Source organism: Muntiacus reevesi, chromosome 17 (assembly GCF_963930625.1).
Source record: "Muntiacus reevesi chromosome 17, mMunRee1.1, whole genome shotgun sequence".
Taxonomy (NCBI): Eukaryota; Metazoa; Chordata; class Mammalia; order Artiodactyla; family Cervidae; genus Muntiacus; species Muntiacus reevesi.
Window position 1 is genome coordinate 20,569,388 of NC_089265.1, and position 144,179 is coordinate 20,713,566.

The 144,179-nt window shown below is 39.3% G+C and overlaps 2 protein-coding genes, 2 long non-coding RNA genes and 2 other non-coding genes across 17 annotated transcripts; 4 read left to right on the plus strand and 2 right to left on the minus strand.

The window, feature by feature from the left end:
* Nucleotides 1-1,902: 1,902 nt before the first annotated feature.
* LOC136148671 (uncharacterized) lies at nt 1,903-74,305 on the minus strand. Of its 10 annotated transcripts, none has more exons than XR_010659547.1 (9): nt 74,004-74,305; nt 72,560-72,655; nt 39,232-39,347; nt 35,008-35,064; nt 18,870-18,984; nt 17,613-17,724; nt 11,030-11,087; nt 3,816-3,958; nt 1,903-3,623 (listed from the first exon to the last, which is right to left on the minus strand). It is a non-coding gene; the product is annotated as an uncharacterized lncRNA (long non-coding RNA). The 10 variants fall into 10 exon arrangements; XR_010659539.1 differs by adding an exon at nt 32,427-32,560 and having other exon boundaries at nt 3,816-11,087; XR_010659540.1 differs by adding an exon at nt 32,427-32,560 and having other exon boundaries at nt 3,816-11,087; nt 34,968-35,064.
* Nucleotides 8,746-8,817, plus strand: TRNAW-CCA (transfer RNA tryptophan (anticodon CCA)). Its single transcript has one exon. It is a non-coding gene; the product is annotated as a tRNA-Trp (tRNA).
* Nucleotides 59,777-64,884, plus strand: CDKN2B (cyclin dependent kinase inhibitor 2B). Its single transcript, XM_065908352.1, has 2 exons — nt 59,777-60,321; nt 62,704-64,884. Exons 1-2 carry the CDS (start codon nt 60,187-60,189, stop codon nt 62,962-62,964), a joined length of 396 nt encoding a protein of 131 aa, XP_065764424.1. The 5' UTR covers nt 59,777-60,186; the 3' UTR covers nt 62,965-64,884.
* A 438-nt stretch (nt 74,306-74,743) lies between the features above and the next one.
* Nucleotides 74,744-99,897, plus strand: LOC136148669 (cyclin-dependent kinase inhibitor 2A-like). 3 transcript variants are annotated; one of them, XM_065908350.1, is made up of 3 exons: nt 74,744-74,876; nt 96,646-96,952; nt 99,560-99,894. In XM_065908350.1, exons 2-3 carry the CDS (start codon nt 96,649-96,651, stop codon nt 99,583-99,585), a joined length of 330 nt encoding a protein of 109 aa, XP_065764422.1. In that variant the 5' UTR covers nt 74,744-74,876; nt 96,646-96,648; the 3' UTR covers nt 99,586-99,894. The 3 variants fall into 3 exon arrangements, with proteins under 3 accessions (XP_065764422.1, XP_065764423.1, XP_065764421.1); XM_065908351.1 differs by having other exon boundaries at nt 74,840-74,972; nt 99,560-99,895; XM_065908349.1 differs by lacking the exon at nt 74,744-74,876 and adding an exon at nt 93,096-93,232 and having other exon boundaries at nt 99,560-99,897.
* Nucleotides 99,898-106,337: 6,440 nt separating this feature from the next.
* Nucleotides 106,338-124,477, plus strand: LOC136148453 (uncharacterized). Its single transcript, XR_010659499.1, has 3 exons — nt 106,338-106,433; nt 111,457-111,684; nt 121,663-124,477. It is a non-coding gene; the product is annotated as an uncharacterized lncRNA (long non-coding RNA).
* TRNAC-ACA (transfer RNA cysteine (anticodon ACA)) lies at nt 111,924-111,996 on the minus strand. Its single transcript has one exon. It is a non-coding gene; the product is annotated as a tRNA-Cys (tRNA).
* Nucleotides 124,478-144,179: the final 19,702 nt, after the last annotated feature.

Below are 144,179 nucleotides of genomic sequence, written 5' to 3' on the forward strand. Positions count from 1 at the left end.
TCACTGGCATTTGCTCTGATTCCTGGTTCTGTGAGATCCTACTAAAGCCTTACTTAGAATATCAGAATGTAGGAACTGTCTGGAGGATCTAAGTACCTCTCTGTACCCTCCAAAGGAAGGAATCTGTTACATTTCCACTGCCATGGCCTTGATGTGGCTAGTGCTTCATGGTGTGCCCCACACTGCAGCTCCTCCTAATTGTAGTTTCCTCCGTGTAGTTTATTGTCAAATGTCATTTTGCCTTTTAATACACTCTTCCCTCTTTCTGGGATGCCCTTTTTCCTTATCTGTCTGCAAAATGCTTACTCACTGAACAAAACATCGTTTTTCCTCTGAAATCTTCCCTGATTACAATACTCCCCTCGAGTGAAATTGATCACTCAGTTGTACTTAGGCCTTCCTACCTATCTAGACTGGAATATATACCATATTGTATAGTATTCATTTATGTCTTCTGTAAGGGGGCTTCCTTGGTGGCTCAGTGGTAAAGAATCCACCTGTGAATGCAGGAGACATGGATTTGATCCCTGGGTCAGGAAGATTCCTTGCAGAAGGAAATGGCACCCACTCCACTATTCTTGCCTGGGAAGTCCCATGGACAGAGGAGCCTGGCAGTCTACAGTTCATGGGGTCACAAAAGAATCAGACACAACTGAACAACAAACTCTTCAAGGAGTATTTCCACTGCCGTTTGGAGATGAGGAAGCATGCCTTATTTATCTTTATGTACTCAGGGCCAAATATAGTTCCCAAAACATAACAATCATTCAATAAATTGTGATGAATCAATCAAATCTTGTTCCTTTGAACTAGAACATTACTGACTCTCATTCTGTCACCTACAATACAATTTAAAATAATGCATCTCCTTCCCACACACACTCCAATCCAACTCTCTATCAATAACAAATGATTTTACAGTCTTATATGTTCATAAAGCAGAGTTAATCCTGCTTTCTGATCATTTTTAGGACAAATGTTTATTTGGTTTTCACACAATGAATGAGATTCCATCACTAAATCTGAAGCATCTGGGCACTAGAAAATATGCTCCCTAATACCCATACAGTTATATAATGTATCTCAGTGTTGCATTCATTGTCCTAGGGGTTCTTAGATGCATATACCGAAGGATACTTTTTAAATTATTTTATTTATTTACTAGTTTTTTTACTGTGCTGGGTCTTTGTTGTTGTGCAGGCTTTCTCTAGTTGCAGTGAGTGGGGGCTACTCTTGTTGCAGTGGGCTGGCATCTCATTGCAGTGGCGTCTTTTGTTGCAGAGCAAGGGCCCTAGAGTGCACAGGTTTAGTTGCTCTGCAGCATGTGGAATCTTCCTGGACCAGGGATCAAACCCATGTCCCCTGCATTGGCAGGCAGATTCTCAACCACTGGACCACGAAGGAAGTCCTGGAGAATACTTTTAATGAAGTTTGTTGAGTGTGCAATTTGTGTTTCCTATCAATATTCCTCAGCTGTTGTGTTTAATTTGAGAAAAAGTGTCGCTGTTTTGGGAATCTGTTAACTGATAATATTCCTGCTCATCCTCCATAGCCAGAGGTTATTATGCCAGAGGACTCTAGAGTGCAAAAGCTTGCTGTAGGGAGCTGCAGGACAGGGGTCTGGGTGCAGGCTGGTCACTCTATGTGCCACAACTATATTCCACTTCATTATTTTTATACAGGGACAATTGAATTTTTTAAAACCTGGGGAAGGAAAGGTAATGTTCAAAGAGGAAGGGAAGCCATTCCTCTTGTCTTCAGTTACAGGAACCATGACATCTACAGGTACTAGCAAGGGAGACCAAGGCCTGGGTCCCTGGCATAATTTGCACGACTCACTGTAGCCTAGGAAAAGCTCTGCTTTTGGCACTATTGGCTTGGCACTATTGCCTTTTGGCACTATTGGCTTGGGTGTGGCTATTCCTTCTTAGACCTCAATTATTAGGCTGACCATCAGTTTACTGCCAGCTTTGGAATTTAAGGAACTTAGCGGGAAATATTATCTAAGCTCGATGAGGTTTCATTTACTTAACTTACTGACCATGACTTGGAAAAACAAGCAAACAAACAAGTCCAGAAAGCATGTATGTTTACCAGAAGAGTTCACACAGTATTGCCATATGATGTTATTGTCATTGCAAATCCACTTAGAGACCACCCACTACATCACTGAAAAAGAGTTACACCCTCACATGCGCCTGCTGTAGAAAGTCCACTTCTCGGGTTTCTTGAATGATTCATGCTCTCTCTCAAATCCAGGCTTGGGATAGACTGTCCTGTCTGCCTGGAATACACTTCTCTCACTGACATTCTGGTCCCCCAGTTTCATCTAGTCAATCTTGTTTTCCTTCAACTCACAAGTTCTCCAGGAATACTTCTCAAGATCTCTTGGACTCGATCATAGCTCCTCACGTCTAGAACTTTCCTTCCCTAGAGTTCAGTGCTGCCTCCTTTGGTTGAGGCATGTAAAGTCCTCAATGGCCAGGATCCCTTCGGTCATGTTCACAGATGGGAACAAGAAAATGGGAGTGTGGAGTAGTCTTATCAGATTTGGGGAAAATGAAGAAAAAGTTCTTTTTATGTTTATACAAATGCAAAAGGGGGAATATCTGGGAAAGGAAGAGAAAGTAAAAACCAAACTAACATTCCACTATATAGTAATTCCCTCTTATGTACCAGGCACTAGATTATGATGTGCATGGGGGCTACAAAGTCCAATAAGTCATGGTTCCTGCTCAATGAATTATAGTTGTCTTGTTTGAGTCAAAATACAAGAGGTTGATGAACCAAAAGAAAATTTGTTGGATTCCTGAAATAAGAAGAAAATGAGAGAAAGAAGAATTGGGAGGTGGGGGGAAAGTAGGCTTTGAACATTTTCAAATTTCATTGATTCCTTTTACCTTCTTCACCTGGAACCCAGCAAATACTCTGAATTCAGACTTGTGTTTTGTAACTGAATATGGAAATGCTAAAGTCTGTTTTTTACGCTTTATAAAGATATTTGAAGGTTCTTTGCTTTGTATGCTACAGATTATTTCAAAAAACAGCTCAATCAACAAACATTATAGAACCATTGCTATGGGGCTAGCACTGCTTCCTGCTGTGGGCTTTATGCTTTGAAAGAGATGTCTTATCCTTCCTTCATATCTCAGCTCTCCACATCCTTCCAAGATGCATAGCTGTTTACATTTGTGCATTTATCCTTTTCATTTTCCCTTTAAATCAGCTCTCTGTAATTGCAGTAACACATTTTAGTGCTGTGTTAGGTGAGAAAGCTAAGATAGTTGTCTGTATGACTCAACCAAGCTCATGTTCTCCCAAGTTTCTTTTATTTGAAATTCCATCCTTATTCTGACCACACTGCCTTGGCAGCACCACTAAGTACAAAAGATGACAGTGATTAAGTCCCATCTCCTAAACAGAAGATACAGTACAGATTTTCTTCTTACAGTTAAAAAAAAAAATAATGCTAGTCTCCATCTGAATGTTAGAGCCCATAAAATTATGCAAAGAATGTTCACATATTAAATTTCCACAGACTTATAAAAAAGGAAGACGATCAAAAATGTGTTTATCCTTGGCAATTGAGGTTTTCTTCCAGAAGATGGCTCTGCAGAGGGCAACTGTAAATTAAAAAAAAGAAAGAAAGAAAATCATCTCTTCCCTATGCATTGATGGGTATACCCCATGGAGCCTGGAGTGATATGATAAAAAAAATAATAATAAATAAGAATGCTGCAGGAAACCTGGGTTTGATCCCTGGTTTGGGAAAATCCCCTGGAGAAGGGAATGACTACCCACTGTAGTATTCTTACCTGGAGGATTCCATGGACAGAGAAGACTGGCAGACCACAATCCGTGGGGTCGCAAAGAGTTGGACACAACTGAAAGATAACACTCACTCATCAGAGAAAGAAGACAGTGGGATTTATCAGCCTTCCAGGGAAGCATTTAAAGCCTAAAGAAATATCAGTGACAGTTCAGAGAACTTCTGCATACAGGATGTAATCCTAAGGCAGTTTCTACATAAGTCAATAAAATGGCCCTTTTGCCCAGTATAAAGGGATGGAGTACAAACAGATGCTGAAGAAAAAAGTATCTTCTCCTTCTATTCAATTCTCTGGAATGTTGTAAACTGAGTAAAGGAAACAGATAGCTTAGTTTTTTCTCCCAAGACTGACTCACAGTTTACTAAAAATAATTTGCATGCCTCTTGATAGTTGACCAAGTGTGTGATACTGCACTGAACAAAAAAGTGATGATAGAACAAAGCTAATGAATTACTTGGGAATTAACACCTCCCTGCCTAAAAAAAATAAAGCCTATGCAATCACAAGAGCTTATTTCCCCTTCCAAGAAAATTTAACATCTAAAAAGTCAAGTACAGTCTCAGTTAAATTTCAAAGGGAGATAGGGGGTTTAATAAAGGAAGGACTTTTTCTTGGCTAGGATCATACCTGCCTCTCTCAAGAAAGTCTGGAAGACATTGAACATTGTAAAACTGCAGTTCTCAGAATCTAGTACCACTTTCCTGTGGATGCCTTTCTATCAAATCATCAAGGGGTATCTGGAAAACTAAATGAGGTTGGCATCCCTTGCTTAGGGTGTGTCAGTCAGCTCTGTTCTACAAATGAACCTGGAGCTGTAGGCACCCTTAAGACTGGAGCGAAGAACTTGGTGGGTGGCCTAAAAGAGAGTCTGGGCTTTGTAATAAAAAGCCACAGAGATGGCACTTCTGGCCATGAGAAGCTGCTGAGGAAGATACTCAAAGGTCCAGGGAAAGATGCCAGTCCACATCAAGACTACATAAACACTACAGAGAATCAGCCCAGGTGCCAGGCTAACACTGTAAATAAAGTATCTTGGCTTTGTCCTTATTAGAGGGAAGTCCTTATTAGCTTAAGGAATATGTTACAGTTACATGGAAAAGCATAGAGAGAAATACATCAAAGGTGTGGGGAACACTAAAACTCAGCAAACTTACTGTGATTATAGTTGTTAAAGTGCTTTCCCACAAATGATTGTGTTGAATCTTCACAACTCCAGGGATACAGGTTTATTGTGAGGCTGGAAATGAGATGTTAAATGACAAGTACCCTGCAAGTGGCCACTTGGTGCATCTTGAGACCACCCCAGGGGAAAGAGGCTGGATCCTCCATCCTGTACACAGGAGGGGTCCATGTTCAGATACGTGATTACCCCAGTCCCCACACAGTGAGTTCACCCACACACGACTGGGTCAGACCCCACCTCAGACCCCAAGACATCTTTGTTATGACTAATTCTGTCTTTGGAATGTCTGTGGTCAATTAATTCCAATTAAGGCTTCCATCCCTATAATCCTCATATGCCAAAAGGAAGTCAGTTTCCATCCCCTGTTCTTAACCCCTTCATGCTCTGTACCTCTTCTCCCTGGCTTCTCTCCTCAAACCACTAAACCCTCTGGAATCCTCATCCTTTACGTAAAAGAAAAAGAACCAATAAACGCAACATCTCCCCACATTAAGCTGTACATTTCACCTACCATAGAACTAAGAATAGGGGTTACAATTTATTAACCCATTAGTGCCACTTTAGAACCACCACAGCTCCATCCTGGTATCTGACATCTGACAATACCACTATGTACACTTACATGTTTCTATCATCTACTGACCTCCTGGTCACATGCTTTAAAACAGAACACTCCTCCCCTCAAACCCAACATCTGCCATTGTTCCAGAAAACGTCAGTGTCTTTGGGAGCAATCCACCTAGTACCTTCAATCTGCTGTTCCTTGGCCTCAAATACATAATAACAATTCTCACCTCCACTCCAATTAGACTTCCCCACACTGCCAGCATACACCCTGAGACTTGTCTTCAACCAGAATGGTTCCATACCATTAACTACAACCACTGTAATTCTCTAACCCAGCCATCTTTCCCCAAAAGCTCTCAGGACCCTCACTTGAACATATCTGCTCTTCAAATTCATTGAGTCCTCCGGCTCCCGGGTCTTCATTTCCTCAGAGTCCATGAGCATTCCCCTAAAAGGACTCTAAGTAGTGGCTATCTGAACTACTCATCACCAGCACCTTCAGATAGATGTCTCTTCCTATACTGCATTTACCTGGCAAATTCCCAAGACAGGATCAATGACATCTTGGTACCTAGAAGGTTGAACACTCCTAAGTAAAATGTTAAGCCATTCAGATTATTGTCATAACAAACATATGGTCTCTGATCTTAAAACTTTCATACATCTCAATCTTTTCACTTGATTAACATTCCTCCCTACTCTCCTATACATCTCTATTGAGACTGTAATCTTTTTCTTCACCACCCCCCCAAAAAAAGATGTACAGAGACAGATGAGGAAAAGGAGGGGATATGGTGACATAAAAGCTAACTTTTGAGGGAAGAATCCTCTACTCTATTTATTTATTTCTTAAATAAAGAAATTCTTAGGGCTCACCCTGAGCTCTCTTCTCTACTCATTTTGAGAAGTATCTGTCATCTACTTCTACAGTTTCAATTATCTTCTTTATGCAAAGGACTTTGAAACCTCTATTATCAGTCCAGGTCACACACCTGTGTGTCATTAAAGCTTAAACTCAACATTTCAATTTATATATCTAGAAAATATCTCAAATCCTTATGTCGAAATTGATCTCTGTCACACACACACACACACACACACACACACACACAAATTGCTTCTCTTATCTCCTCCTCAATAAAATGCATCACCACCTATTTGTCAAGATAGAAACCTGGTAGACATCCTTGCCTCTTCCCTCTGCCTCACCCAAATCATCAATAACTGCTACTAATATTATCTCCTGGCTTTTTCTCAAATTCAGCCACTTTTCCCTGTTCAAATAATGAATAACAGCCCTGTTCAAACAAGGAAACTAAAGCTGAGAGAAGACATTGTACAATGCCACACAACCAGTAAGTGACCAAGACTACTCATCTGCCTCCAAAGCCCATGTTTGAAATTGGAGAAGAATTTTGCAAGGGGCTCTCAGAGCCAAAGAAGCACAAATTAGATTATTCCAACTGCAGAATGGCCCAAAACCAAGGGAAAAAAAGGTACTGGGGGTAACCAGTCTTCCAAGGAAGCATTTAAAGCCTCAAACAAAATCAATCAATCAAAGAACTTCTGTGTGCAGGGGTTTCTCCTGAGGCAGTTTCTACATGAAGATCAAATATGGCCCTTATGCCCAGAATGAAGACATAGGGGGTACAAACAGATGCTGGATAGATGGAGAATATATCATAAAATGTGGCCATTAATATGCATATGTCATGAGTGAGTGAGTACTCTTTAAGGCGCTGAGATTTTGTGGTTGTTACCATAGCATAACCTGATTTATCCTGAGTCAATCTCGTTTTGTTTTCATTCAGGCTTATGTGGTACTCTCACTGTCAAGTACAGAAAGAAATAAAGATTGAAATGGCTGCAAGGAATGTTCTTCCTCTGAAAAACTTTTCTAATAATTCATTTCATCCTCTCATTAGGTTCATGTTTCTCCCTGGTTTCTCTCTTCACAGTTTTGATGTCAGTGAAGTTGTCCATTAGAGAGACTGAGAAGAGATGAATGTTAGAGGAAAAAAATAAATGAATGGCAATTTTTCAGCATCCACAAAGTGAAATTACCTTGGAAATTATGTAAAAATAGACCATGAGGCCTATGGAAAAGTGATGTAAAAAGGTCTATTTTATTATATTATATGATCTTTCTAGAGCTAATCTTTATATCTTATGGAGTGTGGCAGACAAAATATTCTTTACACAAGAAGATTCAGTGGTTCAGAATTTTAAATTATTTTTGGTTAAAAACATGGGCTTTGAAAAGAAAAAAACAACATGGGCTTTGGAGTCTGGCAGAAATAAGTCTGTATCCAGTTTCTCTGCCACTTTCCAGCTGTGTAACCTTGGGCAGGTCTAAGATGAGGACAGTAATAGTATCCATCCCAGTGTCACTGTGAGGACTAAACCATCAATGAATCTACAGTGCTTTCTGCAATGCCCACAGGTCTTAATAGGTGCTAATCATTAATAGCATTTGTAATACTATTGTTGTCATCATTATTGTTATTTTACTATGAAACAAATAAAAAAAAAAGGACATATAGTTCTGTATCTAATCCACAGCAGCTAGGTCCGAAGGGCAAGAAAATGTGAAGGCCCTTAAAGAAGTTGGGAAAAATAAATTCCAGTGCCTGTGCAAACTTAAGAACACATGGGTCTTCTGGGTAATTTAGGAGCTAATTTCTAGAAAGGAATTAAGAGACAATCTCTATAAAAGTAATATTTTAATTTAATGCTTATTTTTATCAAGATAATTCATGTATATTTAGAGGCAAATCTTACTAACATAAAACATGACAAAAAACAATAGTCACTTGTTTGGTGTGGGGTAGAAGTGGACTCAAAATACTTGTTAGTATATGGTGAGAGTGAGATAAAAGACTGTCTCTAGAATAAGTCTTCATTTGGGGGGTGGGGAGGAGCTAAGCAACTAGGTGGATGGCAGGCCCATTAACTAAGATGGGGAAGACTAGTAGACAAGCAGGATTTCCACAGAGGGGGCAGGCAAAGAACCAAGAGACCTGATATTTAGCCTCAAAAGTGAAGATGCCGAATAGACAATTTGATATACAGCCTAGAGGTCAGGGCATGGATCATGGGGAAAGTTAACGAATTGCAGGTTACTGGCATGTAGATGTTAATACTTAAATGATAGCAAGCTGGGCTTCCCTGATGGCTCAGAGGTTAAAGCATCTGCCTCCAATGCAGGAGACCCAGGTTCGATCCCTGGGCTGGGAAGATCCCCTTCTCCCACCTGGAGAAGGGAATGAATACCCACTTCCTTATTCTTGCCTAGAGAATTCCATGGACAAAGGAGCCTGGCTGGCTACAGTTCATGGGGTTGCAAAGAATCAGACATGACTGAGGGACTAACACTTTCAGTATTACTGACCTAGGCAAAGAAAGCTAAAAATAACTAATGCTGAAACCTTTCAACATGTAGAGCTCAGGCTAAGGAAGGACAGCCAGGAAGGTGACTGAGAAGCAATGGCTGGTAAGATTGTCAAAGAGTCAGGGGGCACTGTGATTCTGGAGCAAACAATGGTTCAAGGAGGAGGGCTTAAAATACCCGATCAAAAAATGGATCAAAGAACTAAACAGACATCTCTCCAAAGAAGACATACAGATGGCTAACAAACACATGAAAAGATGTTCAACATCACTCATTATCAGAGAACTGCAAATCAAAACCACAATGAAGTATCATCTCATGCTGGTCAGAATGGCTGCTATCCAAAAGTCTACAAGCAATAAATGCTGGAGAGGGTGTGGAGAAAAGGGAACCCTCTTACACTGTTGGTGGGAATGCAAACTAGTACAGCCACTATGGAGAACAGTGTGGAGACTTTAAAACACAGCAATCCCACTGCTGGGCATACACACCAAGGAAACCAGAAGTGAAAGAGACATGTGTACCCCAATGTTCATCACAGCACTGTTTACAACAGCTAGGACATGGAAGCAACCTAGACATCCATTGGCAGATGAATGGATAAGAAAGTTGTGGTTCATATACACAATGGAATATTACTCAGCTATTAAAAAGAATACATTTGAGTCAGTTCTAATGAGGTGGATAAAACTGGAGCCGATTATACAGAGTGAAGTAAATCAGAAAGAAAAACACCAATACAGCATATTAATGCATATATATGGAATTTAGAAATATGGTAATGATGACCCTATATGCGAGACAGCAAAAGAGACACAGATGTGAAGAACAGATTTTTAGACTCTGTGGGAGAAGGCAAGGGTGGGATGATTTGAGAGAATAGCACTGAAACATGTATATTACCATATGTGAAACAGATGACCAGTCTAAGTTCAATGCGTCAAACAGGGCACTCAAAGTTGGTGCATTAGGACAACCCAAAGGGATGGGATGGGGAGGGAGGTTGGAGGGAAGTTTGGGATGGAGGAGACACAGGTACACCTGTGGCTGATTCATGTCAATGTATGGCAAAAACCACCACAATATTGTAAAGTAATTAGCCTACAGTTAAAATAGATAAATTAATTTTTTTTTTAAAAAAGGAGGTGTGCATGGACAGCTGTGTGCACGCAGCTCAGAAATCACACTATAACCCCAGTCACCCCTTATTTCCCTGTTTCTGCCCTTAATGGACCACTGTGCTTTTTCTATTATTATTCTCTTACATTAGAATGGCTCCTAACCTGCCAAAATCCTATCTGTCTTTTGTGACCCAGCAAGAATGCCATCACCTTGGTAATGCATTTCCTATCTCCACTATTAAAAAGTGCTCTCTTGCTCCACAATATTCCATAGCCTGTTGTATACTATAATTTATTCTGCTTTGTGCTATATGTATAGGTGTTCTCTTTTTATCCTTCTTGTCTTCCAATTAGACTGCAGTCCCCCAACCCCTATTATTTCAGCAGACTGCTGTGCATCTGCTAGGTACTCAATAAAGATTTTCACTGAGTCAAATCCAGAAATACAGAACTCAAGCCTGAAAAAGTATCTCCAAAGGACAATCTGCTTTAACACTGTAGAGTTGTTTGCCAGCATATGTATCTTCTGCACCTAACCCAGAAATTATTTATACATTTCCCTGACCCTCTATAGAAGAATAGTGGGAAGAGTCATTTCCAAAAAATAAACTTTTTAAATGACATCTTAAAAAAAAAAAAGTGTAGTGTAGGCAAAGTTCCTGTCACACGCATATCTCCTGTCACATAGCACCTCTTGGCTGCATATCTCCTGAGCTAATGGCTATTTTAGAAACTATTTAGAGTAAGCTTCCCTCCAGATCTCAGGTATGAAAATGACAAGTTGCAAAAGTCTCGTGAATGAAAAAAAAAAAAAACTGTGATCCCTGAACTTCACACTAAAGAGCTAAAAAGATTGTTCTAATCCAAGTGTTGGGTTAGCAGGCAGCCATTCTTTAATCTTCTTGCTTCAAACAACATCATGTGCTTGTCCTCTTACTCTAAGAAAGAGGAGTGTGGTAGAAAAAGGGCATCTGGAAGGTAGTTCTGGCTAAGAGCTGGAGGAAGAGGAGAGAGAAAAACAGGTTATCCATGGTAAACACGGTCACAGTCAAAACTTGATATACCAAACAGAATTTCTACAGCCTTAACAAGGGAGAATCATTTGCCAAGCTGCCATGTGCAACCTGCTATAAAAATAACTGGGACTCAATGGCAAAAATGTTAATTTTTATGATTTCCTTTATCATCTCTTCTGTTTTGTACCATGTTGCAAAACAGCTGTCTCTTAAAACTAATCACTCTTTTGTGGCCAATGGTGATTTACAAATTAGACCCTCAGACCTCTCCTAAAAAATTTAGGCCTTTACAGATATTCAAAGATACTCAAATAGCCTGGTGATTAAGAGTACACATTCTTTTTAGTTGCATATGCCAGATCTACCACATATTGGTGATCATCCAAACTGGTTTTTTTTTTTGCTAATATTCCTACTTCCTGTACCTTCAAACCCACATATTCAGAGGGAGAAAACTTTTTGGGGGGGAGTACAAGGTGATGATTTGCAGACACTCAGCATTAGACTACATAAGAGTAAATAATCAACCTAGGGACTACTCCGGTGGTCCAGTGATTAAGAATCCATCTTCCAATGCAGGGGATGCTGGTTTCATCCTTGGTCAGAGAACCATGATCCCACATGCCACCAGGCAGTTAAGCCTGCATATCACAGCTAGAGAGCTGGCACCACAACTAAGACCCAATGCAGCCAAATATATAAGTTGATGTTTAAAAAGAGTATGAGAATAATCAACCTAGCTGCCCTTTGCTGCAACACTAAATGGTCCAGTAACCTCCTTTTCTTAATGGTGGCACCAGTTCAACCACACTCTGGAAGGTATTGGTTTCCTAAAGTACAACGTGGAACCATCAGAATAAAAGAACAGCGTGAGGAAAAGTGACTGTGGGGACTTTGTGGTCTCTAGATTCAGTTGCTGATACAAGAACCTGGGAGGGGGAACCCCCAAAAGATTAGTCACTTCATTTTGTGTTGCAGAGCTCAATGCAGGTTAACAAAGCATTTGCCAACAAAGGAGATGGGAGAATGGCAGTATTCACTTGCTCTGGTCTGAATAAACAAATGTGGAATTTGTGGGCTGACTAATGTCCTGGGATAAACCAGGCAGTCAGCCAAATCGTAGGAGTTTTGAAGCAAAGACAGCAAAGACAGCAAACCCACACTTTTCTTCTTCGTGGAAAGTGCTCCATGGGAGTATTAATGTCCCCAAGGGCAGCCTGGGTCTTCAGCTTGCCTTAATAATTCACTAGTATTCATCCACAGGGAATTCTCAATGCTTCCGAAATTGAAAACCTAGATCAAGTGATAGAAGCAGAATCCCTCCTCGGAAAGTGTCAAATATTCCATTTAGCTCCTTTTAGAAATGTGTTATCACAGTGCCTTTTTAAATACATTAGTCTGAAAATATATAATTAGGCTACTAAAATATGACTCTGGTTCTTTCTCTTCATTCATTCATTTTATTCACTGAGTGCCTTCATTCATTCACTGTATACTCCCAGCATACAGAAACAATTTAAGTTTCTATAGATGAAACAGTCTCTGAGTCAGACCCAGTCCAGTTCTTAGGGAGTCCTTGGGAAGTCTTTGACAATTTCCAGGGCACTGGAAGAGTATTACATTCTTATAATTTTACTTTTATTTAGCAGAAAGTATTAAAATTTGTCATTTTTTAGTGAGAGAAGTAATAAGCTCTTAAATTAAGGTCACAGCATAAGTTTGTGGGGACGTCAGAGAAAAAGAGTAAGGGGTTTCCCTCTATTTGCCCACCAGGGTCCTTCACCATGTATGAGGACCAGATTTTATTAGCAATGACAGCTACTGAAATATCAAGGACTAAGTTTCACAGGTTCCTAACTAACTCAAGAAAAACTTCCCAGCAGCAGCTCATGCAATCTCCTTTAAACCTATAAGGCTGGTTTATCTACCCAGATCAGACCATACATGGTATATGCAGGGTGAAAGCAAAATCGTTGGAATGATTCAATGTGAATATAACATTCACTAGAGGGAGGATGTTCACTGTGGTAAGTGATACAAAGGGAGTGTTTTAAGAGTCTCCAAAATACCTCCAACCTTCCTTGTGATGTGGGGTCTTCTTAAGTAGTATTTACCCACATTGGGGCCTTCCTATTTCCCACATGAATGTGTAATCTCCATGACTTATTATTAATCCTCCAGAGTCCCAGGAGGAGCCTGCCTGCCAAACTGCAAATTTATATAGATAACTCCTTTTAAGAGCCATTATATGTAACTGCCTTAAGAAGGAAATTCAGGTAGATTAGCAGAGATTCAAGCCAGCTCATTCACAAAAAAAAAAGCTGTCAAGGAGTAGGGTTTATGAAGTCATAGAATCAATACCAAGTTTAACATGTCTTGGTTTATTTCATGAACATAACTCTTTAGGGGAAAATGTATTACAAAGTCAAAGGGTGAACGGGAGCATAACTTCTGCTTAATTACTATGAAGAGGGGAAAGAAAGTGGAAAGAGAAAGCTATAGAAAAATTTGGGAAAAGAGCTATTTCAGGTATAAACAACAAGGAAGGAAAACCTGAGCCTGGGATTGGATGATAAGCAGATGGCAGAAGCCACCACAGAAACTGTTTGACCAGCAGCTCAGGCCTTGCCTTGAAGGAACAAGATGAAGTACACAGCCCACAAACCAGAGGAAGCCTGCACAGGAAGCAGAGAGGAAGATAGAGGCTTATGGACTTGGGGACAGGATGAAGCCAGTCCATGTGAGGTTCATGAAAACCAAGTAGGCAATACAAGCAGCAAAGTGTTTCCTCGTGTCATTCACTCAGGACCACAACCCGATTTCAAAACACCATGGGACCACAGATGGGAAAACTGGGTAAAATGGGGCCATTTAAAAAAATTTCTCTCTCTGCTGTTTGCTTGTCAGACGACCAGAACCCCTTTGACAGCCCCATATGTAAAACACACTTCTCTGGTTGCTCAGACGGTAAAGGGTCCACCAGCAATGTGAGAGAGCTAGGTTAGATCCCAGGGTTGGGAAGATCCCCTGGAGGAGGAAATGGCGACCCACTCCAGTACTCTTGCCTGGAGAATTCCGTGGACAGAGGAGCCTGGCAGGCTGCAGTCCACAGGGTTGCAAACAGTCAGACACGACTGAATGACTAACTCACTTTTTCACTTGTGTAAAGCACACACTGGATCCCACTGTGGTGAGCGATTTGATGGACAGTGTCATATTCCCCAGCGAAATTAGACAAGCAGTTGGACTTGACAAGTAGCATAAAATAACATAAAGAGCTTCCCTAGACCGTGCCAAAGGCCTGAGGTGGTTATTAGAAAATGGTAACTGCCTCTGATTGTCTGCCTACCGTCTCATCACCAGGAAACGGCTACGGCAGAACCCAGCCAAAGCAATCACAGCTCCCTTAGGAAGCATTCACCATTCACCGCTAGCTCTTGCTAACATCCCCGCTGTTTGCAAAGTGGCTAGACAGGGATGTGACAGCAATTCCTGTCGTCATTTAAGAAGGAACTGCCCAACGGGATTTTAACTTTTAACTGGATTTCAGCCATGCTGTTTCCTTTGGTTACCTATCAGCTGAAACTTCTCTGGCAGCCAAGCTCCAGTGCATTTCGTTTCCATGGTCATTGGAGCAGTACAAAGGAAGAAAAGCTGGAAAGGGGTCAGGACACCCCAGCTCTATCCCTAATCAGCTGCAAGGTCTGTGGCTTGGCCAAGTTGCTTTTTTTTCCCTTTAATCATAAAATAGAATAATATAAAACCTACCTCACAGGGTTACAGTCATTGGAGAGAACAGATGAGCAAAATGTTACAGAAAGTATATTCATATATTATATTAATACCTAAGTATATGTGTGTATATACATGTTTTTAAATGCATACAAGTGAGGTATAGATGTGGCAAGTCCCTGGACATGGACCATTTGGATATTTAAGAAAAAAAATGCCTTCCTTGATCCTAAGGAGAAAGATAATTGTCCAAAGTGTTCAGATCATTTTTCTTCTCCAAGTCCTAGTCATGGGATCTATACAAAGACTGACTTTCATGATTGCTGGCAAACAAAATATTTTGGGGAAAAAATAATAATAGCTACTAATTACTAAATGTTTACTATATGCTGGCCAATCTATGAAGCTCTTTACAAATATGACTTCACTTCCTCTTCATTATGATCCCATGAAATATATATAATTTAATAATATTATACATTATGCCTAAGTTCAGGAAGAAATTCATTGTTAGAACTAGTATTTAAATTCAGGTCTGTCTGACTTCAGGGCCCTTGGTTTTAGTCAGAGCCATTTCAGTTCTGTGAAGGAAATCAAGTTTCTCTTTTGCCCCAGCTTTTTGCAGTTGCTATTAAAAGTTGGGCCACGTGACCTGGCTGGTTGGAGCGCCCTTTGTATTAGAGCTGAAGGTTCTGGAGGCCCACATGGAGGCCCATAGAGAGGGGGTGGTGTGAGCGAATGCTCTAAAAGGAAAGGGCAGAGAAACTTCACGAGAAAGGACCTGTGGAGTTCACACTCATATCTAAAATGCTGAATTTCTTGGGTAAATGCCACACAGGTTTGCATTTAGGCAGAACAGGAAAGAGTCCCAGAAACACACACACACAATTAACCTGCACCAAAGGAGGCAAGACTATTGCGTGGGGGAAAGACAGCCTCTTTAATAAGTGGTGTTGGAAAAACAGGACAGTTACATGCAAAAGAGTGAAACTGGACTACTTTTTCACAGCGTATACAAAAATGAATTCAAAATGGATTACAGACAATTATAAGAATTGACTATAAAGCTCCAAGGAGAAAACATAGGCAGTATACCCTTTGACACTGGACTTAGCAATATTTTTTTGGATCTGTCTCTTCAGACAAGGGGGAAACAAAAGCCAAAATAAACAAATAGTATTACATCAAACTAAAAAAATCTGTTGCTTAGCAAAGGAAAGCATCAGCAAAATGAAAAAGCCTCCTACTGAGTGGGAGAAGATATTTGGAAACAATTGTGTCCAATATGGGGTTAATATATATATATATATATATAATTTATACAACTCAATAACAAAAGAATAACCTGATAAAACATGGGCAGGTTATCTAAATAAACATTTTTCCAAAGAAAACATACAGATGGCCAACAGACACATGAAGATATTCTCAGCATCATGAACATCAGGGAAATGCAAATCAAATCCACTTTGAGATATCATCTCACATCTGTCAGAACAGCTGTTATCAAAAAGATAAAAGATAACAAGTGTTGATGAGGATGTGGAAAAAAGGGAAATCTTCAACACTGTTGGTAGGATTGTTAATTGGTACAGCCTCTATGGAAAACAGTATGGAGGCTCTTCAAGAAATTAAAATTAGAACTACCACATGACCCAGCAATTTCACTCCTGGGTATTTACCTAAAGAAAACAAAAACACTAATTCAAAAAGATATATGCAGCCCTGTGTTCATTAGAGCATTACCCACCAATGTGAAAGTGAAAGTTGCTCAATCGTATCTGGCTCTTCGTAACCCCATGGACTGTATAGTCCATCTTATCCTCCAGGCCAGAGTACTGGAGTGGGTCGCTGTTCGCTTCTCCAGGGGATCTTCACAACCCAAGGATAGAACCCAGGTCTTCTGCATTGCAGGCAGATTCTTTACCTTCTGAGCCACCAGGGAAGCCCAAGAATACTGGAGTGGGTAGCCTGTCCCTTCTCCAGCAGATCTTCCCAACCCAGGAATCAAACCAGGGTCTCCTACGTTACAGGTGGATTCTTTACCATCTGAGCTACCACAGCATTATTTACCAATAGATGAATGGATAACGAAGATGTGGATCTATATGTATATATATACTTATATACATATACACAGAGAGAAATATTACTCAGCTATGAAAAAAGAAATCTTGCCATTTACAACAATGAGGATGGATCTATAAGATATTATGGTAAGAGAAATGTTAGAGAAAGACAAATACCCAATGATCTCAGTTATATGTGAAATCTAACAAACCAAATGAAATAAAAACAGACACATAGATTCAGAGAAAAAATGGGTAGTTGTCAGGGGGGAAGGAATAGAGGCTGGGCAAAATAAGCATAGGTGAAGAGAATTAAGAGGTACAAATTTCTACTTATAAATAAGCCACAGGGATGTAATATACAGAATGGGGAATACTGTCAATAGTACTATGATAACCTTGTATGGATACAGATGGTTACTAGAATTACCATGCTGACTATTTCATAATCATTTAAAACATAGCATCACTATGTTGTACACCTGAAACTAGCATTATATTGTACATCATCTATATGTCAATATATAAACTAATATTTTTTAAAAGAGCAGGAAGGAACTTTTTCTATCATCTCTGGTCATTCTCATTTAGACCAAAACTGTCCCTCAGATGTGGCAATGAGCTGTTCAGGAATTTTATTCAACTAAGGTTAATTCAGTTTGGATGTCTAATAGGTTTTTGTGTCCCATATCCCACCAGTTACCTCAGATAGTTTCTTTGGAGTTAAATACATTGCAAATATGTATCCCAATTTTATCTTCAAAAGTAGTATTGACTCAGGAAAGGTTTCTATCTTTCACAATAATGCTTGAACCCTGGAAGAACCATATAACATATTAGCCTGATTATTAGTTTATTTTAAAACTCCAATGGAGAAAAGTTGGCCAATAGAATTTCAGAATTGAGAGTAGGAATAGCTATACAGCTGATATTGAGTTCTTATAGAATGGAAAGCATAGTGCCATACCTCTTATACAGATTATTTCATCTAAACCTTACAATATCCTGATGAGGTAAACACTGTTAGGATTTTCATCTTCAAACAAGACTAAATTTGTCATTAATATTTCTTAGGATCCAAATGGCCACCCAAATGACAAAGTGGTAAAGTTGGGACAAGAGTAACAGAACATTTTAGCATATTCCCTGCAACCTCCCCACTTCTCCAGTGTTCTCGCAAACACCTTATTCAGTCAACCAAGGTGGTTCAAAATAATTTTATTTGTCCTACTGCTTCCCTGACATGGATTGGTTACTAGATATATCCCCAAAAATTACCCAGCTGGGGTGGGGGAACAGTAAAACTATAAGGAGGCAATTAAAGACATTTAACTGTTTAAAGGACATGAGAATTAACTATGACTTCAAGAAAACAGTATATGCAAATTATGAAATTGTGAAAGTTAAATATCCAATGGAGAACTGCCAGACTAGCCCCATGAACAGACTCTTCCATGTAATTCAATGGAAATGGTTCCACTGGACTTTTGCAATAGAAGAGGAGAGAAAGATACATGTTGAGAAATGTAGGATCAGGAGAGTTAGGCCAATATAACGAGGAGCTTTGGTTGGTATACTCCCTTTGGCCAGCTCCCTCCCTCCAAGAGAAGGTCACAGCTGAGAGATGTCTTATGGAGGCACGAGATAGCCTGGGGCAATGGAGTTAGTTCAGAGAGACATTTATAGGATGACAGTGACAAGTGGTTGTTGAACAAACCCAGCTCTAAAATATACCCAATGACTTACATCATCTTTGGAGTTTCCAACTTAATATTTTCTTATCCAGAGTCTAACCCACAGAAAAACTGGATCTCAAAATCTCCTTAAAGGGAAAATACTTAGGAAGGCATTACATAGTAGGCCCTTGTTTCTACTTTTGTTGTTGCCATTGATGTTATTAGTTATGTTTTACAATATATCTTCTTTAATGGAGACACAATGGATAAGTTCTTCAACTCACCAGTTCTTGGAAGCATGAATTGTCAACAGTGGTGAAAGGGTCAGTGCTCAGGTCAGGGGTAAAATAAGTGCTTTTTCTCACTGATCCACCAGCATCCAGAGTTCCCCTCTAAAACCTGTGAAGATGAGACACTTACATTAATACAAAAACAAATGCAAAGAATCAGAGTCTCCTTTTATACACAGTTGTAGCAACAATATACATAGACAAAACTCTTGGGCTTGTGAAACAGTGCTACAGAAAAAATAAGAGAAAGAAAAGAAGAAGGAGAGGAGAGAAGAAGGGAAGGGAAGAGCTCTTAGATGCATACAAGAGATGAAAAGACTTCATTTGTTTTATGTCTTTTAGGATCATGAACTTATCTGTATTATATGCATTATATCTTTATTATAACCCTGGAGGTAATTTGAATCACCCTCAAGTTTCAGAAAAAGAAAGCAGTGCTCAAAGAAGTAAAGTAGGTTATGCTACTAAAAAGCATCAACCCCAGGATTTGATCCTAGGTTTCCATGGTTTTAGAAATATTCATTCTCTTTTATTTTATCTCATTACCTTTCTTCCGAAGAGAATGCTCCTTTGAGGTACACTTTCAATTCTGTCAGTGCAGATAGCATATATCTGCTGGCAAGAAGACAGAAGTCTTTTCATTGATTCAGAATGAGGTTATTCTTCCTCTCATCAAAAGAGAGACTGAATGTAGGAGAAAGAAGAGGCAAGTGTTCATAAATCTTGTGATTTGGCCTAAACACAGGAGATATTTCCTAATCCCCACTTCCTAAGCCCCTTTATCACCTGGACAGTGTGCACCATACAGAAATACATTGAATATGGTATACTTCCACTCGATAACTAGAATGCAAGAGTTCCATCTTCCAGTTTCAGCAATTTCAGCTAGTTTAAACCCATGAACAGCATGAAAAGGCAAAAAGATAGGACACTGAAAGATGAACTCCCCAGGTCAGTAGGTGCTCAATATGCTCCAGATCAGTGGAGAAATAACTCCAGAAAGAATGAAGAGACAGAGCCAAAGGAAAAACAACACCCAGTTGTGGATGTGACTGGTGATAGAAGTAAGGTTCGATGCTATGAAGACCAATATTGCATAGGAACCTGGGATGTTAGGTCAATGAATCAAGGCAAATTGGATGTGGTCAAAGAGGAGATGGCAAGGGTGAACGTCGACATTTTAGGAATCAGGGAACTAAATGGACTGGAATGGGTGAATTTAACTCAGATAACCATTATATCTACTACTGTGGGCAAGAATTCCTTAGAATAAATGGAATAGTCATCATACTCAACAAAAGAGTCCAAAATGCAGTACTTGGATGCAATCTCAAAAACAACAGAATGATCTCTGTTCATTTCCAAGGCAAACCATTCAATATCACAGTAATCCAAGTCTATGCCCCGACCAGTAATGCTGAATAAGCTGAAGTTGAATGGTTCTATGAAGACCTAGAAGACCTTCCAGAACTAACACACAAAAAAGATGTCTTTTTCATTATAGGGGACTGGAATGCAAAAGTAGGAAGTCAAGAAATACCTAGAGTAACAGGCGAATTTGGCCTTGGAGTACAGAATGAAGCAGGGCAAAGGATAATAGAGATTTGCAAAGAGAATGCACTGGTCATAGCAAACACCCTCTTCCAACAACACAAGAGAAGACTCTACACATGGACATCACCAGATGGTCAACACCGAAATCAGATTGACTATATTCTTTGCAGCCAAAGATGGAGAAGCTCTATACGGCCAGCAAAAACAAGACCAGGAGTTGACTGTGGCTCAGAGCATGAATTCCTTACTGCCAAATTCAGACTGAAACTGAAGAAAGTGGAGAAAACCACTAGACCATTCAGGTATGACCTAAATCAAATACCTTACGATTATACAGTGCAAGTGACAAATAGATTCAAGAGATTAGATCAGATAGAGTGCCTGAAGAACTATGGACAGAGGTTTGTGACATTGTACATGAGGCAGGATCAAGACCATCCCCAAGAAAAAGAAATGCAAAAAGGCAAACGGTTGTTTGAGGAGGACTTACAAACAGCTGTGAAAAGAAGAGAAGCAAAAGGCAGAGGAGAAAAGGAAAGATATACCCATTTGAATGCAGAGCTCCAAAGAATAGCAAGAATATCTTCCTCAGCAATCAATGCAAAGAATAGAGGAAAACAAAAAATGCGAAAGACTAGATATCTCTTCAAGAAAATTAGGGATACCAAGGGAACATTTCATGCAAAGATGGGCACAATAAAGGACAGAAATGGTAGGGACCTAACAGAAGCAGAAGATATTAAGAAGAGGTGGCAAGAATACACAGAAGAACTATACAAAAAAGATCTTCAGGACCCAGATAATCACCTAGCGCCATACATCCTGGAGTGTGAAGTCAAGTGGCCCTTAGGAAGCATCACTACGAAGAAAACTAGTGGATGTGATGGAATTCCAGTTGAGCTATTCCAAATCCTGAAAGATGATGCTGTGCAAGTGTTTCACTCAATATGCTAGCAAATTTGGAAAACTCAGCAGTGGCCACAGGACTGGAAAAGGTCAGTTTTCATTCCAATCCCAAAGAAAGACAATGCCAAAGAATGTTCAAACTACCGCACAATTGCACTCACCTCACACGCTAGTAAAGTAATGCTCAAAATTCTCCAAGCCAGGCTTCAACAGTATGTGAACTCTGAAATTCCAGATGTTCAAGCTGGATTTAGAAAATGCAGAAGAACCAGAAATCAAATTGCCAACATCTGTTGGATCATTGAAAAAACAAGAGAGTTCCAGAAAAACATCTACTTCTGCTTTATTGATTATGCCAAAGCCTTTGACTATGTGGATCACAATAAACTGTGGAAAATTCTTCAAGAGATGGGAATACCAGACAGCCTGGCCTGCCTCCTGAGACATCTGTATGCAGGTAAAGAAGCAACAGTTAGAACTGTACATGGAACAACAGACTGGTTCCAAATCAGGAAAGGAGTACGTCAAGACCGTATCTTGTCACCCTGCTTATTTAACACATATGCAGAGTACGTCATGAGAAACGCTGGGCTGGATGAAGCACAAGCTGGAATCAAGATTGCCAGGAGAAATATCAATGACCTCAAATATGCAGATGACACCACCCTTATGGCAGAAAGCAAAAAAGAACTAAAGAGCCTCTTGATGAAAGTAAAAGAGGAGAGTGAAAAAGTCGCCTTAAAACTCAACATTCAGAAAACTAAGATCATGGTATCTGGTCCCATCACTTCATGGCTTATAGATGGGGAAACAATGGAAACAGTGACAGACTTTATTTTTGGCACTCCAAAATCACTGCAGATAGTGACTATGGCCATGAAATTAAAAGATACTTGCTCCTTGGAAGAAGAGTTATGACCAACCTAGACAGCACATTAGAAAGCAGAGACATTACTTTACCAACAAAGGTCCATCTAGTCAAAGCAATGGTTTTTCCAGTAGTCATGTATGGATGTGAGAGTTGGACTAGAAAGAAAACTGAGCACAGAAGAATGGATACTTTTGAACTGTGGTGTTGGAGAAGATTCTTGAGAGTCCCTTGGACTGCAAGGAGATCCAACCAGTCCATCCTAAAGGAGATTGTTCCTGGGTGTTCACTGAAAGGACTGATGCTGAAGCTGAAACTCCAATACTTTGGCCACCTGATGCAAAGAACTGACTCATTTGAAAATACCCTGATTCTGGGAAGGATTGAGGCAGGAGGAGAAGGGGATGACAGAGGATGAGATGGTTGGATGGCATCACTGACTCAATGGACATGAGTTTGAGCAAGCTCCGGGAACTGGTGACGGACAGGATGGCCTAGCATGCTGCAGTCCGTGGGATCGCAAAGAGTCAGACACAACTGAGCAACTGAACTGAACTGAACTTAAACCTATGCTCCAAATCCTCTTGCCTTTTTCCTCTCTTGAAGCAACTGTCTATACACAGTCAAGTCTTTATCACAACCTTAGCTGTTCTTTTAGAGGATAGGGGGACAGTCCAGTGGTTAAGTCCATGGGGTTTGGGATCATGTCTAGGTTTAAATTCAGGCTCCATCATGGATGTGGCCCTGGGGCAAATCGTTTTACTTCTTTGATCTTTCTGTGGTTTCTCAATATCTAAAATAGGGATAATAACATCTCATGGAGTTGCTATTAAAATTTTTAAATGATGTGCACAATGTTCTTAGCATGGTGCCTAAGACATAGACAGTCAGCATATTTTTCTTGAATCATTACTCTGATCTAACTCAGTAAGCTGTCAAGGAGACAAATTATACTACTTTGAAGTAGCTTTAAGGTGTAGGGAATTATTCTGATGGCCTCCATTTGCCACAGGGAAATTTATCTGGAGAAAAAGAAGCTGTTCAAAATACTTTCTCAAGAGACTTTTCTTAAGAGACCTGAAATATTTAGATTGTCCCAATTTTTTTCCTATGTCTTTAGTGCAAACAAAGTTGCATCCTATTAAATATTTAGTATTTAATATAGCTAAAAAATAATTTTAGGTCTGATTTTGTGATATTGCAGTATGGTATTATATTTGTGTGTGTGTGTATATATATATATATATATATAATATGTAGTATTTGATGAATGTGCATGGTGATTTATTAGATTGTAAAGAGCTGTAACCACAATTTTGAGCAATTTACATCATAGTAGAATTTTTTAGTGTTGTATCTTCACATTTACAGCATATGAAGGTGAACGTGTTAGTTGCTCAGTCATGTCTAACTCTTTGCGACCCCATGGACTGTAGCCTGCCAGGCTCCTCTGTCCACGGGATTCTCCAGGCAAGAATACTGGAGTGGGCTGCATTCCCTTCTCCAAGGGATCTTCCCGATTAGGGATCAAACCCCAGTCTCCCACATTGCAGGGAGATTCTTGATGGCTGAGTCTATATGGTTTATTTAACACCAATATCCTTGGTTATCCAAGGATAACATTAGTCTTTAAATGATCTACTTTTGACCTGAACTGTAGGAAAGAGCAGGGACAACCTGTGTATTTTACTACTTCCTCCATCAAAACCACAACTCCCACCAGTACCCAACAATGACTGATTCTCCAACCTATTGTACTTCTTAAGCATTGACAGTTAGGGAAAAAAATTGACTGATTTAATGCAGCTAATTTATTTATATATTTGCTAAGATAGTATGGTGTATTACCATTACTAATAATAAATACCTCTGCAAAAAGCAAGCCATAGATTGCTTTGGATTCAAAAGCCCGTTTCCACCATTAATTAGCAGTGAGGAGTTCAATAAATTAACCAGCTCAAGCCTCAATTTCTACATCTACCAAATCTAAACAGATTCAATACAGTGGCTACATACTATATTAGACTACATATTTTGATTAAATAGTGTTGTGTTCTACCTATAATAAACACTCGACAGCTGATAGCTACTCTGTTAGAATACAAACAATTTATTTTCAACTTAACAATTCTCCTATTTTCCTTTTCTCTTTTTGCAAAATAAACATATTTTTTCCTTTCCACTCTTGATCCTACAGTATTACCTGTGTTTGTAAAATCTCCTTAAATCCTTCGTGGAATTAGACTAGGTATTAAGAAAAATGCGCACACACAAGTAAATCAATAACATTTTTCTTGTTCTTCAAAAAAAGCTTTCTAAATTGAGTGTTGATTGTATGATTTTAAGATCAGGTGATTTTTCTGCACAGTAGCAGATGATTTGGTGTTTTCTAACTTGAATATAAAGTGGTATTTCTCAGGAGAGGGTCAGGAGGGAGGTATGAAGACCTTAATGAAGCAAATTCAAGCATCTTTGCCTTCAAGCCTCTTTTCTCAGCCAATAAAGGAAATGCGGGTTAAAATTTTCCACTCTAAATGACTCATCTGGCAGAAAAAGTCTTCCAAGTGCCAAGAAGGCTAGGAGAAAAAAAAAAAGAAAAACTGGTAGAGAAAAGGGCACAGGAAGAAGGGGGAGATAGGAGAAGTACGTTATATATTCCATCAAGTTATTTTTTTTTTAAAAAAAGCAGTTTTGAGGATTAAAAAGGAAGATACATTGAACTTCATAGGTTAAAACAGAGCTCTAGAAATACAATACTTCTTATAGTACATTTCACACCAAAGTATCTCTCAAATACATATCTTTTACACTTTTATAGGGAAGATAAATAATTGAATGAGGCTTAAGTATCTAGAAAGCTTATGTCAAAGAAGAATTAAAAAGCAAGCTTTATGGGGTATATTATCCAATTTAGCTAACCAAAAAACAATTCTTTCAGACCCACTAAATACAAGGAATTCTGCTGAAAATTCAGGTAAGAAACAAGGCATGGTTTGTGCTGGGAATTCACAATATATTAGAAATCAAAATTCAGGTATGCAAATAGAACATGGGTATGTCATAAAAGGGTGGAAATGCCAATTATGCAAACACGGGGAAATTTTTTCTAATTATTGCCAGGTTTGAGCTTTTTTTCCTTCCATAAAGTAAAGGAGTTGTCTTAGTGTCCTCAGGTCTCCTCCAAATTTAACATTTTGTAATATGTTTATAAAAAATATTTATTTCACTATTTTTTAGCAGAGAGATAGGAGAATTTTGCCTTTAATAAGTTAGGCACTGTACCAGATAATGCAGAGGTTTTTGAACAAATGCCTTGGTTCAGTAGGACAAAGATATTCTCACTGATGAGCAACTAGAGAAACAAAAAACGATTAGCCAAAAAATATATATAAATAAAACTGTTTTAATCTGATTTCTCTCTGCATTCATAGAATGGGTTTAATTGACACTAACGTCCTTTTTCTGTGATTATTATTCTGTTTGGCTAACAAATAGAGCAAATATATTTGATTTAAAGTGTTTTAATCTGCAGCATCACACTCCAATTTTCATAAAATAATTTTGGGTATCAAAATGAAGCTTCACTTCCACTCTTCTCTTTTTCCTGCCTTTTTGTTTTGCGCTGTGATAGGCATGGCTGTGAGAATTGCAGAGACTAGGTAAGATAAAATTAAATGACCGTGTGAAGCCTTCAGTAAGTAATAGCTCTTGTTACCACTGCTATGGCTATTATCATTATTTAGGTATTTTATTTTTTTCTGCCATTCCTCACAAAGCTTCCCAAGGTATGACACATCTAGTACTAAGAGCCCTTGGGAAGATTTGGGGATACACACACACACACACACACACACACACACACATAAATTTAATTTAGAAGTCATATTAGGGCTTCCCAGGTGGTGCTAAGGGTAAAGAACTTGCCTACCCATGCAAAAGGCATAAGAGACACGGGTTTGATCCCTAGGTCAGGAAGATACTCTGGAGGGGAGTGTGGCAACCCACTCTAGTATTCCTGCCTGGAGAATCCCGTGGACAGAGGAGCCTGGCGGGCTACAGTTCATAGGGTCACAAAGAGTCAGACACAACTGAAGCAACTTAACTTGATATATATTAAAGTACATTTGAAAATTTTACAGCTAGCACATTAACCTAGTGATTTAACAATTATTATTATTAAATAAATTTCATTAAGTAAAAACACAGTGGTATTTTCAGAAGCACAATTGTACAGGTGGTATGTGGTGTGTGAATACAGCAAAATCATGAAAATTATGAACAACAACTGAAGTTTGGGAAACAATGCATAAACAACCACTTTCACAATTTGAGGAGTGAGGAAGGAGTGTCACATTTTGAAAAAAACAAATCTCTCATATCCTAGATTACAAACCTCTTAAGGGAAAATTCAGTCTTCATCTATGTCAGTATATTAATATGTGCTCAATGACTGAAAGCTACCTAAATTTAAAGATAATTAAAACTCTGCGTGTGTGTCTTTAATCAGAACATTCTGCTTATTCAGATAGCTCTTACTGGAGAAAAATATAAAGGCATTGAATATGGAAAGGACTTAAACTGTGAGTCATACCTTAACACCAAGGGGATTTCTTACTATTGAGAAAACCTATGAATAGGAGACAGTCTGCCATTATTTCCCTTGTGGCTCAACTTCAATGTGGGAGACCTGGGCTCAATCCCTGGATTGGGAAGATCCCCTGGGGAAGGGAAAGGCTACTCACTCCAGTATTCTGGCCTAGAAAATTCCATGGACTGTATAGTCCATGCGGTTGCAAAGAGTCAGACATGACTAAGCGACTTTACTTTTCACTTTACCAATGTTTAAAATGTATGGGTTAGAAAAATCTTAAATTTCTAATACATATAGGGAAACTTTTAACCACTCACTGTTCACAACATTGGAAAAGTCTAAGCACATTCAGTTCAGTTCAGTTGCTCAGTCATGTCCAACTCTTTGCAACCCCATGGACTGCAGCACACCAGGCTTCCCTGTCCATCTCCAACTCCCAGAAAACTTGCTCAAGCTCATGTCCATCGAGTCGGTGGTGCCATCCAACCATCTCATCCTCTGTCGTCCCCTACTCCTCCTGCCTTCAACCTTTCCCAGCATCAGGGTCTTTTTAAATGAGTCAGTTCTTTGCATCAGGTGGCCAAAGCATTGGAGCTTCAGCTTCAGCATCAGTCCTTCCAATGAATATTCAGGACGGATTTCCTTTAGGATTGACTGGTTTGAAAAATCTAAGCACGTAGTAGCATTCAATAATTTTTTGTTGAATCAATGATTAATGTGGATATTATACCAACAAATAACCTAAAGCTTCATAATCATAACGCAGACCTGATAGCCCAGCACAATTGGTCAGGGAGGAAGCTAAAACTGAAAGAAACAGGCTGAATTAAAACCCCTATATAAAGAGTGTTTTAATAGTGTTACAATGACAGCCTATTAATAGGAATAGCATAAAAACTCTGCTGTAAATAGATTTTCAAAGCATGTATACATGTCATAAGCAAGGCAACACATTACCTAACCATAAAGACTATAATTCAATTGATTAGGGGAGTTTAAACATATCATTTAACATCAATCCTTATATGATTATGCAACAAAAGAGACTTCAGAAACTCTTGCTGAAACATAAGGGCTTTTTGAGAAGTTCAATCATACCTCTTTTCTTTTCTTTAACATGATAAGGTCAAAGTGAATGTCATGGTAAAATTCATTAATCTTACTAATGGGTCTGAGTACTTGTGGGATAACACATGGAAGACACTCAAAAACAGTGTGGGTGGAGCCCCTTGAGAGCGGTGCTTCCAGCAGCGCTTTTGGTGGCCTTAGCCAAGACAGCCTCTGAGTACAGAAGGGAGGGTAGGGCTTATTCTGAATGCACAGTGGAAAGGAAAAACAGGTTCACATATCCATAAACTTAATATGTTCCCATCTATAAATACACTTCCATGCCATACCTTTGTGCACTTTCTGCTTTTTAAGAGACTTGGATTATTATTATTATTTTTCACTGAGTATTGCAATTATTCACTTATAAGTCCTTAAAGGCAGGAAATGTCTGATTATATATATATGTATTTACATACATATATATTATATTTCTAGAGCCTAGGTCAGTGTCTGACACATTATGAATTCTTAGTAAACATTTGTTGGATGAATGCATACATGCATTTGTAAATGAGTGCTTCAGTCCCTAGACAGTTGGCAGAAGAAAGGGATTGGGAGAGGAAATAGGAAAGAGAATTTCTGAAATCCAAAGTCAGTCCATTTATTTCATGTCTTCTTCCGCCTACCAGGCCTGGCAATGAAAGAGCCAAGCAGTGATCTCACCTGCAGAACCTGATGGGCTAGTTTAGTCAGCAAGTGAGGAGAGTCCAACCACTCATGTCAAACACAGTAAACTTGGCTCATAGATTACCAGAAGTACAATGTGACTGCTCTCTTCCTCCAAATCTGCCCTGCTAGGCTAGATCTAATTATCCACCATGGAATTTGGCCAGTTACACTGAGATTATGGTATGTTGAGAAATTTGAACTTTAACCACATATAAATAAAAGCATGGGGATCAGGGTCATTGCTTCTGGGTGATTTTTAATTTTTTTTCAAACAGAAAACAGTTGGTTTGGAGCCTGTGAGTTTTCAACTAGAAGAAAATGTAAGTCAAATTGAACCACTTTTTGAATGTAAATTGTCCTCAGATGTCTTTATTAAAATCATTCAAATTTATTGGATAACGACATCTGGACATTATTTCTAAATATAAATAACTAAATAAAATATAGCACCCTTTATTAATCATCAGTTATTAAGTGCACAGAAAGATACAAAATAAGTAAGATATAGTCTCTGGTGCTGTCTTTTTCAGTTAGATTTCAACTGAAGTAAGTTCAAAACCCTAAGAAAATGCTCTCCTTCCTCCCTCAGGAATAGATGCAGAAAGGTTAAGTCTTTCCAGTCTACAATAGAAAGTCATCATGTACTTATCACATGTCCCTGCAGCAGAATTAAACAAATTTTGTTTAATGTTGCTTAATGTTTCTCTTTAAGAAAATCACCTTGGTAAACACAGTTTGTCTCAGGGTTGTAATATTTTCAAGCTTTCTGGGTATAGTCCTCTCCATAAACAAACTAAAGGTTGATCAGAGTTTTCTTTACTTTGAAAAATGATTGCCAGTAGAACCTCAACAGCTAGACAGTTTCTACAATTACACTTTTGTTCGCCTTAGATGCAACTCCTCCAGATGATACCTGTTTTCAGGTATACAAATAACATTTGTTCTCCTCACTACTTCAGAACTAATTCAGAGGTTCTCATTTTCTCTCTTTTCCTTTCTTCCCAATATATCCATTTTCTCCTTTGCAGCAATGAACACCACTGCACAACAGGCCTTCTCCTTATCTCTGTTTTATCTCTAGAGAGGCCAGCCTCTCTAGTACATTTGTTTTCTATTTTCATGAGAATTTCTGCCTTGCCTTGAAAATTATTTAATGACAAGGAGGGAATGGTATAAAACCACAAAAGTGACTAAGAAAAGTCAGAGAAAGCAAAGCCAGTTCTACTGGTGATGAGAAATGATAGAAAAAATGCTGAGTTGACCTCAGAAAACCTAGGGACTGGTTCCAGCATCATGGATTACCTGGAACCAGAACTGAATTCGGGGAACCTCTTGTATTTCAGTTTCCACATCTACATAATCAGCGGCCTATCTACTTGACAGAAATGACAAAACATTGAATCAGATGGCAAAAGAGTTTGATGTATTCATTTATAAATTGTATATCTCTGTATTGCATGAGATGTGGTTTTTAACGATATGAGACACCCAGCTGCAAAGTGGGGGATCGTGCACACTGACTGTCACAGCCTTCTATTTATTTTGGCCTAGACTGGACTAACTCAGGGATATTTAAGAGTTGATTATATGGAATGAACAAGGAATCTATATATATGACCAATATATATGAGCAATCCTACCATCTATATTCTGACTAGTTGGTTGACTTCATCAAGCTTCTCCCAGCTTGCTTTCTTGACAGTCCAATGCTGGCCATGATCTCCTTTTCAACCCATAAGCACTGCCCACACCCCAGATACAATCTGATAGTTTGTAAGCATCTGGATTAGACTAGAATTGAGCAGGGTGATGTCACTCTAGAGTCACACTGGCACTATAATGAAACAGCTGTAACACTTTAAACTTGTTATTTAATTTCTCTCAGGCTACATTTCCTAATTTGTACAGAGAAACCACTAATATCTACACTGTAGATATTACAGTGGGGTGAGTAAAAACCAATAAAGATATCCCAACAGCTAAAAGTAACATATCACAAATATGATATTTGGGGTTGTCCAGATGTTTGAGTTATAGTCTTAAAAATATAAGATTTTAAAAAGAAGCAGCCGTGCAATTAAAGTAAGATACACTTTGTGGTTTCTTTGAGCTCATAACTCTTTAGATTATCAAATATGTACTGGCACAATAATTAAGCCTAGTAGATATTTATTTTTTTTGATAATTAAATGAGTAAATAATTAAGGAATGAATTCTACTGAAGTTGTTTGAAGGAATGTTGTTTCATATCTCTCCTCTAGGTGGCAAACTATTACCTCCTACAGTGTGTTGCATTTCCTTGTCTCAACAATTGACATGAAACTTGTACTTAAAAAAATACATAATTTTATGTCTGTCCTCGTGAAGAAGTACACAATCATAAATCTCTTTCCTTCTAAAGTTATCTCTTTGTACATATTTAAGCTTTTTGTCCTAAAAAAATTGTTTATAGAAAATCATTCAGAAATATGATTGTGTAAGTACTATAAAGAAATTGAGTTGTGCAAGAGACTTTTCAAAGCACTTGTACAAGATTGTTTTGGGTACTTTCAATTTTCATGGAGTACTCACACTTAGGAAAACATTGTTTTGTCCAAAGTTCATTATTATTTTTCTAGGGAATGCTTTTTCCCCTAAATAAGAAAAAAAATTAATAAAAGTAATTCTACTAAAAATGACTTTTTTAAAACTAAGCTCCAAATATATATGTTTGCTTCTAGATTCATTGTGACAGGAACAGATAAAATTAAGAGCTGAATACAGTATCCTGTAAATTGAATACAGAACAATTAGATAAGTTCATGCAAATACTTTGCTTTAATTTTTCTTAAATCCAGGATATGAGTTCCCTGAATGATTTAAATACTGTCCCCCAAATTCCACTCCCCTTTATAATGACATAGTCTATATTTTCTTACACAAGAAATACAACTGGAAAATACGTCGGAGTGCCAGGAAATCTAAAAGGCAAAGCTAAACGTCACCTGAGAGTATACCAAACAGGAACAGCAGGAACTGAAGATGCCTGTCTGTTTCAAGTACAAGGGGAGGGGATAAGTAAGAAGAACAATGACATGTTATAGCCCAAGAGCTAAAATTAAATGCATGTAAACAATTCCTGTTGAAACTAGAAGCCAATGTAGATTAGGCAAACCAGGTGAAGAGTTCTTTCCTGCCAAAACATGCCAGGATAAGAGTCACCAAGCATTGAGACATGGCTAGTACAGAAGTGAGGTTAATTCTGGAAAGCCACAGAGGATTCTGAACTATATGTGGCAGCTCTTAAATTCTACATTAAAGTGTAGTATGTACCTAAAAGCCATATTTCTTCTTTATCACACCCAAAAACCTGAAAGTCAGTTGTTCAGATATGGAAATCTGAATGAGAATTTCTAGCTGAGTATAATTATTTCTGTGGGACTTCCCTTATGACTCAAGAGGTAAAGAATCCTCCTGCAATGCAGGAGACCGGGGTTCAATTCCTGGATTTGGAAGATGCCCTGGAGAAGGAAAATGGCAACCCACTCCAGTAGTCTTGCCTGGGAAATCTCATGGACATAGAGGCCTGGCAGACTACAGTACGTGGGGTCGCAAGAGTCAGATATGACTGAGCGACTAAACCACCATAAGCATTTCTCTAACACACATTTCTTGAGTAACCACTCTGGGCCAGGCCCTGTGGTCAAAACTTTCAAAACTACAAAAATGATAATGTATGGTCCCTACCCTTAGAGGAATGAAGAAGACAGGTACATGTACACAAATAGTTTTATGAGCTCTATCAAGAGAAAGGGACAGCAAGTAGGCACTAAGGCCAAATCAGTATGTTGATGTGAAAATGTGGAAGAGTTACCTTTAAATCCCATCCCACAAATGAGTTAGTGGCAAGTTGCCTGACCAGAGTCCAACCATAGTATTAGGATTTGCTGGAGTTCAAATTAAACCTATACTGCTGGGTCTCTGATGCAGCTAAATCGTGGAATAGACCTGGAAATAGATATATATATAAAACATCTTTCCAAAAGCAATTTGGGCTTTTTTCATAAGATCATTCTCAAAGGCATGCAAGAAACCAGGAGCTATGGAAGAAAACACCACCATGAAATTAGCATACAATTTCTAACTGTGCATGAGCCCACAAGTGTAAACCTTTCTGAGTCAAACAGGAAACAAGCTAAGAACCCATTAAAAGGGGAGTGTAAATAAATTATAGAATATCTCAAAAAAAAAAAAAAAAAGAATATCTCATACAGTGATGTTAAAAGAATGAGGTAGCTTAGCATACAGACATGTCCCTGTGTATAGAAGTGAAAGAAAACAACCAGGAGGAAACAGTCGAGGCTAAAACTTTCTTTGTTATTTGATTCAACTTAAACACTTTCTCTAAAGATTAAGCAGAAGCACAAATTAAGCAAAAGGCACAAATATGTAAGTAAAATATGAACTATTATGCAGTCTTTCCTTATCACTATTATGTTTTACCTCCAAAATTACAATGATTTAGAATGAATTTTTAATAAAGAAATGTTTTGAGTGTTTGGATTATTTTACCTACCAAAAATAATTTTGTTTTAAGGTACAGTGTGTGAAAACTTTTAGTATTATCCTTAAGTATGACTAGGTTGCTTTAGACACTTTCTCTGGAGTCACTTTTGCAAGCTTTATCTCTATTAATGTTTAAAGCCATCAATATAATTAACCCGTGCACACTATAATTTTAATTCAAAAAGAAAAGTGAACTTTGACCCAACTTCAGATGCTAAGTGTATATCTAGCGTCCATACCAGCCCACAGTATACTTATTATCATTTGTCTTTGCTCTTCATTACAAGAAAGGTGAATGAAAAAGAGAGAATGGGAAAAAGGTCAAGGAAAAAAGAGAAAAGAACTGATTATCCTTTCAATAATGGAAATTGAAAGTCATCTGTTAAATGTAGCCCCTCCATTCAAGGTGAGTCAAAATCCCAGGCTCCATTCTATGGCTTCTGCCTTACTGTACAATTTTCTCCTTTGACAAAAAATTCTCTTTGAGTATTGCGATGACTCAAGACCCTCAGCTGTGATCATCACCTTTTCTCCTTCTAGGGAAATTCACAAAGATAAAAAGCTAGAGTCTCACTTTTATGAGCCAAATTCACCTCTAGAAATGAGGCTGCACGCCACAGAGAGAAAGCCAGTACGGCATATGTACAGGATGTGGGATCCAGCCCAGCAGCTCAAATCAGCCAATGACGTTCCACGGAGAAGACAAAGGCAAATACACAGAGTAGCAGCCACTTGGTTAGCGTCCACGTTACAGAAGTGGAACAGGCATATCCACCCTCCGTTGGTGTCACAGCCCAAGTCAGACACACCCAGACTCTCCCACTCACAGCCAGCAGGGCTGGTCCAAGTTCAGTCACTAGAAGCCTGCAGCAGAGGAGAGGTGAGAGCTATGTTTGGTGCCAATGGACATATACGTGATTACCCAACAAGGAAAATAAAGGGGAAAGGCACACCTACACCCATTCCTACACAATTGTTTTTAAAGATCTTGAGGTAGAGAAACTAGAACTAAGAGAGAATGGTATTCGCTCAGTAAGTATGAAATAAGTACCAACACTTTCTTAAGCAACATTCCAATTCCAGTAGAAGAATTTTCAATGGTAAACAAGCAAAACATAGTTCCGCCTGCCCTCAACAGCATTTATTGGTTTGCTGTAAATACATTAGTTAGACTGCTGAAACAAGTGGAAAAAAAAATAAGAGAAATTAAAATAATAATACTGTGATGATGATAATAATTATAGTTACCATTTATTAAGCAGTTATTAGGTGCCAGTTTGCTGTATTTAGCTATGTGGCTTAATCTTCATAATAGTCTGTGAAGTAGGTTTTATTTTTCCAATTTTACAGATAAGAAAGCTACATCAAATCTAAATTAAATATCCTTCCCAAGAATACTAGTTAGAGTGAAAGAACCATACTCAGATTCCCCCTGAACTGTCTCCACTATACCAGGAGTCAGCATCCTGTGACCCTTGTGTTCCAATCTGTCCTGCTGTCTGTTTTTGTAGATAAAACTATACTGAAATGCAGACATTCTCATTCATTTCTGTATTATCTATGGTTGCTTTGGTGCTGTAACAGCAGAATTGAGTATCTGGCCCACAAAAGGTAAAGAGTTTACTATCTGGCCTTTTAGAGAACAATTTGGCCAACTTCTGCAATGCAGTATGCCATTAAGTATTTTTAAAAGGTTGAGTATAATAAATACTTTTAGAGAATTATGAAATTCTAAGAAATGGGAGTACACTGCAATCAATTTAGGGCATTCTGCCTGTGCATTGATCTTTCTTCCACTCCTTAAAAACTCAGCTGGGGAAAGCATATTTGTGTTTCCAAAATTTAGAACCTGAATTTTATCAAGGAATTCTTTCACATCCTTCCCAGACCTGCTTTCAGCTCCTTCACACTTCAGTTTCTCACAGACATCTTACCAAACTGGGCACCTAAGAGAGAAAGAGAGGGAGAAACACAATGAAAAAACAGTACTATAGTTTCAGGGAACTTCCATCCATTCTCAGACACTGACCCCCTGCCATGGGGGAACTCCAAAGGAACAGCATGCCACATTACAGGGTTCACTTGCCTTAGGCTTGTTAGCTTGATGCACCTGAGTAGATGAATTTATAGACTAGAAGAATAGTATTTTAATATGGAAGGCATATTAGCTAATAATTAATTGATATGATAGTGTTCATCAATTTGCAAAAAAAATAAAAAGCACAAGAACAAAAACTCAGCAAACCTGGGTGACTTGTCCGAGATTTAAAAGGTTGCAACAGAGAAAAGCCCTCTTTTACTCCATCATTCTTTCCCAGAGAATCCCATAGACAGAGGAGCTTGGCAGGCTATAGTTCATAGGGTCACAAAGAGTCAGATATGACTGAAGTGATTTAGCACGCACATCCAATCTACCACGCATTCAATAGGGTATGGTGTAAGGTCACAGCCTATATTTTTTTTTTTCACCAATATATTCACTAATTCCATGTCCTTTATCAAGGCCACAACTCTGATGGAAAGAGCACCTTTGAGGAATCAGGCAGACTTAGATCCAAACACTGACTTGGTCACTCATTACTTGTATAAACTTGGGAAAATCAGTAAACCACTTTAAACTTCAGTTTTATATAAATAAAACATGGTAAACTGTTCTCTGACTTTAAAGAAGATAAACTGAGACAGCACATTCAATGTCTAACAGTGTATCTGGCACATAGTAAGAACTTTATCAATATATGGCAAACACTAGTATTGTTCTTACAAGATGAGTAAAACTACATCACTTCGGTCTCTTTTTGGAACAGGGTCCATAGCTATTAGCATTTGGACCAGGTAGCATCTCACTGTTCAAGTATAGATGATAACCTGCTAGTTGCCTATGGTCGAGTTGAAGAATTCACCTGAGAAAGCTAACTTTTAGCTTTCTAATCAAGTCTGGTACCAGTGCATATAATTGTTATTATATGTTATAATTTATGGACAACCTTGTTTTTAATTACAAGGTTTTTATTAGAGAAACAAGTTTCGGGATGAGTCTGCCATCTGACTTGCCAGCACTTGTTGGAAGTTTTTATGTGATTCATTTACATGTGTGTGTGTGTGTGTTTAGGAGTAGTGCTATTATTAAATTTTGCTGACATACAGTGAGGAATCTGTGATTCAAATTTGTCTGTATATACACCTTCCCCACCACCCACTTTGTCCCTTCACACAACTCACCCCTCCCCCATTCACCAAAGACTAGCTTCAGATTATTTTCAAGGATGTACACAGATAGAATCACTTGGAATGGTCCTTGCTAATTCTCTCTAGCTACTTGTGCATGTGAGATAGAAGTAAACACTGCTTAAAAGTAAAAACCTTTCAAAATAGAAAAAGGAGGAGAAGGGGACTTCCCTAGTGGTTCAGTGGTTAAGACTTCACTCTTTCACTGCAGAGGGCATGGGTTTGATCCCTCATGGGGGAACTAAGGACCCATACATGCACAGTAGGGCCAAGAAAAAAAAAAGTGAAAATCTTTTAGGTAATGTGGTGAATAGAAAATCCAAGGGGACTGTTTATGATGTAAAGCAGGCATGTCATTTCCTCATTCTCAATGTTGTTAATTTTGTAGAAAGGATACCTACCGAAAAAACCATGTTCACATCAAAGTCAGCAAATGATACTGATAGATCAGTGCTATAAATCTCACACAGAGGAAAAGGGAAAAGATGATTATAAAAAATCCGCAAGGAATAAAGATACTCTCACAAATAGAAAACTGAAAACAAAAGGGAATGGACAGTAATGAAGCAACTCCATGATGATTAAATAATAGCAAGAGTTGAACCTTTGTCAAGTACTTCCCACATATGCATAGGAAACCTGCATATGAAGCCCAGGGCAAGGCATTGTAGAAAGGTTACATGATAATGTTTTACAGATGGAAGTTCTCTTTAGTGTTACTTTTCTCTTTAAGCTTCTAACTGCTCTATTAATTAAAAACATAGGAAAGAGTAGAAGAAATGAAGAGGAGGGAAAGAGAGAGGGAAAGGAGGAAAGAATGGGAGAATAAAAGAGATAGAAAAGGTATCCAGTGTTAGGGATCACAATCCATTAGAACTGCAAACACTTGGGGCCCACACACAACCATTTCACTTGATCCCACCTCATTAAGTCACTTCTTAAAAGGACCCCTATGGATTCATGTTACATGTTGCTGAATAGTAAATTAAATCACCCCTTCCCCAAAATGAATGGCTTAAAATGCCTGTAGGCCAGGATTCTGAGGATGGTGTGACAGGTCCTCCTCTTCACAGTTTCTCACCAGGCTGCAGTCAAAGTGTCCCGCAGGGCTGGGGTCTCATCTGAAGGCTCACCTAGGGAAGGCGCTGCTTCCAAGTTAATACACCTGATTGCTGGCAGGATTAATTTCCTTGAGAGGGGGTGAACAAAGGGCTTCAGTTCCCTGCCAGCTTTAGCTGGAGACTGCCCTCAGGTCCTCTCTCCTAAGGCAACTTTTCTTCATCAGAGTCAGCAGGAGAGAGTCTTCTAGCAAGATAGAAGTGACAGTCCTTTGCAAACTTTTGTATTCAGGGATATGATACCTTCTCTAAATTGCCACATTATATTGGTTCAAAGTAAGTTATTCAAGTGGAGGGGATTACACAGCCATGACTCCCAGGAGGCTGAGCTAATCTGAGACGCTGCCAACCATCACTTGGCAATCTATTCTCAGTATTTCTGTTTGCTAATTATTTTCTGTCTGGTTGCTATTCAAATTACCACCAAATTCCAAAATAGCCATATCTCAATGAAAAAAATCTTTACTTTTAGTTCTAAGTTGTGTTCCTTAGAAGCATTCATAGTGCAGTAGAAGCATTGGGTTGATATAGAGAAAGCATGAGTACCAGGCCCATTTCTGGAAATTTACTGGCTGTAAAATTTTATCCATGAACCTGATTTTCTCATCTTATAAATGGGAATAATTATGCCTTCTCCTTTTGCCTCATATAATTGTTACAAGGACTAAGAAAGATCACATGTGGTAATATTTTCCAAACTACAGTAACATAGCACTGGAGGTGCTTGAGATGATTTTAAGTGGCCCATGGATGATAAAAAGTATATGTTTTTAGAGTGTATTATAAAAATATAACGTGCATAGCAAACCCATGACTTTATAGTTAATGTTGCTTAAATGAGATTTAAATGAAGTTGAGGAAAGTGTGAGTCAAACTGAAGAAAACAATTAAGAAAAGAATATACTAGATAGTAAGAATAGGACAAACATTGTGAAAGTGGTATACAAACGCATAAAATTTAGAATGCTCAGTAAATATATTGAATCTTATTCATTAATTTTTGCCCCATGATTCTGGTTGAAGAAGGTAACTAGATATATCCTTATTACTAGCAGAGCAAACCTAACTACACCTGGTAAAAGAGATGACTCCTTGAAAATCCAGTCCTAAATTGTTTGCCCACAAATAATCCATCTATTAATATGTTATTAATAAAACATTATTCATTCTCTATGCCTTTTTTCTCATCCTAGGATGTATTAATAATAATTTCCACTTATTAGGAGCTCACTATGTTAAAATGTGCATATACAATTTCAACTAATATTTATCCTTGAGGAAGGATGTGTTAATATTATCATTCATTTGAATGAGAAAACAGAACATTAAAGAGGTTAAATAACTTGGCCAAAGTAACTCAGCAAAATAATAAGACAAGTAGAATTTATTTTTTTTTAATTGGAGGCTAATTACTTTGTAATACTGTAGTGGTTTTGCCATACATTGACAAGTAGAATTTAAACTCAGGTCTATCTAACTTTAAACCCTGTATTAAGTCTACTTCTGCCAGTAATGTTTTAGAGGACTGGACCTCCACTTCGTATGCCCACACCTCATCTTTTCTGACTTCTTACACTTTTACTTTTTAGCATTCTAATGCTCTTTCTCTGGAATGTGGGAAAATATATCAACACCAGGGGATTCAAAACAAGGTCAGAGAATGAGTCTTTTTTTTTTTTTTCTGCCAAATCCCCAGACAGGACATACACATTAAGCAGAATAAAAGAAGCAATTGCTTCCTGGCCCAAATTCTTTCACCCCACTTACTCCGAAGGGAAGAAGAGCAAACAGAAAAGCAGTTTAGGCACTTCTTAGGGCTCCTTCCAGGCAGGGATGTTACCACTCACCACTTCCTCTGCATGTACTTCCAACCAAGAACAACTCTACAAACAAAGAAGAAGCACATTACTCATGGGCTCCAAATACCTGGTGGGTTGTGTAACTGCAAAGAAATCTCTCCTCAAGAGCAGACAGCATCTGAGTTTTGCTTTTTCAGTATGACATGTAAGTTTTGACTGACATCTGATTCTCTAAGTGATAAGGGTAACTAAAATGTTTTTAATTCTCTTTCCAAGAAGAACTTTGAGCTTTATGTCTTTAGATAAAGAAAAATAGACTTGCAAAATCTACTTTGAGAAAATATTACTAAAGTTATAGCCCATGAACCAGTGGGAATTAGAATTCAGGAGATTGTACAAAATGGAACGGTCCTATGAGGAAGATACTACTTTTCTATATTATTCATTCCCCATTTTGTAACAGGAAGCAAGTTTTTGCTCATTTGAATCATGGAGTATTAATACCACAAGATTCAGACCCTAGTAACTACAAACAAGATAAAATTAACTTGTAAGTATACAAAGTCAGAATACATGAAAATGGAAAATTATTTTTAAAATTCTGAAAGCAAGCCATTGTGATATTCTCTAAGAATGTTCAGATTAAACTTAGAAGAAATGTCTTCCCATTAGTCTTCTCTTCCAACATAGCCCTGGAAGATGACCCCAAACAGCAGCACAGGTGTGCCTCATGGGCACATATCACCCTGACTACCGAAGAGTCTTGTGGGTTGGGTCAGAGACCAGATGGGAGGTGCCATCTGAGCGTGGCCACCTACATTCTCTCTTCTCTGGATCCTTTAAAGAGCCCTGGCCAGTATTCCTGGAGAACATCCAACAATCTGAATTGGTTAGACCATCACCTCTATGACTGGATTCATATCAAAGGTTCCATGAGGAACTCCACGTAGATGAACCTCAAACCACACTCACAAAGTATACATCAAAATCAGTAACACTGTTTTATAAGCATGTCCAATACTTCACTGTTAAATTTCAAGTGCTAATTGAAGATTAGGTGCCAAATTTTAAAATCCTAACATTGCCTTTATATTGATTATATTTCTGATAACTCTTTGAATTTGTTTTGAAACTTTCATTTCAACACTGCCTCGGTTATAACCACATCAAACACAATTTGAGACTAGAGTGTCAAAAATAAAATCCTAAAACTGCCATCATAACGATACCGAATTTTGGCTTATGATACTTTTATAAAACTTTCATTTCAACTATGCCTTGGTGTATAACCACATCTAGTTCTTCAGCTCTGAATTAGGGGTACTCATTTAGTATGGGAATAGCAAAATTAGTAACCCAAACCTGACTTGCCTTATTCTGGTGTCTAGGTCTGTTTCTTGAAACTTTCACTTTAAATCTACCAACCTTTCTTTAAGATGAAAATAACTCTGCATTGTTTATGATTTTTGAGGAAACAGTCCTATTATTGACTCATTAATGTAACAAAAATTTTTTTAGAAGTCTTTATATGATGGCGTATTGATTTATCATAAGCTAAATCTTGTGTTGGAGAAGGAAATGGCAACCCACTCCAGTATTCTTGCCTAGAGAATCCAATGGACAGAGGAACCTGGCGGGCTACAGTCCATGGGGTTGCAAGAGAGTTGGACACAACTGAGCAACTGAACAACAAACCTTGCATGTTTGAGGGTGTAGTATAAAATACGAAATATATTCAATTTTAAAATAACTTCTTTTACATGTTATTTCTATAATATGATTAACTTTACAACAAAAGTTGCTACTCTCCCTAGAATATAAAAGCCATGAGGATGGGAATCTTTTACTATTTTGTCACCAATACATCTAGAGAACTTAAAAGAGTGCCTGTCACATATCAGACACTCATTAAATATTTGTTGAGTGACTATTAGAGGAAATGAATAATCAAAACAGACACACAAAGAAATGAGCAACCATGAAGAAAAGTATTCCTCATTCAGAAAGGGCCTTACTTTTAGATAATTTTCTAATGCTATTGTCTTGCTTGCTATTTTTTTCACTTAGTAAGAAGGCATGTATAAAGAGAAACGTCAGAAGAAACTCTTATCAGGGATATTATGTGGTAAAGGCCTTCTCCTGGCAAAAACACTCAGAAGTGTTTTTTATGTCGTTCTCTGATTTGTTTCAATAGATTATTCCAAGGTTGAATTCAATAGATTATTCCAATTTGAATTACAGGTATACCTTGTTTCACTGCACTTCATTTAATTGTACTTCACAGATCTAGTGCTTTTTACAGACTGAAGATTTTTGGCAACCCTGCAGCAAGCAAATCTACACTATTTTTCCAACAGCATTTATTCCTTTCATGTCTGTGTGTCATATTTTGATCATTCTCATGATATTTCAAACTTTGGGGTTATTTTTATATCTGTTATGATGATCTGTGATCAGTGATCTCTGATATTACTGTTGTAATTGTTTGAGGCCACCACGAACTGTAACAACATGAAGACGGCAGACTTAATGGATGTGTATGTGTATTATGACTTCTCCTCTGACCTGCCTTTCCCTGTGTCTCTCCCTCTCCTCAGGCCTTCCTATTCACTGAAATAAGACAAATTAAAACTAGGCCAATTAATCACCTTACAATAGCCTCTGAGCATTCAAATGGAAGGAAGATTTGCAGGTCTCTCACTTAAAATCAAAGCCAGAAATGATTAAGCTTAGCGAGGAAGGTACATTGAAAGCCTGGATAGGTCAAAAGTTAGGCCTTCCCCACCAAAAGAAAAAAAATGAAATCGTTCAGTCATGTCCGACTCCTTGCAACCCTATGGACTGCAGCCCACCAGGCTCCTCTGTCCATGGGATTCTCCAGGCAAGAATACTGGAGTGGGTAGCCATTCCCTCCTCCAGGAGATCTTCCCAACACAGGGATCAAACCTGGATCTCCCACATTGCAGGCAGATTCTTTACCATCTGAGCCACCAGGGAAGCCTTGTGCAACAAACAGTTAATTTTTGGATGAAAAGGGAAAGTTCTTGAAATTAAAATTGCTACTCCACTGAACACATAAGTGATAAGAAAGTAAAAGAGGCTCATTGCTCATATGGAAAGTTTCAGCGGTCTGAATGTAAGATCAAACCAGGTACAGCATTCCCTTAAGACGCCTAACCAAAAGAAAGCCCTAACTGTCTGCAATTTTGTGGCTGAGAGAGGTGAGGAAAAAACCTTGAAGGTAGCAGAAGTTGGTTCATGAGGTTTACGTCTCCGTAACGTAAAAGTGCCAGGTGAAGCATCAAGTACTGATGTGGGAGCTACAGCAAGATATCCAGAGATTTGGCTAAGATAATTAACAAAGGTGACTCTATTAAATCCAGATTTTCATTTATACATAAAGCCTTGTATTAGAAGAACATACCAAGATACCATCCTGGACTTTCACAGCTAGAGGGCAGAAGTCAAAATTAAAAGCCTGGGCCTAATGCAGCGATGACTTTTAAATTGAGTCCAGTGCTCATCACCATTCCAGAAATCTTCAGTTCAGACAGGTCAGTCGCTCAGTCATGTCTGACTCTTTGCGACCACATGAATTGCAGCATGCCAGGCCTCCCTATCCATCACCAACTCCCGGAGTTTACCCAAACATGTCCATCTAGTCAGTGATGCCATCCAACCATCTCATCTTCTGTCATCCCCTTCTCCTCCTGCCTCAATCTTTCCCAGCATCAGGGTCTTTTCCAATGAGTCAGCTCTTCTCATGAGGTGGCCAAAGTATTGGAGTTTCAGCTTCAACATCAGTCCTTCCAATGAACACCCAGGACTGATCTCCTTCAGGATGGACTGGTTGGGTCTCCTTGCAGTCCAAGGGACACTCAAGAGTCGTCTCCAACACCGCAGTTCAAAAGCATCAATTCTTCAGCGCTCAGCTTTCTTTATAGTCCAACTCTCACATCTATACATGACTACTGGAAAAATCATAGCCTTGACTAGGCAAACCTTTGTTGACAAAATAATGTCTCTGCTTTTTACTATGCTATCTAGGTTGGTCATAACTTTCCTTCAAAGGAGTAAGCGTCTTTAATTTCATGGCTGCCATCACCATCTGCAGTGATTTTGGAGCCCAGAAAAATAAAGTCTGACACTGTTCCCACTGTTTCCCCATCTATTTGCCATGAAGTGATGGGACCAGATGCCATGATCTTAGTTTTCTGAATGTTGAGCTTGAAGCCAACTTTTTCACTCTCCTCTTTCACTTTCGTCAAGAGGCTTTTTAGTTCCTCTTCACTTTCTGCCATAAGGGTGGTGTCATCTGCATATCTGAGGTTATTGATATTTCTCCCGGCAATCTTGATTCCAGCTTGTGCTTCCTCCAGCCCAGCATTTCTCATGATATACTCTGCATATAAGGTAAATAAGCAGGGTGACAATATACAGCCTTGATGTACTCGTTTTCCTATTTGGAACCAGTCTGTTGTTCCATGTCCAATTCTAACTGTTGCTTCCTGACCTGTATACAGGTTTCTCAAGAGGCAGGTCAGGTGATCTGGTATTCCCATCTACTTCGGAATTTTCCACAGTTTATTGTGATCCACACAGTCAAAGGCTCTCACATAGTCAATAAAGTAGAAGTAGATGTTTTTCTGAAACTCTCTTGTTTTTTCCATGATCCAGCAGATGTTGGCAATTTGACCTCTGTTCCTCTGCCTTTTCTAAAACCAGCTGGAACATCTGGAAGTTCACCGTTCACGTTTTGCTGAAGCCTGGCTTGGAGAATTTTGAGCATTACTTTACTAGCATGTGAGATGAGTGCAATTGTGCAGTAGTTTGAGCATTCTTTGGCATTGCCTTTCTTTGGGATTGGAATGAAAACTGACTTCTTCCAGTCCTGTGGCCACTGCCAAGTTTTCCAAATTTGCTGGCATATTGAGTGCAGCACTTTCACAGTGTCATCTTTTAGTATTTGAAATAGCTCAACTGGAATTCCATCACCTCTACTAGCTTTGTTCATAGTGATGCTTCCTAAGCATCACTTACTTGACTTCACATTCCAGGACGTCTGGCTCTAGGTTGAGCGATCACACCATTGTGATTATCTGGGTCCTGAAGATCTTTTTTATACAGTTCTTCTGTGTATTCTTGCTACCTCTTCTTAATATCTTCTGCTTCTGTTAGGTCCATACCATTTCTGTCCTTTATCGATCCCATCTTTGCATGAAATGTTCCCTTGGTATCTCTAATTTTCTTGAAGAGATCTCTAGTCTTTCCCATTCTATTGTTTTCCTCTATTTCTTTGCACTGATTACTGAGGAAAGCTTTCTTATCTCTCCTTGCTATTCTTTGGAACTCTGCATTCAGATGGGTATATCTTTCCTATTCTCCTTTGCCTTTCCCTTCCCTTCTTTTCACAGTTATTTGTAAGGCCTCCTCAGAGAGCCATTTTGCTTTTTTGCGTTTCTTTTTCATGGGCATGGTCTTGATTCCTGTCTCCTGTACAATGTCACAAACCTCCGTCAATAGTTCATCAGGCATTCTGTCTATCAGATCTAGTCCCTTAAATCTATTTCTCACTTCCTTATAATCATAAGGGATTTGATTTAGGTCATACCTGAATGATCTAGTGGTTTTCTCCACTTTCTTCAATTTCAGTCTGAATTTGGCAATGAGTTCATGATCTGAGCCACAGTCAGCTCCCAGTCTTATTTTTGCTGACTGTATAGCACTTCTCCATCTTTGGCTGCAAAGAATATAATCAATCTGATTTAGGTGTCAACCATCTGGTGATGTCCATGTGTAGAGTCTTCTCTTGTGTTGTTGGAAGAGGGTGTTTGCTATGACCAGTGCATTCTCTTGGCAGAACTCCATTAGCCTTTGCCCTGCTTCATTCCATACTCCAAGGCCAAATTTGCCTGTTACTCCAAGTGTTTCTTGACTTCCTACTTTTGCATTCCAGTCCCCTAAAATGAGAAGGACATCCTTTTTGGGTGTTAATTCTGAATCTTGTAGATCTTCATAGAACTTTTCAACTTCAGCTTCTTTGGCGTTACTGGTTGGGGCATAGACTTGAATTACCATTATATTGAATGGTTTGCCTTGGAAATGAACAGAGATCATTCTGTCATTTTTGAGATTGCATCCAAGTACTGCATTTCAGACTCTTTTGTTGACTATGATGGCTACTCCATTTCTTCTAAGGGATTCCTGCCCACAGTAGTAGATATACTGGTCATCTGAGTTAAATTCACCCATTCTAGTCCATCTTAGTTCACTGATTCCTAAAATGTCAATGTTCACTCTTGTTGTCTCCTGTTTGACCACTTCCAATTTGCCTTGATTCATGGACCTAACATTCCAGGATCCTATGCAATATTACTCTTTACAGCATCGAACCTTGCTTCTATCACCAGTCCCATCCACAGCTGGGTGTTGCTTTTGCTTTGGCTCCATCCCTTCATTCTCTCTGGAGTTATTTCTCCACTGATCTCCAGTAGCATATTGGGCACCTACCGACCTGGGGAGTTTAACTTTCGGTGTCCTATCTTTTTGCCTTTTCATACTGTTCATGGGGTTCTCAAGGCAAGAATACTGAAGTGGTTTGCCATTCCTTTCTCCAGTGGACCACATTCTGCCAGACCTCTCCACCATGACCAGTCCATCTTGGGTGGCCCCATATGACATGACTTTAAAAATCATGCTACGTCTACTCTGTCTCAGCTATATAAATGAAACAACAGAATCTGTATGACAGTACATCAGTACATCTGTCTACACATGGTTTACTAAATATATTAAGCCTGTTACTGAGACCTACTGCTCAGGGGGAAAAAAAAAAGATTTGTTTCAAAATATGACTGCTCACTGACAATGCACCTGGTCACCCAAGAGTTCTGATAGAGATGTACAATGAGATTAATATTGTTTACATGCCTGCTAACACAACATTTATTCTGCAGCTCATGCATCAAGGAGAAATTTTGACTTTCAAGTCTTATTATTTAAGAAATACATTTCATAAGGTTACAACTACCATAGATAGTCATTCTTCAGGGCAAAGTCAACTGAAAATCTTCTGGAAAGGATTCAGTATTTTAGATGCCATTAAGAGTATCCATGGTTTATGAAAGAGGGCAAAATATCAACATTAACAAGAGTTTGGAAGAAATTGATTTCAATTCTCATAAATGACTTTGAGGGATTCGAGACTTCAGTGGAGGAAGTAACTGCAGATGTGGTAGAAAGAGCAAGAGAATTAGAATTAGAAGTGCAGCCTGAAGATGTAACTGAATTGCTGCGATCTCATGATAAAACGTTAACAAATGAGGATTCACTTTTTATGGATGAGCAAAGAAACAGTTCCTTGAAATGGAATCTACTCCTGATGAAGATGCTGTGAACACTATTAAAAAGACAACAAAAAAATTGGAGTATTACATAAACTTAGTTAATAAAGCCTGGTGGGCTGCCATCTACGGGGTCGCACAGAGCCGGACACGACTGAAGTGACTTAGCAGCAGCAGCAGTTAATAAAGCAGCATCAGGATTTGAGAGGATTGACTCCAATTTTGAAAAAAAAATTCTACAGTGGGTAAAATGTTATCAAACTGTATTGCATCTACAGAAAGATCTTCCATGAAAGGAAGAGTTAATGAATGCAACAAACTTCATTTTATCTTATTTTACAGAATCGCCACACTCTCACCAATCTTCAGAAAACACGACCCTGATTAGTCAAAAGCCATCAACATGGAGCTAAGACCTTCCATGAGCAAAAAGATTATGACTTGTTGAAGAATCAGACAATGTTTTGCATTTTTTAGTAATAAAATACTTTTAATTAAGGTATACACTTTGGTTTTTTTTTTTTTTTTTTAAGACGTAAGGCAATTTAGCACTTAGTAGACTACAGTATGGGGCTTCCCTGGTGGCTCAGATGGTAAAGAATCTGCCTCCAATGCAGAAGACCCGGGTTCAACCCCTAGGTCAGGGAAGATCCCCTGGAGAAGGGAATGGCGGCCCACTCTAGTATTCTTGCCTGGATAATTTCAGGGACAGAGGAGCCTAGCACGCTACAGTACACCGGGTCGCAAAGGTCAGACACGACTGAGCAACTAACACTTCCACTTCATTTTCAGACTAAGTATGATTTCCAGGTGGCACAATAGTAAAGAATCCTCCTGCCAATGCAGAAGATGCAGGAGACATGAGTTTGGTCCCTGGGTCAGGGAAGATCCCCAGGAGTAGGAAATGGCAGCCCACTCCAGTATTCTTACTTGGAAAATGCTATGGACAGAGAAGTCGATGGATTAGAGTCTATGGGGTTGCAAAGAGTCGGACACAACTGAGAGACTGAGCATGCATGCACACACAGACTATAGCATAAATATAACTTTTATATGCACTAGGAAACAAAAAAATTTGTGCAAATGCTTTATTGTGATATTTGTTTTATTGCCATGGTCTGGAACTGAACTGACATTTCCAAAGTATGCCTGTGCATTCATATCTTGGGAACTAGTCCTTATATATAAACAATCAAAAAAAAAAAGTTAAGCCTAAATTTGTAAAAATAAACAAAAAACATTATCAATGTAAAGAAGTATAAAAAATGTCTTCAGAATGATCAAGCAAATTTAAAGTTGGAAGAGGTGGTTTCAATGTATTTTATCAACTTTTTTGCTGGAAATGTTTCAGAATTATTTGCTGTAACTTTTCCTATTTTTTTCTGAAAAATAAACCTTCCATGTTAAAATTGTGACATAAAATTTCATTTCTACATTTGTCAGTATAAATTAGTTTGCATTTAAAATTTGCACTCCTCTCTGAGCTCCAGACCCATCTTTATAATATTGGACATCTCCACTTTGGATACATCACCATGTCTCAAGTTCAAGCTCTCTGAATGCAAACTTGTGATCTTTACCTCAAACTGCATCCTCCTCCAGTGTTCCTATGACCATGAGTACCAACTTCTTCAGTTGTACAAATCTACATAACATCTTCCTCTCTCTTATCTGCTATCTCAAATTTATTGCTAAACTCTGTTGAAGTTAATCCTTAAATATTAAATATACCTTACAGCATTCTATTTCTTTCCATGTTGGGTACAAACACTTTAGTTCAAGCTACCATAATCTATCTGTTGAAATGCCAGCCCACAGGTATCCACTCTTGCTTCTTCTCCAAACCATTCTCCACTGTGAACCTAATTTTTTTCTTCTTTTATTTAGCTGAAAATCTGATCACATCACTTTTCTGTTTAAACACATCAATGGCTTCTCCTTCTCTTAATATAAAGAAAAAATTCTTAACATGGTCTATACTGCCCTTAAAAGATTTTGCTGTACTTAATTTTCCAACCACAGTTAGCCATACTCTCCTCCTCCATCCCTATGCTTAACTATTGTTATTGTTCAGTTGCTAAATCATGTCCTTCTCTGCGACCCCAAGGACTGCAGCACACAGTCCTTTACAATCTCCCAGAGTTTGCTCAAATTTATGTCTATTGAGTTAATGATGCTATGCTTATGTGCTTAACTTACCCTCACCTCAGAGCTTGCCATATGCAGTTCTTTCAGCCTGGAATGTTCCTCCATGCAACTACTGCTCCATTCCTTTGATTAATTAATACCAACATTATCCTACAGATCTCAACCCAAATATCCCTTAATTTTCTTGACCACCAGACCAGATCAATTCCCTCATTATGCATTCAGATAGCATCCAGGACGTTTACATAATGGCAGTTGCCAAGTTTTGTAGTTAATACTCTCTGATTTGCTCATCAATTATACCGAGCCCATAGTATCTGATATTTAGTAGGGACTCAATATAAAATTTCTTAATGGATAAGTAGATATTTTACAGATAGCTAATAATTCAAGATTTCATTTTGGCATTGTCACTAAAAATATGGGTGGCTTAAATGTGAAATAAGAATATATTTTAGGGGACTTCCCCAGCAGTCCAATGGTTAAGACTCCATGCTCTCAATGCAGGGACCATGGGTTCGATCCCTTGTCAGGGACCTAAGATCCCACATGCCACAAGGCACAAACAACAAACAAAACATATATATATATAGATATAGATATAGATATATACATATATTTGTAGAAAGATGTGAACATGTTGGTATTATTTAATCACACACATGACATATTGTAAATATATGAGAGGATGATTTTGTGAGAGGCAAGAAATTTAAAAGCCACAAAAAAAGAGAGTTAATCTGGATACAAAGCTGTAGGAACTGCCATATGACCCAGCAATACCACTTCTGGGCATACACACTGAGGAATCCAGATCTGAAAGAGACACGTGCACCCCAATGTTCATCGCAGCACTGTTTATAATAGCCAGGACATGGAAGCAACCTAGATGCCCATCAGCAGATGAATGGATAAGGAAGCTGTGGTACATATACACCATGGAATATTACTCAGCCGTTAAAAAGAATTCATTTGAATCAGTTCTAATGAGATGGATGAAACTGGAGCCCATTATACAGAGTGAAGTAAGTCAGAAAGATAAAGAACATTACAGTATACTAACACATATATACGGAATTTAGATAGATGGTGGCGATAACCCTATATGCAAAACAGAAAAAGAGACACAGAAATACAGAACAGACTTTTGAACTCTGGGGGAGAACGTGAGGGTGGGATGTTTTGAAAGAACAGCATGTATATTATCTATGGTGAAACGGACCACCAGCCCAGGTGGGATACATGAGTCAGGTGCTCGGGCCTGGTGCACTGGGAGGACCCTGAGGAGTCGGGTGGGGAGGGAGGTGGGAGGGGGGATCGGGATGGGGAATACATGTAACTATATGGCTGATTCATGTCAATGTATGACAAAACCCACTGAAATGTTGTAAAGTGATTGGCCTCCAACTAATAAAATAATATTAAAAAAAAAAAATTAAAAAAAAAAAAAAAAAAAAAAAAAAAAAAAAAAAGCTGTAGGAAGAAAGTATAGTCAAATGAAGATTATAAGAAATTATAGTCAGATTGTTGAATTAAGTGACAAGAAAATCATTGATTACTTTCATAAATGGTTACTGAGATTCTGAATGAAAGCCAGATTGCAGAAGATTGAGAGTGAATTGAAAGAGAAATAACATTCCTCTTCCAAAGATCTTACATTCTGAATAAGTAGCTTCTCTAGCAATGTAAAGTGTAATGATTTGACTGAGTCTGTACTAGAACTACAAGAGCAAGAAAATGTTGCTCTTGTAGATGAGAAAAAGATCCACTTTTCATTTTACAATAACTCATAAAGACGGAGACTTGAATGTAGAGCTGGATCCACCACATATCAGAAACCTTCAAGCCAATTCATTCTGCTAAGATATGTGTACATGTGCTTGTATATGAACTTGCATTTTTTAATCAAATAAGCTTTGTAATTTTTTTAAGTTCTAAAAAATCACTACATTTTAAGATTTAAAAAATCACTATAAAGTTTTATGCCTTTACATTATAAAGAGTCCTTTATATATACCTGCCAAATATATATAAAGAAAAAATACACCTTATCAGAAATGTATAATTATCCCTAATGAAAATTAGTACTACGCATAGCTCAGAAATAACACATTTCTGAGAAAAAAAAAAGTTAAATATATAATTTATGCTAAACAACAACATTCAAGAGAAAATGCAGATAAAGTAAAATTCTCAGTTCATTGATTTTTTTTTAGCATATTTCAAGAAATTTAGCAACTATCTCTACTTTGAGAAAATGCTTTTCAGGTAACTCAACCTTTCATTCCCTTTCCTGATAATCCATCTACAATAGTAAGAGCTGTGAAATTCACTAGCTACTAACATTAAAACTAGACAGTCAATACAAAAAAAAGAGAGAGAACTTCATATCACAAATAATTACTGACTCCTATACTGCTGTATTATTCATCATGTCTAACTTGAGCAGTAAGTCCTCTGTAAATTCATGTTGGTGAAAATGTATGTAAATATTCTGATTAAACTATGTTTAATGTATAAACACAAAGGCCTAAAAATATAATCACTGGCTGGGTAGCAATAAAATCCTCAGCATTCAGACTGTGATTTTAAAATTCCATTTACCCTAAAAAATAATCAGTGCTCCTTTGAGAAATGGTTGAAACCATGTATAGTGAGGGAAATATACAAGATAAAAGTGGAATATATTATCATGCCAGAAATAAAGGATTCTGTCAAAGACTACTGAAGTCATGTTAGAAAGACTCAGGAGCCAACTCTCAGGAGTTCCCATTAGCCAAAGATAGGGCTTGAGCATCAGTAGGAATGATAATTATAATAAACTGAAACATACCAATTATGTCTAAATGCCTACATCTACAATAATTTAAAAATCAGTAATCACCTTTAAAAGAGGTTAGGGACTCAACTCATCATTTTGAAAACTTGAAAGTAAAATATTCATTCTGTCTCTTATATGTACCTGAGGGCAACCAAATAGATAATAAAGAAAAATGTCTCTTTATAAAAGTAGCCCAGCTAGTAGATGAAGAAGTATTGAAAGGATTAAAAGATCACCATTTTGCAACCCCTAAGGAAATGACAGATCTAAGAAATAATTATTGACTGTCGAAGTTATAGAAAACGAGACAATCAGATTATTTGCCTCTTGGTGGAAGTTTATAATTCTACTTATAAAGTATTTTTGCCAAAATATCAAGCCTGAATGACACCCAAACTCTGGATCTCAATAACAAATGATAAGAAATACAAGTGACAGAGAAAAATGTTAAATGTCATCATGAAAAAGCTTTCTGCAAAGTCCAGACTTTAGAAAACTACAAAATTAGCAACCCAATTCCTGCAATAAATAAATTGAAAGAGGAAAGAAAGAAGAAAGAAAGAAAGAAAGAGGGGAGCTGATAAATTAGAAGAGACAAAGGAGACTAGTAAAAGCATCAACCAATTTCAATGTGTTGATTTTATTTTCATCCTTATTCAAATAAATAAATTACTGACAACAGTTTTTTAAAAAGCAATGAAAAGTGATATGTATAAAACTTGGAAGAGACTCCATATGAACTATAGTTCATATGTTAAATCTCTAACCCCTAGTATCTCAGAATGACTGTATTTGAAGATAGCAACAGCGCATTAAGGTGATTAAGTTAAAACCAGGCTCCTGGGGTGGGCTATAATCCAATCTGACTAGTATCTTTATAAGGAGAGGATTTTTGGACACACACAAGAGATACCAGGAACTTGCATGCACACAGGGTGACTATGTAAAGCAGTAGTAGGAAAGAGACCATCTGTAAAGCAAGAAGAGTGAACCAAAACTAAAAAGCTAAAATCCTGTTGTTAAAGCTACCCTGTCTGTGGTGGTGCTAGCAGTAAAGAACTTGTCTGTCAATGCAGGAAACATAAGAGATGCAGGTTCGATCCCTGCAGGAATCGAATCAGGAATATCCCCTGGAGGAGGGCATGGCGGCCCATTTCTGTATTCTTGCCTGGAGAATCCCATGGACAGAGGAGCCTGGTGGGCTATAAGTCCATAGAGTCACAGAGAGTCAGACACGACTGAAGCAACTTAGAATGCACACACAGCCCCAGAAAACTAATACTGATGCTAAAATTATATATATATATATATATATATATATATATATATATATATATATATATCCATCATTCAATTAAACTTATAACCATATATGGGGATATAGAAGGAGCTGTACTGTGGGTCCTGAGGCAATAAATCTCAACTGGTGAAATGCAGAGAATTAAGTCTCCGGGTGAGATGTGGGTCATATACACAGTAGCTTGAAAAAGCGGTGAATATGATTGTGAATTTCTTTCTCTCCCAACTTAGAACCACTGTCTTAGATTAAAAAAAGAAAGAGACAGTCATGAGGGCATGATTATGTCACTACTTCTCTTGGTCACTCAACTGATTTTATTCCTACTTCTAAAGTGAGTTCATATATAGTGTTGCTTCAGTCGTGTCCAACTCTGTGGGACCCTGTGGACTGCAGCCTGCCTGGCTCCTTTGTCCATTGATTCTCCAGGCAAGAATACTGGAGTGAGTTGCCATGCCCTCCTCCAGAGGATCTCGAACCTGCATCTCTTATGTCTAACTTGCACTGGAGGCAGGTAATTTACCACTAGCTCCACCTGCGAAGCCCTGTAGTTTCACGAACTAGAATACAAACTAGGGATCTGAATTATTTATAATATTGGAACTGATTCTACTCCTTCCCTTCTATTAACTTCCAAAATTCTATGCCAATTTACTGTTTACTTTCTCTCTCTTCCTATTCTACTTGTTCCCTTCTATTTACCTCCCAAATTCTATGCCAATTTACTGTTTACTTTCTCTCCCTTCTCAGTTGTGAATAACCCACTTTATTAAAAGGCAGAGCTATTTCAATTCCCAATTTCAGTTGCCCACTCTGTTCCCATCCATTTCATCTCTTAAATGTGTTCAAAGCATTAACAACAGGTTATATTTCATCCTAGAGACAGCTGGGTTTCAGGAAGGGGTAAAATGTTTCATTATCTCCCTCTATTGCCCAAGACAAATGTGCTACTGTATTATGTGTGAAATATCATCTTTGAAGTCTATTAAGGATGTGTTATGAGGTGAGCCATCTGGAAAACACAGTGTAGACTGAAAAATAATTATAAACCAGTTTGTTGTGCTTTCTTTCCAGTTAAGCCTATCATGACAGCTGCAAAAAACCCTATGTAGTGTAAATGGTAGAGGCTCTGAAGCCACACAGGTTAGACCATACCTCCAAAGCTTAGCTAGTATGCAAGTGACTTAACTTCTCTTTTGTCTTGCCTGTAAAAGTGAGATACAAGTGCATCTTGCATAGGAATTTTATGAGGATTAAATAAAATAATACTCATAAAACATTTGCAACATCATACACAATAAGTGTAATTTCTCCTCTCCTCTCTCAAGTATAGAGGATATTTAATATCGTCTATCATCTATATAGAATTCTCTGTGTAGATCATCCAATAATACTTGGAAACCAGGCTGAGCAGGTTGGTTTTGTAAAAGACGCCCATTGAGCTTCCATTGGTTTCCTTTAAATTTCAGAGGAGCAAGTTTGAAAACTTGGAAAACCAAGTTTGCAGCTTCGTCAGAAATTCTTAGTCTGGAGTGGGTTAGGACCACCCAGATTTTGCTGAATAGAGAAGTGCTGTCCATGGTGCTAGTAACCACGCACAACCCTGGCAATATCTTCCCTGTCCAAAGTTCTTTTCCAGTCAATTTCTTTAGTGCACATATCTGCTTATCGAAAGATTATCAGTCATTCTGCTCTTTGGACTTTTCCTGTCTTAACATTCTTTATCTACATCTCCTTCAACAACAACAACAATTCTCTTCCATCTTATCAACTTAAATAGTTTTTATTTTTTAGACACTTTGACCGTGTCTTACCATTTAAGAAGTTGGCTCAAAAATTGGCTCAGGCCATATTTTACTAATCTTTTGGCCATATTTTACTAATCTTTTGTTAAGTTTTAGAGAAATCCAAGGCTTGAAGCAAGAATGCAGGCAACAATCAACTTCCAATGCATTTTAAAAGACTCTCTTCAGCTGCAACATCTGTAAGAAAATTGCCTGTACTTCTTAAGTTCCCCTATTCCTAACTCCCAGGGTACCTTATAGATGCATCTCTCAGCAAAGTTATCACATTAAATGGAAACTCTGTTAGTTTTGAGTGTCACTAGAAAGAGTTTCTTAAAATCTAGGAGACTTTTTAAATTTTTTTAAGCTCTGGCCATCTTGTACCCACTTCACTCTTCCTCTCTTCTCCACATGTCATATCTACCTATGCTGATGAAGCATGCAATTTCAGAAGACTAGACTAAGAAAGTTTATCCAGTTTAAGGAAAATTTATGAACTTAGCTATCATGGTCACCTGGGTTTGTAATTTTGCGCCATGTTTTCATGCAATCATACTAGCATTCATTTTAGAATAGAGTTAAAATTGTATACTTATACAAGAGTAGTGATAGTCATAGTAGTATATTCAAGCACTATTTTCATCCATCCCTACATCTACCTTTTCAAAAAGGAAATCTGCAAGCAAACTGTTGTTCTACATCTGAGTTCTTAAGTACCTGAATAATCACATCCACCACTAGCATTTCCTTCAATTCCTCAATCCCAATGCTTCTTGCACAGTTCTGTGTCATAAGAGAAGCTCTCACAAGAATAAATTCTATCCTGAACTCATTTTCATTGGGAACCCTAAAACTTTGCATTGGTTTCCTCTATTGTTCTATTCATGAACTAGGATTCTGTTTCATCCTGGATGGCCCTCCTCTGAAACCTAGACATTGCTACCTCTCTGACCATTGCCAGGATGGCTTATCACATTTTGTAGCCCACATGAGAAATTTATATTTTCCACCCTTACAATTCTAATACTTGTGGCCTGGAAATCTAGGTTCATAGAGAGAGAACAATTTCACCATGAGATGTTGGAAGAGTCCCATTTAAGCTCTAGACACTGCCCAATCACTTCAGACCCTTCATGCTAAGAGACCAGTTAGGATGTAAAGGAGTCATCTTTACTACAGGGGATAACTGATCATGTTTATCAGGAGAAGATGGGACCTCTGAATCTAAGAAAAGGAAAAAAGCATTTGATATTCAGATGATCCATTGGAATATCTCTTGATATTTATCTGCCCAGTTGTGACAGTAAATATACAAATATAGCAACCATGATCTGAAAAGAGCATGCAGACTAGTCACAGCTCTCAGGAATGGGGGGTCTACCTGACTTGCTAAGTTAGACACCTAGATCACCAGATGTGCTAAGAGGGAGGGAATCTAGAAATGGGTACTTGAAGAGGGAGACAAGGATTATTAGTAGTGGCTGGGCAAACAGCTGCAGCAAGAAGGGCTGGATTTTGTCCCCCTAACTTCACAAGTATTCTAACTTGCTGTAGGGGTGACCAAGACTTCAAACAAGAGACTATACCAAAGGAGAAATTGTAGAGCTGACAAAGATGAGACTGCTGTTACAATAAAAGTGGGAATACATTTTTACATTTATTTAAACAATTTATTCAAGCTAAAAAAAAAAAGTTCACCCATTTTTCACACAGCCCGCACTCCCTGTCTCTTGCAACCAACAATCTGTCTTCTGTATTAATGAGTTTATTTTTACTTTGTTTTTTGAGGGAGGGATTTTGTTTCATTTTAGACTCTACATATAAAAGAGATCATACGGTTTTGTCTTTGTCTGACTTATTTCACTTACCATAATGCCCTCAAGTTCCATTTATATTATCACAAATGGCAAGATTTAAATCTCCATGTAGCTAAAATATATATTTGACAAGTTGCTTATCCATATATACATCAGTGGACACACAGGTTGTTTCCATATCTTGGCTGTGGTAAATAATCCTGCAGTGAACATGGGGATTTATGTATCTTTTTGAGTTAGCATTTTCATTTTCTTCAGATAAATATACAGAAGTATAATTGCTGGATCATATGGTGGTTCTATTTTCACTTTTTTGAGGAAGCTCCATACTGTTTTTCACAGTGGTTGCATCAACTTATATCCCATGAACTGTGTACTGGGGTTGCCTTTTCTCCATATCCTCGCCAACACTTGTTATTTCTTGTCTTTCTGATAATAGTGATTTTAACAAGTTGAGATGATATCTCACTCTGGTTTTGATTTGCATTTTCCTGGTGATTAGTGATGTTATACATCATTTCATGTACCTGTTGGCCATCTGTATGTCTTCTTTGGGAAAATGTCTATTCAGACTTTCTGCCCATTTTCTAATTGGATTGCTTGGGGTTTTGCTATTGAGTTGTATTAGATCTTTATATATTTTGAATGTTAGTCCCTTATCAACTATATAGTTTAGAAATATTGTCTCCCAATCATAGGGTGCCTTTCATTTGTTGATGATTTACTTTTCTGTGAAGAAGTTTTTTAGTATGATGTAGTCCCACTTAGTTATCTTTGCTTTCGTTGTCAGAGTCGAAAAATCATTGCCAAGTCCTACATCAAGGAGCTTACTACTTATGTGTTTTACCACTTCTTACCACTTCTAGGAGTTTTATGGTTTAAGGTCTTACATTCAAGTCTTTAATTATCTTGAGTCAATTTTGGGGTATGGTGTAAGATAGCTGTCAAGGTTATTATGCATGTGGCTTTCCAGTTTTCCGCACAGCATTTTTTGAAGAAACTTTCCTTTCCACATTGTATAGTCTTGGCTCCCTTGTCATAACTATGGATTTATTTCTGGGCTTCCAATTCTATCTCATTGATCTTTATTTCCTTATTTATGCCAATGCCATTCTGTTTTAATAACTGTAGCTTTGTCATGTAGTTTGAAATCAGGAAAGTGTGATGCCTCTTGCTTTGCTGTTCTTTCTCAAGATGGCTTTGGCTATTTCGAATTTTTGTGGTTCCATATAAATTTTAGTATTATTTGTTCTATTTCTTTGAAAAATGCCATTGGGATTTTGATAGGGATTTCATTGATTCTCAAACTCTCTATTTGTTGGTTTGAAATCTAGGACCAATACCTTGTTCAACTGTGAAATGTAGTATAACATATGCTGAACTAAGTATTCTTGAACTAAATTTAATTGCTGAATTCATTAGAGGGAAGATCCAAGAATCTTCCCTCTAATGCCTTGTTGCATCTGGCTGTGCACTAAATTTCAGAGTAATCAGGCTGCTCTGATGAAGATATATTTGTCTGAGCCCATTTGCCACCATATGTGCCAATAGTCTAGTGATTCAGCTCCTCAGGGTAACTTGGAGAGACCCAATGCCATTCATTTCAAAGTCTCTGGCTTCCTACTGTTCATCTTTTCTCTTCCTTCTCCCATTCAACCTGCACACCTGTAATCTCAAATACACTGTGCATGAGAACTGGCCTCTAAGACAAAAAGCGTTATTCATGTTTTTCATCCAGCAGCAGACTTCTGTTCTTCTGGCCAGACTAGGGATAGAATCATCACCAACAAATAAAAGGACAAGGTGGTTTTTTTTTTTCCCTAGATAAGAGGTTCAAATAAGAGTGAAAGAGGAATTAAAACTATGAAAACTAGGAAATGAAGGTGTGGTGAGAGAGAAAAAAAATGTTATTGATGTTGCCCCCTTCCCTTCCCCATCCAGGTGAACTTTAACCCTGTTGAGACTCAGTCAGCAAATCTATAGCCCTAACCACCCCACTTCCAGGCCACCCCACTTCCAGGCCACCCCACCCTGTCCATAAAGAGCTCTTCTTTATTCTATAGTGGATCGGAACCAAGAGAGTCCAAAATAAGATACACTGTAGAGGAAACATGTGAAGTTTCTTACTTCAATTGCCCTCCCTTTGTGTTTCTCAGTACTCTAAACCAAAAAGGATGTTCAAGATAAGAACTGTAAATGTTAGGGGCATTATAATGAAGCTCCTCACCAAAGTTTTCTGTGAGGAAATACAAACACATAACTTGTGGTTCTCTTATTTCAACAGTGCATCAGCTGTAGTTTTATTTAACCTTTAAAGCAATGCATCTGTTAATACAAACTCACGAAGATTAGGAAGAAAAGCAAAGCACTTGGCCTTTAAATCTTCAGAAGCGGGTTTAATGACAGGTTCAGCCTGTTTAATGACAGGCCCAGAACCACACCCCTGTTTTATTATGTTTCATTATTACTGCATAATTTCCTTTACTACCCATGATAAATGGAAATCAAATACTTGCTGAGGTGGGTTTAAATAGGTAAGAGTGCAAACAAAAATAGACAGTTCAAATATCATGAAACTGAGATCTCAAGTTCTTAAAATGTATATTAATATTTTTTAAGTGTCCGACGTACCAAGCTCTACAACTCTCAAACTAGGTGTGTTCGGGGGGGGGGGGGTAGCTGGCTAAGTTTTTTGTTTGTTTTTGTGGGTTGTTTTTACTTTGTAGTATTGCATCCATAATTTAAAGATGAAAAGAATAAAAAACACATTCAAAATACGATTCGCGGCATTTTTCAGTCAGACCCATTTTTGGCTGAGTCAAATAGACACCCCCTTCCCAACTGCTAAATCTGATGGAAGATGTGAAGCAAGTAAAATTCAAGTACAGCCTGGGGATGAATTTAACCTGCCGGAAAGGGGCAGAGCTGTCTCTTTAAGACATCTTGAGACAAGGTTATTTTAAATGCCCGGGCTTTTGATTACACAGGGAGCGACTAACATCTCCAAGTGAGAGCGGCTGGGCCGGGACTGAAGAACTAGAAATCCTCTGCTCCGCCTGCTGGAAGGAGGAGATCAGGAGCTGAGTACACTGCTTCAGGTGCTCCAGAAAACTTAACCTAGAATTGCTGGATACCCCACAGGCAGCAGCACAGCGGGCTCCGCTCGGCGCTGTCCGGCGCATGCGGCCGGGCACCATCTGGGCTGCTCGCCCCCGCCCCTACCCTCTTAGGCTGTAACGTCAGCCGCGGGCCTGGCCTCCGCGCCAACACGGTGGGACGTGCCCGGACCCGCAGCGGGCGGAGCCTAAGGAGGTGGGAGAGCGCCTCCCGACAGCCCAGCTGGGAGCGGGTTCAGTCCCGGCCGGCTCTCCGCTCCGCCGGAGGGAAGCTCCGCGGTGCGGACTCTGTGACGCGCCCGCACAGTGCAACCAGAGCGGGTTCGCGCAAGGTTGCTGCTGCGCGAGGGCATTTTCCTGGGAACCATCCGAGGAAATCCCGGCTTTACCTACGGGCCGTTCGGCCATTGTACCGACCCCTCTAGCCGCAGAAGGACGGCAGAGGGGGGCTGAAGCTGAGCGGAGCTCTTCGCGAGTGGAGCCCTCCAGGGCGAGGTGGGAAGGGAGGGTAGGGTGTTGCGAAGTTCACGGCCAGCGGTGGATTATCCGGGACAGTTTGCGCCTGGGGGCTGCGAAGTCAGCGAAGAGGACAAGGGCATGCTCAGTGGTGGTGGTGGTGATGCGGACCTGGCCAACGCCGCGGCGCGGGGCCAAGTGGAGGCCGTGCGGCAGCTCCTCGAAGCCGGTGTGGATCCCAACAGACTCAACCGCTTCGGGAGACGTCCGATCCAGGTAGCTGGGGGCCCCGGGCCTCGCCGGCAGGGGGCGCACGAACACGGGGCCGCCGCCTCCGTGGACGCGGCTGCAACTGAGATCTCCACGAACAGACCTATGTCTCTCTTTGCTGGAGTATGGAGCTCAGGTGTAAAGCAGGTTTTCACTCATCAGAAATTCTAAAGAAAGGGACTGGAAACCCCGCTACTTCAGTTTGCTTTTCTTTTTAATGGGGGGGGGGGGAGGCCAGTATTCACTGTCCCATCTCATAAGAGATGCAAGGGATAGGTTGAACTGGGCAGGAAAGGGAAAAAGGAGAGGCTATTTGGGGAGAACTGCTTTGTCTTATCTGTTTGTCTTTCAACAAATAGCGATCAGCTTTCAACGACAGAGATAATTAGATTACAAGTTACGCAATTTGGATTGGATTTAAGGAATTCTACATCACAGCACATAAAAATCATCCTGAATTTTTAAGCTGTGATATGAAATGTTACATTCTTTCCTCATTGAATTGAATGAATACAAAGGCGAATTGAATACAAAGTAATGTCAGGATTCCTCAACCACAGTACTTAACTCCTTTTATTTTACGTTAGCAATGTTTCTTGAGTGTTACATAAGAGAAAATATGCTTCTATAGATTTTTATCATACTGAATGCTTGGATTACATAAACATCCCTGCAGCTTTGTTAAATGGCAAAGGGTCTTTATGAATAATTAGCCTCTTCATTGTTAAAATTCATTTATTCGATATGTTTAACTATTAATCCCACTTTAATTAGTACTGATATATTTTTTTAATTTCTTTAAAATCTAAGGTAGTACTTTGTGTTTTACTGTTGGTCATGTAGTCATTAGTATTAAGTACTAAAAATTAGTATTCACCTCACAATCATCTTCCAGAACCAAGTCATTAGTAAGAAATCTTGTTAATCGTGCAGTTTTTAAATATGTATTCATTCATTTTGAATTCATAGAAAATGTTGGAATAAGTGAGGGATTATTTAAAGCAGCAAAAATATTTTTTTTTTTTTATTTTATTTTTTTTTTTTTTTTTTTTAAAGCAGCAAAAATATTTTAAAGTAGTCCTTAAAGACTTCAATTATATTAGTAACTGTAAAAGGGGGCTTTTGTCATTTTAATTCACCATATTCTGAGATATTAAGAGCCACTTTTTCTCCTCTATATATGAAATGCACTTTACATCACTAATAGAAAATATATCATGGTTTTTGAGGGAGGAGATGGATGTTTTCAATAACCATGGAACAACGAAAAAAATTAGCATACTATATTTTGATTCCATTGTGCATATTAAAGCATAAACTCACAAGAACATATAATTTCATTTTGAATATTTAATTATCAAAAATTGTTAAAATAAGAAAGTAAATGCTGGCATAATGTACATGTACACAAAGGGATACTGTAGGATTACTGCTTCAAAACATCGTTTTTCTAAGTTATGCATTGCTCTGATTTGACTGCTAAAATTCAAGCTCCTTTTTAGATAGCAAAATGTTTACTATTTAACAATATAAAATCCTAGCACATTATAAAATCCTGTACAATGCAAATATAGTGTCTATTTTATGTTACAACAAATATATTATCCTCTAAAGTTTAGCCCTTATCTATAATGTTAAATATTAAAAGTGGTGAATCATTGATTGAAAACAAAGTTTGTTTTCATCATCTTATAAAACTATGCACGACTTTACTCCCCCACCCCCCCCCATCTCCCACTGTGGCTCAAATTACGGGACTATTATATACGCCCTTTATGAGCAGAGACATATAACAGTGAAAAGTAAAAGCCTTCCCACAGGGGATTTACTACAAGAAATAAACAAAGTAAACCTTGTTTTAAACTTGTTTCTTATTTTCTCTCCTAAAGCATTACTCTAATGTCTAAAATAAATATATCAGCTGACTGCCTAGTAAATTTTTTAGATGGGGATTATGGCTGGGGGTGAGGGGAGAGCAAGGGAAATAAATTTAAGACTGTAAAAGTCCTTAAACTTAACTCTGCCTTAAACTTAAGTCCTTTAAGTCCTTCAACTTAACATCATTTAACAACATAGATTCCCCTGTTTCAATGGAAATTTTTTAAAAATTTTCCCACAACGGCGATAAGCACTTTGTTATCAGCTCTTTCCTTGTCTTCCCACGTTTGGAGAATAAAACTTAATTAGGTCTGAGTAGAGTATAAACTGGGGCTGCTAGGTGTTGGGGAGCGGTGTGGAGGGGGGGGGCGGGAGGAGGGATTTGCGTCAGTAAACTAAGCTTAACTAGACTTCCGAGGCTTGAAAGGGCCTGGGGATCATGAATAGGTCTTTTTTTGAAAAGACTCTACTTGCCCCCAGCAGTCCTGACCACTCTGCTCTCTCCGGCAGGTGATGATGATGGGCAGCGCCCGCGTGGCCGAGCTGCTGCTGCTCCACGGCGCGGACCCCAACTGCGCGGACCCCGCCACGCTCACCCGACCGGTGCACGACGCCGCCCGGGAGGGCTTCCTGGACACGCTGGTGGCCCTGCACCGAGCCGGGGGGCGGCTGGATGTGCGCGATGCGTGGGGCCGCCTGCCCGTGGACCTGGCCGAGGAGCGGGGCCACCGCGACGTCGCAGGGTACCTGCGCGCGGCCGCGGGAGACTGAGGGCGCGCGTACATAGCCGCCCACAGCGACTTTTTTTCTCTCCAGTTCGCCACTCCAACTTAGTTCAAAGAGGGCTGCAAACCTAGAATAGCGGAAGTCTTCCTGGGCGACTGGATTCCCGGCAGGGAAGGAGGAGCTGACTGGAAACAATTTTTTCTCCGCCCCCCCCCACCCCCTCTGGCTACCGCCCCCGGCACTCACCGTGAAGCAAAATGAAGAGAGGTGGGGCACATGGATTTCCAGTAGGAGCCGAATGTGGAACTCCCAGGTTTGTTTTTCAGGATTTTCTGGTGAAAAGCGGCATGTGAGCCAGTTCATGAACAAACCCAAGTGCTGTGAATCTTCACACAGAAGGTGCTGGGGCGGAGTGGGAGGCGGCGGCCACTAGCCTTCAGGTGGGAGGCAGGTGATAACGATCGCCCCACTGACCTTGAAGGACCACCCCGTAAGTCCCCACGTCGGGCGTCGGGCCCAGAGGGAAAATCTGGAGATGGAGGACCAGACAATGACGAGGACGAAGATCGACGTAGGCGACCAACGCTTTCTTGACAGGCTTGCGGAGCGGGGCAGGTCGCGAGCAAAAAGCTACCGACTGGAAGCCTTGGGGCCTCTTGTCCAGTCCCATCAGATAGCGATGGGGAAGAGAGGACCCGGAAGTCACCTCGATTTGCCCGCTTATTCTAAAGTCCCCAGGTCCAGGTGATGCCGAATGGCTCATCGAAAGGGGCGCTCATTTACTGTTGCTACGGCGAGATTCCTGCGGTGTTCCGTCCTCGGACAGACAGGTCCGGGTTGTAGCGAGAACGATTGTAGGTAGGCCGTTAACTGTAACGATTTGTTTGATCTCTATACGGTAGGATTCAGAAAGCCCCCTGTAAATTGCCACTTGAAAAGATTTCGTGATATTTTGTACTTCTGGGTTGTTCTTCAGTAGCAGTCTTAATTCGGAGACTTTAAATAACAAAGTAACTCACGGCCCTTCCTTGGGAAGGAAGTGAGGAAGAACTACAGCTTTTATGCGAAGCTATGGCACCGTGCCACCTCCCAGGTTACTTCAGTCCTTAACCTATTTATTTCTTTGTTAAAGTTTGTTTCCTTTACTGGAGTGTCTCCAGGGTCAAACTATGAAATATTACAAACGTTTTTTAGAAGATACATGCACTTACCCAGTAAATGATCTCAGGATATCTCCCAAAGTGTTGCTGAAAGAGTAGACTGTGTCAAACTGTTGAAACTACGTAATGATGGCTCGTGAAACGTCTTAATATCCGCTGAACAAACTAAAGGTGTACTGTTTGGGGATTTAATTTCCAGTGTTGCTTGATTCATTACAGCATTGGGATAACTGATAACTGATATTTCACTGTTTTAATGTTAAAAAGAAAAGTTAAGATTGGACATCAAGGTTTTGGCTTAAAACATGTGAATTCCATTCCTAATTTAAGGGAGTTGTGGAATCTGGTGACAACCTTATATTAATGGAAAGTAAATCAAGAATATATGGTTGGGTACTACAGAGTACTGTGAGATTCATATATATATACATATATATATGCCAAAATATCATACATTATTGGGAAATCAAGTACGACCTGGTTGCACTAAAATATTTATGATACATGTAAAAGTAAATTCAGATTTCAAATCCACCTGGTAGGCAGGTATGGCCAATGTGTTTTATCAGCCGCACAAGAAATACATATGTTAAATGTTTAAGATTTTACTTTGAAGGATACATGCAAATAAACATAGCTCTATATACATGAGCCCTGCTTCTGGCTCCATTTTACAATTACAGAAAAATATAGATGTTAATTTCTGTATCAAAATCTAAAATATTATCAAGGTTTGTAAAAATCTTGTCACCTGACCTTCACTGCAAGATTTGGAAGTAAAATAAATTTATAATTCAATAATGTATTCATTTGGCCTCATTTTTATATTTCTTTTTTCAGCTGAGTGAATGGATGAGAAAAACGAGGATGATTTACTATGAAAGCAAAATCTATTTAAAATTTCCTATGTTCTAATGGCTAAAATTAGTAATTTCAAATATAAGGTATGAAATAAATTCTGAGAGCTCAAGATCCATATAGCTCCTAACGGCTTTGGGAAAATGTGTTCATAGGAATGAATCAAATGACAAAAACAATATGAATATGGTGTCCAGGACCAAATAAGTTCATTTTATAAAGCTAGGTAACTGACCTTCAGCAAATAAATAAAACTAATTTAACGTACACCAATCACATTGAGATTCTATATTGCCCTTCCTTTATGGGAAATGTTAAAAAAACAAATTACTCGTGTGCTAATATGTAATAGTCAATAGGGGTTTTTTTTTTAACTACCTCCGTAATTATCAATTATTTAAAAAACCAAGACATGCTTATTTTTCTTTTCCAAAGTTCAAGATGTTGGCACTCTGCCAAAAAAAAAAAAAAAAAGCAATTAGAATTAGTGATTCTAAAACCTTAGAAACACTCTTGTGGACTACTTTCTGAAACAAATGGAAAAGCTGGTGTCATCTACAGTATCAGATGACAGCTAATCATAACCATTATAATCATAACATAATCATGTCAGCAGCTAATCATAACCAAAATCTGATATGAGTACTAGGGTTTCGCTATTAACAAACTATCCCATTACTTGTGAAAACCTAGGTTGGTGTAATTTCATTGCATTCAATTACCAGGTTTAAAAAGATGGGGAGGGGAGGGGTAAATACCTAAGAAAATAAGAACATTTTAATTTTTTAAATTACTTGAAGAGAGCAACAAGAGTTAAATCACAATACTTTCAACATCTTTTCCTGTTCTATTTAAAATTCCAGGGAAGAACGAGGGAATGAAGGAAAGAGAAATTAGGACTTGAATTAGGAAGGTAGGAGACCTGGAATCTGGTGTTGGTTCTTCAATTAATTCAATATATGATCTACTCAATCAAATGACATAATTAGCCCCAATTTCCTCATCTATAAAAAATGGGAGTGGTACTAGATTATTTTTAAGCTCCCAACTATCACTAACATTTTATCCCTTTATAAGTTTGTCATATACATGACTGTAATGGGGTCTTATATTTTATTAGTAATTATTTTGCCATGGTCTCTCTGAGCCAAGAAAAGCTATATAAAGGAAGAGAGAGAAGAGATACATTTTAAAATTCTGGAGCCCTGGGGAATGGGGGAGGTCTTTATAAGTACCACCTCTACCAGTTAATTGAAAAGTTAGAGACAAGTTTGTGGGAACTAGTACAAAAAAGATGCTTTGTAAAATGAATATGTAAAATAAATAAATTTTAAGCTCTTTCTTACTCCATCTTACCTGATTTTTTGTTGTCGCATTTTGCATTTATCTCATGTCACTCAGAACTCAGTTCTTTAAGTGAGATAAGCAGGTAAACCCAATAAATTTATTAAAATAATGCTGAAGTAGGTATCTACCAACCAAATGCTCTGAAAGGAATGATGTTTTTAAAGTACGCTTATTACAAGTGATTCTGACCTAAAAGGAGTTGGTATAAGAGTTAAAACCAAGAAAAAAGGTTGAGGATTTTGGAAGGAATAGAAAGTGCGAAGCATGAGAATGCTAAAATATGTAGAAATGTCATTAGAAGATGAATAACTCTGTAAATAGCTGTCATGGATTTTAAGGACCCATTTCTAAAGGTCTGCACTTTCTCATTTGTTTCCATTGGATTATGAAGTTTTAGGTCCCTAAGTGTTAGGTGATAGTAGGAACCAGCTGGTCAGGGAAGAGCTTAGTATCACCTGAATAAGTACATTTCATTCGGTCATTCAGTCCTGTCCCACTCTTTTCAACCGCATGGACTGCAACACACCAGGCTTCCCTGTCCATCACCAACTCCCAGAGCTTGCTCAAACTCATGTCCATCCTCTGTCCCCTTCCCCTCCTGCTGCCTTTAATCTTTCCCAGCATCAGGGTCTTTGCCAGTGAGTCAGTTCTTCACATCAGGTGGCCAAAGTATTGGAGCTTCAGCATCAATCCTTCCAATGAATATTCAGGACTGATCTCCTTTAGGATTGACTGGTTGGATCTCCTTGCAGTCCAATGGACTCTCAAGAGTCTTCTCCAACACCACAGTTCAAAAGCATCAGTTCTTAGGAGCTCAGGTTGTTTTATGGTCCAACTCTCACATCCATACATAACTACTGAAAAAATGATAACGTTGACTAGACGGACCTTTGTCAGCAAAGTAATGTCTCTGCTTTTTAATGTGCTGTCTAGGTTGGTCATAGCTTTTCTTCCAAGGAGCAAGCGTCTTTTAATTTCATGGCTGCAGTCACCATCCGCAGTCATTTTGGAGCCCAAGAAAATAAAGTCTTCACTGTTTCCATTGTTTTCCCATCTATTTGCCATGAAGTGATGGGACCAGATGCCATGATCCTTGTTTTGAATACGTATAAGTCAGCCATTTCAGGAGGGTGGAGAATGAGATGAAGAGAAAGGAATAGAAGGAAGAGAGGCATGTGGTGTTTTGTGGAAGATGGATCAGTGAGTAGCTCAACAGAATTAATCAAATCAAATCAACAAATTAATCAAATCAAACCAAAACAAACTGTATATGATCTACACACTGGTAGGGTTTACGAAATATCTCCAGGCCTAAAATAATAGGAGTCTGCTCATTCCCTACTGTCTGGATTTTCTATAAAGCTTTTCTCAGGATCAGCTTTTACAAATGGTATGTGCGCGCGTGTTAGTCCCTCAGTCATGTCCAACTCCTTGCAACCCCATGGGCTGTAGCCTGCCAGGCTCCTCACTCCAAGGAGTGGGTTGCCATTTCGTTCTTCAGCATATCTTTCTGACACAGGAATCAAACCCAGGTCTCCTGCATTGGTAGATGGATTCTTTACCATCTAAGCCACCAGGGTAGGAGTCCTTTTTACTCTATGGAAATAACTTGTATGTATCACCCCTTTGTTAATTACGTAATATAGAAAATTTTGCTTTGAAGCCAGTACTACTGATGAAATAACACATAACTGGCATGGATTACATATTAAGCACAGTAATATAAATTATGTATTTCCCAACTGAGCACCCAATTCTGATTTTCTAATTTGAAGCTTTAAATCAATATAAACCAAATGTTTTTCTGGGGGTAAAAAAAATGGAGAGAGAAGTACGAAGATGATACAATGACCGTCTCACAGACATCTACATTTTCTTTGAAGTTTACAAAGAACCCCAAACACCTGTTAATCCCCTTCCCATTCAGAAGCCCCTGACATTAGACCTCCAGTAGATCTACAGTCAGTGTTGGCACATAAAATGTTTTACCACAGAGTTAAGGTGAAAACTTTAAGACCAATTACAGTAATTAAAACATGCCTCGTTTCCATTTCAAATTTGGCCTTCTCCCAAAATGCAGACTCTGTTTTCTCTTTGGAATACTCTATATTCTGGCAGGATTGAAGCTACTGCCTTTGAACTATTTTCTTGTGTGACTTCTGGGTCTCCATTTCATTTCAACCAAACTCCACTCCACTTCCCTACCTCATCACAAATTTCTTCATCCCTTTGCTTTAGTTGAAAACTGCATTTCACTGAGAATTCCACTTTCTTCTGACAAGATAATAGGTGTGGCTAAGAGTGGGAGTCAGAACCAGTCATGAGAGTCTGTTTTGAGTGGTTTTCAAAATAGCCCTAAACCAGATAGGTAAAAATTATTCATTGCTCTTCGGTTTTCACTCATCTCTTAATACACATAATTGCATTTTGTTTTCTTTATCAGATTAAGCTGTAAATAATTTTAGTATGTGTCTTTACATATTTAATAATATGTTTATAAGAGATAACATATAAACAAAATAGTAAGCACTTTTTCTATTAACAAAGCCACAGGTAGGTCAACAGATTATCAATAACACACAGAGTTTTCTTCTGTGAATTCTGGGAAATTGGCTTCTCATTCTGTCTGTGGGTTATGAGTTACTAAACTCTATCACCTTTTCTAGGACACAAAAGTAAGTACCCTGTACAGTCTTCTGTATCTGCTTCCAACATGCCAATTTAGAATTATAAGCTATAACCTTGCCTAAAATATTTTGTCATTCTCTATTACTCTCTAATCTCTGAACTGCCTTTGATAGTTACAGATATTATACATGGATCTATTCCAGAGCTTCAGGAGCCTTTTGATCTGTTTAAATTCCATCTTGAACAGAAGAATATGCCATCCCCTTTCTAGGGAAAAGTTACGTGACATTTCATTTTATATGTGCCCCAGGTATTTATTACATCTGTATAAATGATGGTGCTTTCCCCACCAGTCATTTGAGACCAACATGTAGGGAAGTGACTCTCAACCCTGGCTCTCAATCATTTGTGTTTCAAATTTTGAAGTCACTGACCACTTCAGGACTACAAAATTAGAATCTCTAGTTCTGAAGATGAACATTTCTGTAGTTGTTATTTTAAAATTCTGGTTCATAGTAAACTCTCAAACAGTACAGAAAATAAACAGAATTAAGTAAATACCTCCTGAAACTTCCCTACCCACCATTCTCACTATCCAGGAGTAACTACTTTTTTTTTTTTTTAATTAATCAACTTTCCGGAAATATAAGTACATATAATTGTAAACACCCCTTCCCAACACACACATTTAGAAAACCATTCTGCAACTTGTTTTCTTTGGTAGTAGATCTTTGACAACCTGCATTAGGAAATAAAGATGCACTTCGTTTTTTATATAGTTGCATAGCTTATATTTTATGGATAAATCCAAATTTTTTAAAATCAGTTTCTTATTGACAAACATATAAACTGTTTCCTTTTTTTTTTTTGCTACTACATATGATGCTATAAAGAACCCTTTTTTCATCCTATATGAGCAATCTGTAGCAATTTATAGAAGTGATATTGCTAAGGTTAAGGGTACATCTCTTGCCTCTCACACACACAAACACACATGCATACAGTATATGTATGCACATATGTGTGTATAAAATCTTTCCATACTTATGTTTGTATATATGTGTTTATGTGTATGTGTATATCTTCAATAATATATACACATATATATACATATATACTTCTCATACTTAGATGAGTTATAGGAGTAGAATTGCAAAGTCAAAGGGTAGTACATGTATACATGTATATGTAATATGCATTTCTTTCATACACATATAAACTCTACACAAATAGTATAAATATTTCCATACCTATATTTATGTATGTGTATATGTGCATACATAAACTCACTGGGATTGCTGAGTCAAAGGGCATGTATATGTATGCAGTTTTAATAGAGACTATAAAGTTGCTTTCCAAAATGAATGTACCAAGTTACAATAGTAGGTAAGGATGATTGTTTTCTGACAACTCTCCCAATATTATCACTCTTTTTATTTCTGCCATACCTATAGGTATATGTCAGTGTTTTTGTTACATTTCTTTACTAATCAGTAAAGTCGAATATATTTTCATAGTTTTTTACCATTTGACTATTTCAATATCTTCTAAACTGCCCATTATATTATTTGCTACCATTCTTACTGGGTTATTTTTCTAACTCACTTATGTATTCATATATTCTAAGAGTTAATCTTTTGTATATATGTTCAACTGATAGTTTTAAAATCTTGCTTATAGTATCCTGTATCTTACACCTTTGGGGTTTTTAGTTTGAGCATGTGCAATATTAAGAAAATTTCTCACAGAATTTTGATAATCAAGAGATACCTGAGAGAAAAAGGTAGCTGTCTCTAGGACATCATGGCTGGGGGTAGTAGAGTTGGATGGTACAGACAAATCATTAGTAAAATGCCCACTCCTATCTCTGCCTGTGGAATGAATTTGCTGATCCAAAATAGAAATCATTTTTAAAAATAAAAAATCATTTTCCTCCATTCAAACACTCAAATCTATGAAGTTCATTTTTAGGCCAAAAATGACCCATCAAAAGCTCACTTCCTGTTGACTCTAGCCTGTAGAACAACAGAAAGGGCACAAGGGTTTTAGTCCAAAGACTTTCTTAATGATTCCAGCCTTGGGACTTGCAGGTCATAAAGTATCCAAGATTTTAGTCCATCTAGGCCTCAGTCTTCTCACCTGTAAGACAGGGTAGTAATCCCAAATTCAAAGGGCCACAGTGAGGATAAAATAAGTAAGAGAAGCCAAAGTGCCTACAAATAACACTGCCCAGCTCTTGGTCATACTGTTTTTGAAGAACACATAGCCCAAGTCATGTGAAACTCCAAATGGCTTTGGAATGCCACAAGTTAGTTGTGTTGGTAAAGATTCATCTTCATAATTATATTTTGCTTAGTCTAATATTAAAATTAGATAGAATTCCCCTGTATACCACAACTAAAAAAACACAGGTGCTGGGCAGCAAGGGAAAACCAAGATGGAATTTAAGTTTGAGTCTTTAATTTTATATTCATTGAACTGTTCATTCACTACTATATAGAGCTTATTGCATAGTCGTTTTATTCTGTGCTGTCATTCAAATGGCATTCTTCTGAAGTGGGTAACTCCCTTTATCCCCAGAACAAGTTTAGGTGGAGAGGAAATGGTTACAGGTGAAGCTATACAGGCCAAATCAATACAGACAGATCCTCGAATTTAAACTTGGGATCTGAAGTTTAAAACTTCATTTGGGAAACTGAAACTCAGCAGGCCTTTTAGGAATAATAGGATAATGTGAGGTTTAATTTTATGTGTCAGCTTGGCAAGGCTATGATATCCAATTGTTTTGTCAAACACCAGTTAAGATATTGCTATAAAGCTATTTTTAATATATAATTAACATTTAAATCCACAGACTTTAAGTAAAGCAGATTATCCTCCATAATCTGTGTGGGCCTCATCCAGTTAGTTGAAGGCCTTAGGTGAAAGAGAGGTTGCCCAAAGAAGAAAGAATTCAGTCTCCAGGCTGCTGCCTTCTGACTCAAAGTTGCAACATCAACTCTTCTCTCGGTCTCCAGCCTGCCTATTTGTCATGCGGACTTCAAGTTTTGCCAGCCCCCAAAACTGGGGTAAGCCAATTCCTTAAAATAAATCATAAAAACACACACATTTGGTTCTGTCTCTCTAGAGAACCCTGACTAATAATTTCAAGAAATGATAATACAGAAATGTATAACACAGGTCTTCTCATCCCCACCCATCATAGTTTACTGCCACAGCGAATAACACTGCCTGGGTTCACGCTTCCACTTCTCCAGGGTGCTTAAATGATACTAACCTGCAATTGGGCAGTATTTCTCCTCCAGGATTCTTTCTCTTATCCCCCATCTCCTAAAACACCTTTCCTCTGTTTGCCAGAAAACGAAATTCCCTCCTTATAATCGTAAGTTTTTACAAGCCCATCTCTCCTATGAGGTTTTTTTGGGGGGTGGAGGTGGGGGAAGGAGAGAGGTGAAGGATGGGATCATGGGCATAGCGCAAACCAGAGCAAGATCGTCTTCCATGGAGGTTACATACTAACTACTGAGAGACAAATAATTACTTACAGTAACTTCTGCAGGGTAAGCGCTTTAGGGGTGGGGGTGGGGGGAAATACAGTGCCTAGAGGGCGGATACCTGACAAGAGACCTGAAGAAGGACGAGCTAACCTTGTGAAGAGCGAGAAAGCGCATTCATTCTGTCACACAAGAGTGGCAAGCAGCCTCAGCATGGAGCCTGGACGGTCAGGAAAGTCTGAGGGAGTCCTACAGGAGAGAGGAGAGGTGCATTTGTAATTTATTTACAGTGGCTATTCGAGCCTGGGGCTTCCCTGGTGGCTCAATCCTAGAGTCGTCCTGCCAATGCAGGAGACGCAGGAGACACCGGTTGGATCCCTGCGTCGGGAAGATCCCCTGGAGAAGGAAATGGTAACCCTCTACAGTATTCTTGCCTCGTAAATCCCATGGACAGAAGAGCTTGGCAGACAGCAGTCCAAGCAAAGTGTCAGACGTGACTTAGCAACTAAACAAAAACATTTAAGCCTGGCCCCCGAGTCTCACTTCAACTGGCCACTCAGGAGGCTGCGTCCTGTGCGGAAGTGAGGGGTGGGGAGTGGAAGCCGCCCCAGTGCAGCTGGACCTGGCCTCGCCGTTCCAGCGCGGTGGCTCGCCCCATCCGAGTCCCACTTGCCTCCTCCAGATAGTGAGGAGCTCGGCGTTCGCGCCAGAGGACCTGTCGGCTGTCTCGCTAGGGATCCACTTCTGCAGCTCGGCCACTAGGCTCGGGCTCAAGCAAAAGAAGCCACTTCAATGTGGTCCACCTTTCAGGCTCCGAAGACTGGGCCTAGTCCCACACCCTCTCTTCCACGCCGAGCGGCCAGGCCGCGCCTCCAGCCCGCGAGGCTCTGGGCCGATCGAGACCGACTTCGGAGCCGAGGAACTGGGGACATCGGGTCAGCGCCGCCCGCCTGCAAGCGGCGTCCTGGGCTGGACCACTCGCCTTCGGGGAGCCGGCGAGTCCGCGTCAAAGCTCTTTCCAGCCCGGGAGCGGGGACCAGTCCGACTGCGCTCCGGAACCCGGCTCTTGAGTGTCCTCAGGCCGCCTCGGTGTCCTCGACTCAACCCCCCCCCCCACCTCCTTTATGCGGCTCTTTCCTTTCCTTCCCCCGCTTTCCTGTGCCGGGTGGACCAGAGCAGCCCAGAGAGTGGGTAGGGGTGTCTAGAAAGAAAGGATCAGTGATGTGGAAGCAAACAGGGGGGAGGAAGGGAGGGAGGCGAGGAGAGAGAAGAGGGACCATGCTGGGGAGTCGGGCAGCGAGAGGGAAGCGCGTCCAGCGTGGGGCCGGAGGAGGAGGGGGGAAGGCTGCGGGAGGCCGGGCCAGAGGACGCAGGGACACCCGGCGAGCGGGGAGCAGCCGTGGGGGAGGGGAGCACGGCGGGAGGAGGAAAGAGGAAGAAGCGTTCAGATGCTTCGCTGAGCGGGATGTCAAAACCGAAAATAAAAATCGCCCGGTGAATGGACTCTTGGCCTAGCCCAGAACCCTCCGCAGCGCGTGGATCTGGGAGGGGAAGGGGCGCCCCGACCCAGCGGGAGTTGGGGTTCGGCTCCGCCTACCTGGTCCGGCGCGGGGCCCGCCGCTCCAGCGGCGCCAGCGCCACGCAGTGTCCAGATGTCGCAGCAGTTTCCTTTAATTCCGCTCGTTTCCCAAATCTAGAAGTGGAGCGTAGCGCCATTTCTTTCAAAAACTGACATCCAGCCTCCTGAATGGCGGATAGAGCCAGGAGATGACTTTGCGTTTTTTTTTCCCCCCTTTCTTTTTGTTTTTTAAATAATCCGGTTTGAAGAAAGGGAGTACCCCCCCTCGCCAGCGAGGGGCGCGAGGAATAAAGGGAGGGGGACAGGGAAGCAGGGACGCGAGCCGGACCGTGGCGGTTCCTGATATGGCCGGGTCAGGTGACGGATGTTGCGAGGGGGGCGGGCTGCCTGGAGATGCGTTGTGGCGTCAGGACCCGGAGCTGTCACCGCGTGGCGCTCCCGCGCGCTGGGTGGGAAGGTGGCGGGGCAGGGGAGGGGGGCAGCGTGGACAAGGCGGGAAAGGAGAGGTGCGCGGGCGAGAGAGGAACCTAGGAAGCTAAGCCTCCCGCGCGCGCGCCGCCCGGCGCCTCAGCCCGCCTTTCCCGCGCGCGCAGAGCGCAGAACGGTTCTGGGCTCCCAGGAGGTTGGGGGCGAGCGAGCGCGCGCCGGCCCGGGCGGGGGCGCGCCTGCGGGGCGGGGATGGGCGGGCGGCTGCGCGTGGGTCTCCGTTTGTGATCCTCGGGGGGCGGGCGCCGAGCTGCCTACCTCTGAAGTCAAAAGGCGGCGCAGCGGTCGCCGAGCTCCGAGGCAGCGAGAACATGGTGCGCCGGCTCTTGATTACAGTGAGGATTCGGCGTGCGGACGGCCCACCGCGAGTCAGGGCTTTCGTGGTGCACATCGTGCGGCCAGCGGGTGAGTGGGCAGCGCCGAGTGTGCGGGCCGCTGCGGCCCTCGTGCTGATGCTAGTGAGGAGCCAGCGCAGAGCGCAGCGACCGCATCCTAGACCAGGTAGGAAAGGCCTCGAAAATCCCGGGCGCAGTCGGCCCTTGGGTGATTTTTGTTTGATGTAATCTAGTGCACAGATAAGTCACCTCCGGACGAGGTTGGAGGAGGCTGTTACGGGGGTTGGAGGCTCCTTCCACTTTCACCCCATACGGGTTACAGTTTCTCCGAGGTGCAGTTCTCCCAACATGTTGAGCCCCCTTCACACAGCTCCTTAAGTTCCTGAAACTCTGGGGGAAACCGGGAGATTCTAAACCCACTCTAGAAGTCAGTCACTCCTGAATTTCCTTACCGGGAATCAGTAAACAAACACACACATCCACACACAAGGTGTATTTCAAAAGCACTTTATTGTGCCCTGAAGGAAAGTATTACTAACGGTCTTAGATTTCTAGAGGCCGCCTTTTTTTCTTCCTGCCAGGTCAAACCCTCTCTCCTTGCGGTAGTGGAGGAGGTTTGAGGGTGGGGGCTCGCACCCTCAAATATTACTATTACTCTCGAAATAGTAATATTGATCGCAGGATCAGTAACTTCTAAGAGGAGCAATCACTTGCTTTTTCAAGTCAAAGGAGAGATTGACTTTCGTAGTGAAATGGAGATTTCTTCTTTAGCGGCCTGATGTTATCTAAAGGAGTCGGGACAATGCCCGTACGTTTAGAAGAAGCCAGAACTGCAGTGCGGAGCCCAAGGATGACACCGATCATATTTTAATCATCAGGCCCCAACTAAAAGGCCCAAAATGAGGCCTACTTCTTGAAAAACAGAGATCTAGGTAGTTGTGTCCTCACATCAGATAATTCTTTACACAGTCGATGTAATTTCCTATGACCAGAATAGTTGAAATATATATATATAGTTACAATATATAGAGTCCTAATTAGAACCAGGATGAAAAATCCAAAAACAACTTAATGAGGCTTCATTTTTGTGGCCTTCCTTGTGGCGTTCTTTCCCTGGGAATATGTGTTTTGAAAAAAGCAAAGGCCAGCATAGGGGGGAATTATTTTTGTTATTTTAACGTTAGTAGATTTTTTTACATGTAAATGTAAAACTGTTAACACTATCCATGTTTAATTAGGTGCCTCAATTCTATTGGCGAAAATCTACAAACAATTGATAGGGAAAGTACACATTTTCTTTTTCATATTTTTACTAAAGTTCAGTTATTTTTGAGTACTAGTAGAAGTAGCTTGTAAAAAATTTCAAGGGGTGTTGCTGGATTTGATTTCAGTCCATTTTAAAACACTAACAGGATCCCATTTTTTATACGGTGCTTTATCTCGACCAGCAAGCATTTAGCCACTATGATATGTTTTTTAATATCTTCATTTTTAACATTATTCTCTATATAAAGCTATTTTATTTAAATTATTAAGGTGCATTCAAAACCTATAGTAATGAAGTAGAAATTTTTAACCTATGTAAATACTGTAATTACTTGATTTCTATTTTAGGAGTATATAGGATAATATTATAATTATTTTAAGTTAGAGAAATATTCATTTTATAACATATTTGTTGTATAAAGTGTTAAAATATAAAAATGATACGTTCATTGAAAATAGCCATTTATTTCTTGCTATTTAGGTACAAGTCAATTTTCAGGAATGAAAGCTATTTAAAAATGCATTGATCATATGAAAAGCCCAATTTTCAGCAAATATCTGATATCAGAACACGTGGCTTAGATAGAATAGAATATTTTGAAAATATGTGCAATTCTCCAACTTCATATATGAAATTTTACACATATATGAACATCTAGAAGTATTCATTATAAATGGCATGTAATTCTGTATTTCACAATTACATATATTATGTCTATGGTTGTGCTGATTTAAGAATATATGTGGATGGTAATTATGTTGGGACTCATACAATTCCTTGAGAGCCACAGTGCTAAAAATATAACTTGTATGAATTATTTAACATTAATGCTGACCTGTATGGTGTTGTTAGTTTAACATAGTTTTATAGTTTTGCAAATATATTCATTATGACTCTTTTATATGACTGGAAATTGTATATAATAAAATTTCATGTTACTAGTTTCTTATCCCACATGCCTGATGAATTACACTAATTGCCTTGTTACCTCTTCCTTGGTGTATTTATAAAATAGTCATACTTTTCTGAAATTAAATATTTATTTGTTTACTGCTATCTGGGAACTCTTAGGGGTTTTCCCCTCCTTTAACGGCATAGTGTTCTTTCACGGTAAGCACTATACAGTTAGCTTAAACCTTTATTCCCAATGTGTACATGATCTCTAGCACCAGACATAAGACGATATTCATTTACTTCTTTGGGGACTCGAATTTTCAAACGTCCATTCTCAACCCAGCCTATTGCTATCTGCGTCCACAATATTTTACAGCTCTGCTAATTACGCATTAGTTTATCACTAGTAACTACCATGATAGAGTTAAATTAAACCATTTTCCCAACATGTGAGTGACTCCTGATAATACAGTGATCTATATCATCTCAAAAAATACTTTCTTAAAGGAAGGCTGAACATGTGACCCAGTGTTTTTGCTTCTAAAACCTTTAGTCCTTTTTGAAAAGCATAACAACCTCACTTGCCCTACTCCATCCTAAAACACGCTAGGCCAGAGAATCCTCTCTGCTCCAAAATCCAGACTGATAAAAAGTTTTAGTGGTGTTTTCTTTCTGTAGTTTAAATTATGTAAACAATGGGTATAGTTTCATTTTCTAAACATAAAATTCTAATATTTAATAGCTTTAAAAAAAAAAAACCCTACAGCTCTCTAGATTCTGATTTTCACATACCTGATGACTACTACTGTGTCTGTTTACTGTCTGAAGATTAATGCACTTTCCTAAACACCTCACTGGCAAGAATATTTTTTACATTGTATATCAAGAGTCTCTAAATATCCATACACTCCTATTTAGCTTTTCTATAAGTAGGCATCATCTTAAGGAAAGAAAAATTATGACAAAAATTGATATAAATAAATAGTAGCAAGAAATTGAAAATTGCCTAAAATTCTAACAATCACATTGTTCAGTTATTTTGAATTACACTCTGGAATTAGGTCCGAAATATTTCATATCTGGATCATTATAGGCAATCATGTTTTTGAAGAATATTTAATAGAATGTAAAATTATTATATTATAAAGTTAAGTGATTTTTTAAAAGCAAGATTTAAAGTAGTAACAGTAAACAATTCTTATTCTTGCTTCTCTCTCTCTACACACACACACACGCGCGCAGGCACACACACACCCAGTAACAAAATATTTATAGTGGCTTCCTCAAGATGGTTGGTGGTCTTTTATTTTTTCGTTATACTTCTGAGTTTTCCAAAGTGCTATGACCATCACCAGTTAAAAAAGAAAAAACAGATGAAAAACCTTATTTTCCTACAGTACAGTGAACTAAGACCTTGCTTAGAAAGGATGAGGAAATTGCACAAGTATTCTATATAAGAACGTGACTTTAAGGTCTGGGGAGAGTCTGCAAGGGTTCTGACTCTAGGGCACGCTATCCCTGTTCACAACGTAGTTCGTTTTAAAATAATTGACAAATGGGTGGCTCTACCTGTTTTCAAGGCGCCTGGGTGTTAGGCCTCTCCGGTCTAGCACTTGCCTCCCTTCTCGGGATCCCTCCTCCCAAGTCTTGTCTAGACGACTTCAGGGTGGGGCTTGCCACTTCCCAAAGCTGGGCTGGGGTCGCCACGGTTGTCGCCAGGATCTCAAGGTGAGGTCTAGAAGGAAGTGAGACTCTGAACCGGCCCCTTCACTTCTCAACCCCAGTCTTCCTCCTTGACTCATATCCCCACCGAATCAATTCTTAGAGATGCTTCGGATGCCGGAGGTTTTATTGGCCGCTGGGGTAGGACCCTCCAGCCAGAGCTAGACGCTGACCCATTTATCACCCAGCTCCGCGAACGCACCCTTTCTGCTTTCAGCCTTCCCTGGGCCTCTCCTCGCCGCAGCTATTTCCGCAGGTGATATTTCATCAAACAGAGCAGCGCAAGGGTTAAACGCAGAGCAGGACGCGGGCTGACCAGGGTGAGAGAGGCGGGGGGCAGGTGGCGTCTGAGTGGGCTTCCTGGCTTTCGGAGGGGTGAACGTAGGACGCGGGACGTCTCTGGGTCGCCTCTCCAGCTGGAAACTGACTAGGCCTCCCCCCGCCGCCGAGGTGGGAGCGGGGTGGGGCAGGCTCCCTCCGCGGTGCGCTTCCAAGTTTTGGCGACTACTCCTTTACCTTCCAGGCTAGGGGCGACCAGGGTGTTGACAGGCCTCGATTTCTTTGTTTCTCTGTCTGAGATGCTAGGTGGTATAAAGAACGGTCCGTAATATGCTTCTAGTGATACGGTCTTGCAATAGGTTTCTTCTTCTACTGAAGTTTTCCTCATATTTGAAAACTTGTCTCCTTCAGTTAAAACTTTAAAAAGATATCATTTATCAGAATGGAAAAAAAAGTAAGTTTGAAAATAAGGTCAACTTCTATGTCAGCAAGCCAACTGATGGAGACAGCCTTAGTAATAAATATTCTGTTTAGTAGGAAAAGGGAGTTGTTTTTTTTTTTAAGGGAGTTCTTTTTAAAGACTACTCCACCTTAGAAAATGTCCGCCAACTGGGAGCCTCCGCAGAGGTTCCGAATCCTAATTCATGGTCTTTCAATGTTTGCTCAGCAATCCCATGTGCATTGACAATTGTTGGATTTAACTATATGTCAGTACCATTTGCTTTTTAAAGAAAGAAGGATTGAAGATAATCTCTGCTTCTCAGTGCAGTTTTATATTTCATAAAACCTGAGTGATCGTTGCAGTTGGGCAGGACTACATAATCAGAAAGAAGTAATAGAAGGGAAGAATTAAAGTGTCAACTGCAAGATTTAAAATTACAGTGCCTCAGAGGTCCTTTGGAAAAGAATAAGTTGATTTAAAATTTTTTATTACAAATGACTTTTTAATTCTTCTTCAACTAGCTCTCAGTTTCCCCCTTTACCTTTAAAAAGAAAATCTCAGAATTTATTTAAATGGTTGCAAAGCCAGTAGGTGTTTTTTTCTCAACGAAGAAAAGTTTTGTAGATTGTAGAGGTTCAGAACTGTATGAACAAAGATATGTAATCTCTTAAACAAATTGAAACTAACAAAGTTATGCCATCAGAGTGGTGTAAATAAATATGCCTTTTCTTAAATTAAGCATGAGAATAATCAGAGAAGTTAAAGAAGTAAGACAAAGGTTATCAGCAGCATCATTACCTGGACTGCTCTTTAAAATACATATTCCTGGAGCTCACTCTCAGAATGTCTAACTGAGCAGATTTGCTGTGGAGTCCCAAGAACCTGCATTTTAAAGCGTTTAGAGGGGATTCTGTTAAAAGATGGCTCCTTGGGACAAATATGGCCAACATTTTTTTTTAGCTTATTTTTGATTATTTACTTTTAAATTGAGATTCAGGGTTTTAGATAAGATTTAAAACTTTAGAATCACACTTTGGGTCCCAGGTAGGACACTGAGAATCTGAATAAATCATTGGAGGAGCTATTTCACCACATGAAGGGGACCCTTTCTTAGTATTATGTGATTCTTCATATGACTTGGGAAAGATCTGCTCTTAGATGCCAGGTCTCTACAATCAGAACACATTTGAGGGCAAAGAGTGTAATAGGATATACTTGTGCATTAAAGTTTGTAGCACCAGACAGAAAATTTCCACAAAAGACATTAATGGTATCTTTTTGAAGCACTATATACACTTACTGTTGTTTACATAGGTTGGATAGTGCTAGATAGAGTAACAAGTAATAAGGGATTTCTTTTCATTTTATTTTATTTTCCAAATCAGAAACCAAGCAGTAAACATAACACACTAAAATTATGTAAGAGAAGGAAAAGAAAACATAGAAGTATTTTACAGGTTTAAATTATATTTATTTATGATCAAGGCAAATTACAGTAAAGTGTACCCATAACAGAATAAAACACTTATAGATAAAACGATGGGTCTTTGTGTCTGTAAAAACACATTGGTGAGGAGAAAATATATTTATAAATAATGTAAGCTTTAAAAGAATTAGCAATTATAAGTAAAACTACAATATTATGCTTTCCCAATTGTAGTCATAATTTTTCTGCTTTTAAACTACATTTTTCTAATGTTACACCTATTAGTTTTCTGGTTTATTGGGGTGGGGGGGAAACTTACGTTTTACTTTCTTTTTTTGAGTGCCACCATTTTCTTGCTCTGAATCTCTCAGGCTGCCAGATCATCTGACTCAGCAATTGTACAACTCTTTCACCCAATTTAAAGAAACAGCAACTATCCCAAAACAGTGTATCCCCCCAGTTGCAAATCTTTACCAACCTATAGAACTAGCAGTATATTTTAACTCTGAAATAATTGCTACATGTACATGCAACATGGACTCTTTGAATTTTACTCCATTCAATTTACATACTGAATAGTTGAAACTGGATTTATATTATGTAACGTAATTTTTGAAAAGAAACTTGTTGAAACTTTCTTCTAAAAGTATATGGTCAAGTTTGCTTTCCCTTTTCCCTCAAAATAATTATAAGGAGATTATTAACAGTAATAGAGCACATCAACTTATATTATTTCATTTAATTGTCACATTTTCCTTTTGTTTTGGGGGTTTTATTCTCTTATTTCATAGACTGGGTTGCAAATGGTCTGTCAAAAGTCATTGGCTAGTAACATGCCAAATTCAACTAGGTGTGCTTCTAGCCCCAAATGCCCTAACTTAGCCCTTTGTAACTGCCTCTTGAGTGAATGAATACATGTTTTATATATATATATGTTATGTATAACTATATATATGTATTATATATAATTATATGTACTATATATATAGAAAATACATATAATTATAATGTAATACATGTAATTATAATGTAATACATGTAATGCATGTAATATAATATAATACATGTAGTACTGTAATACATGTAATTATATATTATAATTATATATAAATGTATACATATAGTTTCAGTTCCATCTCTTATAGTTAGTTGTTATTGTAAATTGCTTAACTCTCTTGGATCTACATTTTATTCAGCATCAGCTACATATATTCTAGCAAATATATATTGATTAGGTGAATGAAAAATAAGGCAGTTTAATAACTGAAGTCCCTTCTAGGGTCTAAAAGCCATTGAATCTCATAATAAAACAAGAAGATTAACTTGTTTTAGAAATTTGTGTCTTGCCCAGAATAAAACTAACTCAAAACTTCCTTATAAATTAAATTACTCACTTCCACTTCAGTGTAAGATCAATAAATAGGAAACCTATGCACCAGCATAGGGATCACTTGAAGCACAAAGTAGAAATGTCACTTTCTTGGAATATGTGGTCTGTGATTAGTTTCCATTTCTTTTACTTACTAGCTGTGTGGTATTAGAACTAAATACTTAAAACTCTCAGTGCTTCCATTTTCTCATCTGTAACCCTGAGGTGGTACCCTCTAGTAGCCATCCAGTCAGAACTAGTACATACACACAGCATCTGTAAAGAGGCATTGTAAACTTTCAGTCCATCACATACATTTGTCAGTTATTATTAAGGTGCCTAATTAAACTACATCCTTAAAAGCACATTAGTTTACTTCTACAGTAAATGCCTTCTTAACTATAAGTATTTAGAGTAGATAGAGATTCCTGAACTCCATTTTAAAGAATATGCATATCATAATAAACATATATTTATTTATTCAAATCCCTGATGTATTCCAAGGTGTCAGGTAAGTTTGTGCAGAAAATCAGTATAAAGTTTTACAGAAGCCCTACGTGATGGCCTTTGTAGTGTGATCCCAAACTTCTCTAGTATTCATAATTATTTTTTTATAAAATAAGAAATTAAATTGGTTTTAGAAAATTGAAAAAAGTTATTAACTTGCCTTTAACTTATAAAAAAATTTAATAACCCCAAATAATAATTTTTGGAGGGAACACACATAATGGGTTCTTGATTCCTTTGGAAAGGTTGCTGCAATGTATCTGAATCAATAGTTTTTGCACAGTTTTCCTAAAAGTTCTTTGGTAAAAAATGTGCATGCATAGGGTTGTGTGTGTGAGTGTGTGTGTGTATTTGAGCATGTCTGTGTGTGTGAGTGTGTGGGGGGTTGTTGTGTGTGTGGTAGAGGGAAAGTGGGGAAGAAGCGTTAAAGCCATCCTCAAAACCTTCAAAATGTCTGCCTTGGAAGAGAACCTCCAACTATTCTTATTCACATTTAGTAGGATATCAAAGAGACAAAATATATTGAATATACTTCCTTGGGCAAAATTGACATAGGTATATAAAATTAGTGCAGAGTAAACATAAAAAAATATTCTGTTATCCTTTTTTTTTTTTTTTTGAAAAATAAAGTCTGAGAGTTATCATCTTAACCATAAGATAGAGAACTATAAAAGTATGTCTTCAATCTAGAGGGAAATCTTCAATCTTCAATCTCAAGGGAAAAACATAAGTGGGAATGTTAAATCTGTAAGTTAAAGGTGCTAAAACATGAATAGAAAGCATTTTATGATTTATTCGGAATTGACGTGTGTGATCATGAAGTTGATTCCTTCCAGAGGAGTTTAATCCCATAGTCAGTAAAGAATGTGACTCCAGGAAGACTGATCCAACACAGAAAATTTTCTTATGATCTTTTACATTATCAGCGGATAGTTTGGCTTCAGAATTTTCAGAAGTCCAGCAAAGGGGGAAAAAAAAACTGAAGATAACAGTTAGACTCTAGAGCCCCAAGAAGAGTCTGCTCTTAAAGGATAGTTGTGGGGAGGGTGGTAACTAGGTCTCCCTTGAAGAGGAAAGCTTCAATATAGATGTATTAGAATACTCGAGTATTAGGCTACTGGAAATTAGAGTATCCTAAATCATCGTTAAACCCTATTGATCAACCATGAACACTCAACTTCCACCAAGAGTAAAAACTAAACACAATGTTACTTCTCTGTGAGTTTCACTTTCTCAAGTTGATACTAGCACATACAGGCATTAGCGTACTATATGTCTTCAAGGTTAGCAATTAAGACAGCAACACATGTTTGAAAGGAAAAAATCTATCCCATCAAGGAGGAAAAAGAGGGAGGTTGGGAATAGAAGCTTAGAGAAGGTAAACTTTACAATTTTGCTTATAGTTTCTCCATTGTACTTTCTACTTGAACTGCAATTCAAGGAATGGTGGTGGGTGGCAATGAATGCAGAGAAAACTTTGAATGAACATAGTGACACACTCCTTTGTTACTTCTCATGATTTAATGAAAGATTTTGTGGAAGTACTTTTATTATAATACAGCCAACATGATTACAAAGAAGCTCTGTTTTCATGGGATTAGAATTCAAAGAGGACAGAATTAATCACACCTTTTGGAAAGGAGTTTGCTTGTTCAATCCAGATACCTGCCAGAATGTACAGTAATGAGAAAAAAAAATTGACAGATGGCCTAAATGAATAAGATGATAGTAAATGTATCCTTTTTAAAAAAAAGGAAAAAAAATAAGTTCCATTTTTTTGAGAACCTACTGTGTACCTGGATTTTTCTATATCTGACATTATATATTCTTTATAATAACCCTATGAGATATGTTTTATTCCCCACTTTGGGAGGTAAGGAAATAGAGGCTCAGAAAGTTTATGTCATTTATTCAAGTCCACAGAACTGGACAATGAGAGATGACGGCTACCTGTGTATAAAAACTAAGATTGTCCCATTACCCATGTTGCATTTGTGTCTTCTCCAAAATCATTATTTAAGGGTGTGGTTGACATCCTCACCAACCACGTTTGTAACGGTCAGAGTAAGTTACTGTGGCCCAAGAAAGAACATGAAGGAGGATTGGGTTTAAGATCTGCAGGAAACATTTGCTTGCTGAGTAACCATGGCAATGCACTACCCCTCCACTTGTAAATCAAAGGGGTAACTTTTTGAAAAACAATTTTTTACTATGTATCACAAGACTTATACTTTTTTAAAACCTGCAATACTATTTATTGCAAAATTTTGAAACACCTTAAATATCTGACAACAGGGGCATCAGTAGGTAAACATTTTCCCCAAAGTAGAGTATGTTGCAGCAAATTAAAAGTAGTGTTTATAAAGTGATTTTGGAGAATTTGGGAAAATGCTCTAACGATGAGTAAGAGGAAAAGCTCATTTCAAAACTGTGTTATATCCACAAGAACTGAGCAAGAATAAAAGACAGGAAGGAAATATTTCAAAATGGTGTTCTTGTTTCTATGTAGTATAATTTTTCATTTTCTTTATAAGGCTCATTTATTTCTTTTTTTGCATATGTGAAAAAGTCATTCAAAAATGAGAGGACTGGATTAAGTGACTTTGAGGGGACTTCAAGATCCAAATTTCTGTCACCATGTGTATTATTAGCCAGGAATAATCACACAGAAACATGGTAATTCCCAAAAGTGGAGATCCTGTCACCTTGGTCCAGAATTCACAACCTGCCTGATTGATGGCACAGTTCTCAAGAGAAAGCACTCTGCTGAGCTGTTCTCTCCATCCAGTACAAATCAATCAACAGGGAGACCTAGTGGGGAGAGTGTGCCCCTCTCAGAAGGGACTGGGAACCTTGAGCTTGAACTGCGTCTCCTTGTGCATTGTCACTTAAGCACTCTGGGTTTGTTTTTTTCTGATTTATAAAGGAAGGATAATACTCTCAATCCCACAGGATAGTGGTGGAATTAGAAATGACGTGTCTAAAGCTGCTTAATGCTTATCACATAGTTGGGGTTCAATAATGGTAGCCATTATGATTTTCTTGGCAACTCGGAACAAATTTTCTCTTGTTTCTATTTCCTTCTGTCTTTCTCTGTCTTCTAATTATATGCTTTGCTTATTTTGTCCCTCAGGATGAGGCTAATTCTAATTCTCCATATTCTGTGCATATACACAAATTATTCATGTATGCACACAAATACATATTATATATTTATATATACACATACTATATATATAAAGAGAGAGACACATACACACACATACAGTGCTACTTTTTAGTTTTTTCAACTTGCTAAGTAGCCACAGATAAGCATAAGTAATTCAACAAAAGAAACTTATCAACAAAAACAGACATTTACAAAACAATTTAGAGATTAATCATTTTCATGATTTATAGAGTCCTCATTTCACAGAAGCCCACTCGAAATAGTTTTAATAGTAAACTCCTTACATAGATTTTAAATCACATGTGTTTTGCACACACTTTGGAAAAGACAGCTGCTGTACAACATATACTTACAAGTTATCCTCAAAAATCATCTTGGGAAGATGATGATAGGTACTGCAGATTCTACACCCAATTAATACTTTGGAAACCAAGACTGAGAAATTGGGACTTATCTATAATTATGCATCGGGTTTATAGTAAGTTAAAAAGAATTTGTTTTGTGCTCTTTGCCCACATCCTGTTTGAGCAGGAAGATAAATTTTACAATAATTCAGGGTGCAAGTGAAAAATCATAGAGTTCCTGAAAGAGTGCCCTATTCATAACAGATACTCAGTAATTGTGCTGTATTGAATTTAATTAGAGAATAGTTTAAAAAAACGGGGGTAGGGGAGAAAACATGCCTCCATCTTGAATTTTCCAAAGATATAATTTCTGGGGGCACAGTCCCCTTTTTAAAATAACCTGTTACAGAGATCTGCTTCCTCTCTCAGAGATCACCCCTTCTACTAAAGTTACCTTTTATCTCTGTGGGAAAATAAATAAATAATTAAAGGAAAACCTTGTGTTCTTTGTCATTTTTTACTCAAGAAAGTTCTTCTTTCCCATTTAAAATGCCAAGCTTGGGCACTAAGCTCTTAGAATTCTTACCCAGGGGCACTTTGAGGGGCAGTTCTCTTGGCTGAACAAGTATCTTGAGGTACAACTGTTATTGTGCCCACTTTGAAGATATCGAAGCCAGAATAAAGTATTACCTTCTCAAGGTGATAAAGTTGGTGGTGGAGCTGGGGCTGGACTCTTCTTTACTTTACTATCTCTTTCTATATTTAAAGGGGTGCCTGAAAGTATTCTTCCATTGCTTTCAGTTCAGTTCAGTTCAGTCACTCAGTCGTGTCTGACTCTTTGCGAGCCCATGAACCACAGCACGCCAGGCCTCCCTGTCCTTTACCAACTCCTGGAGTTTACTCAAACTCATGTCCATTGAGTCAGTAACACCATCGAACCATCTCATCCTCTGTTGTCCCCTTCTCCTCCTACCTTCAATCTTTCCCAGCATCAGGGTCTTTTCAAGTGAGTCTGTTATTCGCATCAGGTGGCCAAAGTATTGGAGTTTCAAATTCAACATTAGTCATTCCAATGAACACTCACGACTGATCTCCTTTAGGATGGACTGGTTGGATCTCCCTGCAGTCCAAGGGACTCTCAAGAGTCTTCTCCAACACCACAGTTCAAAAGCATCAATTCTTCGGCGCTCAGCTTTCTTTATAGTCCAACTCTCACATCCATACATGACTACTGGAAAAACTATAGCCTTGACTAGACGGATCTTTGTTGGCAAAGTAATGTCTTTGTTTTTTAATTTGCTGTCTAGGTTGGTCATAACTTTACTTCCAAAGAGTAAGCATCTTTTAGTTTCATGGCTGCAGTCACCATCTGCACTCATTCAACCCTAGAGCCCATTTATTCAGGCTCAACCCAGATATGTCTAGAAGCACTGTTAACTGAGCATACCTGCTCTGATAAGCTGTTTCCTAAGGAGATCACCTTAATTATTGGAACCTCTCCAGGCCCTGAAACACAACGTCTTTTTCCTGATGACACAGGTCTGAAGTGTATTACCACGCTAAAGTGTGCACCCTGACGTGCAGAGATCAGAGTGCGTCTTCCATCTATACTGTTAATGTAGGCTCCTTTAAAGGGTACATCCCAATTCCAGACCACCTTTCTCCTCCAGAGAATCAAACATGTTGATGGTTGTTACCAATTTGCCCTCTTGACTAAGGACCCTTCTTTTATTTGTATCTACAATTTAAAGCCAAGTGCCTGGCATATAGTATGAACTCAGTTAATCTTTGTCAAATAACATTATGAATGATTGCTTTCAGAAAAACAACTTTTATTTGTCTAATAAAATATACTGTTTACTTAATTAGATGGTTAATATATGCATATAGTACAAAATTCCAACACTATAAGTCGTAGAATATGAAAAGAAAATCACATGCCTATCCTCATACCCCTTTTCTTCTCCCCACAGTTAACAGGCTTTTTTGTTTCTGTCCAAAGGTATTCTATATATTTTTAATTTTTAACCTCAAGCTATATATTGAATGGTTCTTTTATAACAATACTAATATTAAATACAGTAAAGAGATGTATGCTTTCATGTATATTGCCTCACTTGATATAACAATCTCATGAGATAGAAAGGTAGAGCAAGATAGAGTCCATTTTAAAGATGTGGACATTGAAGCTAAGAGTAGTCTCAAAAGATTTCACAGTGGAAAAGCATGTCATTACATAGACATAGAGAACAGACTTGTGGACACAGTAGGGGAAGGAGACGGTGGGATGAATTGAGAGAGGAGCATTGAAACATAGATTACCATATGTAAAATTAGGTAGTCAGTGAAAATTTGCTATATGATACAGGGAGCTCAAATCAGGTGCTCTGCGACCTAGAGGGGTGGGTTGGGGTGGGAGGTGGGGAGTAAGTTCAAGAGGGAGGGGACCTATGTATACCTATGGCTGATTCATGTTGTTAAATGGCAAAAACCAATACAATATTATAAAGCAATTATCCCCCAATTAAAAATAATTTTAAAAAACATGTCAGATAGTGAAATCAAGACTGTCAGTTGTCAGACGGTCCTGTCACCAAGTCAGAGTTATGTATCCAGTACCCTCTATTTTCCTGATAAAATAATGATTTCAAATGATGAGTTTGCATATCATGCATATCATACCCTGTGAATCCTGCAGTGGCTTGTAAGAACCAGAACCTAATTTCAGAATACTATTAACACCTTCTCAAATGTCTTTCTTTCTCTTTCTGGTGATATGTTGAATTAATATTCACATCTAGAATTACTATTCTTTGATTTGTAAGGTCACAGGAGCACCATCATCACAAGGCTTCCTTTAATTAAAATAAAAGAGTCACGTACTCCTCTAGTAGTGTCACCTACCCTCAGCTGGGTTCTCCAGGCTGAAGGAAAGGCTTCTCAGTTTCTAAGTCTGTCTTAGCCCATCCCTCTTTTCTTCCTAACAGATACCCTAAATCTTCACCACTCTCACTTCCTAACCCACCATCTTATCACCACTGTAAACAAGCCAGGCTTCTTTGTTCACAGAAGGAAGTGTTTCAACTTCCTCCCTGCCCTGACCTTTTCTCCCTTTCCACATCTAGCTGAATCTCCTGCATCAAATTAATGAGCACTCCCTGTGCCTTGTTCTCCATTTCTGCCTGACTTTTTAGGTGCCTCACGTCCTCAGAAATACCCTATCCTGCCTGTGTCCTCAATTTCTCTCTCTCTCTCTTTTTTCCTTCTCCTAACACTTCTTCCTGTCACCTGGCCCTCTTCCTTTAGGGTACATGTGTGCACAGGCCTCTTCCCACCTTCCTTCTGACTCATCTTACCACGCGTTGCCTGGAACTATCGCAGCTAACCTGTGACAGAGTAGTCTACACACAGTGTCCCCACTTCCTTGACACCCCGTTCACTCTTGGTTTTCCTTCTGATCCCTGAAAGCAGCACTTAGCAGACTCCTTTGCAGACTTTTCTTTCAGGAGTTTATTTTTCCAGCTTCCCACATGTACCCCAGTAAATTACTTTCAGTTTTCCCAAACCTCTTTGCATTCACTTCTGCCTGGAACATCTTTATACTTTTATATCTTTATACTCACATGTTTTAAGACTAAGACGATCTTTCAGCATCCATGGAGACTTTGCCTAAGCCACAGAATGAGCTTGGTTCTGTTTTCATTTTCTTGTGTCATCCTCTGCTTCTCTTTGCTCTTCTACACATATTACATATAATACCTCATTTAATCCCTACAACTGTTTGAGGCAAGTACTATTATCCCAGTTATACAGATGAAAAAACTGAGCTCCGAGTACATTAAGTTACTTTGTTATAGAGCGATTAAGTGAAAAGTCTAGGTTTGAACCCAGGCATTCTAACTCAAGCCCCATATCTTTAACATCTTTCCCCCTCCTGCCACACTCACTGCTCTACCCTTAACCTCTGAGCTTGTTGAATGAGCATTCATTTTTAGAGATGAGTAATCGTGAAGAAAAAAAAAAAATCAGAATTGAGACAGATTTTTATTTCATAGTGTAGATTTTCAAAACTGCCAACAGCACAAGCCTAAAGAAAGCCATGTCATTCTTAGGGAAGAGAAGGAAGTTTGGGAAGGGTAATAACAGTAACCAACAAACTTTAGAATTTCTAAAGCTCTTTGACATGTATCATCTTATTTTATCAATCCATAAAATATGACTCCATTTTACACATGGGGAATCTGAGACTAGCATAACCAGCACCGGGACCCTGGGTTTTACATTTATTTCTTCTGAGATTTTTCCCCTCAGGTCTGATCTAATATACATGAGTAAACTGAGAGTTTGGTGGTTCTTTAAAAGAAAAACTAGGCAATCTTTCATACTATTATGGGCTTCCCTGGTGGCTCAGCGGTTAAAGCCTTTGCCTGCAGTGCGGGAGACCCGGGTTCAATTCCTGAGTCAAGAAGATCCCCTGGAGAAGGAAATGGCAACCCACTCCAGTATTCTTGCCTGGAGAATTCCATAGCTGGAGGAGCCTGGTAGGTATAGTCCATGGGGTTGCAAAGAGCCGGAAACGACTAAGCAGTTTATACAAGATTTCTGACTGAGTGTGGGGTGGATTTCTAGAACAAAGGTGCCACATTCAAGGATGCCATAGTCTTTAGCAAACTCTACTGTAAGTGTTGAAGCTAGTGCATCCATGTCTACAACCTGCTCTTGAAGAAAATCAACTTCTATGTCTATATGTAATGCATCCAGTGGATGTTTTTTATACTATCGCCCATTTCCTTCATCAACAGTCCGATATATTGCATGAGAGTTTAAAGAGTTCCTGATGTAGGAATCTATATTTGAATTTTAGAGGAATTTCTGAATTCCCTAGAAGTTACATGTCCCAGCGAACACACTTTTTAAATAAAATTACATATTTTATTTTTGAAGGAGAGGGTATATAGCTTTCAACAGGTTCTCCAAAGGGCCTATTCTCCCTGCCCTAAGATTAAGAACCATTATTTTAATGATGAGAACTAATTTTGATATTAGTCTAAAAAGTCAGACATGTTACAGGGGAAATCTGTCCCCTCCATCTCATTACTACACCGCTGTTTTCCCCTCCCTCATCATACAATACCTTAAGCTACATTAGAAGACATTTACATTATGTTCTATCACAGATTGAATTTTCCACATCATTGTTGCTCTAGTAATTGAGAGGTGCCTGGAGGAAAATATAAATAACACAGTGATGCATTGTGGATTTTATAATGTATTTGACATCCCATAAGTGTTTTAATTGGTATTATTTAAAATCTTGTGTTGCCTAAGCTAACAGCCACTGAAAGTATAGTCAATTATTCTGGGTCTTCAAGAGGAGTCAAGTAGGAATTGAAATATAACTTTTAAAAGAGAGCTGGTTATCTAGCAGACAGATTAAGCATTAACTTTTCATTAAATATGTCAGTTGTTGGAAGATGTCCATCATTGTTCCAGTGATTAAGGTTTTCTTGTCTGTCCTTTTATATGTAATATTGATAATTCTACCCAAACCATTTCCTTCTCTGTCTCCTAGATTGCAAGAAAATCTTCAAAATGAATAATTTAAGAGCTAACAGGCATTAACTTAGGATGTGTGATACTGTTCTAAATGCTTATGTGTGTATCAATTCATTTAAAACTCAAAACAGTCCTAGGAAGTAGGGACGACTCTTACCCGCCCCGCCCCCGCCCCCCCCCCCCCATTTTATAACTAAGAAAAGTGTAAGGTTTTTCTAATAGGAAGCAAAGGTGGACAGAAGTGGCACCAAGACAGTGTGTGAGCCTGCTTTCTGAATCATCTCTGAATGCAGCCCTGTCCCTAGCGCAATGAGCATGTTTTCTGGTGTAGGAGGAATTATTGAGAACAGAGCCTATTAAGCCCAGGGACACCCTTGCCACTTTACTATCTGTTTTTAGGTGGAAATCTCTACCATCCCTTTTAAATTGACCTCATCTGCTCGGAGCCAGCCCGTATACTGGGCACTAGTACCAGGCATTGTGCAAGCCTAGGAAACGCTTTCCCCGACATCCGTTTTACATGTGCGTGGAGGGAGGGAGACACAGGCTGGCGTGTGAGCCAGCTCTCCAGAAGGGACGTTTGAGCTAGAATTTCTGGCACAATTGAGCCCGCGCTCGAAAACCAGGTGCTGAGCGTTGGAGGGGGAATGTGTCCTCTCCGAGAAGGAAAGCCTCGTGGTGGGATGGCTGATACCTATCCTGGGCTCTCAGCGCCAGGACAAGCTGGCTGCTGCTTCTGATTAAAAGAGGAAGCAACACTTCGCCTATGACACCAAACACAGTGGTTCGAACTTGGCAGTTAGGAGTCCTGTGCAGTTGTCTCCTGCCACGCAGGGTGTATACGCGAGGAATTTTCACTTGGCTGGAGTGAACGCGCTCGGAGCCGCGCGTGCGCCTCAGATGGGAGTCGGGCCCGCTGCGCGCGGAGACCCGCCGCGAGGACGCGGGGAGGGGGCAGGGAGGAGGGCCCAGGGCGCCCTCCTCTCGCGGTCCCGCCGCGCTCCCGGAGCGGACAGCTTCCGGCCGGTGCCTCGGGTCGCGTGGGCGGCGGACCGGTGACCGAGGAGGCCCGGCGCGGGGCGACTTCAGAGATGTCTCATTCGTTGGGAGCAAAGGGCGCCTCCTGGAAGAGCGCCTGGAGGGCGCTCCGCGGGTGCAAAGACTCCTCGGGAGGAGTCGAGGGGCCGAGTCTGGGGGCCGCTTCCGCCAGCCCGGGAGGAGGAGAGAGGAGGGGCGGGCTGCTCACGAGCTGCCTGGGCGGGCCGCCCGCGCTCGACGCAGGCGGGAGGAAGGGAGGGAGCGAGGGGCGCGCGTTGGGGAGCAGCATGGAGACCTCGGCCGACTCGCTGGCCGCCGCCGCCGCGCGGGGCCGGGCTGACGAGGTGCGGGCGCTGCTCGAGGCGGGGGCGTCGGCCAACGCGCCGAACCGTTACGGTCGAAGCGCGATTCAGGTGGGTCAGCAGGTCTGCGGCGGAAAGGTGGGCGGGTGGGGGGTGCGGTGGATGGCGAGAGGCTTTGGAGGACGAGGTCCGCCAGTGAGTCGGAACCAGGTAAGCGTTTCTAGGTAAAGGGGAGACTTTTCAGACCGAGTTCGGGATCGGAGACCTCTCAGGGGACTAAGCCCCCGCCCCGGAGTTAGCTGAGAAGGCGCGTGGGGTTCAGATCTCTAAAATGGTGTGAAGATCTAGAGGGGAGAACCTATGTGTGTTAATATAGACCGAGATGAGAAATCGACGAACGTCTGGACTACGAGTATAAAAGAGGAAAGAACTTTACCCCCAAACTTAAAGAATTGTGAATGCAGATGACCGACTTCTTTGTTGGGGGGGGCGGGAGGGCGGTGTGGGGGGGGGCAGATTTCAGTGGAAATCTACTGCTGTATAAGTTGGAATAAAGGTCGATTGAAATTATTCAGAAGCAACTACATATCGTGTTTATTATTTTTTTAACCGAGTAAGGAACATATATGATTGTTTAGGAAATAGACATATATGGGGGGGGAATTAGTGCAATTATGCCTGAAATAATGCTGCCAATTTAGTTACCACTTGAGTGTCTCTTACCTTTTGGGATATTTTAAAGTTACTTGGTATAGATTAATTTATTGGGGAGCTTTCAATTCCTCATAGTTTAAAAATGTCATTTCTCCTCTCCCCACTCCAGTTTTGTATGTGTGAGGATGCGTTGTGAGTTCGTTTTTCTGTTGTTTTTTTGTTTTTGCCTTCACTAACTTCCTAAATCTGAGGCTAAAAATGAATTCTTCCTGGCCGTCCCTCTAGTTTTATTCCAGGTTTCGACAATGATTTCTGATCCTGAAAAATAAAATTTATATGAAATGCACACTGCAAAAACTCTAGCATAAAAAGACAAAGGAAAAGTAACTCAACTTGGAACTTCATAAGTTTCACAAGTGAATCGTCCTTTCCTCAAACTATGCTACATGGAATAGATATATTTTATATACTTTTAGATAAAAAAATAAAAATAAAATATCCTCAAATTTGAGATTATTTGGGTTTTGAAATGTGGAGAAATTTGGAGATAAAAAGGTTGAATGGTTGTAGAAGAGAAGCATGAGTTCTTTTTTTAAAAAATGCATGCATGATTCATAATTTGATATCTCTAAAGTTTTGCCAGCAGTTTGCAGACTGGGCGTTACAGCCTTCTAGTTCTGGAAGATGTTATAGTAGACCTATTGTTTAAATACAAAAAGAAAATTAGATAATTAATTTTAAATTATTTTAAAATAGGATAAGGGCATTGACAAAAGGGATATGATTTTAGTTTTGAACCCTAACCAAATTTGTGTTTAAAAATACTTAGCTTATAGAAAAATTTTAATTACTAAATTAAATTTATATCTTCAATTTGACTTAAGTATCCTAGAAATATTCATTTGAATGATTAATTTTCTTTTTGCTTTGGATTGCTACTATGATTTAAATATTTAAATATTATGTTACTTTTCATACTTTAATACTGTAGCATATAATAAAACCTTTAACCAATTTTATGACTATTACCAAGGACTTCATTTATCCAACTCATCTAATATATTTTCATCTGCGTTATATACAAGTATGGAAGTAGACATACTGTGAGCTCTGGCACTTGTAGTAGAGCTTCCAAAAGATTATGGTATCCTTGGGTGTGGCCCCTTTGTTTTGGAAATTAATTCATAATCCATTAGAAATCCAATAGTGTAAATTTCCCCAGTTTTTCTTTTAAAACAATTCTTCTAATGCACTATGTTAGTTTTTCTTTCTTTTTATAGCTGCAAGTTGGTTCTCTTAAATTTTCTCTGTGTTTTTATGAAAATTAAATCAGTTTCACTTTCTCCAGGACAGAACTCAACAAGCATAGTATAACTTGTTAAGATACCTTGGTTTGGACAAATTAATTCGAGTTTAATACAGAATTCAACTGAAAGTAAATAATTCCTCATTATGGTGTAGCTAATGTAACCAAATAATGGTTACCCTAAAAAGAATGGTCTATCACCGCCACCCACCGTATAACATTCAAATTGTAAAGTAGCTGTGATTGTGAACAGTATTTCAAAATTCCTCTTTGGTAATGGTAATGGTCTTGTATCATCAAAGATTATTTAGGAACCAAATGAGGTTCGTCTTTAATGACGTCTCAGAGTGTGATCTTGGAAAGTGTCTTCCTATTTCTGCTATAACAAATTACTACAAATTTAGTATCAACATAAATTTATTATCTTATGGTTCTGTAAATCAGAATTCTAAAATGGGTCCACAGGGTTGCATTCCCTTTGGGAGTTCTAAGGAAGAATTCATTTCCTTGCCTCTCCCAACATTTAGTGACAGTCAACATTCCTTGGCTCTTGGCCCTGGCATTTTCTCTCTAACCTCCGCTTCCATTCTTATATCTTCTTTCTGACTGTGATCTTTTTATAAGGAAACTTGTAATTAAATTGTGCCCACCCTGACAACACAGGGTAATTGCCCTCAAAATCCTTAATTTAATCACATCTGCAAAATCCCTTTTTTCATAAAAGGTGATATGTTAACAGCTTTTGAGTATCAGGAAGTGGACATCTTTGGGGGACATTATTTAGCTTACCAGAAGAAGGAATTTTAGGACTGGTTAGACAAATTTTCTCATCTTATTCTTCAAGAAATTGAAGTTTAACATTCAGGGAAATCAAGGGTAGCTTAAAGTTTTACAAGAATTAAGTTTTTGTGTTTGTTTTTTCATTTTTGCTTTTAAACAATTACCACGTTCTGGGCTTGGACATACAGCAGTGAACCATACAAAGCCTCTGAGCCTGGCATAATTTCATATCAAAATAAGAAAATACAGGAGGTTAAGATGTAGTAGAAGTTCCTCACTCTTTTGCTGTTATCTATGACTCTGGCCACCTCATGCGAAGAGTTGACTCGTTGGAAAAGACCCTGATGCTGGGAGGGATTGGGGCCAGGAGGAGAAGGGGACGACAGAGGATGAGATGGCTGGATGGCATCACCGACTCGATGGACATGAGTTTGAGGGGAGTTGGTGATGGACAGGGAGGCCTGGCGTGCTGAGGTTCATGGGGTCCCAAAGAGTCGGACAGGACTGAGCGACTGAACTGAACTAATGACTCTGGTAGTGTTCTGTTCGTGGCTGGAACCCCGCAAAATGTTGAAGAATATAACAGTGTGTACAGAAAAGAAAAAAAAAAAAAAAAAAGGAATAGGTAGGAGAACTGGCTAAGCGAGTCGGTAACTGAAAAAAAAGTAGTAACTACATAGTTGCGGATTGTAAGCGCATCTGCAAGAAGTAGGGGTTGTACTTAAAGTTTCTTTAATCCTGCCCCTGACCCCACCTGTCCTGACCACTCTGCTCTCTCCGGCAGGTGATGATGATGGGCAGCACCCGCGTAGCCAAGCTGCTGCTACTCCACGGCGCGGACCCCAACTGCGCGGACCCCGCCACGCTCACCCGACCGGTGCACGACGCCGCCCGGGAGGGCTTCCTGGACACGCTGGTGGCCCTGCACCGAGCCGGGGCGCGGCTGGATGTGCGCGATGCGTGGGGCCGCCTGCCCGTGGACCTGGCCGAGGAGCGGGGCCACCGCGACGTCGCCGGGTACCTGCGCGCGGCTGCAGAGGGCTCGGAAGGCGGTAGTCAGGCCCGCGCAGACCCCGCGGAAGGTCCTGCAGGTGAGGTGTGGATCCACGAGTTTGAACTCAGAGAACTTTCGCATCCCAGAGTATTCACTTTTCAGAAGAGAAAGTTGGACTCAGGAGAGTAGGCTATTTGGTGTTAGTTCACCCCGCCAACCCGTGGGACAACCCCAGTCTCCGATCGCGCCACCACGTTAGGGTTGTGGACGGGGATATCCGCACGTTAAAGCCCATCGCAGAAACCGTGCCTTCCCTTCCCCTAAACACTCACTGCACAACTAAACTAGATTGAGTAGAACTGAACACTCCGGAGGCTACAGGTCTCGTGGCCCCTCTTCCTGCAAATGAGCTGCAGCCGCATCCATTCAGTGGCTCTCAATTTTCCCGTTAGTTTACCAAGATCGCTGAACCACCCTGGGATTTCCAAAGTCAGCTTCGCGTGGCATCATCTGGCAGAGACCTGTCATTCCTGACTCTGTTGCAAAATGTGGAGTTTTCCAGAGCTCCCCCAGTGGGTTCTCAGGGCAACTGGAGCGGAGACTTCCCCAACTCTCGCAGTCTGCACACTGGGATTTGCTGCACTCTATGAGAAACTCTCTCTTAAGCTTTTCCCTCCCTTGAGCATTCTGTTATGATGGGAATGTGGTCCTCCTTGCCTTTTTCTACAACCACAGGAACTTCTTTTCCCTTGGCTCCCTTTCCCCCGCCTCATTCCTACCTGCCTAAAATATCAACTTTACTCTTAGTTTTCTGAAGACAGAATAGTTTTATCTATCTAAAGCATATACCAATACGAAATTACACGAAAATTTAAGGTAAACCATAACTTCAAAGAGACTGAAACCTATCCTGTTTTGGCTCAGAACTGGGGTACTAGGCTCCTCGTGCACTAGGGGAGCTTAGGAGGACTGAGTGGAGAGGCTAGCTCTGGATTTGGGGGAGATGTCTTGAGCGCTGCGCCTTGGGTATGAGAGGCACGCATATCTTTAGCCTGCCGCCCTCTCTCTCCTGGAGTTGAAGCTTGCGGAAGGCGGTGGCATAGGAAAGTGAAAAGAAAGTGAAGTCGCTCAGTCTTGTCTGACTCTTTGCGACCCCATGGACTGTAGCCTACCAGGCTCCTCCGTTCATGGGATTTCCAAGCCTACCAGGCTCCTCCATTCATGGGATTTCCATTCCAAGCAAGAACACGAAGTGGATTGCCATTTCCTTCTCCAGGAGATCTGGAGGATTGAACCCGGGTCTCCAGCATTGTAGGCAGGGAAGTCCAGGGAAGGCATAGGATCAGGAGTCAATCAGAAGGCTGTTAAGCGGAGCAAGAACTGGGAGGAGCTGAAGAGGAGAAGGGTTTAGGATGAAATTGGGCCACAGACAAATGAATAATCAAACCTAAGATATTTAACCCAAGTACGGATGATCCTTCCTTCCTCTCCCTTCCACGACCCCTTCTTCTCAGCCTTCTTTCTTTTCTTTTTCAAAGTTCCTACTGTGTGATCAGCCCCATTCTAGGTCGGACACAGAAATGAACAAAACAAGAGTCTTGCCCTCATTGAGCTTATATTCCGGGGAACTAGGCTTTTAAGCAACGTAACAGGGTATTTCGAACAGTTGAGTTTGTAAAACCCATGTGGTGGATAAGAGTGAAGTGTGAACAGGAGGCGAGGCTATCTTAAGAGTGGTCAGAGAACCAGACTTATGAGAAGAGATTAGCCACTGGAGGCAGAGAAACTCTCAAGTGCAAAGACTTACTCCAAAAAGAACGTGGCTGGTTAAGAAGATGGAAAGGCCAGGTGGGGAAAGCACACAGAGATCAAAGAGAAGGGTAGAGACCAGATAAGGTAGTGGCCCAGTAAGTCCAAAAAAGGTTATTAGATCAACCCTGGTCTTCCATTGGCTGAGACTCCGTACTCCCAATGCAAGACACCCGAGTCTGATCCATCCCTGGTCAGGGAACTATATTCCATATGCCACAACTGAGTTCGCATGCCACAGTGAAGATGAAAGATCCCACACGTCACAGCTAAGACCCTGGGCACCAAATAAATATTAAAACACACACACATACACAGATTTTATTCTGAGCGGTTAGCCGCTTAGGGAAAGGGGTGTCTGGGGAAAAAGGGGGGGGGGGGACTGGAATCGAAGTTTCTCATACTGCGGAGCGCCCCTGAGCCCGAGCACCCCTGACCTCTCTGGTTACGCCAGTTGGCTGAATCGCTCTGAGTTAGATGCAAGAGATACCTGGGGACGTTCGAAGGGCAAGGCGGCGACACTTTCGCCTCCAGTCGCCTGGAGTTATGTGTGGTAAACAACTTGGCACTGGTAATAGGCCCTCTTTGTTCTCTGAACCCCGCGGGCTGTTCCACCGCTGTCTCCCTGCCCTCGTGGCGCGCGTCGGGAGCGGCTGGGGAGCCCGGAGCAGCCCAGCCTGGCAGCGGACGCGCTGCGGAACTCCGGAGGCTAGTGAGTGCCGCGGCGGCTGGGCCGGTCCAAACGCCCCAGACAGACCCTGTACTGAGGGTTGGATAGGGCGTCCGCATTGCCGGGGGTGGGGAGTGGGGGCCGAGAGGAGGAGGGAGGGGTTACAGTCTTTGACTTCCGTTTTCTAAAGTCTTTTCTCTCTCTCTCTCTCTCTGCCATCTACAGACAGCTCGGACCTAAAGAATCATTGAAATCATTGGAATAAGCGAAAGAAATCACCCATACCCAGTTCTTCCCAGCTGTCTTAATGCCAGTTCCCTCGGTTGGGAAGATCCCCTGGAAGAGGGCATTGCAGTCCACTCCAGTATCCTTGCTTGCCTAGAGAATCCCCATGGACAGAGTAGCCTCGCGGGCTGCGGTCCATGGGGTCGCAAAGAGTCGGACAAGACTGAAGCGATTTAGCAGGCATGCATCAAATAAAGCTTTTTTAAAAAAAAAAAATTGGAATGGCTTCGACTTTCCTTTCCCTTCCCTTAAATTTCCCATATACATTTTGCTATAAAAGTTTTCTTTAAAAAAAAATCGACACCGTTCTTGTCTTTTATCGGGTTGGAGTTTTATGGAGCGAGTACTCGTGCGCTGAGAATACGTCTAAAAATGACTGTTCCTCTTTGAAACTTCGCACCCGCCAGGCTCTGGGTTTCTTACGGCCATTTTGTGAACTAGGAAAACGAAGCTTAAATGGATTACATGACTCCACTTGTGTCAAACTGCCTGTGAGGGGTGGAGCCAAGGATAAAAAAAATAAAAACAAATATGTTCTTTCCGTTCAGTCAACATTTATTAAGCACCTATTATGGTACCCTGCCAGGCGTATAGATGGGAAGCGAGGCAAGACAGACATCAAATAATAAGCACACAACACATAGCTAGAAATTTTAAGGCCTATTTCATTGAATCGTAGATACAGCATTGTTTCACGCACCACTGCAGTTAATAGTGTTTACGTGTGTGTGCACCGCTCAGGCCTTTCAGTCGTGTCGGACCCTTGGCCACCCCATGGACTCCTCTGTCCGTAGCATTGTTCCAGGCACCGAATACTGGAGTGGGTTGCCATGATACCATAGATCCATAAGAAATCCGGATTTCAGATGACGAAATCGCCAAAGCGGCAAATTTAGGTTAATGAAATGGGGTTAAAAATTGATAAATGGAAACTCCAGGGGAGACCTCAGATTGAGATTTCCCTTACTTACCCGGCCCCGGAATCCGAGTCCGGTAAGGTTTTGGGTATTTTGCACAAAGTGTTACAGCCAATAGGTGGCGAAGCCAGAAGAAGGTGACTCACAGCGCGCTGGGGACCTGCGTGAGAGGGCCCTCAGGGCCCGCCCAGTGCTCTGGGATTGGCGGGGCTGGGGCGTGAATCTGTTGCCCTGAGCGCCACCCAAGCCAAAACCGGCTCGGCCTTCTCTGCCAGAGCAAGGGTGCTGCAGGAACGTGGCTCCAACTTCAGCTAGGGCTGCCTTGGCCTCCGTGGCTTATTCATTTTTTATTGAGGTGCAATTCACATAGATCAACAATTATAAATTTTATAATTCACTAATGTGGTATTAGTACACTCATAATGTTGTGCAACATCACCATTTATCCAGTTCCAAAACATTTTCATCATCTCCATAGGAGACCCCCATACCCAATAAGCACGTTCACTAGACCCTCCCTGTTCCTAGACCCTCCCTGTTCCCAGACCCTAGCAACCACTAACCTCTCATTGTCTTTGTGGATTTACCTATTCTGGACACTTGGTGATAAGTGAGGTCATACAATATGCTGTCCTTTGTGTCTGTCTTTCACTTAGCATAATGCTTTTGAAGTTCATCCGTGTTGCAGCACGTGTCAGTACTTCACTCCTTTTCATGGTAGAATAATAGTCCATTGTTTATCTGGTCCTATGGTAATGAGTATTTGGGTTGTTTCCACCTTTTGGCTTTTGTGAATAGTGCTGTGAACATTTGTATGCAAGTATTTGCTTTGAATACTTGTTTTCAATTCTTTGGGGTATATGCCTAGGAGTGGAATTGTTAGGTTATAATTATACTACTTAACCTTCTGTGGAACTGCCAAAGTGTTATCCACAGCAGCTGCACTATTAAATATTCCTACCAGCAATATACAAGAATTCCAACATCTCCACATCCTCCTTATTTTCTCTCTGTGTGTGTCTGTGTATGTTTTAAGAAGGCATCCTATTGGGCATTAAGTATTACTCATTGTGTGTTTGATTTATATTTCCTTAATGAGTGCAGATGTTGAGTATCCTTTCATGTGTTTATTGATTACTTGCATGTTTTCAAAGGAGAAATGTCTTTTCAAGTCCTTTGCCCATTTTAAAATTGGGTTACTTTTCTTTTTGCTGTGAAGTTGTAAGAACTCTTTGTATATAAGAACTCTAGATTCTTATCAAATATGTGATTTATAAATATTTTCTTTCATTCTATCTGCAGTCATATGACTTTCTTAATAGTGTTCCCATGCACAAAACATTTTAGTTTTGATGAGGTCTAATTAACTTTGCTTTATGTTTGCTGTTTATGCTTTTGGTGTCATATCTAAGATTCCATTACCAAATCCAAGGTCACAAAGATTTACCTCTATGTTTTCTGTTTTACTTTTTATTTCATATTGAAGTATAGTTGATTACAGTGTTGTATTAGTTTCAGGTGTACACCAAAGTGACTTAGTTATACATATACACAAATCTATTCCTTTTCAAAGTCTTCTCCCATTTAGATTATTGCATAATATTGAGCAGAGTTCCCTTTACTATACAGTAGGTCCTTATTGAAGACTTACCTCTATACTTTCTTCTATGACTATTAGAGTTTTATATCTCTTACTTAAGTCTTTGATGCATTTTGATGTGTTTTTTTTTTTTTTTTTTGGCATGTGATGTAATGTAGGGTTCTATCTTCCCTTCCAAGTGGATATCCATTTGTCTGACACCATTTGTTAATGAGACTGTTATTTGTCAATTGAATGGTCTGGGATTCTTGTCAAAAATCAGTTGACTGCAACTACTGAAGCCTGTACCCCTAGAACTTGTGCTCTGCAACACTCTCCACCACTTTGAGGAGCCTGCACACTTCAATGAAGAGAAGCCTCTGCTAACCACAACTAGAGAAGGCCTGTACACAACAATGATGAACCAGTTCAATAAATAAAAATTTTTAAGTAAATTTAAAAAATCAACTGAGTATAGATGTATTGGTTTATTTCTGGATTCTCAGTTATATTCCACTGAGATATATATGTATTTTTAATATCTGCTCCACACTGTTTTTTATTACTTTAGCTTTGCAGTATGTTTTGAAATTGAGAAGTGAGTATTCTATTTCTGTTCTTCTTTTCAAAAGTATCTTGATCTGTTTCAAGTTTGTATCTGGGGTCCCTTGCAATTCCATGTATGTTTCAGGATCAGCTTTTTCATTTTTACCAAAAAAAGAAAGATGCACATTGGGATTTTCATCCCACTGGATATGTAGATTTATCCATACACTGGATATGTAGATTACCTTAGGTACTACTGCCATCTTGGCACTATTAAGTCTTCTAATTTATGAACACAGGGTGTCTTTCCATTCATTTACATCTTCTTTAATTGCACCTATTTGGTTAAATTTATTTTAAATATTTTATTCTTTTTGATGCTACTAAAAATTGAATTTTTTCAATTCCTTATCTGGATTATTCATTGCTAGTGTTTAGAAATACAACTGAATTTATTAGCTCTAATAGTTTTCTTTTGTGTGTGTGTGTGTGTGTGTATTCTTTATTTTCCATATACGATCGTGTCATCTGCAAAGAGAGATAGTTTTACTTGTTTCTTTCCAATTTGGATGTCTCTTATTTCCTTTTTCTTGATATATTACTCAAGTTGTAACTTACAGGACAATGTTTCTTATACAATTTTGAATAAAAGCAGTGAAAGCAGGCATTGTTGTTGTTCCTGATCTTAAGGGTAACTCTTTCAGTGTTTCACTATTGATGTCAGTTGTAGGGTTTGTTTGTTTCCACAAATGCTCTTAATCAGATTGAGGAAGTTCTCTTTATTCCTAGCTTGTTTAATGTTTTTATCATGAAAAAGTGTTGGATTTTGTAAAATGCTTTTTCTGCATCAATTGAAGATTATTATATTTTCTTTCATTCTTTTAATATGGTATATTATAATTGATTGGTTCTTATTTGTGGAACCCCTTGTGAGATAAATATCACCTGGTCATGGTGTGTAATTATTTTAACATTCTGCTGGATTCAGTTTGCAAGGACTTTATTCAGAATTTTTTGCATCTATATTCATAGAGGATATTGGTCTGTAGTTTTTTTCTCTTGTGATGTCTCTAGTTTTGGTATCACATAATATTGGTCCCATCAAATGAGTTAAGAAGTGTTGACTGTTTTTCTATTTTTAGAAGAGTTTGAAAAGGATTGGTGTTAATTGTTCTTAGCAGTTCCTACAATTCACTAGTGAACCACTGATCTGGTCCTGGACCTTTCTTCATCAGAAGGTGGTGGTGGTGGTGTGTGTGTTTTTTTTTAAACTGCTGATTCAATCTCTGGTTATTAAGGCTGTTCATATTTTTTTTTCTCGAATCAGTTTTGATGGTCTATATGTTTCTAGTAATTTGTCCATTTTATCTAGGTTACCTAATTTGTTAGTATACATTGTTCATAGTTTTCTCTTATAATCTTTTTTATTACCTTAAAATCCTGGTAATGTCTCCATTATGGTGTGTTTAAATCATGTTTTTCTTGATTGAGGATTCACTTGAATGCTACAAATGATCAGCTATTTCTCAGACCTCCCATAAAGTCATTTCTGACACCATTTTGGTGTTTCTGTGTGGGGACGGCCCATGGAGCTTCCTATTCTGCCATTTCCACTGATAGCCCTTCTGTCTTTGTTTTGTTTTGTTTTGCTTTCCAGCCGAATGGCAAAATGACTCTGATGTGCCAGGTTCCGTTCTCTATGCATCCTATGTGACTGGGACTCAGTCTTCCCTGCCCCACCTTCCTACTTTCGGTCCCCCATCACGTCTCTGAAGCCCCGTTTAGCTCTAACACTCAGCTGTATCTGCGAGCTCAGTCGCGTCCCACCCTTGCGAGTCCATGGACTGTAGCCCGCCAGGTTCGTCTGTCGATGGAATTTTCCAGGCAAGAATCCTGGAGTGGGTTGCCATTTCCTACACCAGGAACATTCAGTTAGCCCCTTCCAAAATTTTCTCCACCCGCTCTCCTTCCTCTTTTTTGCACTGTAAAGGGAGGCTCTTCTTTCCTCAACTCTCTGTCTCTCTCTCTCTCTCTCTCTCTCTCTCACACACACACACACAGACACACAGACACACATACACGCACGCACAGCCTGTCTCTCCACGATTCCCGCGAGCGCGCTCAGGGCCCCAAAGCGGCTCGGGCCAACCGGAGCCGGTCCGGGGCCCCTTACGGAACCCGCGCGGGCCGAGCGGAGCGGAGCGTGCACGTGCGCGTCTCCCGGGCGCTCACAGCGCCGCCCGGCCGCCAGCGCCGCCAGCGCCACTGGGAAGTGAAACGCGGGGCTGGGCGGCGGCCTCCTCCGAGCGGCCCGAAAAAATCGGCGGCTTGCTCAGATTTAAAAAACAAACAAACAAAAGAAAGAAAGAGAGCGAGAAGGAAGGTGAGAGAAAGGAAGCGAGGAAGAGGAAAGGGAGAGGTTTTCAACTAGACGGCGGGCCCCCTCCCGGAGGCTGACTGGGGTCTGCGGGACCGCCGCTCGGCTCGGACGCCGGCTGGGGATTTCCCCGTAATAACGGACGAAACTTCGGAGTCAACAGGCTGTGTGAAGGAAAGAAAAAAAGGTACTGCCGGAGTGAGGCGTATTCTAGCGTCAGTGGGGAACGCGCAGGGTGCGGGGAACCGGGAGCCCCAGGCTTCCGGAGAGCAGAGCGCCTTGGGTTCGGCCTCGTCTCTCAGGTGCCTGCATGGCCCTGGCGGCCGGTGGGAGGGCCCAGTTCAGCTCAGCTCAGTTCAGTCGTGTCCGACTGTTGGCGACCCCGTGGACTGCTGCATGCCAGGCCTCCCTGTCCATCGCCAAGTCCTGGAGTTTACTCGGCCTCATGTCCACTGAGTCGGTGATGCCATCCAACCATCTCATCCTCTGTCGTCCCCTTCTCCTCCTACCTTCAGTCTTTCCCAGCATCAGGGTCTTTTCAAATGAGTCAACTCTTCCCATGAGGTGGCCAAAGTATTGGAGTTTCAGCTTCACCATCAGTCCTTCCAATGAACACCCAGGACTGATCTCCTTTAGGATGGACTGGTTGGATCTTGCAGTTCAAGGGACTCTCAGGAATCCTCTCCAACTCCACAGTTCAAAAGCATCAATTATTCGGCTCTCAGCTTTCTTTATAGTCCAACTCTCACATCCATACCTGACTACTGGTAAAACCATAGCTTTGACTAGTAGGACCTTTGTTGGCAAAGTAATGTCTCTGCTTTTTAATATGCTGTCTAGGTTGGTAATAACTTTACTTCCAAGGAGCAAGCAACACCTTCCCCCAGAACTCACGTGGGGAATTTAAGCAATAATGGTCAAGCAATAAACAAAACGTACATACATACATACATACACACACACACACACACACACACACACACATATATGTAGTTTTCCTGTTTTTGTTCTATTTGAATTTTCTTTGAATTGTTTTACCATAATTTAGACCGTTTTCTGAATTCTCAGTAGTCTTTTCCTCTAAATAGCTGACTAAATGGAGTGTTGCCCCAGTTCTGTCTGTAGACGGCTTGGTCTTAGAGAATTGTTTCTATTGAGGCATCACAGTCGAGGAACAAGTCCGCATTTATGTTTTCTGCCCCATGTACAGCTACCTGAAATTACTTATCTCCTTTATTTATATCTTTAAGGTATTTCTGAGCAAACAGAATAATCATTCCCTAAACTCTGCTTCCATTCAGGTGGCCAATGTAGCTGCACCAGATCCTATCAGTTTACTGGAAAAAAAAAAAGATGTGAGATTTGAGGGGGAAGAATGTGAGGAGTTCTGCCTCTGTAAGTAGTCTTCTGTTTCATTAATTTATGCAAGAAAAAACTATTGAGTACCTTTTGTATGTCAGGCACTGTGCCAAGCCATAAGAATATAGGACTCACCATCTCTAAGGACAGATAAAAACAAAACATAAAGTACTGGTGTTGATCATAAATCTTCTAATATTCTGTTCTGGCTACCTTCTGAGAAAATCTTTCCTGTTATACAGACTTCTTAACAGACTGAAATCATAACTGTTTCCAATCAAGTCGAATATCCTTGATTCGGTAAAGATTGCCCCAAAGTTTTGGTTTTTTTTTTTTAAGTGAATAAGAGAACAAATCAACATGTTAACTCTACCCAGAAGAAGCTACTGATAGTATTATTTCTTTATTGGAGGAGAGAGAGAGAAATAGTGCTACCCTCATTATAAATCATATAATGAAATGATTCTTCTTATTGTAAATAACTCAAGTGAGAAAACTGTTATTGCAGATGAAATTTGAAGTTAGCAATCTAGGAAGCAAATCCCAGGATCCTTCTACTTGCTAATGTCTAAGTCACCATTACCTGCTATATAATTTTAAAGCTATTTTAACATATAAAAAGATTTTCTTAGTTGCCATATTTTCAAACTTTGTGTGAGTGTGCAAGCTCAGTCGTGTCTGACTCTTCGTGACCCTGTGGACTGTAGCCCACCAAACTCCTTTGTTCAAAGGGTTTTCCAGGCAAGAATACTGAAGTGGGTTGCCATTTCCTTCTCCACAAACTTTGTATAGGAAAGAATAAATAGATTTTCTATTGGCCCAGTTGTAAGAAGAAATAAATTTGGCCCTGGAAATCAAGGAGTCTATCTTTGTAGGTGGGGAACTGGGTAAACTAGTTTTAATGGCCCAATAGTAAGAAGAAATAAATTTGGCCTTAGAAATCAAGGAGTCTGTATTTGTGGGTGGGGAACTGGGGAAACTAGTTTGCACAAAGCTAAATAATAATGACTATACAGTGGAAGTGAGAAATAGATTTAAGGGACTAGATCTTATAGACAGCGTACCTGATGAACTATGGACGGAGGTTCGTGACGTTGTACAGGAGACAGGAATCAAGACCATCCCCAAGAAAAGGAAACCCAAAACAGCACAATGGCTGTCTGAGAAGGCCTTACAAATAGCTGTGAAAGGAAGAGAAGGGAAAAGCAAAGGAGAAAAGGAAAGATATACCCATTTGCATGCAGAGTCCCAAAGAATAGCAAGGAGAGATAAGAAAACCTTCCTCAATGATCAATGCAAAGAAATAGAGGAGAACAATAGAATGGGAAAGACTAGAGATCTCATCAAGAAAATTAGAGATACCAAGGGAACATTTCATACAAAGATGGGCTCAATAAAACAGAAATGGTATGGACCTAACAGAAGCAGAAGATATTAAGAAGAGGTGACAAGAATACACAGAAGAACTGTACAAAAAAGATCTTCACGACTGAGATAATCACGATGGTGTGATCACTCACACTCATCTAGAGCCAGACATCCTGGAATGTGAAGTCAAGTGGGCCTTAGGAAGCATCACTATGAACAAAGCTAGTGGAGGTGATGGAATTCCAGTTGAGCTATTTCAAATCCTAAGAGATGATCCTGTGAAAGTGATGCAGTCAATATGCCAGCAAATTTTGAAAACTCAGCAGTGGCCACAGGACTGGAAAAGGTCAGTTTTCATTCCAATCCCAAAGAAAGGCAATGCCAAAAAATGCCCAAACTACCACACAGCTGCACTCATCTCACACGCTAGTAAAGTTATGCTCAAAATTCTCCAAGCCAGGCTTCAGCAATATGTGAACTATGAACTTTCAGATGTTCAAGCTGGATTTAGAAAAGGCAGAGGAACCAGAGATCAAATTGCCAACATCCGCTGGATCATCGAAAAAGGAAGAGAGTTCCAGAAAAACATCTATTTCTGCTTTATTGACTATGCCAAAACTTTCGACTGTGTGGATCACAATAAATTGGAAAATTCTGAAGGAGATGGGAATACCAGACCACCTGACCTGCTTCTTGAGAAACCGGTATGCAGCTCAGGAAGCAACAGTTAGAACTGGACATGGAACAACTGACTGGTTCCAAATAGGACAAGGAGTATGTCAAGGCTGTATATTGTCACCCTGCTTGTTTAACTTATATGCAGAGTACATCATGAGAGATGCTGGGCTGGATGAAGCACAAGCTGGAATCAAGATTGTTGGGAGAAATATCAATAACGTCAGATATGCAGATTACACCACCCTTAAGGCAGAAAACAAAAAAGAACTAAAGAGCCTCTTGATGAAAGGAAAAGAGGAGAGTGAAAAAGTGGGCTTTAAGCTCAACATTCAGAAAACTAAGATCATGGCATCCAGTTCTATCACTTCATGGCAAATAGATGGGTAAACAGTGGAAACAGTGGCTGACTTTATTTTTGTGGGCTCCAAAATCACTGCAGATGGTGATTCCAGCCTTGAAATTAAAAGACGCTTACTCCTTTGAAGGAAAGTTATGACCAACCTAGACGGCATATTACCAGGGAAGTCCAGCATATTAAAAAGCGGAGACATTACTTTGCCAGCAAAGGTCCGACTAGTCAAGGCTATGGTTTTTCCAGTGGTCATGTATGGTTGTGAGAGTTGGACTCTAAAGAAAGCTGAGCGACTAAGAATTGATGCTTTTGAACTGTGGTGTTGGAGAAGACTCTTGAGAGTCCCATGGACTGCAAGGAGATCCAACCAGCCCATCCTAAAGGAGCTCAGTCCTAGGTGTTCATTGGAAGGACTGATGTTGAAGCTGAAGCTCCAATACTTTGGCCACCTGATGCGAAGAGCTGACTCATTTGAAAAGACTCTGATGCTGGGAAAGAATGAGGGCAGGAGGAGAAGAGGACGACAGAGGATGAGATGGTTGGATGATATCACTGACTCAATGGACATGAGTTTGAGTAAACTCTGGGAGTTGGTGATGGACAGGGAGGCCTGGCCTGCTGCGGTTCATGGGGTTGCAAAGAGTTGGACAGGACTGAATGACTGAAGTGAACTAAAAGGAAATAATAATGAAATAAAATGTTTTCCTAAGGACCATTGAGATGAGATTGATGAAAGGAAGGAGGAGGGAGATGGCAACAGTGTGTTTCTTTTTTCCAGAAACAGTACCTAATGTAAATACTTGCCAGGCAGCGGCAGTGGGTCCACACTAGAACCAAATGTGGATGTTTCTGGAGAGTTCAATCAGCAAGTGACCCAGGGTAGTGAGGGGTTGATCACCCTGAAAGGAGAGTTATCTTTCAAATGGAAGAGCAGAATTAATAATTTCCATGCCCAGCCCTATATGAAGTAGATCAATCATGTTTAAAGTAAAAGAGAGGGAAATAGGTTTCACAGTTTTAGTTGATAAGTAGTACCATTGTAGGAAATGGAGGGTTGATGGAACTGCAGCTTGCCCCTGGGCAAGGTTGAAAGAGCTACCTTTCAGTGCCAAATGCAAATGAAATAAATTTTTTCTTTCTTTTCCTTGTATAAGAAAACACTATGTTTGACAGAAAACAACAAAATTCTGTAAAGCAAGTTTTCTTCAATTGAAAAATAAATTAATTTCAAAAAAAGAAAATATTACCAAGTGTTGGCAGAGGAGTATAAATAAACATTGGGGGGGGGGAGTAAAATTATATAACATCTACAGAGGAAAATTACCAATATCCATGAAGTATTTAAGGGACATCTTTTGTATTCAGCAATTGCTCCTCTAGAAATTATTCTGCAGATACATTTACATGTGTGCAAAATGGCCTATGTATAATACCCACTGTAGCTTTGTAATAACAGAAGAAATTAAACAACTGCAGTTGCCATAAATGAGGGATTATTTAAATTATGAGTTTTCCCTAAAATTAGTAATGTACAGCTATTAACCAGAATGTAGCAGATCTAGCAAATATGAAATGATTTCCAAGGTACATTGTTGAGTGAAATAAGAAAAGTACAGGACTATGTGTGTAAAATACTTCAAATTAGATTTTAGGTATATTTGTATGTGTGCTTGTATATACATGGAATATTTCTGAAAAGGCGCAGAAAAAGTTGCTGACTATTGTCTCAAGGGAGGGAGGTGGATGACTACCGGCTATGTGGAGGGAGATTTACTTTGTACTGAATACTGTTTCAGTCCAAACAGTTTACTGCCAGTTTAAAAAACAAGGGTATGAACTATCTAATACAAGTAAAACAAACACCTAGTAAAGTGTAAATCAACTACTGGTAGAAGGAAGTATTTTTGTTGAACTCACCACATTCTGTTTTATAAGATTTCTGTTACTGTCAAAATTGCATTTACAGGAAGAGAACAAAGGAAATCTTAGGGTAAGTCATTTCAGTTAGCCTCTTATCTAAGCCTTAGTTTCCTTATTTGTAAAATGGGTATGAGGATGACTATTTTGCAGAGTTGTCTGGAAGCATAAAGAATATAAATTATTATACATACTAAAGCACACGCACACACATATTCACTCACTCACTTTTGGCTCAGACTTCCAATTTCCCCAAAGCAGTTTCCAAATGAAGACCAAGCTGGGCTTGGAGCAGAAAGAGTTTAGGCATAACTCAGGCATATTCTCACCAGCACAGGATTTATCATTAACAGTAAATCTCATCCCCTTGGATTTCATCCACTAAACAAACATTACCAGTCAAAAACTGTGCTGGCTGCTTGGATACAGTGATGAACAAGACAGAATTGTGCTTTAAAAAATATTATGCAGTTTATACATGAGTGTGTCTGCCTTCAAATAATATAGAACAAAATTAATGTTTCTCTTTGCTGCTGTTCTTCTGCCCAAAGGTAACTGCTGATATCTTCATAAAAGTGGGGACAATGCTTCATGATTTACGGTTTTGTTTGGTGCATATTGTTTCCCCCCTAAAAATGGCATTGTACGGTACATACTGTTCTGTTACTATCTAAAATATCAATGTCTTTGAGATTTTTGCAAAGAATCAGAAAAATTCTTGCTTATCCTTTTAAATTGTTGTAGGTAGCCTATTGTATGCTTCCCCTGTGGCCCAGCTGGTAAAGAATCTGCCTGCAATATGGGAGACTTGGATTCGATCCCCGGGTCGGGCAGATCCCCTGGAGAAGGAAATGACAACCCACTCCAGTACTTGTGCCTGGAGAATACCATGGACAGAGGAGTGGGACAGGCTGCAGTCCATGGAATCACAAAGAGATGGACGGACTGTGCAACTAACTTTCTATTGTATGGGTAAGTACACCATTTAATCATTCCCTTACTGATAGACACTTAAGTCATTTTCTATTCTTGCTAGTATAAAATGGGCTACTAATCCTTGGTTAAAGTGAAAGTGAAGTTGCTCAGTCGTATCCGACTCTGGACCAACTCTTTGTGACTCCGTGGACTGTAGCCTACCAGGCTCCTCTGTCCATGGGATTTTCAAGGCAAGAGTACTCAGATGGGTTGCCATTTTTTTCTCCAGGGGGATCTTCCCAACCCAGGGATTGAACCCGGGTCTCCTGCATTGTAGGCAGACGCTTTTACCATCTGAGCCACCAGGGACGTCCAATTCTTGGTTATATATGCTGCAAATATTTTCTGCAAGCTTGTTGCTTATACTTTTGCTTTATGTAATTTAGATTACAGAGTTTAAAAACTTTAATGGGAATAAATGTATCAGTTTTTTAAAAAGTAGTCTTAACAATATTGTTGTCTTAAGACCTTTGACACATCCAAGATTGTGAATACATTCTCTTACATTTGCGGTTAATACTTGACATTTACTTATTTTGTTGACCTGTACTTTATTTTCCCTTTATGTGAAATTGTGGTACAGGCAGTATAATGCCCTTCCCCCAGGATTTCCATGTCCTAATCCCTGGAAACTGAGTATATTAAGTTACAAGGCAAATGAAATGAAGGTTTCAGGTGGAATTAAGGTTGGTAATCAGCAGACCTTGAGATGGTGTATTAATTTCCTATTGTTACTAAAATTTAGTAGCTTAAAACAATACACTTTTAATTTCTTACAGTTTTGGATTTCAGAAGGCCAAAATCAGTTTCACTGGGCTAAAATAAAAATGTTTGTAGGGCTAATTTTTTCCTGGAGTCTCTGAATGGAAAGTCCCTTTTCTTGTCTTCTAGTGGACACTTGTATTCCTTGGTTAGGGGCCCCTTCCTCTATCTTGGAAGCATAAATCTCTCTAATCTCTGCTTCTGTCATATCTCTCTCATAAAATCTCCTTCAATCTCCCTCTTATAAGGACACTTGTAATTACAGTTCACCCAGATAATCTAGGATAATTTCCCTATTTCAAAATCCTTAATTTAATTACATACACAGAAGTCCCTCTTTGCTTATATGGCAGTAATCATAGGTTCCAGGAATTCAGACTTGGATATCTTTGGAGGACATTACTCACTCTCCCATGTATAGGGAGATTATCCAAATGGTCCCAATGTAATTATATAAATGGGAGAGAGAGGCATAGCAAAGAGCCAGAGAGTTAGCAGTGGGTGTCTTAGTCTGATGTTGGTGGCTCTAAAGATGAAATAAAGAGGGCAAGTAAGCCTTGTAATGTGGGTAGCCTCTAGAGAGTAGAAAAGGTAAGAAACAAATTATCCCTCAGAGCCTCAAAAATGAATTGGATTTAACCCAGTCAGACCCATTTCAGAGTTCTTTTTTAAAATTTAGTTTTTAGAATGAACACTTAGCATGAGATTTACCCTCTTAATAATTTTTAAGTGTCCAATACAGTATTGTTAACTATAGGATAGATAACAGTATATTGTATAACAGATCTTTAGAACTTGTTCATCTTGCTTAACTAAAACTTTATGCCTGTTGGTTAATAATTCATACCACCCCTCTGCCCCTTGGCAACCACCATTGCACATTTTGATTCTATGATTTTGACTATTTTAGATACCGTATATAAGTGAAGTCATGTAATATTTGTCTTTCTGTGACTGGTTTACTTGGCATAAAATCTTCAAAGTTCATCCATGTTGTTGCATATTGCAGAGTTTCCTTCTTTTTAAAGGCTAAATAGCAATCCATTGTATGTGTATGGTATTGATTCTTCATTCATCTGTTGATGGACATTTATGTTGTTTTCACATCTTGGCTATCGTGAATGGTGGTGTAATGAACATGGAAGTGCTAATATTTCTTTGAGATCTTGGTTTCAGTTGTTTTGGATAAATACCTAAAAGTGGGATTGCTTGGTCATATGGTAGTTCTATTTTTAATTTTTTGAAGAACCTCTATACAGTTTACCATAGTGGCTGTACTGTTTTGCATTTCTACCAATAGTGCACAAAGGTTCCAATTTTTCCACATCCTCACCAACTTTTGTGATCTTTTTTTTTTTTTAAATAATAACCATCCTTACAGGTATGAGACGATATTTCATTGTGGCTTTGATTTGTATTTCCTTTACATTTATAGACTGTGGAACATTTTTTCATATACCTGATAGACATTTATATGTCTTCTTTGGATAAATGCCTATTCAGGTCCTTAGCTCATTTTAAAATCAGATTTTGGTATTTGGCTATTGAGTTCTCAGTTCAGTTCAGTTGCTCAGTCGTGTCTGATTCTTTGTGACCCCATGGACTATAGCACACCAGGCTACCCTGTCCATCACCAACTCCTGGAACTTGCTCAAGCTCATCTCCATCCAGCCAGTGATGCCATCCAACCATCTCATCCTCTGTCATCCCCTTCTCCTCCTGCCTTCAGTCTTTCCCAGCATCAGGATCTTTTCCAGTGAGTCAGTTCTTCACATCAAGTGGCCAAAGGATTGGAGCTTTGGCTTCAGCATCAGTACATCCAATGAATATTTAGGACTGAATATTCATTTCACTTTCGATTGACTGGTTGGATCTCTTTGCAGTCCAAGGGACTCTCAAGAGTCTTCTCCAACATCACAGTTGAAGAGCATCAATTCTTCAGTGCTCAGCTTTCTTAATGGTCCAACTCTCACATCATGACTACTGGAAAAACCATATCTTTGACTAGATGGACCTTTGTCAGCAAAGTAATGTCTCTGCTTTTTAATATACTATATAGGTTGGTCATAGCTTTTTTCCCAAGGAGCAAGCATCTTTTAATTTCAGGGCTGCGGTCACCATTTGCAGTGATTTTGAAGCCCAGGAAAATAAAGCTGGTCACTATTTCTAATGTTTCCCCATCTATTTGCCATGAAGTGATAGGACCAGATGCCATGATCTTAGTTCTTTGAATGTTGAGTTTTAAGCCAGCTTTTTCACTCTTCTCTTTCACTTTCATCAAGGGACTCTTTAGTTCCTTAAGGGTGGTACCATCTGCATATCTGAGGTTATTGATATTTCTCCCGGCTATCTTGATTCCAGCTTGTGCCTCATGCACTCCAGTGTTTCTCATGATGTACTCTGCTTATAAACTAAACAAGCAGGGTGACAATATACAGCCTTGACATATTCCTTTCCCAATTTGGAACCAGTCCATTGTTCCATGTCTGGTTCTAACTGTTGCTTCTTGACCTGCATACAGATTTCTTAGGAGGCAGATAGGGTGGTCTGGTATTCCCATCTCTTTTAAGAATTTTCCATAGTTTGTTGTGATCCACACAGTCAAAGACTTTAGCGTGGTCAGTGAAGCAGAAGTAGATGTTTTTCTGGAATTCTCTTGCTTTTTCTATGATCCAGTGGATGTTTGCAATTTGATCTCTGGTTCCTCTGCCTTTTCTAAATCTAGCTTGAATATCTGGAAGTTCACGGTTCACATACTATTGAAACCTGGCTTGGAGAGCTTTGAGCATTACTTTGCTAGCATGTGAGATGAGTGCAATTGTGTGGTAGTTTGAGCATTCTCTGGCATTGCCTTTCTTTCGAATTGGAACGAAAACTGACCTTTTCCAGTCCTGTGGCCACTGCTGAGTTTTCCAAATTTGCTGGCATATTGAGTGCAGCACTTTCACAGCATCATCTTTTAGGAGTTCTGTGTGTGTGTATGTATGTGTATATATATATATATAAATCAATTATATAGTTTGCAAATGTTTTCTCTGAGTTCACAAATTACCTTTTCACTTTTTGTTTCTGTTGCTATAGAGAGGCTTTTTAGTTTGATACAGTTCCGGTTAACTGTTTTGCTTTTCTTGCCTGAGGTATTGTCATATACAGAAAATGTCATTGTCAAGACCAGTGTCACAAAGCTTTTTCCCTACATTTTCTTTTAGGAGTTTTATACTTTCTTATCTCTTCTTTAAATGTTAATCCATTTTGAGTTGACTTGTGTATATGGCATAAAATAAGGGTAAGGTTTCGTTCTTTTGCATGTGAGTATCCAGTTTTCTTAACACAATTTGTTGGGGAAATTGTCCTTTCCCTATTGTGTATTCTTGGCACTTTCATTAAAGATCAGGTTGACCATATATGCATATGTTTATTTCTGGGCTCTTTAATCTGTTCCATTGGTTAACTCTTTGTCTTTATGCAGGCACAGTACTGTTTTAACTTCTGTAGCTCTGTAGTATATTTTGAAATCAGGAAGTGGGGTGTTTTCAGCTTTGCAGGATTGCTTTTTCTATTCATGTCCTTCAGTGTTTCCATATGAGTTTTAGGATTGTTTTTTCTACTTCTGTGAAAAATACCACTAGAATTTTGGTAGTGGTTACATAGAATCTGTAGATCACTTTGAGTTGTATGGACATTTTAACAATATTAATTCTTCAGTTCATGGACATGGATATCTTTCCATTTGTTTGTGTCTTTATCAGTGTCTTGTAGTTTTTGGTGTACAAGTCTTTTACCTCCTTGTTTAAATTTATTCCTGAATATACTAAATATGTATATTTATATTCCTAAATTCCTAAATATGTTTTCATGCTATTGTGAATGAGATTGTTTCTTTACTTTTCTTTTCAGATAGTTCACTGTTAGTATATAGAAATGCAACTGATTTTTTTATGTTGATTTTGTATCCTGCAACTTTACCAAATTTATTAGTTATAACACCTGGAGTCTTTAGTGTTTTCTATATATATAAGATCATGTCATTTGCAAACATGGATAATTTTAGATCTTATTTTCCAATTTGGATGCCTTTTATTTCTTTTTCTTGCCTAAAGTGCTCTACCTCTCTAACTTCTAGTACTAAGCTAAATAGAAGTAGCATAGCAGTCATCTCTATCTGTTACTGATATTAGAGGAAAAGCTTTCAAATTTTTACCATTTAGTGTGATGTTATCTGTGTGCTTATCATATATGACTTCTGTTATGTTGAGGCAATTCTCTTATACTGAGATTTTTTTATCCTGAAAGGATATTTGAATTTTGTCAAATGCTTTTTGTGTATCTATTGAGATGATTCTATAATTTTTATTCTATATTCTGGCCTTATGGTGTGACACATTGATTTTTATATGTTGAACCATCCTTGCATCCCAGGGATAAATCCCACTTGGTCATGATCTATGATCCTTTTAAAGAGCTGTTGAATTTGGTTTGCTGGTATTTTGTTTAGGATTTTTGTATCTGTATTCATCTTGGATCTTGGTCTGTAGTTTTCTTTTCTTGTTTGTTATCAGGGTAATTCTGGTACCTGGCTTTGGTATCAGGGTGGCACTGACCTTGTGAATCAATTTGGATATGTATACTTGTCTTTGAGTTTTGGGAAGAGTTTGAGACAGATTGGCATTCATGTTTTTATTTTGTCATCTCTTTTTTTTCTAAGTCATCTAAGAGTTTGTCAATTTTGTTTATCTTTTCATGATATCACCTCTTAGTTTTGTTGGTTTTTTCACATTGTTAATCTATTCTCTATTTCATTTACTTATGTTTTAATCTTTTCTCCCCCCATCATTTTGATAACTTTAGGCTTAATTTGTTCTACTTTTTATAGCTTCCTGGGGTATAAAGTTAGGTTGTTTGAGTTTTTTTTCCTCTTTAATATAAGCATTTATATCAACAAACTTCCCTCTTTGTACTGCTTTTATTGTCAGTCAGTTCAGTCGCTCAGTCATCTGACTCTTTGTGACCCCATGTACTGTAGCACACCAGTCCTCCCTGTCCATCACCAACTCCGGGAGCTTGCTCAAACTCATGTCCATTGAGTTGGTGATGCCATCCAACCATCTCATCCTCTGTCATCTCCTTCTCCTCCTGCCTTCAATTTTTCCCAGCATCAGAGTCTTTTCCAATGAGTCGACTCTTTCCATCAGGTGGCCAAAGTGTTGGAGCTTCAGCTTCAACATCAGTCCTTCCAATGAATATTCAGGACTGATTTTCTGAATATTTTGTCATACCTCATGTATTTTGATATGTTGTGTTTTTGTTTATCACAAGGTATATTCTAATTTCCTTTAAACCTAGTTGTTGAGGATTATTATTGCTTAATTTCCACATTTGTTAATTTTACCATTTATCATCTACTGTTGACTGCTAGTTTCATTCCATTGTGGGCAGAAAATATACTTGGTATAATTTCAGTCTTCTTAAACTTGTTAAGACATGTTTTGTGACCTAAATATGAGCTTCCTGGAGAATGTTCCATGTGCACTTGAGAAGAATGTGTATTCTATTGATATGGTATGGAATGTTCTTTATATGTCTCTTAGGTCCATTTAGTCTATAGTTTTGTTCAAGTTCTCTGTTTCCTTTTTTATCTTCTGTCTGAATGTTCTCTCCATTATTGAGAGCAGAGTCTTTTACTGTTATTATCTTGTCTTGTATTGCTTATCCCTCCCTTCAAACTCTCAATGTTTGCTTTATATATTTAGATGCTCTGATGTTATATATATATATGTGTGTGTATATATATATATAAACACATATACATGTATGTGCATGTATGTATATCTATACATACATATATATATGCATGTATGTTCAATCATTTAATTTTTCCAACTTTTTGTGACCCCATGGACTGTAGCCGACCAGGCTCCTCTGTCCATGGGGATTTCCCAGGCAGGAATTCTGGAGTGGGTTGCTGTTTCCTTCTCTAGGGCATCTTACTCAGGGATTGAACTTGCGTCTCCTGTCTCTTCCATTGGCAGGCAGATTCTTTACCACTGAGTCATGAGAGAAGCCCCATCTTATAAATGAGGAAGCAAAGGCTTAGAGAGGTGCTGACCCTGGCCCAACCATATTTATCCAGTGAATGGTAGAGCCAGAATTTGATGCTAGTTCTGTCCAGGAGAACATGGACTATGCTCATTGAGCCAGATATTGCTCTACACTGGGAGGTCTTTAGGCCTTTCTCAAAAAGGCATTTGGGATTAAAGCCACCTTTGCTTCTTATTTCTGTTTTCATCAGTCAGAAACCTCAGCATAAGTAAGCATTCCTGACCAATTTCCTCTCTCTGCCCTTCATGCTTATAATGCTCTATAATCCCTTGTCCTTAACCCAAATCTCTCCCACCTCCCAAACTTTCCACTGTGTTCCTAGTATTCCTACTCTGTAATCAGCTAATGCTATGTAACCTCAATTTCTTCTTAGTTTCTGCTTTATTCTTGAAGAATATAAATGTAATCCAACTCTCTCTTGAGGACATGGAATTTCCTGAAGGTCTCTGATATGAAAATTTTTATTCTCATTAGCAACCCATTTGAAGCCAGGAGGTGAATTTGAGACCCCTCTTTGTTCACATTGTCTCTTTCCCAACTGTTGTGGATTGAATTTTATACCTGCAAAATACATATGTTGAAGTCCTAGCCTCTAGTACCTCAAATTGTGACCTTGTTTGGAAATAGGGTCATTGCGGATGTAATTAAGATGAGGATTAGGGTGAAGCCCTAATTTAATATGACTTATAAAATGGGGAAATTTAGGCACAGATATGAACACAAGGAGAATGCCATATGAAAATGAAGCAGAAACCAAGCCAAGGGACACCAAAGATTGCCAGCAAACTGCCATAATCTGGGGGAGAAGAATGGAATAGAGCCTTCCTCATCACTCTCAGAAGGAACCAATTTTCCAGACACCTTGACTTGTAGCTTTTTAGAACTGTGAACCAATACATTCCTGTTGTTTATGCCATCTAGTTTGTGATACTTTGCTATGGCAACCCTAGCAAATTAACACACCAACTCTCTGGTAAAAATCTTGTTTCACTTTAAGGCTCAGACCATTCAACCCAACTCATCCTTCAGATCTCAGTTAAATGGTTATTTCCTCCAGATTACTTCCTTGATTAGGGTCTTTGGTATAAGCGCTCCCAGAATGATTTTCTTTCTTTTTGGAACACTTATTTACCTCAGTTTGCAATTGTGCAAGTGTTAGTATTGTTTGATTGGTATTTGGCTTTACCGCTTGCTCCAAAACTTCTGACTCCAGGAAAAGTTTCTCTTGTGCTCACGATCATATCCCAGAGTAGGTGCTCAGCAAATATTTGTTGAATGAATTAAAGCACTCCATTGTTTTAGAAGTTAATTCCTTTTTGAAATACAAATAACCTTTGGCAAATATAATCCACCAAACCTTATCAGTTAACTGATATTTAATATGTACATGAAGGTTAGGTCCAAAAGGACTCTGAGTTTGTGTTATCAGATAATTGCTTCCTAAATGACACTTGGCTTCTTTTTGAGTCCTATTTCTTGCTTTTGTCTACTTTGGTGGCTGTTTTATTGACTTTTTTCTGGCTAATTTGAATTTTTTATTGACAACCCTGCGATCTTCAAAATCTTATTATCTTTTTTCTCTCTCTTTTTTCTTTTATGAATTTCAGTTTGTAATTGAAATAAGTACATAAGTACATTGAATGTTACATAGTGTTTTCTTACATTAAATGGTGAATATCATAACATGAATTTTAAAGCAAAAAAGGAAAATTAAACATTTAAAATTAAAATATTCTGATTTTTTTTCATTTATTTTTATTAGTTGGAGGCTAATTACTTTACAATATTGTATTATCTTTTAGCAGCAGTTGCCTCAGATACTTTTAGATTTCGAGGCAGTTGTCACATTTTAATTTATTGTAGCCATTACATGGTGTCTTGGCCATACTCCTACATTTGGGCATGTTTATCTTCTAGTCAAGATTTTAGAACATTAAGAGGTTAGATAGCCTACCATTATTTTTAGCCCCAGATATAGGGAACTTGCTCTTTTTCAAATGGTACTAACAATAGCTAGTGCTGTCTTGAAATTAGCCAAGGATGCACCATTATGCAACTTGGGGCAGACAATGCCCTGGTGATGTCCACTAAAAAAAAATAGTCACAACGCAGAAGTTGAGAGTTATGTTTTATTTGGTGGGGATTTTTTAGGACTTCAAGCTCAGGAGACAGTATCTCAATTAACTGAGAGAACTGCTCCGAGGAGTTGTGGGGAAGAGTCAGGATATATAGACATTTGCAGCAAAGGGCAAGTAATCTAAACATCAGAAGTATTTTTGTGAATTAAAGAAAACCAGATATCTCAAATTAAGGAATTTAGTGCTTTTCTGTGTGAGAAGATGCAAAGATGTGGGCTCACTGAAATCATTCCTTTCATGTGCATCTCAACTATCTGGGACCAGTTTTTTCTTCAGTGCTCACCTCAAGGAGCTGCCCAGATAGCAGGTATTGTACTTCCTGGGTTCCCTTGGGGCTCAGAAATTCACATTTGGCGGATCAGAATTGCTGATGATTATGACATCCTTGTTTACTGATATGGCAGGAAATAATCTTAGTTCTCAGTGATAATAAAGAAGGCTGAGTGCCAAAGAATTGGTGCTTTCAAATTGTGGTGCTGGAGAAAACTCTTGAGAGTCCCTTGGACAGCAAAGAGATCAAACCAGTCAATCCTAAAGGAAATCAGTCCTGAGTATTCATTGGCAGTGTGAGGCTGCCAGGCTTAATACCATGACAGACGGCCTGGACCTAAGTTTTAGCTTCCCCTGAAATGCTAAGATTCCCTACCCCCATCAGGTAACCTGGAGCCAGCCAATCAATATGCGCCCAGTAAGAAACAAAGGGAGAGCTGAAAAGCCCACGAACGCCCAGTTTTGAAAAAAGCCCGTGAAAGTTTGTACCAATAAAATTGCTTTGCAAACATGTAACCAATTCGCTTAAGCCAGCTACTAACCGCTTATGCATATCTTATAAATTTGGGTAACCGCCTCTGCTCAGGGCTTTCTGACCCTGCACCACTGTGATGGTTGCGGCAGAAAGCCCTGACTCGAGTCAGTAATAAACTTCCCTTTTTTTGCGAGTTGCATTGTCTTGGAAGCCTTCTCTCTTCCCGCTCAGGGATTCGTACATCGGGCATAACAGAAGGATCGATGCTGAAGCTGAAACTGCAATCCTTTGGCCACCTGATGTGAAGAACTGACTCATTGGAAAAGACCCTGGTGCTGGGAAAGATTGAAGGCAGAAGGAGAAGGGGACGACAAAGGATGAGATGGTTGGATGGCACCACCAACTTGATCAACATGAGTTTGAGCAAGCTCCGGGAGTTGGTAATGGACAGGGAAGCCTGGTGTGCTGCAGTCCATGGGGTCGCAAAGAGTCGGACACGACTGAGCAACTGAACAACAACAAAATGACAAGATAATACAGGAGAATGACAATCTAAGCGTGTTTCTTGGTTTTTTTTAAAAAAATAGGTGTCTCTTCCCCGCTGGGGTGGGGTGGCAGGTATTGTGTAGATGTTTCAGAAATGATGGTGGATTAAAATACTAGACAAAATCAGAGGGAAAAATATCAGAATTTAGCTGCATAATTAGTACATTGTAAAATTTTAGTTCCCAGGTGGTGCTAGTGGTAAAGAGTACACTTGCCAGTGCAGGAGACTTAAGAGATGCTGGTTGGGTCACCGGTTGGGAAGATCCCTGGATAAGAAGATGGCAACCCACTCCAGTATTCTTGCCTGGAGAATCCCATGGACAGAGGAACCTGGCAGGCAATAGTCCATGGAGCTGCAAAGAGTCAGACATGACTGAAGTGACTTAGCATAGCACTGTACATTGTGGTATAATAAGAAATATATTCGGTCCTTGCTGGCCCCACTTCCTTCTTGGCACAGAGCTGCTAAAACCCTGGGAATCTCCTGAGAGATGAGTGTCTTTTGTATGTTAATGAAATGACTCTTGACTGAGTCTCCTAGATAGCTTCAGATTCAGGGCTAGAAAAGATCAATCCAAAATAAGAGGGTTGGACCTTTCAGTCCCCTATCCCCACCTCAGAGGAGAAGGGAACTATAGATTGAATTCACTCACCAATGGCCAATAATTGAACTAATCGTGTCTATGCAAAGAAACCTCCATACAAACTCCTAATCAGTGGGGTTCAGAGAGCTCAATTGGTGAACATATTGAGGTCCTGGGAGGTGGTGTGCCTGGAGAGGGTGTGGAAACTTTATGCAACACTTCAGCAAACCCTCATTTACCACCACCACCTGTCAATACCTTTCCCTATGCATCTTTTCCATTTGGTTATTCCTGAGTTGTATCCTTTATAACATATCAGCAAACACATTTGTCATTTGTGTAGCCCAGTGCCAAATTGATACACCAAAATGTGGTATCATCCAGCCCTAAAATGTAACAAAGTACTGATACATGTATGCTTACAGGTGGCTGAACCTTGAAACTACTATGCCAAATAGAAGAATCCAGGCACAGAAGGTCACATATAGTATGATTCTTTTTATATGAAATTCCAGAATAGGCAATTCCATAGAGACAGGAAGTGAATTAGTGGTTTCCAGAGGCAAGGGGAAAGGTGGAATGAGAAACAGCTGCTGGGATATGGGGATTCTTTAGGGAGTGATGAAAATCCTCTGGAGTTGGATTGTGGTGATGGTAGCACAGTTCTGAATGTGTTATTTAACCACTGACTTGTATACTTTGTTAGTGTGAACTTCAAGGTATGTGAATTGTAATATAATAAAGTTGTTACTAAAAACAAAGAAAAAACCCACAAAGACACCACCATCCCTCAAAAAAAATCCCTGAACTTTTTAGTGATTTCCATTCCTATGTCTGTCTCTTTTACCTTATCTACTGCTATTGTTCCACTGGATCGTTTTGCTTCAGCTGCACCAGCCTCCTTGCCGTTCTTCAAATAAGCCAGGCCCTCCCCAATTTAGGGTCTTAGAACTCTTCTCTCGGGACTTCTCTTCCCCAGAGACTAATTCTCTTATCATCAGGTGTCATTTCCGTATGCTGACTGTTCTATTTAATATTGTTTACAACCCTCACCCTTCTCTGCTGAGCCTACACTAGTTTTTCTTTTTGTCTAGTACCTCCACTTTCAGAATCTAGAGATAGACCTTATGGGTTTGATCCTGGTTATGCCACTGTTAAACTATGTGTGACTTGGTCAAGTTACCCAATATCCTTGAGCCTTAGTTTCCTCATCTACATAATGGGGAATTTAATAGTATCTGCCTCATGGCTGTGTTGTAAGAATCAAAGTATTTAATACTTGTTAAATGAATAGCATATTGTCTGGCAAATGGAAACCGTAGAATGAATGTTAGCTATTTTTATGCTTATCACTTAGTATTTTTATGCTTATTATAGATCCTTCTCCCCTTTGTAACAAGGGAGAAGATGACTGATCAGTTATTCACAAGTATAGAAGAAACCATTTATATTGTTGATGTTGAGGAATAAGTGAGATGTCCAAAGTTTAGAGAGAGTGTGAGAGATTGAAAATAATCCATAATAGAATTAAGCTTATGTTATAGTGAGGTACTCTATGATGGTTTTCCTATTAAGTATAAAACTTGGGAATATTGAGGTTTAATCATCTTGAAAGGGCCATATGAAAGATTCTTGTGGTGAAGGAAATGTTTGTGTTTTGACTGTATTAATGTAAATATCCTAGCTATGATATTGTATTATAGTTTTACAAGATGTTAATGTTGGGGGAAGTTGGATGGAAGGTTCTCTGTATCTGTCTGCATTATTTTCTAGAGTTGCATGTGAATCTATAAGTCTCTCAAAAGGAAAATTTTAATTAGGGCTTCCTTGGTGTCTCAGTGGTAAAGAATCTGCCTGGCAGTGCAGGTTCTACCCCTGATCTGGGAAGATCCAGATACTGAGGAGCAACTAAGCCCCTGCAGTGCAACTGGCAAACTTGTGCTCTTGAGCCCCAGAGCCACAATACTGAGCGCGGGTACCACAACTCCCAAAGCCCGTGTGTTGTGTGCCCCGCAACAAGTGAAGCCACTGTGATGAGGATCCCGTGCACTGCAACTAGAGAAAAGCCCACAGAACAAGGAAGACCCACAAGAGCTGAAAAACAGAAGATAAATAAAAAATTTAATTAAAAAATAATAAAATAAGGTATACTTGAAATATTCTAAAAAACTGATAAATGTCTTCTTTGGTAAGATGAAAGGAAATACAAGTATTTTTTATTGCAGCTTATATCTTTAAAATTTTCTGCAGCACACAGAATTTACTTTTGTAGTTTAAAAAAAAACTGTCATTGATGAGAAAATTTAAAATTTAAGTGTGGAGTCCTGAAAATTTAATCAAACCATCTGAAATACATTGATAGCTTTGTTTTATTATATGCAAACTATTAAGCATGAAGATTATTGACAGCGTCTATAAGTCAGTACATTAGAACCTTATGTGAATTAAACACTGCTGACCATTGTTGCGTCTCTTGTCTAAATAGTCAAAATCTAGGATAGTTGACCCCAGCGTCTGGCATTGTACTTGGATATCATATGCTGTTTCTTCAGTTTTTCCACTTGTCCATTAACCCAACCACATTCCTTCATAGCCTTAATTAGTGGAAAATATTTGTGATTTAACATTTGTTTCAATTGCTGGGTTCAGTTTTCAATTGCCAGGCTTTTCTTCTGATTTACAGAATTACTGCTAAGCAATCTTTGACAGGAAAAGAGATGACTCACCTTTTTTCCTTCTCAAAAAGAATTTACTTTTTAAATCATAGGGCATAGTTTAGTGTATATTCTGGTAATTTTTTCCACTGATTTCTGACATATTACAGATGATCACAGATATGCTAGTATACAGATGAGTGTTCTTATGTAGGCAATCTTTTATTTTTAATTGCTTTTAAAATTTTTCAGCATTTTCACAACTGTTTGTCTAAGTATGAATTTAATTTCTCCATCTTGGAACTTGTTTCCTGAATCTAAATATTCATGTTTCTCCATAATTTTGGTCAACATTTCAGTCTTTTCTATTTTTCTCAGATATTGCCTGTCAGTCCTCTGTTCTCTCATTTTCTCTGTTCTTTCCCCTAGACTTCTATTAGATTTTATGTTAGTCTTCCTGGACTCTTAACATCTCTTGCACATTCATTCTCTTGCTCTTTTGCTCACTGTCTTTCTGTCATTCTGGTAATTTCTTTAAGTCTGTCTTACAGTTGACCAACTCTCTTCTACTGTGTTTACCTGCTGTTTGATCCTTCCAGTGATTTTCATTTTTAATAACTATATCTTTATAGGCTTCATTTCTATTTTTCTAAAGTATATTTTAGGAATATAAAAAATTCTACTTTTCTAAGGTATATTTTAAAACAATTCTTTTTCAATAATTAAAGATTACTTATTTATTTATTTACTTTTGGCTGTGCTGGTTCTTCGCTGCTGCAAGGACTTTTCTCTAGTTGCTGAGAGCAGGGGCTACTCTCTAGGTGCAGTATGCAGGCTTCTAATTGCAGTGGCTTCACTTGCTGTGGAGCATGTGCTCTAGGGCGCATGAGCTTCATTAACTGTGGCATCTGGGCTCAGTAGTTGCACCTCCTGGGCTCAAGAGCACAGGTTCAGTAGCTGTGGTGCATAGGCTTAGTTGTTCCAAGGCATGTGGGATCTTCCTAGACCAGGGATCAAACCCTTGTCTCCTGCATTGGCAAGTAAATTTTTTACAACCAAACCGCCAGGGAACCCTCAAACTCTTTTATCTTTTATTTCTAAGTTATCATACAGAAAAATTGATTTTTTGTGGGTGCGCAGTGCATTCACTTCTACAGATTCAGGTGAATGACAACCACAATCAGGATACAAAACAATTCCTTCACTCCCAAAACCTTGCTTTGTAGTTACACCTTTCCCTCACTTCTGCTGCTGCTAAGTTGCTTCAGTCGTGTCCGACCCTGTGCGACCCCATAGACGGCAGCCCACCCGGCTCCCCCGTCCCTGGGATTCTCCAGGCAAGAACACTGGAGTGGGTTGCCATTTCCTTCTCCAGCGCATGAAAGTGAAAAGTGAAGTGAAGTCGTGTCCAACTGTTAGCCTACCAGGCTTCTCCGTCCATGGGATTTCCCAGGCAAGAGTACTGGAGTGGGGTGCCATTGTCTTCTCCCTCACTTCTAACCCCTGGCAATTCACTGATCTGTTTTCCATCACTAGTCTTTATTTTCTGCCCAACCACTGTTGGTTATACAGCTCTTTTTGTTATTCAAAGTCCTTTATGCAATTGGATCTATGTAACTAGTTTCTTTACAATTTAACTCCAGAAAAATTTTTCTCTCTATATGTATCTATATTCATTAACATATTTTCTATTACGTTCAAAAATATTTTAATAATAGGATTTATGTAATTAAGTTCTCCATTATCTCACATTCTTAGGAATATGATCTGGCTCTCTTCCTCCCTGATAGCTCAGTTGGTGAAGAATCCACCTGCAACACAGAAGACTCTGGTTCGATTCCTGGGTCAGGAAGATCCTCTGGAGAAGGGATAGGCTACCCACTCCGGTATTCTTGGGCTTCCCTTGTGGCTCAGCTGGTAAAGAATCCTCCTGCAATGAGGGAGACCTTGGTTCGATCCCTGGTTGGGAAGACCTCCTGGAGAAGGGAAAGGCTATCTGGCCTGGAGAATTCCATAGACTGTATAGTCCATGGGGTCACAAAGAGTTGGACAGGACTGGATGACTTTCACTTTCACTTTTCTTTACTGACATTTCTTCATGGAATATTGTTCCCTTTTAAGCTTTGTATTTTGGAAAATGAGTTCATTTTAAATGGGGCTTTATCCATAAAAATCCTACAGAGCCTGAGTTTTAGGTGAATCTTTCCAAAGCATGTTGCTTCTTTCTTTTTATTTATTAAAAAGAATTCTTTTGACCATGCTGTGTGGCCTGTGGGATCCTAGTTCCCTGACTCACATGCCCCCTGCAATGGAAGTGTGGAGTCCCAACTACTGGACCTCAAGAGAATTCCTAACTTCTGTCTGTTTTTATCAGGTCTCACAAAAATGATTAGTCTGTAATTAGTTAATTTCTTTTTATGGAGGTACCCAGACCACACAACTAAGTAAGTACCAAACCAACTTGAAGGCAGCCTTCGTCACAAGATGTTTCCTTCGACTCAGAGCCACTAATGGCAGCAAATGGCACAATCTTATGCATTCTCAAGCATATATCTTAGGACCTTTTGGCCATCAGTTTATAGCTGTTAAGAGATCCAGTTCTGTGTGAGAATTTCAATTCCAGTGTCTTGCTTTCTTAGTCTCAAAGTCTTCTCTCCATCAGTGAGTGGCTATTACAAAAACCCAAATCTTGATTGCTAATGTCAGAAACTCCCCCTCCCCGTTCTATTACTGCTTTGTTTTTCTGCTCCTTCTTGTTTTGGGGCCCTTGGAAATTCTTTCACTATATTGACATCTCATCTATGCACTCAACAAAGTGCTACCTTTGTCAGCATTTCTAACTTTCTATGGTAAAAAATTTTCACATCTTTTACTTAGTCTTCCATATTCTTGGAAAAGGCTGTGTATGTGTGTGTGTGTGTGTGTGTGTGTGTGTGTGTGTGTGTATGTATTATAATCAGGAATACTAACAGAAAATTTGGGGAAAAAATATCAGCAGCCTAAACCAATACTTTTTTGAAGGTATGTTGACTTTAACTTTGGTTTCTATTAACTAAGAAATAATAAGTAAGTCAAAATTTCATATTGGCTCTAAGCGATTTTCCATTTCCAGTTACATAACAATCTCTGAATAGTACTAAACCCAGCATTGTTTTAAGTGAAATGAGAAAATTGTATGTTGAAAATTTGGCATTAAAAAATATCCTTATTAAAAAAATCCTTATTAATCAACAGTATCAACCAAAGCAATTCCATGCATTAGCAGATAATTCTCTTTCTGCCCTGAATTTTTTTTCCTCTGCTTCATCCTTACTATGATGTTTAATGTATATTTTTTTTCTTTTTGGTGAGTCAGGATTGTTTGCTCAGATGTTCAGTAGCTACCAAGACCTGTCTACATTGCTGGTAAAAGTGACTCACAGCATTTAGGTTTGTTAAGCAACAGCAGTAGAGAAGCAGTTTTGATGAAGGTACAGAGAGAAGGCCAACTGCCCCTGGAATAGACAGCAGCTGAGCAGAAAAAGGCTTTCTTCTCCCAGAAACTCAGCTTCATATCTCCCATCGCTTCTCTTTCCAGGAACATTTCCTTCTACTGCCACATATTATCAGTAGAGGACATTTTAAATTCTGGTTCAGAGTTGGACCTTGAGATTTTTGAGAGACAGTCTTAGGTTACTGTTTCAGGCTAATTTGTCCATATAATCCAAGGATCATCATCCTGAAGCAAGCCTAAGCATGCCTCACCCATGCTCACTGGCAGTCATACTCTAAAAAATATGCTGTTCTTGAATCCCCCTTTTGAAGTAGCCTACATTTGAAGTCATCTAGCAAAGCAGTACTCTTGGCCTAGAGAATTCTGTGGACAGAGGAGCCTGGTGGGCTGCTGTCGATGGGGTCATACAGAGTCGGATACGACTGAAGAGATTTAGCGTGCATGCATGCATTGGAGAAGGAAATGGCAACCCACTTCAGTATCCTTGCCTGGAGAATCCCAGGGACAGAGGAGCCTGGTGGGCTGCCATATGGGGGTCACACAGTCGGACACGACTGAAGCGACTTAGCAGCAGCAAAGCAGGCTCCACTCAGCGCCATGGAGAGAAACAGGCCATTATGGACTCAGTCACTACTCAGGAAGAAGACAGCAGAGCTCACTTTGTCTTTTGAGATGGTTGAGCGTGTAGTTGAATTAATCTTCTCCCCAGTAGCTTTTTTTATTACTTCAATTTTCAATTCTTTATATGTATCTCTGTCTCTTTTGAAATTTATATTTTGGTGGGAATTTCAGTTTCTATTTGGATAATGGCTAATTTCATTTTAAGGTAAACAAGTGTTTATTATATGTTGATACTTTTGTTCTTAACCTAATCATTTGCTGTTTTAACTGATGGATTCAGTTTTATTAAGAGCCCTTTGAGATAAGAAAAAGGATTGCTAGTGTAGCCATTCCTGCAGGCATTCTGGGTTCTACATTTTGATCAAGTTAAATTGATTCACTAAAACTACAAGTGTGTATGTATTAAGTGCCTCCACTGAAAACAGTAAATAAATGCAGGATTATAATCCATCATTGGATTGAGAATAGTTAGATCAGTAAATCAGTATGGAACAAGGAACAACTAGCTGTCTCTTTGTTAAGCCCCTGCCAGGGTGGACTTCATTTATTATAGAGCAAATTCATAAGACAGCTAGGGTTATTGTCAGGAAATATATCATCTATTTTGGTGGAATTCCTAACCCCCAGATTATTTGATTCATAGGGTAGAGTATGCTATAGGAGCGAACAGTGCCAGATGCTTACTTTCCCTTTCTATTTTGCATCTTGAGCACAGATATGTGACCTCGGTTCTACCAATCAGATGCTGCCAGATACACTGCACAGCCGCACTAGCCATGCAGGTGGAAGTGACAGTGTCCAGTGGCACTGGCTGGAGCAGTTTTATCTCCATATCAATTCTGAAGCGTGCTTGCATTCATTTTCCGTGTTGTGGTTTCATATTGAGTCTGTATATAAGTTCTTCATAGTAGATTCTGTGAGCTGTCCCACTACCTGTTCAATGGCTTAGCTGGAGATGACATCTGTTTCTTGCATGTAAGAATCCAGACTGACAGTGATTTCTTATACACTTTACTTAGGGATTTATTGTGAACTTAACATGTTGCCTCATTTCTGGTAATGAGCATTGTAACACTTGTCATACTTTTGTTTTTACTATTCCTGGCAGCTAAAAAAAATCTCAGGATCAAATTTGCATCTTGACCATAGTACAGAGAGAAACTCTTAAAATTAGTATAATTAACTCATTTTCTTTTGCTCCCCCCATCTCTACAATTAAAAAAATTTATGTATTTATTTTTAGCTGCTCTGGGCCTTGGTTCCTGTGCACCGGCTTTCTCTAGTTGTGGCAAACGGGGGCTTCTTTGGAGCAAGGGCTCAGTAGATTGATGGCACACAGGCTTAGTTTCCCTGAGGCAAGTGGAATCTTGCCAGACCAGGGATCAAACCTGTATCCCGTGCATTTTCAGGTGGATTCTTAACCACTGGACCCCCAGGGAAGTCCTCTCCACCATTTTAAAAACTAATTCAATTTGTATTGTCATGTTGTTGGTTATAGTTTGAATATTCTTTGGCATTGCCCTTATTTGTGACTGGAATGAAAGCTGACCTTTTCTGGTCCTGTGGTCAATGCTGAGTTTTCCAAATTTGCTGACATATGGAGTGCTAACATATGGAGTTCATTGGAAGGACTGATGCTAAAGCTGAAACTCCAGTCCTTTGGCCACCTGATGTGAAGAACTGACTCACTATGGAGAAGACCCTGATGCTGGGAAAGATTGAAGGCAGGAGGAGAAGGGGACGACAGAGGCTGAGATGGTTGGATGGCATTACCAACAGGATGGACGTGAGTTTGAACAAGCTCTGGGAGCTGGTGATGGACAGGAAAGCCTGGTGTGCTGCAGTCCATGGGGTCGCAAAGAGTCAGACACGATGGAGAGACTGAACTGAACTGAACTGATGGAGTGCAGCACTTTAACAGCATCATCCTTTAGGATTTTAAGTAACTCAGCTGGAATTCCATCACCTCCACTGACTTTGTTTTTAGTAATGCTTCCTAAGTCCCTCTTGACTGCACACTCCAAGATGTCCAGCTCTAAGTGAGTGACCACACCATTGTGGCTATCCAGGTCATTAAGACTTTTTTTTTGTAGAGTTCTTCTGTGTATTCTTGCCACCTCTTCTTATTCTCTTCTGCTTCTATTAGGTCCTTACCATTTTTGTCTTTTATCATGCCCATCTTCACATGAAATGCTCCCTTGGTAGCTCCAGTTATCTTGAAGAGATCTCTAGTCTTTCCCTTTCTTTGTTTTCCTCTACTTCTTTTGCATTGTTCATTGAAGCAGGCCTTCTTATCTTTCCTTGCTGTTCTCTGGAACTCTGCATTCAGTTGGGTATATCTTTCCCTTTCTCCTTTGCTTTTCACTTCTCTTCTTTCTTCAGTTATTTATAAATCCTCTTCAGACAACCACTTTGTCTTCTTGCATTTCTTTTTCTTTGGAATGGTTTTGGTCTCTGCCTCCTGTACAATGTTACGAATTTCTATCCATAGTTTTTCAGGCACTCTATCAGATCTAATCCCTTGAATATATTTGTCACCCCAGGTCATACCTGAATGGCCTAGTGGTTTTCCCTTTCTTCAATTGTAGCTTGAATTTTGCAATAAGGAGCTCATGATCTGAGCCACTGTTAGCGCCAGGGCTTGTTTTTGCTAACTGTATAGAGCTTCTTCATCTTCAGCTGCAAAGAACATAATCTGATTTCTGCATTGACTATCTGGTGACGTCCATGTGTGCAGTCATCTTTTGGGTTGTTGGAAAAGGGTGTTTGTTTATGACCAGTGTGTTATCTTGACAAAACTACTAGCCTTTGCCCTGCTTTCCTTGTCCTCCAAGATTCAATAGTGGCCATAGGACTGGAAAAGGTTAGTTTTCATTCCAATCCCAAAGAAGGGCAATGCCAAAGAATGTTCAAACTACCATACAGTTGTGCTCATTTCATATGCTAGCAAAGGTATACCCAAAATCCTTCAAGCTAGGCTTCAGCAGTACATGAACTAAGAACTTCCAGATGTACAAGCTGGAATTTAAAAAGGCAGAGGAACCAGAGAACAAATTGCCAACATCTGTTGGATCTTAGAAAAAGCAAGAGAGTTCCAGATAAACATCTACTTCTGATTTACTGACTATGCGAAAGATGTTGACTGTGTGGATCACAACAAACTGTGGAAAATTCTTAAAGAGAGGGGAGTACCAGCCCACTTTAACTTGTCTTCTGAGAAACCTGTATGCAGGTCAAGAAGCAACAGTTAGATCCAGACATGGAACAACTGACTGGTTCCAAATTGGGAAAGGAGTAGGGAAGACTGTATATTGTCACCCTGCTTTTTAAACATATATACAGAATACATCATGTGAAATGCCAAGCTGGATGTATCACAAGCTAGAATCAAGATTGGCAGGGGAAATATCAACAGCCTCAGATATGCAGATGATACCCCTCTAATGGCAGGAAGTGAAGAGGAACTAAAGAGCCTCTTGATGAGGGTGAAAGAAGAGAGTGAATAAGCTGGTTTGAACTCAACATTAAGTACTAAGATCATGGCATCCAGTTCCACCACTTCATGGCAAACAGAAGGGGAAAAAGTGAAAGCAGTGACAGATTATATTTTCTTGGCCTCCAAAAAATCACTACAGATGGTGACTATAGTCATGAAATTAGAAAATGCTTGCTCCTTGGAAGGAAAGTGATAACAAACCTAGACAGCATATTAAAAAGCAGAGACATTACTTTGCCAACAAAGGTCCATCAAAGCTATAGTTTTTCCAGTAGTCGTGTGGATGTGAGAGTTGCCCCATAAAGAAAGCTGAACTCTGAAGAATTGATGCTTTTGAACTGTGGTGTTGGAGAAGACTCTTAAGAGTCCTTTGGACTTCAAGGAGATCAAACCAGTCAGTCATAAAGGAAATCAGTCCCTAATATTCATTGGAATGACTAATGCTGAAGCTGAAGCTCCAATACTTTAGCTACCTGATATGAAGAGCCAACTCATTAGAAAAGACCCTATTGCTGAGAAAGATTGAAGGCAAAAGGAGAAGGCAGAGGATGGGATGGTTGGATAGCATCGCTGACTCAATGGACATGAATCTGAACACACTCTGGGAGATAGTGAAGGATGGGGAACCTCATGTGCTGCAGTCTGTGGAGTCACAAAGAGTCAGACACAACCTAGTGACTGAGCAACAGCAATAACAAAATTCTTGATACCTCTATTGAAGATGAGTTCACTGTATATGTGTGAGTTTATTTCTGGGCTCTCAATTTTGGTTGGTTGGTTGATCTGTCTTCATGCCACTAACATGCTGTTTTAATTACTGTAGCTCTATAATATGTTTAAATTCAGGAAGTGTGATGCCTCCAGCTTTGTTCTTTTTTTCTCAAGATTGTTTTGGCCATTCTATGTCCTTTGTGGTTTCATATGAACTTTAGGATATTTTTTCTAAGTATGAAAAAATTGATATTTTGATAAGCATTTCTCAGAAGTGGTAGATCACTTCTGGTAATAAGAATATCTTAACAGTATTAATTCTTCCCATCTGTGAGCTCAGGAACCCTTTTCATTAATTTGTGTCTTCTTTAATGTCATTCATCAGTGTTTGAAGATTCCAGTATAAGTGTCTTTCACCTCATTAGTTGAGTTTACTTCTAAGTCATTTATTCTTTTTAATGCTATTACAAATGAGATTTTACTTTTTGGGTAGTTTGCTGTTTAGCATATAGAAATACAACTGATTTTCTAATGTTTATTTTGTATCTACAAGTTTTCTGAATTCATTTGTTCTAGCAGATTTTTTTGTGGTTTTTGATGTGTGTGTACCTTTTAGTCTTTAAGGTTTTCTATATCAGATTGTCTCATCTACAAACAGAAATAACTTTACTTCTTTCTCTCCAATTTGGTTGCTCCTGTCCTTCATCCCCATGTAATTGCTGTGGCTAGGACTCATAGTACAGAATTGTATAGAGGTGGCAAGAATGAGCATCTTGCCTTATTCCTCATCTTTTAGTTTCAGAGAAAGCTGTCAGGTTGTTCAGTATGATGTTAATTGTGGGGTTTTGTGTATGGTCGTTATTATGTTAAGATAATTTCTTTCTATTTCTAATTTGTTGAGAATTTCATCATAAGAGGTTATTGAATATTGTCAAAGTTGCTTCTGCATCTGTTTAAATGATCATTCTGGGTAGTGTTTTGGTTGCCAGTTTAATATCTTTGTTGTAGGTCTATTCAGATTGTCTTTTTCCTTTTGAGTTAATTTTAGAAGTTGTGTGTTTCTAGGACTTTCCCCCTTTTATCTAGTTGTCAAATTTGTTAGCATACAGTTTTTATAGTATTATTTGATGGTCCTTTTATTTCCATGAGATCAGTAGGACTGTACCTTCTTTCATTTCTAATTCTAGCAGTGCGAGTCCCATCTCTTTTCCCTTGATTACTAAAGCTAGTTTTATTCATTTTCTTTCTTTCTTTCTTTTTTTTTAGAGAATCAACTTTCTGTTTAATTGATTTTCTTTATTTTTCTATTCTCTATTTCATTAATTTCCATTCTAATCTACCATTTCTTTTCACTTTAGATGTTTTTTTTTCTTTTAATTAATTATTTATTTATTTTTGGCTGCACTGGGTCTTCATTGCTTTGTAAGGACTTTGTCTAGTTGTGGTGAGCAGGGGCTACTCTTAGTTGCGGTGTGCAGGTTCCTCACTGTTGTATTGACGTATCAGCACACGTGGTTTTATTGTGCCTAGAACATGGGCTCTAGGCGTACGGGACACAGTAGTGGTGGCCTGCAGTCTCTGGAGCTCAGGCTCAATTCTTGTGCTGCACGGATTTAGTTGCTTGTGGAATCCCCTGGATCCCCTACGTTGGCAGCCAGATTCTTATCCACTGTGCCTCCAGGGAAGTCCTTGCTTTAGGTTTATTTTGCTCGTCTTTTTCCAGTGTCTTAAAGTAGAAGGTTAGGTTACTGATTGGAGATCTTACTTTTTCCATAATATAAGTACTTATTGCTATAAATGCCTTTGTGAGCACTGCTTTTTGCTGTATCCTTTAAGTTTTGGTATATGTCTTCATTTTTACTCATTTCAACATACTTCTTAGGTTCCTTTTTTATTTCTTTGACCCACCGATGATTTAGGAGTGTATAGTTTAATTCCCATATGTTTCTGAATTTTCCACATTTTATTGTTACTGATTTCTAGAGTTGGAAAGCATAGTTTTGTATCATGTCTATCCTCTTAATCTTTTAATCATTTCTATTTTCTGTACATTCACTGTGGTTTATGGTCTTTCTGTCTTAGTCTGTCTTAGTCTGTACATTCACTGTGGTTTATGGTCTTTCTGTCTTAGTCTGTCTATGGTCTGTCTTAGAGGTTGGCCATGTACACTTGGAAAGAATGTATATTCTGTTCCTATTTTGTGGGGTGGTCTGTGAATGTTGTATAAATAAATGATTGGTTTATAGTTTTGTCCAAATCTTTTATTTTGTTGTTGATCTTCTAGTTAACGGTTCTTTTTTTTTTTTTTTAAAGTAGAGTGTTGAAATCTTAAACTATTATGTTGACTTACCTATTTCTCCCTTCATTATTCAGTTTCACTTCATATATTTTTATGTTCTATTAGGTGCACATATGCTTATAATTGTTAGGTCTTCCTCATGGGTTGGCTCTTTAATCATTGTAAAATGCCACTCTTTTTGTCTAGCAACACTTTTTTAATGTCTGTTTTTTTCTGACATTAGTATAGCCACTCGAGGTTTCTTGTGGTTACTGTTTGCATAATATATCTTTTAGCATCCCTTTACTTTGAATTTGTATTTTGAATCTAAAATATCTTTTGTAGATAGCGTATAGTTGGATTTTGTTGTTTGTAATTCAGACTGACAGTGTCTGCCTTTGGATTATTTAATGTAGTTACATTTAACATGATTATTGATGTATAGCCATATGTGGTTTTATTGTGCCTCACTTTTTTGCACTTCATAGATATCATGGTTTTTACAAATTGAAGCTTTGTGGTAACCCTGTGTTTAGCAAATCTCTTGGTTCCATTTTTCCAACAGCATTTTCTCACTTCATGTCTCTGTCACACTTTGGTTATGTTTGCAATATTTCAGACTTTTTCATTAGTGAATTTCTTATGGTGATCTAAAATCAGTGACCTTTGTTTGATGTTACTGCTATAACTTGTTGAAGGCTCAGATGGTAGTTAGTATATTTTCAGCAATAAAGTGTTTTTTTTTAATTTAAAATTTTTTAGTGGATTATAGTTTACTTACAGTGTTGTGGGCAACAAAGCATTTTAAAATTAAGGTTGTACATTGTTTTTTCAGACATAAAGCCATTTCACATTTAATGGAGTACAGTATAGGGTAAATATAACTTTTGTATGTAATGGGGGACCAAAAAGTTCTTGTGACTTGCTTTATTGTGATATTTGATTTTTTGTAGCACCTACTCGATGGACATAAGTTTGAGTAAACTTCGGGAGTTGGTGATGGACAGGGAGGCCTGGTGTGGTGCGATTATTTGGGTCGCAAAGAGTCGGACACGACGGAGTGACTGAACTGAACTGAACTGAGAGTGACTGAACTGAACGGAACTGAAAACCAAACTAATTGCACTCATTTCACATGCTAGTAAAGTAGTGCTCAAAATTCTCCAAGCCAGGCTTCAGCAATACATGAGCCGTGAACTTCCACATGTTCAAGCTGGATTTAGAAAAGGCAGAGGAACCAGAGATCAAACTGCCAATATTTGCTGGATCATTGAAAAAGCAAGGGAGTTTCAGAAAAACATCTATTTCTGCTTTATTGACTGTGCCAAAGCCTTTGACTGTGTGGATCACAATAAACTGTGGAAAATTCTTCAAGGATGGGCATACCAGACCACCTGACCTGCCTCTTGAGAAACCTATATGCAGGTCAGGAAGCAACAGTTAGAACTGGACATGGAACAACAGACTGGTTCCAAATAGGAAAAGGAGTACGTCAAGGCTGTATCTTGTCACCCTGCTTATTTAACTTATATGCAGAGTACATCATGAGAAATGCTGGGCTGGAAGAAGCAAAAGCTGGACTCAAGGTTGCCGGGAGAAATATCAATAAGGTCACATATGCAGATGACACCACCCTTATGGCAGAAAGTGAAGAGGAACTAAAAAGCCTCTTGATGAAAGTAAAAGAGGAGAGTGAAAAAGTTGGCTTCAAGCTCAACATTCAGAAAACTAAGGTCATGGCATCTGGTCCCATCACTTCATGGCAAATAGATGGGGAACAGTGGAAACAGTGTCAGACTTTATTCTTTTGGGCTCCAAAATCACTGCAGATGGTGATGGCAGCCATGAAATTAAAAGAGGCTTACTCCTTGAAAGCAAAGTTATGACCAACCTAGACAGCATATTAAAAAGCAGAGACATTACATTGTCAACAAAGTTCCATCTAGTCAAGGCTATGGTTTGTCCAGTGGTCATGTATGGATGTGAGAGTTGGACTATAAAGAAAGCTGAGCGCCAAAGAATTGATGCTTTTGAACTGTGGTGTTGGAGAAGACGCTTGAGAGTCCCTTGGACTGCAAGTCGATCCAACCAGTCCATCCTAAAGGAGATTAGTCCTGGGTGTTCATTGGAAGGACTGATGCTGAAGCTGAAACTCCAATACTTTGGCCACTTCATGGGAAGAGTTGACTCATTGGAAAAGACCCTGATGCTGGGAGGGACTGGGGGCAAGAAGAGAAGGGGACGACAGAGGCTAAGATGGCTGGATGCCATCACCGACTCGACGGACATGAGTTTGAGTAAGCTCTGGGAGCCTGGTGTGTTGCAGTCCATGGGCTCGCAAAGAGTCAGACACGACTGAGTAACTGAACTGAACTGAATAGATAGGTGGGGGAGGAATACTAACATACCACTTGTCTGCGACTATAGCTCTCAAACTGGAAGCTGGATCCCTGTGTTCTTGGCTACCAGTCTGGAGTAAAATTTCTATCTTGCTGAGTTAGGATGGAGGAAGAGGAAGCAGATCTCAGTTCAAATACCACAGATTCTCAATATTCTAAACAAATTGCAGAAAATTTTCTTAAGTGTGTGTTTCTATAATTACTGTATGTACTTGAACCATATCCAGGGATTTTAACTGGTTGTTTTAAAGTAATTTTCACTAGTTTCTCTAGTAAGTGAATCCATTGAGTTCCTCATTAGAGCCACACCACCCACTCCCTTTATTTCTTCTTTCTGGAAAAAAACATTCTTTTAACTAAGATCTATGTTAGAACTTCTGCTGCACTTTATGTTTCAAGCTCTCTATCTTATCTTCCATCTCTTTCTCTGTACATCTGGGTTTCTCCTTTAGTTCATAATCCAGCTCGCCAATGATGTCTTCAACTCTTATCTATATAACTTTCTTCTGAGTTTCTAATTTTGTTGACTGTATTTCAAATTACCTTCGGTACTATTTAGTTTTTTTTTTTCTTTTAATCTTCCCAGTATGTCGGGGGAGAGTTTCGTCTTCTTTTGTCATCTTTCTCTATAACTTTGTTCCTAATTGTTTATCCAGTGCATTTTTATGGTATATATCTGACCCATTCTTAAATTCTAAGAAAATTTGAAATCTTGCTTACTAAGCTTATTGTTTGTCATGAATGGCTTAAATGTTATGAAATGCTCTTTCTGTGTAAATTAAGATGATTTTGATCTTAATTAAAACAGGAAGGCTGCCATTTGACTTTTCATGTATTTAAATGGAGGTGACAATGAATTAGAATATCACTTTGGGGGAAACTCATATTAAATTGATGGATAGAGGCATTAGAAACCGATTGCTGTTAAATCCAAGACAGATGAGACATTATGTGCCCCTTGATGGAAGAACATGCTACCTCCTCTGAAGTAGCTTTGGAAAAAAAATCTGTCTAGATTCAGCTTAGCAATTTAGAGGAAGTACATAGGATAGAGGATTAAATTAAACTATGCTATGGGGATGCACTTACAGAAATCTGGGTTATATAAAATTCTCAAGGACAAACAACTATGTTTCTTCAAATAAAATGTGAGGAGAAAGAGTGCATATGAAAGATGGAGAAGGGGAGAAAGAGAGAGTAGAAGAACCAACAAGAGAGGGCAAGTGAGCACAGAGATTAAAAGAAAAAGAAAATACATATCAATTGATTGCAGTATGTGGACTTCAACTGCTTCCTGATTCAAATTAACAATTTGTAAAAAAAAAAAAAAAAATGTGGCATTTTGGGGTGGGTGGGATCCCAGTAGGGAGGTTCAAGAGAGAGGGGACATATGTATACCTGTGGCTGATTCATGTTGCTGTATCGCTGAAACCAACACAATATTGTAAGGCAATTATCCTTCAGTTAAAAATAATTTTAAGTTTTAAAAAGTGACATTTATGAAACATTTGAACTTTTGAATATTTGGGGCATATTTGACATTAAGGAACTTTAATTCATTTTTATGTCTACTAATGCTGTTGTGGCTATCTTAAAAATACTTATTCTTTAGAAGTAACATTGAGATATGGTCATTTGAAATTCATCAGTAAAATTATATGATATATGTTGTTGTTGTTGTTGCTCTGTTGTGTCTTAACATTTTGTAACCCCATGGGCTGCAGCATGCCAGCTTTCTCTGTCCTTCACCATCTCCCGGAGCTTGCTCAAACTCATATCCATTGAGTTGGTGATGCCATGTCCATTGAGTTGGTGATGCCATCCAGCGATCTAGTCCTCCGTCATCCCCTTCTCCTTCTGCCTTCAATCTTTCCCAGTATCAGGACCTTTTCCAGTGAGTTGGCTCTTTGCATCAGGTGGCCAAAGTATTGGAGCTTTAGCTTTAGCATCAGTCCTTCCAGTGAATATTCAGGGATGATTTCCTTTAGGATTAACTGGTTTGACTTCCTTGCTGTCCAAGGGACTCTCAAGAGTCTTCTCCAACACCATAACACGATATATGTGATATGATATATGATATATGTGAAATGCTTCAAAAAAGCATGGGAGGAGAGTAGTGGCTGGGAGTATAGAAGGAACAAAGTGGCTGTGGCTATGAGATGTTAATTCTTGAAGATGGGTGATGGATAAGATTCATTACTTTTTTTTTTTTAGTTTTGCATATATTTGGAATTGACTTTCATATTACTTACCACTTAGGCCTGGTAATCTTGATTCTTATGGGGGAGTGGAATTTGTAAACTAAAGTGAGGTCAAAAAGAGTATTAATGATTGCAAATCTCATTCTGATGTGTAGACTTTCTAAATTTGAGTCATCTATGACACTTAAGGGCGTGGCTTGCAAATACTGACAATTTCCCTAAATGAAATCATTAAATGCTTTTTTTTTCATGGTGAAGAAATGTGCTCTGCAATAAAATGTCTATGAAATCAAGCCCATGTCCCTTTTTCAGTTATATGCTGAATTCTAAAATACTTTTGTGTTTTAAGATTTGTTCTTTTTTAGAAAATGTTTTTTCGGTATTTTATTGATATGATTAGTTGTTCAGTTTAAACAACTGATTGAGGTAAAACCAATAACAGTCTGTTGGTTACTTATTAAGTATAAGCATGCGCCAGGCTTTTGAGAGTGGCAACTAAATCACTCCACAATTTATAGTGTGCAGATTTTGTTTTCTTGAGCTTCAAAATCACTGTGAATGGTGACTGCAGCCAGGAAATTAAAAAATGTTTGCTTCTCAGAAGAAAAGCTATGACAAACCTAGACAGCATATTAAAAAGCAGAGACATTGCTTTGCTGACAAAGGTGCATCTAGTCAAGCTATGGTTTTTCTATGTCGTGTATGGATGTGAGAGTTGGTCCGTAAAGAAGGCTGAGTGCTGAAGAATTGATGCCTTCTAATTGTGGTGCTAGAAAAGACTCTTGAGAGTTCCTTGGACAGCAAGGAAATCAAACCAGTCAATCCTAAAGGAAATCAATCCTGAATATGCATTGGAACGACTGATGCTGAAGCTGAAGCTCCAATACTTTGACCACCTAATGCAAAGAGCCAACTCATTGGAAAAGATTCTGATGCTGGTACAGATTGAGGGCAGGAGGAGACAGGGGCAACAGAGGATGTGATGGTTGGATGGAATCACTGACTTAATGGACATGAATTTGAGCAAACTCCCGGGAATGGTGAAGGACAGTAAAGCCTGATGTGCTGCAGTCCATGGGGTCATGAAGAGTCAGATACAACTGAGCAACAACAACAGTGTCCTTGGGAAGACGTACTACATGACAAGATGAACAACCCCCAAAAGATACAAATAATCACCAAAGCAACAGAATAAATGTTACATGATTTTTTTTGCCAACTAAAAATTTGAAACCCAAAATTCCTAATTTTCCATCTGAAGTATATTTCAGCTATACAATACTCTGATTATTCCCTACCTCCCTAAGATAACAAGGGGGCATTAGTTGGGAAAAATAGGAGAGAATGGGTAAAAGGACTCTGTTAACGTTAATTTAGGCACCAACATAAGATCTGTATATTCATTCCTTCTCTTGGAAAATGTGGACTTTTCCTTATCATGAATTGAACAGTTAACAGGGAGTGGGACTCAAGGCTCACAGCCACCCACAGGCAGATCCCACTTTCCATTTGGGATTATTTATTAGGGCTGTGTTCATAAAGCATGTGAGAGGCTGAGAAATTATGATTTATCTACAATAACTGCACATACTCATCTTTCTTCTTCAATCTGCTAGTTGTTGAGTCACTCAGTCGTGTCTGACTCTTTGTGACCCCATGGCCTGTAGCATGCCAGGCTTCCTTGTCCTTCACCATCTCTCAGAGTTTGCTCAAACTCATGTCTGTTGAGTTGGTGATGCCGTCCAACCATCCATCAAACCATCTTGTCCTGGTAGAGAAACAGTTTTTTAACGCTTGTACTAAATCATATAGAACACATTTGGCAGCAGATAAAACTGCTTTTTGTTTTTTTTTGCTGTATTCCCCTTTAGTTTGTCTTTTGAAGGATATGTTTTTGTAAAGGGGAGAAATAAGCTTTGCTCTTAATTAAATATTTAGGATCTTGCTCATCAGTGATAAATGAAATGAAAAAGGTTGGTATATAACCACCTTTTGATGAGTGATTGATTACTTATATTTTCAGGCAGATGGACAGATACCTGCAGTGATAGAATAGACAATGAATCAGATCTGACTAATTCCTAGGAAGAAGGTTGTCAAAGGTAAATGGGGAAGTTGGGGAGATATATGACATTTTGATGAACAATTGACTATGTGTACATGAAGACAGATGGAGTCATTCAGAAAGTACTGAATGACTTTTTTTTATGAAATGCTGTTTTTAAAATCCAGTCGAAAAACTGAAAGAAAGTAGTTTTAACATCATAGTTAAAACACGAAAAAAAAAGTGTCATAGGATTATCCAAGAAAATGCAGTTACCAGACCCAAGTTTCAAACCAGGCCTCACTTAATTTACACTTATTTCTCATTCTCCTCTCTCACTTTCATCAACAAGCTCTTTAGTTCTTTGCTTTCTGTCATTAGGGTGGTGTCATCTGCATATGCGAGGTTGTTGATATCTCCCAGCAACATTAACTCCAACTTGTGTTTCATCCAGTCCAGCATTTCTCATGATGTACTCTGCATATAAGTTAAATAAGCAGGGTGGTGATATACAGCCTTGACATACTCCTTTCCCAATTTGGAACCAGTCTGTTGTTCCATGTCCAGTTCTAACTTGCTTCTTGACATGCATAAAATTTCTCAGGAGGCAGGTCAAGTGGTCTGGTATTCCCATCTCTTTCAGAATTTTCAATAGTTTATTGTGATCCACACAGTCAAAGACTTTGGCATCGTCAGTAAAGCAGAAGTAGAAGTATTTCTGGAACTCTAGCTTTTTCGATGATCCAATGGATGTTGGCAGTTTGATCTCTGGTTCCTCTGACTTTTCTAAATCCAGCTTGAACATCTGGAAGTTCATGGTTCATGTACTATTGAAGCCTGGCTTGGAGAATTTTCAGCATTACTTTGCTAGTGTGTGAGATGAGTACAATTGTGTGGTAGTTTGAGCATTCTTTGGCATTGCCTTTCTTTGAGGTTGGAATGAAAACTGACCTTTTCCAGTCCTGTGGCCACTGCTGAGTTTTCCAAATTTGCTGGCATATTAAGTGCCGCACTTTCACGGCATCATCTTTTAGGATTTGGAATAGCTCAGCTGGAATTCCATCACCTCCACTAGCTTTGTTTGTAGTGATGCTTCCTGAGGCCCACTTGACTTCACATTCCAGGATGTCTGGCTCTAGGTGAGTGATCACACCATTGTGATTATTTGGGTCATGAAGATCTTTTTTGTATAGCTCTTTTGTGTATTCTTGCCACCTCTTCTTAATATCTTCTGCTTCTGTTAGGTTCCTACCATTTCTGTCCTTTATTGAGCCCGTCTTTGCATGAAATGTTCCCTTGGTATCTCTAATTTTCTTGAGATCTCTAGTCTTTCCCATTCTATTGTTTTCCTCTATTTCTTTGCATTGATCGCTGAGGAAGGCTTTCTTATCTCCTTGCTATTCTTTGGAGCTATGCATTCAAATGGGTATATCTTTCCTTTTCTCCTTTGCCTTTCACTTCACTTCTTTTCACAGCTATTTGTAAGGCCTCCTCAGACAACCATTTTGCCTTTTTCCATTTCTATTCCTTGGGGATGGTCTTTATCCTGACTCCTGTACAATGTCACAAACCTCTGTCCATAGTTCTTCAGGCACTCTATCAGATCTAATCTCTTGAATCTATTTGTCATTTGCACTGTATAATCGTAAGGTATATGATTTAGGTCATACCTGAATGGTCTAGTGGTTTTCTCTACTTCCTTCAATTTAAGTCTGTATTTG

Coding starts and splice junctions, on each gene's coding strand:
- LOC136148669 (XM_065908349.1), top strand. CDS start 93,107: ATGGAGACCTCGGCCGACTCGCTGGCCGCCGCCGCCGCGCGGGGCCGG. Junction 93,233..96,645: donor ACGGTCGAAGCGCGATTCAG/GTGGGTCAGCAG, acceptor TCTCTCCGGCAG/GTGATGATGATGGGCAGCAC. Junction 96,953..99,559: donor CCCCGCGGAAGGTCCTGCAG/GTGAGGTGTGGA, acceptor TGCCATCTACAG/ACAGCTCGGACCTAAAGAAT.
- CDKN2B (XM_065908352.1), top strand. CDS start 60,187: ATGCTCAGTGGTGGTGGTGGTGATGCGGACCTGGCCAACGCCGCGGCG. Junction 60,322..62,703: donor TCGGGAGACGTCCGATCCAG/GTAGCTGGGGGC, acceptor TCTCTCCGGCAG/GTGATGATGATGGGCAGCGC.